The sequence below is a fragment of the Schistocerca nitens genome, chromosome 12 (genome assembly GCF_023898315.1).
Source record: "Schistocerca nitens isolate TAMUIC-IGC-003100 chromosome 12, iqSchNite1.1, whole genome shotgun sequence".
Classification (NCBI taxonomy): Eukaryota; Metazoa; Arthropoda; class Insecta; order Orthoptera; family Acrididae; genus Schistocerca; species Schistocerca nitens.
The window spans coordinates 22,243,811-22,368,454 of record NC_064625.1 but is presented as its reverse complement, the minus strand read 5'-3'; the positions used below and the strand labels follow the sequence as shown (position 1 = coordinate 22,368,454).

General features: G+C 40.0%; 1 protein-coding gene across 2 annotated transcripts; it reads left to right on the top strand.

Annotated features, from left to right (window-relative positions):
- Nucleotides 1-58,616: 58,616 nt before the first annotated feature.
- On the top strand, nucleotides 58,617-119,767 carry LOC126215037 (max-like protein X). 2 transcript variants are annotated; one of them, XM_049941672.1, is made up of 7 exons: nucleotides 58,617-58,789; nucleotides 65,949-66,191; nucleotides 78,909-79,000; nucleotides 81,798-81,938; nucleotides 91,705-91,872; nucleotides 93,976-94,089; nucleotides 116,676-119,767. In XM_049941672.1, exons 1-7 carry the CDS (start codon nucleotides 58,759-58,761, stop codon nucleotides 116,754-116,756), a joined length of 870 nt encoding a protein of 289 aa, XP_049797629.1. In that variant the 5' UTR covers nucleotides 58,617-58,758; the 3' UTR covers nucleotides 116,757-119,767. The 2 variants fall into 2 exon arrangements, with proteins under 2 accessions (XP_049797629.1, XP_049797630.1); XM_049941673.1 differs by lacking the exon at nucleotides 58,617-58,789 and adding an exon at nucleotides 58,799-58,893.
- The last annotated feature ends 4,877 nt before the right edge of the window (nucleotides 119,768-124,644 follow it).

Genomic DNA, 124,644 nt, shown 5'->3' with positions numbered 1-124,644 from the left:
TACTTTCAAACGTATGTGTCTGTCACTCCTGATTGAGATAATTATCTTTAACATCTAATAGGGTAAAGTTTTAGGTGATACTGAAAATAATATAGGGAACACCAAATCTTTTATCAACTCTCAACTACAAAGGGAATTCAAGTAAGGCAACAATTTCTTTTTCTTGGCCAGTTTTGGATGAAAAATGTGGAATTTTTTGTGGGACATGGTGGAATATTCCCACTTCCCTTGTATTTTTATGAAGTTGAGATAGGTGACAGCACTATAGGTAGCCTTCAAAATTGTGTCTGTAATGAAGGTGCCTTCCAGAGAGCTGTCATTGAGTTTCTTTTGGTGAAAAACTTGGCAGTGTAAAAATTTGAACCTTCTGAGTCCAACCAAAAGCTATGGCTGCTTAGGTTATATTTTGTTACTCACTAATCAAAACCTATAGGGTACTTATTGTTGGTTTAGAATCGTGAAACTTGGCAAGAAGCAAGGTTTCACAGTACAACCAAAGGAAAAAAAAATCTGGAAACTGTGAATCTGTGATTATATCACATGAAAAAAGTATTTCTTGTGTCATTTTTTTATCTGATGTTGGATTTGAAATTAAAACAATCAGTAGCTCTGCATTCAGGCTGTGACTGGATCACAATCATAAAAGTCAAACATCAGGCAAGGACTGACTTCATTGTTCATATGTCTAGTCTGATAATGTTTGTTTTGCATTAAACTTGAAATGCCATGTCTATGTGCAGTAATTTCTCCCGGACATCTGATGATGGATAAATTCTGAAATAAGTCGTACGAGCAATAAACTCACTACTCGCCTGGTGTCTCGATTTATACCATTGTGACCCTGTCAGCCTGAATGAAGAACTACTGATCATTATCGAGGGCTGTTTTTTTTTTCAACCTCCAATTGGCTGTAAATAAAAGAAAAATGTACAGAAAATAATAATTTATTACCAAAAGTGCAGTAAAGCCTTAACTTATTTTTCTACATAATCGCCAAAACGATTGAGGCACTTGTCATATCGTGACACAAGCTTTTCGATGCCTTCCTCGAAGAATGTTGGTGCCAGTGAGGACGAGTAAGTCTTGACAGCATCCCGAAGTTCTTCGTTAGTAGCGAAGCGCTGCCCACCTAACCATCACTTCAGTTCTCAGAACAGGTGATAATCACATGGTGCTAGGTCCGGGCTGTACGGTGGATGTTCAAAAACTTTCCACTTAAACTTTTTGAGGAGGTCTTTTGTCATGTTGGCACTGTGTGGTCGGGCGTTGTCATGGATCAAAACAATGCCAGACGAAAGCATTCCTCTGCATTTGTTTTGAATGGCTCTGCGGAGACGACGTAAAGTTTCACAAAAAACTTCCTTGGTTATCGTCGTAGCTTGCTCCATAAAGTCCACCAGCAGCACTCCTTTATGGTCCCAAAACACAGTGGCCATTGTTTTTCTTTTCGTCAGTGAATGTTTAAACTTTTTTGGCTTGCTTGGGGAAGCTGTGTGCATCCACTGCTTTGATTGTTCCTTTGTTTCAGGATTGTCATAGAGGACCCACGTTTCATCGCCAGTAACAATCGACTTCAAAAAAACGTTACCCTCATTGGCATAACGTGCGAAAAATTATAATGCTGACGCCATCCTTTGCGTTTTGTGGTCGGTACTCAGCATTTTTGGGATCCAACGTGCACACAATTTCCGATAGCCTACGTCTTGAGTCACAATTGTGTACAAAGCAGACCTTGAAATGTCTGGAAATTCATCAGACAGTTCACTAATTGTAAACCTTCGTTTGCATCTCACCGCCTGATCAGCATGCTCAACGAGGCCTATAGTGGCGACAGACTTGCGGCCTTGTCCACCTTCATCATGGATGTCTGTTCGTCGTCCTCTAAATTTTTGACACCATTCCCGAACACTACCATCACTCATAACATTGTTACCATACATGCTCATTCTGCGATGGATTTCCGCAGCACAACATCCTTCTGCTTGCAGAAAACAGATTACACTTCGTGAATCACATTTGGCGGGAGCATCGAGCGTAGCGGCCATGTTTACACGGACGTAGCTCGGCTATGACTGACACACTGCAGCTGAAAACGGCAGAGGTTGTGGTGGGGGAGCTGCGCAGTCTCGTGACATGCAGGTCTGGCCCCTCCCTACCTCTTACTTGCTTAGATGGACGATCAGAGGTTGAAAAAAAAACAGCCCTCGTAAAAATGGGCACCTACCTTCTGCACGATTTTTGTCAGATATATATTGTTGAAATTGAAACATTCTCAAAAATCTGGGAATCTGTGGGACTGATATCTTGCCAGTATCAATGTTGATTGAGAGTCTCAATTCCCAGAATGGGTGAACAGTCTGTATACATAATTAAGTCTATATGGCAACCTCAGTGTGCGAGTCCTACTTGCACCTAGCTAATTTTTTACTTCCTTTGTAAATTTAATACTGGCGTGGAGATTGTTCAGATGCCTTCAGAAGACAGGGCCGTTCCTGACCATGGCTCCACACAACAAAGGTATTGTCAGTGCTTGTGTGCCACACCCTAGGTCTACAGGGCACCATGTCCAGTGCCTGCCTTTCAAAGTGCTCCATCAAGAAATTTGCAACCACTGAAGTAAATGAACTGCCAATGGAGATGCCTTCCAGCTGTTCATAAGAATCACCAGTCCACATAAAGTAGCTCACGGTAAGACATGCATTGAAAGTTTGGTGATGTCCTATAGGGATGTCAGTTATCACTGAAACAGTCAGTTTTCAGTTACACCTGTTCTTTTTGTCTTCAGTTTAACACAACTGTTAAAACTGCTCAAAATAACCAGTTTCTGAAATAACCGATTTTCAGTTTGTAATTGCTATTACTTCTAGTAAAAAATATAGACTTGGAAAAATGATTGAAAAATTCTAGTGGAGGTGAAGGTGTGGGAGATCACGAACAATATGGGGTTGAGGCTGTGTCAAAAGTCAGTCGTATTGCCTCCAGCAAAGTTTGCGAATATGAAGTAGATGGGCACGGTGACAGCAAGAGTGAAAGGTCACAAGTTGGTGACTTCCATGCATAGTCAGTTTTGGATAGTGTCAATTTTTAACCCTGAAGCAACCACAAAATTTAAGGGTTCAGTTATTAACCTAAGTTTATAGCACACCAATAAAATGTGGGTATATCAGTCAAATTTACCTTGTAAGATCTTCTCCTGTGTGATTTGCATTTACTGATGGGGATAGAAAAAATGTTGTCAGCTTACTGAGAGAAAAATAATTTAATAATTTTTGAAAATCAGTTATGCCTGCAATTTGAGGACGATTCTCGACGGAATTGTTAGTCCCAGCACACACACAAGGGATTCACATTAGTGAGAGAGGTACAAATGGGTCATTTCTTTGTGCCATATTTCATGATTATGGTCATTTTACAATCCATAAAAATAAAAATAAATACCTGTCTCACTTTAGAACAGTATGCAGGACGCAGAGAGCTTCTCTGATGAGCTGACCTATAGAAAACTATTATTTGTTTTATGTTCTGACAATCAAATTGGAAAGTTAAAGACTGCTAGCTCTTGAAAAGGATGGGAATTTTACTCGCTTAATTTTTACATACTGCACCAGTGGCCATATTGACACTGTCCAAGCCAACCAGGAATTAATCTGTTTTCATTGCCTCCTTTTACAGCCTCGAAGAACAGCTAAATTTCTTTGCCTTTTCTACAGTAAGAGGAGCCACAAGATTGTAACAATAATTATGTACATTAATTTGTTCACTTGAACGGTTACTATTAAATAATGAACAGACGTACTCCCCATCCGACAAGCTCTATTCAACATTAGAAAGTAAAGTTATCAGAATGTGTCAGTGAGTTAGGAGTGCTTATGCTCCATCTTGATGGTACCCCATCTTTATGAATTTTTGATTACCCATAAAGCTGAGTGAGTTGGTTCTCTGTGTTGTGCCGATTTCTCTTATGTGCACTAAGGGAGGAGACAGCTTGATTATCTGACACGTATTGTGCATGATCTGGTGTGTCAGATTTAGCAGGTAACATATCTTCTGCTCATAATCTTCAATGTTCATTACAACAGTCACATGTCCTATGTCAGCAGGCAGAAGTGATAACTCTTGTTGAGCATTAAGACACATGATAGCTTTTAACTTCTTTTTTTTTCTGGCTTGCAAGTTGGTGGTTTTGCCCAAAAAAGTATCCTGGCAGTTACTGTGGGTAATCCCATATAAAATAGTGATTGAACAGACAGTCTGAAATCAGCTGCACGATAATTATGAGTTTGGGACATTGCTGGATTGTATGCAATACAACACAAAATGTATGAGAAGCTTTCAAAAAGTAATGCAACTCAGTTTTTTTCTTGGTGAATTTCAGCTTGAAAAAATGTGGAATTTATTGTGGAACATTGTGGAATATTCCCGCTTCAGCCCCTATAGTTCCATGAAGTTCTGATAGATTTCATTGCTGTACACAGCCTTCAAAATGGTGTCTGTAATGGAGGTGCATTCCAAGCAGAGAGTTTCTTTTGTCAGAAAAACCAGAGCGTTGCAGATATTCATAGGCTATCACAGAATGTCTGCGGAAACCTGGCAGTGAACAAAAGGCTTTCCCATCCTGTCCGCTAAGTCTCCTCTTGTGGGTGACATTTCCAAACTGTACCCCATTTCCTAAACCTTTCCAGTCCTTTTCCTTCACCCCTCTTCCTTCCCCTTCAGCTCTTCTGTTGGAAGGAGGCGGCACTGGATCCAAAATAATGTGTAAGTTACACCTTTTTCTGTACGCATGTTCTCCTGCCGCTGCTTGGTGAGTAGACCTTTTTTTTTTATCTATCCAATTACATTACATATATTTTGTTTTTCCTGAGCATGATGGACTGTGCCAGCAAGAGAATGTGTCACATTGCTTGCAGTGTATTTGCGTAGTTCAAAGGGCGCAAGGATAAGTTTACTGTTCTCCCAGCACTACAAATTCCCCAGATTTAAACTCAATCGAGAATCTATGAGACCACCTCAATTGCACTGCATGTGCCATGGGTTCTCAACCAAGAAACTTAGCACATCTGGTCACAGTACTGAAGTTGGCGTTGCTCCTCATCCTTGTCAGTACCTTCCAGAACCCCACCGCCTCTCTATACCTGCATGTCTGACAGTGTTCCACGCCACAGAAGGCAGTTACTCAGGCTTTTGACAGGTGATCACATTAATGTCTCTCGACAGTGTACGTCAGTGCATGAGAAACAGTGTGCTGTAATAAAGTTTTGAATTCACATAGTTTGTCCATACATGGAGTAACCAGACCACTCACAAGTGCTGTGACATCTGCAACAATCTGATGCCTCGGGTTCACTGTCGTCGATCATCCTCCTTACAGTTCTGACTTGGCTCCATCGGATTTTCACCTTGAAGAAAATGACTTATTGATACATAACCAACACGGATTCAGAAAATATCATTCTTGTGCAATGCAGCTAGCTCTTTATTCCCATGAAGTAATTAGTGCTGTCTACAAGGGATTTCAGATCAATTCCGTATTCCAAGATTTCCAGAAGGCTTTTGATACCGTTCCTCACAAGACTATTAATCAAATTACCTGCATATGGAGTATCATCTCAGTTGTGTCACTGGATTCGTGATTTCCTCTCAGAGAGGTCACAGTTCGTAGTGATGGACGGTATATCATTGAGTAGAACAGAAGTGATATCTGGCTCTCCGCAAGGCAGTGTCACAGGCCCTCTGCTGTTCCTGATTTACATAAATGATCTAGGTGATAATCTGAGCAGCCCCCTTAGATTGTTTGCAGCTGATGTTGTAATTTACCATCTAGTAAAATCATCAGATGATCAATTCCAATTACAAAATTATCTAGAGAGAATTTCTGTATGGTGCAAAAAGTGGCAATTGGCACTAAACAAAGAAAAGTAGGAGGTCATCCACATGGGTACTAAAAGAAATCCGATAAATTTTGGGTATATGATAAATCGCACAAATCTAAGGGCTGTCAATTCGACTAAATACATAGGAATTACAACTTAAATTGGAAAGACCACATAGATAATATTGTGGGGAAGGCGAAACAAAGACTGCGCTTTGTTGGCAGAACACTTATAAGATGCAACAAATGCACTAAAGAGACAGCCTACATTACACTTGTACGTCCTCTGCTGGAATACTGCTGTGCGGTATGGGATCCTTACCAGGTAGGATTGACGGAGGACATCGAAAAAGTGCAAAGGAGGGCAGTTCGTTTCATGTTATCGTGCAATAGGGGTGAGAGTGTCACCGATATGATATGCGACTTGGGGTGGCACTCACTGCAACAAACGCAGTTTTCTTTGCGGCGAGATCTATTTATGAAATTCCAATCACCAACTTTCTCTTCCGAATGTGAAAATATTTTTTTGACACCCACGTATGTAGGGAGAAATGATCATCATAATAAAATAAGAGAAATCAGAGCTCGAACAGAAAGATTCAGGTGTTCCTTTTTCCTATGCGCCATTCGAGAGTGGAATAGTGGAGAAGTAGTATGAAAATGGTTCGATGAGCCCTCTGCCAGGCACTTAAGTGTGAATTGCAGAGTAACCATGTAGATGTAGATGTCCTTCCAAAAGTTAAAGAATATCTTCAAGGACTTCACTTTGATAGTGAAGAAGTGGTGCAAGCAGAGGTGAGGTCTGGCTGTATCAACAAAGCAAGTATTATACAGTGAAGATATCTATAGACTGATCTCTCATAGGGAGAAATGTGTTTGTTACCAGGGTGACAAAGTTGGGAAATAAGAATATGAACATCAGAAATAAAGGTGCAGAATGTTAATAACACTTGTTTTATTTAAAAATCTTTAAGAGTTTTCATATAAAAAATTTGGAAGCATTACTTTTTCACATAGATGTGTTAATCTGAGTCATTTCATTCATATCGTGCAGCTTTCCAAACCATTGTTGTTGTTATAGAAGTCAGAAAAGTGCTTATGATGTGGTGATGTGTGTGTGTGTGTGTGTGTGTGTGTGTGTGTGTGTGTGTGATTAATATTGTAGTTTTCCAAGGATGAACATACACTGAAGAGTCAAAGAAACTGGTACCCCTGCCTTATATCATGTAGGGCCCCCCACGAGTACTCAGAAGTGCCGCAACACAATGTGGCATGGACTCGACTAAAGTCTGAAGTAGTATTGGAGGGAGCTGACACCATGAATCCTGCAGGGCTTTCTATAAATCCATAAGAGTATGGGGGGTGACAATCTCTTCTGAACAACACTTTGCAAGGATCCCAGATATACTAAATAATGTTCATATCTGCGGGTATGGTAGCCAGCGTAAGTGTTTAAACTCAAAAGAGTGTTCCTGGAGTCACTCTGCAGCAATTCTTGATGTGTGGGTTGTCGCACTGTCCTGCTGGAATTGCCCAATTCCATCGCAGTTTACAATGGACATGAATGGATGCAGTTGATCAGACAAGATGCTTACGTGTCACCTGTCAGAATCGTATCTAGACACATCAGGTGTCCCATATCACTGCAATTGCACACAATCCACACATTACAGGAGTCTCCACCAGCTAGAACAGTCCCCTGCTGACATGCATGGTCGATGGATTCATGATATCATCTCCATGCTTGTACACATCCATCTGCTCGATACAATTTGAAACGAGACTCATCTGACCAGGCAACATGTTTCCAGTTATCAACAGTCCAATGTCATTGTTGACGGGCTCAGGCAAGGCACAAAGCTTTGTGTTGTGCAGTCATCAAGGGTACATGATGATGATTCTTTGAATGGTTTGCATGCTGACACTTGTTGATGGCCCAGCATTGAAATGTGCTGCAATTTGCGGAAGGCTTGCACTTCTGTCAAGATTCTCTTCAGTCTTGTTGGTCCTGTTCTTGCAGTACCTTTTTCTGGCCACAGCAATGTCAGAGATTTGATGTTTTACTGGATTTCTGATATTCACAGTACACTCATGAAATGGTTTTACGGGAAAATCCCCACTTCATGTTGTCCCCCATCACTCATGCACTGACTATAACACCATGTTCAAACTCACTTAAATCTTGATAACTTGCCATTGTAGCAACAGCAACTGATCTAACAACTGCGCCAGACACTTGGTGCCTTATATAGGTGTTGGCAACCACAGCACTGTATTCTGCCTGTTTACATATCTCTGTGTTTGAATATGCATGTCTATACCAGTTTCTTTGGCACTTCAGTGTAGTTCCTAAAAGTATTTCAAAGTGAGTTATGGTTTCCAATCCGAAGACTGGTTTACTGCAACTCTCTGTCTTACTCCATTTTGTGCATGCCTCTTCATCTGCAAATAACTACTGCAACCTACATCCTTCTAAATCTCCTTACTATATTCACCTCTTGGTATCTCGCTTCAATTTTAATCCCCCTCAGTTCCCTCCAGCACTAAACTGGTTATTCATTGATGTCTCAGAATGTTTCCTATCAACCCACCCCTTCTTTTTAGTAAAGTTGTACCACAAATTTCTTGTCTACTCAATTCTATTCAGTACCTCCTCTTTAGTTACTCAAATTACCCATCTACACTTCAATATTCTTCTTTAGCACCACATTTGAAAGTTTCCATTCTCTTCTTGTCTGAGCAGCTTATCACCCAAGCTTCACACCTATACAAGGCTACACTTAAATATCTTTAGAATAGACTTCCAAACACAGAAATTTATATTCCAGTCCTGGTGCTTCCAGAGCAGACTCTCGCTCCACAAGTGCAGTTGACTCTACTTGATGCTTCGACTTCCCCCACCGCAGCACTATTCTGAGCAGCTTTTTGAGTGTCATGGCTACATTCCAAAGGCTACGCACATGGGAAACTTAGGAACATGTGTTTGCAACACAGTGCAACTACTTTTGGGAGGCAGTAATTGGTGCATACTGTTACAAGAAGGATATTATCTTGTGTCATATTTTTAACTTTTTATTTTTTTGCCAAAGCAGTAACTTTTATTTCTTCAGTAAGAAAGTACATTAGACTGTGCTGATACAGTGAGAAGAACTGGTGGTGGTGGTGGTGGTTAGTGTTTAACGTCCCGTCGACAACGAGGTCATTAGAGACGGAGCGCAAGCTCGGGTTAGGGAAGGATTGGGAAGGAAATCAGCCGTGCCCTTTCAAAGGAACCATCCCGGCATTTGCCTGAAACGATTTAGGGAAATCACGGAAAACCTAAATCAGGATGGCTGGAGACGGGATTGAACCGTCGTCCTCCCAAATGCGAGTCCAGTGTGCTAACCACTGCGCCACCTCGTTCGGTGAGAAGAACTACAAAAAGCTTTACATACAGGCATTTAACATTAAGTTGTCACATTTGTGCATTTATACACATCTCGGTTTTAAAATACGTAATGTATCTGGTCAAATGGTTCATGATACAGTCAAACACAGGGAATTACACAAATTAAAATTTGTTAAACTTGAAAGTTATTGGGGCTTTGTCAGTATCATAACAGAAAAAAAAAAATGGCCCAAATATGTTATACTAGATAAAGAAATAACTTCAGCAGTTTGTCTGTGCAGTCAAGAATATTGCTCTTGGGGTAACATTTTACGAAGTCCTCTAATATCCTGAAGTGGACAAACAGGGTATGTCGATCAGCCCAAGTTGGAAGTAATGAGGTACATTAGCAGTCAAATGGTCTGACAAAACTTCGAAATCTGTCTTCATTCATGCAATGTCTTGGATTACCCTTGAGAATTAACTAAGAAAAGTTTCAATTACTAAAATGTGGTCAGCTCTGTCTGGACCTTGAGCTGACAGGATGTGCTCAATGTCATGCACTTGGAGCTGATTTTTCTGTAGGATTGCTTTTCGTTCAATAGCATCAATCTTGTCCGCCATACTTGTTACCAAATGATTCTCCCCTTGCATTAAGACACATACTAAATTTAAATAATTAGTGATGTAAGCTGTAAAATATTTTATCAGCACTCTATTCACCATTAACTCAGTTGTTTCGCTGATGTTCACTTCCACTACAGTAAGCAGTGAGCGAGTACAAAATAAATGCCCAGTCTTTGGAAGCGGTAACGTCTGTCAAGTATATGGGTGTGACTATTCGAAATGATTTCAAAGGGAATGATCAGGTTACACCAGTAACAGGTAAGCCAAACTCTAGATTGCGGTTTATTGGTAGAATCCTAAAGCGATGCAGACGTTCAACAAAGGAAATAGCTTACAGTACGTTAGTTCGTCCAGTCTTGGAGTATTGTTCATCTGTATGGGACCCTTACCAGTTGGGCCTGATTCAAGAGATTGAGAAGGTCCAAAGAAGAGCGGCAAGATTCGTGACTGGTACATTTAGCCATCGTGAGAGCGTTACAAATCTCATAGAAAGTTTGAAGTGGGACACACTTGCAGATAGACGACGCGCTAAATGTTAGGGGCTGCTCACTAAATTCTGAAATCCGATCTTCACCGAGGATGTAGAGCATATATTATTACCACCAACTCTCAAATCGCGCAATGATCACCATTCAAAGATAAGGGAAATTAGAGCTCGTACTGAGGTGTTCAGACAGTCGTTTTTCCCTCGCGCGATCCGCGAGTGGAGCAGGGGGGGGGGGGGGGGGGGGGTAATATGACTTTGGCACAAAGTGTGCCCTCCACCACACACCGCTTGGTGGCTAGTGGAGTATATATGGTAGATGTAGATGTAGAAGCATTCACTGTCATTTGTAAGAATACAAATGTATCATACTGTCTTTCTGTCTGGTGTTGTAATGATATTCCAGTGAGTGTTTTCTCAGTTCATATTAGTGTGATGGCTTATTATGCAGTCCATGTGTCCCTTAAATGATACGAAAAATGAGGTAATTCCCATTCGGCACTGGACAATGAGACTGCTCCACGTTTTTTGGCAAGGGTGTAGGCACCATAATATTCCTAACACACAATGAAAATATAATTTAACGCAAGAATTATAGTTAGCAAACTGCTTGACATGTAACGAGATGACTGCTTTGCTCTAGCAGCGCCTGGCTGCAGCCTCCATTTTCCTCTTCCTCATCAACTTTCAGTCCCAGCCGCTGCCAAACTTGGAGTGCAGCCAGAGTGCTCACACTTGCAGAGCACTGTTAGGCCAGGTCTGCTATATTCAATTTTAACAAATTTCTCTTTTTTTCAGAAATGTTTTTAGCACTGTATCCAGCCTGGTCATCATCAATTATTTTGCCGGCCAGATAGTAAAACTCATCTACTAATCTTATTGCCTCATTTCCTTGTGTAATTCCCTCAGCCATTGGGGGGTTTAATTCAACTACATTCCATTACCCTTGTGTTACTTTTGATGTTTTTTTTCCTATAACTTCTTTTCAAGACACTATCCATTCCATTCAACTTCTCTTCCAAGCCTAGATGCCTCTGAGAGCAAACCTCAGTTTTTATGTGTGATTGCTGGCTTTCTCGGGATATTCCAGCTATGAAATCTTCTCAGTTTATTGACCGAGTGGCATCACTGTCTTATTGCAACGTTTCAGAGGATTCTGTATCCGTCGTATTCAGATGAAGTGTCGGGATGCTGTCTGCTGCCTTTCTTTATAGCCACTAGGCTGCTGTCAGATTCTGCCCAGCAGCCAGTCACACACCAGTGGTATCACACGACACACTCAACACCACTGGTGGGGAGGGGGGGGGGCTGCGCATTGTGGCTCCAGTGTGGGCATATACATGACAAAGTAATTAATGGAGACAGTAGTTTATCATCTCAGTTCAGCGTGGGACATTGCAGTTAAGAAAATTCAGCAGGAACACTCTGGTCTGTAGGGGATGGTGGCCAGGGCTGGAATGAATTGACACCAATATTTGGCACCCATACTGGAGTCGCAACACACATCCCACCACCACCGGCAGTGCCGAGAGTGCTGTGCAATTCTGCTGGCACATGATTGGGTGGCATTCAGAATCTGACAGCAGTCTAGCAACTATAAAGGAACACAGCATACGGCCTCCCAACACTTCACCTGAAGATGACGGATACAGAATCCATTGAAACACTGCGACAAGACGAAGACGCCACTCGGCTGATAACCCGAGAAGATTTCGTAGTCCAGTTTTTTTATCTACTCCCTTAACTTTCATTTCCTTTCCAAGTTTTTCTTTCGTTTCTTTTACTGCTTGGTCAATGTACAGGTCAAATAAAATCAGGAATACGCCAAAACCTTGTCTCACTACCTTCTAGAAACTGAGCAGGTGGCAAAAGTATGGCAAGGATCGCGTGAAGGAGTGCTCCTTGCAGTTCTACGGCTTCAATGCGGGTGTCGGTGATATTTTCAGCAAGCGTGCATAAAGCCTTGAAATGGTCAGCTGTGTGTCAACAGTTTAAAAGTGGTTCTTGAGAACCCCCAAGTCTTGATTTACTGCACCCACTGACCCTCAGATGTGTCATGGTGGCCATGGTGCATAACTGCCTGGTATTGTTCACCATTCCTTGTTCTCAGGTCTACATCTACATGATTACTCTGCTATTCACAATAAAGTGCTTGGCAGAGGGTTCAATGAACCACCTTCAAGCTGTCTCTCTACAACTCCACTCTCGAACGGTGCACAGGGAAAACAAGCACTTAAATTTTTCTGTAAGAGCCCTGATTTCTCTTATTTTATTGTGATGATCATTTCTCTCTATGTAGGTGCGTGCCAACAGTTTTCACGATCGGATGAGAAAACTGGTGATTGAAATTTCATGAGAAGATCCTGTCGCAACAAAACACCTTTTTTTTTTAATGATTGCCACTCGAATTCACGTATCGTGGTTGTAGCACAATCTCCCCTATTTCACGATAATACAAAATGAGCTGCCCTTCTTTGTACTTTTTCAGTGTCATTCGTCAGTTCCACCTGATGCGAATCCCACACCACACAGCAATATTCCAGAATAGGGCGGACAAGCGTGGTGTAAGCAGTCTCTTTAGTAGACCTGTTGCATCTCCTAAGTGTTTTGCCAATGAATCAGTCTTTGGTTTGCTCTACCAGAACGTTGTGTGTGATCCTTCCAATTTAGTTTATTTGTAATTGTAATCCCTAAGTATTTAGTTGAATTTACAGCCTTCAGATTTGTGTGTCTTATTGCATAATCGAAATTTAGTGGACTTCTTTTAGTACTCATGTGAATAACTTGTCACTTTTCTTTATTCAGCATCAGTTGCCACTTTTCACACCATACAGATATCTTATCTAAATCATTTTGCAATTCGTTTTGGTCATCTGATGACTTTACAAGATAGTAAATAACAGCATCACCTGCAAACAGTCTAAGAGGGCTACTCAGATTGTCTCCTATGTCGTTAATATAGATCAGGAACAATAACACTTCTTTGGGGAATGCTGGATATTACTTCTGTTTTACTCAATGACTTTCTGTCTATCACTATGAATTGTGACCTTTCTCACAGGAAATCACGAAACCAGTCACACAACTGAGGCAATATTCCATTGTTCAAGGCTGGCTAACTGCATAGTGTATATCTCAGAGGTCTCCTGGTTTTATTTCATGTCTGCCTGTACCTGTTGCTACTCCACACTTATATTCTCAACATCTTCCATGCTGATGGTGCCAAATACTGTATTTAGGATTGTGCTGCCTGTGTCTGTCCAGGCTGATTTTTGCTGAACTCACAGGATCATTTATGTAGTTTGGTGCAGATGCTCCTGCAAATGTATGAAAGCTGATTATAATAACTGATATTTCCTTTGAGTATCATTTAGCCCACCCTGCCTTGCATCAGAGATTGTGGTTGCTTGAACATATCCTCAACCTGCTGAATTTCATTTTCTATGTCTGTACATCAAAATTTGAGCTTGATGTCCACTGCTGCTCCAACATCACTACATCTGGCTGTTGCATAAAAAAAAAAATACATTGCTCATAGGTTATACTTTATGTGATCAAAACCATCCAGACACCTGGCTGAAAATGACTTAAAAGTTCGTGGCGCCCTCCATTGGTAATGCTGGAATTCAATACAGTGCTGGCCCACTCTTAGCCTTGATGACAGCTTCCACTCTCGCAGGCATACTTTCAGTCAGGTGCTGGAAGGTTTCTTGGGGAATGGCAGCCCATTCTTCACGGAGTGCTGCACTGAGGAGACGTATCGATGTCAGTCGGTGAGGCCTGGCACAAGGTCGGCGTTCCAAAACATCCCAGAGGTGTTCTATAGGATTCAGGTCAGGAATCTGTGCAGGCCATTCCATTACAGGGATGTCATTGTCGTGTAACCACTCCACGACAGGCCGTGCACGACTAACAGGTTGTCGATAGTGTTGAAAGATGCAACCGCCATCCCGGAATTGCTCTTCAACAGTGGGAAGCAAGAAGGTGCTTAAAACATCAATGTAGGCCTGTGCTGTGATAGTGCCACGCAAATCAACATGGGGTCAAGCACCCTCCATGAAACACACGACTGCACCATAACACCACCGCCTCAGAATTTTACTGTTGGCACTACACACGCTGGCAGATGATGTTCCCCGGGCATTCGCCGTACCCACACCCTGCCATCGGATCGCCACATTGTGTACTGTGATTCGTCACTCCACACAACGTTTTTCAGTGGAAAAATCGTGCAATGTTTACGCTCCTTACACCAAGCAAGGCGTCGTTTGGCATTTACCAGCGTGATGTGTGGCTTATGAGCAACCACTCGACCATGAAATCCAAGTTTTCTCACCTCCCACCTAACTTTCATAGTACTCGCTGTGGATCCTGAAGCATTTTGGAATTCCTGTATGATGGTCTGGATAGATGTGAAGGTCGGCCTGCATGCTTTTGTGCTGTATGTGTCCCTTCACATTTCCACTTCACTGACACATCAGAAACAGTGTACCTAGTGTTGTTTAGGAGTGTGGAAATCTCGCGTACAGACGTATGACACAAGTGACACCCAACCACTTGAAAACATATAAGTCCGTGAGTACCACGGAACACCCCATTCTGCTCTCTCATGATGTCTAATGACTACTGAGGTCACTGATATGGAGTACATGGCAGTAGGTGGCAGCACAATACACCTAATATGAAAAACGTATGTTTTTGGGGGTGTCCGGATACTTTTGATCTCATAGTGTATCAAATAGCTCCTGCCACTTTGTATTTGCTCCACAAGCTTATGAGCACCACAACCAAGAATCTTCTGGCTTTCCGCTATTTTTGTTTTTGCGTTCAGAACTGGAACTGGTACAGCTATCCTCCACTCTTCATAAATTGTTTCTGGGTTAGGGCCCAGTCCACATGCTATGGGAAGAGGAAATTCATTGTCAGCTTGCTTGCCCCTCTCACACTTGAAAGCATTTTCAAATTCATCATTGTCATGCCCTAGATTGCCCTATGAAGCATCTGTTTTAAATTATGAGGGTCATTTGAGAAGTAAAGAATATTTTGTTTTGACTCATGACTGCATCCCCCATCACCAACACTCACCAACCACTGACCCCAGTACTCATCCGCTTCAGTTTATTACAATGCTGCTTATATATCAGCTTGTAGTTCCTCAGTGGCAGCGATCACAGTGAAAAATTGGCTGTAAATGTGGGTGGGTACAGCATTATCTACATCCAATGATGTGATCAACATATACACGTTTGGTTTCACATGTTTCACTTCCATAAATGTCAGATCCCCTCACTGAATTAGTTATGCCCAGTCCATGTCTTGATTATGTAATTGAGTCTCATTTACCATATATGCATATACAGCACCTTATAATTATACAGCAATAGTCACTGTGCAGTATAACCTAACCGACATACAACAGTCTCACTCCAATGACCGATACATGTGGCACTTTTATATCAAGTCAGTCAGCAGTCATTTTTTACTGACCTACTTCACTGTCCATCATCTTATTCACGACACCACATTATCGCACAATTACATTATTAAGGTTCAGAGTGACACGGGTTCGACACTCAGAATCTAGGCACTGAGTGTCTGTCACATTCAAGTTAACCCACATATGCTATTAACAGATCTGGTTCAAAGTCCAGTTCTGTATTAAGTTAAACACATCGTTGCACCATTACATTATTATGGTTCCGATTGACATGGGTTCCACTACCAAAATCTTGGAACAGACTGACTTAAAATGGGTACAGGCCCAGTGCTTATATAGCTCTGAAAAAATGGCTACTGAAGTTTCACATTCTGAAATATGTAGTTTTTATAATTTGCAATTAAAATTTTACATCTAAAATTAATTTAACCATACAGGAAAATTGCGTTTGGTCTGAACTTCACATTGCAATAAGAGGTTTGACTGAAATAAACCTTCTTGATGACAAAACTGAAAAAAATAGCTAAAGAAACCAATACCACACATAAAAGTATTAGTTACCCGGAAACTAATTTAGTTCTGATGTTCCTACCATGTTTTTGAAATTAGGTACATGAATACTTTAAGGAATTCTATGGGTTATTTGTGGTTCCTGAAGAGGGGCAGCAGCCTTTTCAGTAGTTGCAGGGGCAACAGTCTGGATGATTGACTGATCTGGCCTTATAACACTAACCAAAACGGCCTTGCTGTTCTGGTACTGCGAACGGCTGAAAGCAAGGGGAAACTACAGCCGTAATTTTTCCCGAGGGCATGCAGCTTCACTGTATGATTAAATGATGATGGCATCCTCTTGGGTAAAATATTCCGAAGGTAAAATAGTCCCCCATTCGGATCTCCGGGCAGGGACTACTCAAGTGGACGTTGTTATCAGGAGAAAGAAAACTGGAATTCTATGGATCAGAGCGTGGAATGTCAGATCCCTTAATCGGGCAGGTAGGTTAAAAAATTTAAAAAGGGAAATGGATAGGTTAAAGTTAGATATTGTGGGAATTAGTGAAGTTTGGTGGCAGGAGGAACAAGACTTTTGGTCAGGTGAATACAGGGTTATAAATACAAAATCAAATAGGGGTAATGCAGGAGTAGGTTTAATAATGAATAAAAAAATAGGAGTACGGGTAAGCTACTACAAACAGCATAGTGAACGCATTATTGTGGGCAAGATAGACACGAAGCCCACACCTACTACAGTAGTACAAGTTTATATGCCAACTAGCTCTGCAGATGATGAAGAAATTGATAAAATGTATGATGAGATAAAAGAAATTATTCAGGTAGTGAAGGGAGACAAAAATTTAATAGACATGGGTGACTGGAAATCCACAGTAGGAAAAGGGAGAGAAGGAAACATATTAGGTGAATAGTGATTGGGGCTAAGAAATGAAAGAGGAAGCCGCCTGGTAGAATTTTGCGCAGAGCATAACTTAATCATAGCTAACACTTGGTTTAAGAATCATGAAAGAAGGGAGTATACATGGAAGAACCATGGAGATACTGACAGGTTTCAGATAGATTATGTAATGGTAAGACAGAGATTTAGGAACCAGGTTTTAAATCGTAAGACATTTCCAGGGGCAGATGTGGACTCTGACCAAAATCTATTGGTTATGAACTGTAGATTAAAACTGAAGAAACTGCAAAAAGGTGGGTATTTAAGGAGATGGGACCTGGATAAACTGAAAGAACCAGAGGTTGTACAGAGTTTCAGGAGAGCATAAGGGAACAACAGACAGGAATGGGGGAAAGAAATACAGTAGAAGAAGAATGGGTAGCTTTGAGGGATGAAATAGTGAAGGCAGCAGAGGATCAAATAGGTAAAAAGACGAGGGCTAGTAGAAATTCTTGGGTAACAGAAGAAATATTGAATTTAATTGATGAAAGGAGAAAATATAAAAACGCAGTAAATGAAGCAGGCAAAAAGGAATACAAACGTCTAAAAAATCAGATTGACAGGAAGCGCAAAATGGCTAAACAGGGATGGCTAGAGGACAAATGTTAGGAAGTAGAGGCTTATCTCACTAGGGGTAAGATAGATACTGCCTACAGGAAAATTAAAGAGACCTTTGGAGAAAGGAGAACCACTTGCATGAATATCAAGAGCTTTGATGGTCAAAGCAAAGAAGGGTAGGCAGAAAGGTGGAAGAAGTATATAGAGGGTCTATTCAAGGGTGATGTACTTGAGGGCAATATTATGGAAATGAAAGACGATGCAGATGAAGATGAAATGGGAGATATGATACTGCATGAAGAGTCTGACAGAACGCTGAAAGATCTAAGTAGAAATAAGGCCCAGGGAGTAGACAACATTCCATTAGAACTACTGATAGCCTTGGGAGAGACAGCCATGACATAACACTAGCATCTGGTGAGCAAGATGTATGAGTCAGGTGAAATACCCTCAGACTTCAAGAAGAATATAATAATTCCAATCCCAAAGAAAGCAGGTGTTGACAAATGTGAAAATTACTGAGCTATCAGTTTAATAAGTCACAGCTGCAAAATACGAACACGAATTTTTTACAGACGAATGGAAAATCTGGTAGAAGCCGACCTCAGGGAAGATTAGTTTGGATTCCATAAAAATGTTGGAGCATGTGAGGTAATACTGACCTTATGACTTATTTTAGAAGATAGATTAAAGAAAGGCAAAAACGTTTCTAGCATTTGTAGACTTAGAGAATGTTGACTGGAATACTCTCTTTCAAATTCTGAAGATGGCAGGGATCAAATACAGGGAGTGAAAGGCTATTTACAATTTGTACAGAAACCCGATGGCAGTTATAGAGTTGAGGGGCATGAAAGGGAAGTAGTGGTTGGGAAGGGAATGAGGCAGGGTTGTAGTGTATCCCTGATGGTATTCAATCTGTATATAGAGCAAGCAGTAAAGGAAACAAAAGAAAAATCTAGAGTAGGAATTAAAATCCATGGAGAAGAAATAAAAACTTTGACGTTCGCCGATGACATTGTAATTCTGTCAAAGACACCAAAGGACTTGGAAGAGCAGTTGAACGGAATGGACAGTGCCTTGAAAGGAGGATATAAGATGAACATCAACAAAAGCAAAATGAGGATAATGGAATGTAGTCAAATTAAATCAGGTGATACTGAGGGAATTGGATTAGGAAATGAGACACTTATAGTAGTAGATGAGTTTTGCTATTTAGGGAGAAAACTAACTGTGATGGTCAAAGTAGAGAGGATATAAAATGTTGGCTGGCAATGGCAAGGAAAGCATTTCTGAAGAAGTGAAATTTTTTAACATCGAGTGTAAATTTAAATGTCAGGAAGACTTTTCTGAAAATATCTGTGTGGAATGTAGCCATGTATGGAAGTGAAACATGGACGATAAATAGTTTAGACAAGAAGAGAATAGAAGCTTTTGAGATGTGTGGTACAGAAGAATGCTGAAGATTAAATGGGTGGATCGTGTAACTAATGAGGAAGTACTGGATAGAATTGGGGAGAAGAGGAATTTGTGACACAACTTGACTAGAAGAAGGGATTGGTGGTTAGGACATATTCTGAGGCATCAATGGATCACCATTTTAGAGACCAAGATATGAATACACTAAGCAGATTCAGAAGGATGTAGATTGCAGTAGGTACTTGGAGATGAAGAAGCTTGCCCAGGATAGAGTAGCATGGTGAGCTTCATCAAACCAGTTTCTGGACTGAAGATCACAACAACAACAACAACAACAAGAAACAACCAGCACTGTACCTGGTAGTGGTCCAGGAGGGTTAAACAGTCCTCCATGTTCTTCTGATTGCCTTTCCGTATCTTGTCTATCACGCCTTTTCAGATGCAACACTTTTCCTCTCAGTGCAGTTAAATCATCAGACTGGCCCAGTTTTCAGTATTCTGCATTAAAATCGCTCTCTAACTCATCCTCTAAGACCTGTAAGTTAGCTATCAGGTTTCCTTTTAATAGTCTTGCCCCCTCTGAACCAAAATTATCTATAATGACAGGCCTAGTCAGCTACTGTGTAACTTTTGCACATACGACAAACTACATAATACAAAACATTGCGCCTGATCCAGCACCTCATTCTCTTGCAGAGGGTGGCAGATCAGCTCCTATGTTCATTCAGATCAGCCTTCCTATACCTTTTGGTATCATATCCCGTGAGTCAAGGTCAAGTCTAAGAGACCTTGTATGTAGTTTAAACGGCTAACCTGGATTTTTGGTACTCTGTCCAACATTTTGGCTCTTGTAGCTGTAAAAGTGAGATGGAACAATGTCCTGTCTGGCTTTACCGTGCACTACTGCAGATTGACTTTAGTGCAATGTTTACTCAGGAAGTCAGAATTATGTCGTAGCTAATGTCCGTGAAAGGCAGAACTTCCACACACATTTGGAAATCTCTCTCTCTCTCCCACTCGGAAACCCAACGAGGTGGAAGTGACAGAATTCACACTTTTACCACCCACACTATTTAACCTACAGCATGGTGGGTTCAGATTCACTATCCTCAGTGTACTCTGGCTAGCCACAGATACCTGTGATCCTGTATCCAACAGCACCTTACATGACCTTTCCTTTATTATCTAAATAGACAAATATTCAGCAGTGATTTTGCTCTAGGGTGTCCCATAGTCAAACTTACTAGGAGCATTGCACAGTGGTGACACAACACCCCCTGTACCATTCAACACAGGGGTGCAAGTGTTACACTGATTCCATGCCTATGTGCCTGTGGGCATTTTTGAACACAGTGCTCCTCTTGCTTGCACTTTCAACATTGTGGTTTTGTATAGAAATGCTGAATATGTCCCAGTGCACCACACCTATAATGCATCATCTCCACATTAAACACTATGTGATTCTGCCTTGGTCTAGCTACAGAATCAGTTTCAGCCAAAGCTACTGCAATTGCCAGTGCTTTGTCTACAGTTCTCAGAAACTCCATTCTACTTTCGTGATACTTTGGATGGCAGTCCCCACGAAAATGCATCAAGTGCACTTTGTTCCGTCTCCTGCAAAATGGCTTTATTGGCATGACCATTATTCATTAATTCATATGTATTGATATTAATTTGCCTGATGGAGCCCACAAAACCCTTTATTAATTTTTCCTGCTTCTGCACTACATACTGAGTTCTTCATGATAACACCGCAAGGTATTCTGCTTCCTGTAATGATCCACTAACCCTTCATAAAAGTCTGTGAAGGGCTGAATGTCCTGCAGTTTCTCAATGCACATCATATATGTCCTGGCATGCTCTATAAAATTTAAATGAGTTACACTTAACAATTGACATCACTCCAGTTCATTAATTTCACAGCCGTATGCATATTATTCATGAATACAAAAATATCTTCCACAGATTTACTGGAAAATGGCGCCACCAATGAAGCCATACCAGGATCAAGGCTACATGGAAACATGCCTGAAGATGAGCCTACCCATCTTTTGCCCTTCAAAAAGTTCATGTTCCTACACAAAACTTCATTGTCAGCTATAACCTCAACTACCTCATTTACTAGATGCTAAATTGTCTCCTGGGTTGTTGTTTTCTCAGGAACAGCCACTCTGCTCAGTCAAGTTTATATTGTACCCAAAATAGAAGGGAAAGGACAAGCATAATGAGACAGGCCCACAATAAAACACTTGTTGCTGGCACTTACTTGAAAATGTCCACTGAACTCCACTGCTACTGCATCTCCTTTTCTTCAAGGCTCCATTGGACGACCATTTCCAGGGCTGGGTGTTTGTGTTGTCCTCATCATTTCATCATCATTAGTGAAAGTTGGAAGACTGGGCTGTGAAAAGACTGGAAATTTGTACGGGCACTGATAACCACACAGTTGAGCACTCACAAACCAAATATCATCATCCTCATCCAGTGGATATCCTAACACCAATATTGTGATGGGGTTCTCTGCTGTGATGGGGTTCTCTGCTGGAGGTTGACAGTCAGTTGGTAGAACACTTCAGTGATGGAAAAAAACACATTATGTAGAACAAAAACCAAACTACAGCTGTATTTCAACTTTTTTTTCTTTAAAAATATATCAACCAGTTCCGTACTTTACTGGTGCCATCCTCAGGACCCTATGCGCTCTGTGAATGGATGTACTACAAAGCTTGATGAAGTACAACAGGAGTACTCACTTAAAAATATCCATGGAATCCAAATTTTTGTGATGGCTCGTGTTGTACTGGACCAAGCTTTGTGATACATCTGTTTATAGAACATGTAACAGCCTGAGGATGGCACCAGTGAAGTGCTGAACCTGGCAGCTTTAAGAAAAATAAATAAGAACTGATTGAGCTATGGCTGTTTGGGTTTTGTGCTGCATACTGTTTGATCAGTTCAGAGTCCATGATAGACTTAAGAAGATGAACAGACACGGTTCAGCACATCTAAAACAGACTGACTATAAACTACAGGGGGTGATCCTCGGACCCAACACACGGTACGGGCACGCCGACACAGGCACTTCCCACGGATGGTAGTGGTGGTCCGGCTGCCGCAGCATGTTGGTGTGTGGTGGCTGACGGCTGCAGCGTGACAGTACAGCAGTGACGTGACACCCCTGTGCCTGGGTTTGACGCTCGGGCAGTGGTCATCAGTTCGTGGCCCGGTGGAGGCAGTGTCACAGATATGGTGACAACCGACACGGGCTCTGTGTCATTGGATGGCCCAACTATGATGCCTTACTGACAGGTTGGTCCTCTTGGTTTAAATTCCATTTCCACATGCTGACAGTTGCGGATGACCCCCTATATTGAGGCTGCGTCAAAATATGTCTGTAGCAGCGTCAATGGCTTGGTGTGGCGTAATCGGTAGATCGGTCAGTCGTGCAGCAGGAATCCACATGACATCCCTCATACAGAGGCCATGTCTGCTGGTTCTGCCAGGCTGGCAGGGCATTGGCCTTTAACTGTGGCCTAATTTTGGTTGCTGAGCTGCAGTTCCAGAGATGTTGGTGTCTGAGCCATTGCCACATTTTAAATTAAACTCACAAGCCAAGTTTCCCTGTCTTTATCTTCAGGCTAACCTCAGGAACTACAGAAGGAATTTTGACACAGTTTTCACTAATAGACACACAATCCACAAGGAAGACTTATGTTTATAATTTATAAATATTTTGCACGAATTCGCTGAACTGTGATATTGTCTCAAGTTGTGCCTGATGAGAACTTTGTTTCTCATTTACTCAATGGAATTTGGCTGTCATAAGCATGCATAGCAGTAAGCCATGTAGTGATATTTTATTGTTAATACAGTATTCAGTGCCGGTTGGGAAGAGCTGACTAGTTAAAACTGATATCAGTACGTTAGTTCTGAATAACTAATATTTTCAGTATTTGCTTGGTCTCAGTTAAGACAATTTTTTTCCATTTTTTGCTAATAACAGGGTAAAAAGGCATGTCAATGTGCCATAGCAGCAGTGCTGATTTTTTCGTTGTTAAATCAAAGTTTTTGTTATAAATGAGTAATGTTTATTCATGAAATTTCCATTGCTTCAAAATACTGGGTCATTACAGAAAATCACCAAAGCAGTCATTGCTTTTTTAATAACAACACCAACAGTTAGAAACACAAGCACGTGCTATAAGAATCAGTACAGCATTGCTGAGACAATAATGTACCTGTTTTCATGTAGTGTGGCCTGTTGGACAGTATGCAGCGTATACATCCAGTGTGCGAGGCCTTCCCCCATTTGGTGTGTATGGTAGCCTCTCACTATAGTCCTTGGATACTGGTTGTACTGCATAACAGCACCATCCCTAGTTTGGAAGAACAAACACACACACACACACACAAAAGGAGACAAAGGAATTATCTGAATGGGACTGAAATCAGTAGATGTATGTACATGTACAAACAAACAATTACAGTTTCAGAAAAATTGGATGATTTATTCAAGAGAAAGAGTTTCACAAATTGAGCCAGTCAACAGTGCATTGGTCCACCTGTGGCCCTTATTCAAGCAGTTATCTGGCTTGTCATTGATTGGTAGACTTGTTTGATGTCCTTCTGAGGAATATTGTGCCAAATTCTGTCCAAATGGCATGTTAGATCATCAAAATCTTGAGCTGGTTGGATGGCCTTGTCTATAATACCCCAAAAGTTCTCAGTCAGGGAGAGATCCAGAAATCTCACAGGCCAAGCTAGGGTTTGGTAAGCATGAAGACAAGTAGTATAAACTCTCATTGTGTGCAGGCAGACATTATATTGCTGCTGAAAAGCAAGCCCAGAATTGCTTGTCATGAGGGGCAAGAAAACGGTGTGTACAATACCACTGATTCATTGCTGTGCTGTAAGGGTGCCGTGAATGACAACCAAAGGTGTCCTGCTGTGAAAATAAATGGCACCTCAGACCATCACTCCTGGTTTTCAGGCTATATGGTGGTCGACAGTTGGGTCAGTATCCCATCCATGTGGTCTCCAGACACAATTTGGTACAATATCCATCAGGAGGACTTCCAAGAACTCTGTCAAGCAAATAACTGCTTGCATAATGGCCAGAGGTGGACCTGCTCAATTTATGAAGCTCTTTCACATGAATAAACAGTCCAATTTTCCTGAAATTGTAATCATTTGTTTCATTTGTTTGTCTGTACATGTACATCACATCTACCAATTTCTATCCCTTTTGGATAATTGCTTCACGGTATGCAATGCTCTCAAGCAACACACAAGCATACTGTAAACAAATATAACAACATTTTACCTAGCAAGTTCGCAGGCTGAAGGGCACAAATAAGTGTCGACGTGGGACCTTTTCGACATACAATATCTTGTAAATGACTTGCAGTAGAATCCTTCAACACCACTGACATTCTAATTTACCCTACTTTTCTTTTGTAGAAGTCAATAGGCATTGTTCCATTTAAAAAAATGATATGACCTCTGACTACCAACCCATTCTGTGAAAACAGCACATCAATAGCACTGCCCATTTCTGCAATATTTGCTGCGCGAGTTCTAGATGATTCCTCCTGTATAAGCAGACTGAAGCACTGAATGAACCTATACTTGGGTTTCAGACAGAATCTCCCAAGTCATTCGATACCGAGATACTATTCCAATAGAGTTGGAAAGCCTCTACAATATTGTTTGAGTTTAGAGGGAATAACAAATGGGCTGAGGCATGAATGGGAGTTTTGATAGAGGAGGGAGGCATGCTATAGTAGTTTGTGCAGCTGTGCAGAGCCACTGTGCCAAGGTGGTGTAGTGGTTACTGCAGTTGCATAGTGAGCAGGAGACCTGGATTTGAATCCTGGTCTTGGTACAAATTTTCATTTGTTGCTCAGTCTGCATATACAGGGTGAGTCGCGTAAGACGTAACACCCCTTTTGTTCCGAGGGCGATTACACGTATCGGCATGCAGTTTTCGGCGAATCATAGTGGACTATGGGGCACATATGTTGGCACATGCACAAGAATCACAACGTTTATATTGACCGAGATAATGAGGCAAGTACATGTTTTTTACGTGGGACGCTATAATTTTTTTTACCATCATTCGAACGCTCTGGAAAAGATGCGTATAGTGATGTAACGCATGTTGCTATTGTGATTCAAACTTTGCTTAAAAGAGGGCCGTGCATGTTGCATAGAGCACGGCAACTCGGCCTGCAGGTCGTGCGAGGCGTGTTTACAGTTTGCAGCCGCTTCCGACCGCCTCGACTCTCAATCGTACAATATTTCCCAGTATCTTTTAAGCAAAGTTGGAATCACAATAGCAACATGCATTACATCACTATACACGTCTTTTCCAGAGCATTCGAATGATGGGAAAAAAAGTACAGCGTCTCATTTAAAAAACATGTACTTGCCTCATTATCTCAGTCAATATAAACGTTGTGGTTATTGTGCATGTACCAAAGTATGTGCCCCATAGTCAGCTATGATTCGCTGAACATCGCTTGTTGATATGTGCAATCGCCCCTGGAATAATGGGGGTGTTACATCTTACGCGACTCACCCTCTATACATGGAAACTGTAACGGGATGTAAATGCACGATGATAGAAGGCATGGACGAGTGACATGGAGACTGTACTGCATGAAAAAGTCAAGTCACATTCATTCATTGACACCTGATTGAGAGGGACTGCTGGGTGGCAAGTCCATGAAAATTTATTATTCTTGAAGTATCTTCCTATTAAATATACTTATTATTATAATCAGTCTTCCATAAACTGGATTTAAGCATCCACAGGATTAAATAACAGTGTGCATTTATTGCATCATTATGATATCTGTATGCATGTATCATCTACATCTGCATCTACGTCTACCTCAGTAAACCACTGTGAGGTGCATGGCAGAGGGTACATCCCATTGTACCAGTTATTAGGTTTTCTTCCCGTTCCATTCACATAGGCAGCACGGGAGGAATGATTGTTTGAATGTCTCTGTGGGTGCAGTAATTGTTCCAACCTTATCCTCACAGTCCCTGTGTGTGCAATATGTAGGGGGTTAAAAATGTAAACATGTACTTGCCTCATTATCTCGGTCAATATAAACGTTGTGGTTATTGTGCATGTGCCAAAGTATGTGCCCCATAGTCAGCTATGATTCGCTGAACATCGCTTGTCGATATGTGCAATCACCCCTGGAATAATGGGGGTGTAAATATCTAAAGCCAGTTCTTGAAACTTTGTTAATATACTTTCTTGGGATAGTTTATGTCTGTCTTCAAGAGTCTTAACATTTCAGTTCCTTCAGTATTTCTGTGACATTCTCCCATGGATTAAACAAACCTGTGACCATTCATGCTGCCCTTCTCTGTATATGCTCAATATGCCCTGTTAGTCCCATCAGGTACAGGTCCCACACACTTGAGCAATATTCTAGGATGGGTCACAACAGTAATTTGTAAGCAATCTCCTTATACATATATATGTATATGTATTTCCTTATTTTCTCCTTTACCTAATACTCATATACACTAAAGCATTATCACTGTCCAAAAGCTATAAGATAATGATATCTTTGTTGTCATATTTTTTTGTGGATTACTATTATTGGTGCAGTGTTCACATACAATTATGGTGGGTTGCAATTCATCAAAAATTATAACAAAGTGCTATTTGTATCTTCAGATCATATTTAATGCCATTTTCCACTCATTGCACCAGTATATGGTGTATATGTAATGGAATTTCTACTTAGTCACTGCTGAGAATCCTTCTATTTGCCCTGTTTATTGCCAGTCAATCTCTTTTTATAATTACACCATCCCTACTTCCTTTCATTAGCACTTGAATTCTTACACTTTACCTTACAAAACACAATACTTTTTCACATAATTGCTCTTTCTTATGGGACTTTATTATTTTTCTTACTAGGATGATCTCATGGGGAATAACGCAAACAGATCCTCCTAACTACGCTGCTCTCCAATCACTCATGTTATTAGTTTCCATACCTTGCTTGCAACACTACTGCCCTCCATGGTTGTATCAGTATATTATGTTAGCTTGTCACCTTTCTTGTTAAGAGACAACTACTGTCTTTCCTTATTCTCACCATTGTCAACATGACAATGCTAACATTACTGGTAAATAATGTGAAGTATTGCAAATAAAAGGAAAATTGTCTGTGTCTGTCTTATGTGAGTTACCCTGTGTCTGACTAGACATCTCTCACCTGATTCCTGTGGAGGCAGATTTACTCACCACTAAACTGGTCAGAAAAAGGAAGGGTTTCATCAATAGAAACTATTGCATGCAGATAGAGGAAAGAGAGAGCCAGTATTCCTAATAGAAAATTAAGGAAGGAAGGAAGAAGAAGAAGAATGAATGTGTGAAAGAAGATAGATCCCAAAGACAGATTTCCATCCCACCCCTCTCCCTCCCTCCAAAAGGACTTTGCCTTGTCAAATACTTGACTGAAACACCAGAGGATGAAGAGTCTGTGACATGGTGCCTCAAACCACGCAGCCACTCCACACAGCTATTTTATTGATAAGTGGTTGGGTTTGCAATTTAATTTTATAGGGGAGATTGGATAGAATATTATTTGAGACATGGCTGATAAAATATTACAATGTAGCAATATTTGTGACTGAGAGGTACCCCAATGAATCACATATATTATTACATTCACACATGTCTAAACATGGGGTGATGAATGAATGGTGACATATACCTGAATGAAGCTGATATGATGCCGGAGGTTTGAGTCCTCCCTCGGGCGTGGGTGTGTGCGTTATTCTTAGCATAATTTAGTTTAAATAGTGTGTAAGTCTAGGGACCGATGACCTCAGCAGTTTGGTCCCTTAGGAATTCGCACACATTTGAACATCAATAAAATAAAGGAAAAAGCAGAAACTTTCTACATAAAAGATATAAATTGCTATTTATTATATGTCAGCAAGGTTTGTACTGTATCTTCAATATTTGCTTTTACTTATAGGGATTTTTTGTGGTAACAGATTGTTGTAGCTGATATACAATAGGCTGGAAGAAGGGGAAAAATTGCTTTATGGAAAAGAAATATGAAGTAGTGAAGCAATTAACTCAGAAGTCAATGGATGTCACTCCACCAAATTTGCTGAGGGTGCTAATTCTCCTTGGTTTACATTTTTGAAACTGCTTCAATAAATTCATACCTGTTCCCAAATGTATTTGTTCTAGTAATTCAGTAGTTATGCTATTGTTCCTTGTAACAGCTCTTTTTCTAAATTCATTTTGTGCCTTTTATAATTTTTCCCACAGTTTTTTGAACGGAGTGTGATTTTCTTCTGTCTCAACTGAAGAATCTGGTGTAGCACTAGCAGATTCTAATTTTTTAGTTCCTTCTTCTTCAAGAAAAGTTTGTAGACATTCCTCCAAAGTAGTCAAATAATCTGTGTCTTTACTGCATTCTAGTGCCTCTACCCGATCTCACATTTCTGAGATTTGGTTATTCATCTGTTCAAATTTCTTATTAGATACCTCGCTATTTGTTTTATTTGTTCATCTACTTCTTTAAATTGCTCCTGTACGTCAAGTCTAACTAAGTCACAATGTTCTTCAATGTCATAGGTAAATCCTTAGCTAATTTAGCTAGTGTGGCCTCTATACCGGCAAACTTATCTTCTTGTAATTTGATATTATTCGACAGTCTTGCTTGGTAGCATCAAGACTACTACAGATAAGATCAATGTGATTTTTTAATTCTTTGCCCTGAGTGTTAATAGTGCCAACTAAATCAGTTTTTTATTTCTATCTTATTATTTACACAAGTTTGAACAGCATTTAAATTATAATTTAAATTTGTGTCATCAGAACTGATATTATTATTTAAACCATCCTGAACAGCATTTATCTGCACAATTAGATTTTCATGTGCTATCTTAAATCACTCTTGCATTGCCCCTGCTATGTGTAATATTGATGCTCATAATGGCATTAAGGTTCTGTCACCCTTTGATAGCTTGTCAAGTTTTACCTGGAACTCTTTTTACAGTTGCATTCTGCTGGTTTCTTGTTGTTGTGGACTTGCTAATTGAGGCCACTGGCTACTGTGTATGGCTCTTCTCCAATGCAGTTGGTGCGAAGACTTCTAAATATGCCTAGCAGCTACAAAATTATAGCTCAACATTATCTCACAGAGCTGAACCGTACTATAATGTAGTGTAACAGATACTGTCTTTCCAAGACATTACGTGAATGCATATCTAACTGTGTTTGTCACATCTAGAGACCAAAGTTCAACTTAGTAATGAATGAACAAATCATTTTTCAGTCATCTTTTGGTTTTACAACTACTGATAGCTTTCTCCTCTAAGACATCCAAAAACATCCAACTAATGACAGCACAGCACAGTTAAATGTCCACACAGCAAGTAGGTCTGCTAAGGTGGCGCTGTGCCTTGTATGCATTCTGTATGCATCCTGTTTCATGGATTTTACCAACAAATTATAACAACCTTGAACAGAGGGATGGTCCCACCTACTACTAAGCTAACACCATCATCTTTTTTCTAACATTGAGGAATAGGTGGAATGTGTACCTCTGCATTAGCTACATGTTACACCAAACTACCCAAATAGCAAAAATCATTTATTATATTTAGCACCTCATTTTCTGATCTAACTCCTTCAGCACCACCTGATTTAATTTGGCTACATTCAATTACCTTGGCTTTTATTTTATTGAAGTTCATCTTATACCTTTTTGCTTGCATTGACATTTTAAAAAATAACTGTTTTTGGTTCAACATGAAACAGATGTGTAGACAACAGTAAAGTAACCAACCAACAAATACCGTATGAAATTAATAATTTCATCATACTATGCCATTATCAAATAGCAAATGCAGCAGAACATGCCTAACTGTATCAGTTACAAGAGTGACCCATACAACTACCAACAAAATGTACATGCAATGTCACAAGGTAAAATTGTGGTTTGGTAGAATACATGTAGGTAGATAGCAATAAGGAATAACTTTATCTGACAGTTCAGCAACTACACTGATGGAAAAAAGTCACAACACCAAGGAGAAGTTGTGCGACATAAGTGAAAGTTGGTACATGTGTTTCTACATGTGAAAGACTATGTCTATCTAAATTTCACACTAGTAGTGTTACCATGAGGGTGCAAATAAGTGATAAAAGGGTCATGAGCATTAGTTACCTTTGAGATTGGATGTGGTGAGTTGATGGTGTCAAGAGTGCCTTTAAGGTGACAATGACACAATTACCAGCACTTCAGTGAATTTGAACAAGGTTGTGTAATAGAGCTACGAGACGCTGGTTGTTCCTTCTGCAATATTGCAGAAAGGCATGGCGGCAGCGGTCACAAGAACATATGGTTGCCTGAAGACTGGGCTGGGGATGACCATGTGCCACTACCGAGCTGAAAGACCATTGTGACCGAGTGAGGTTGTGTAGTGGTTAGCACACTGGACTCGCATTCAGGAGGACAACGGTTCAATCCCTGGTCCAGCCATCCTGATTTAGGTTTTCTGTGATTTCTCTAAACTGCTTCAGGCAAATGCCGGGATGGTACCTTCGACAGGACATGGCCGACTTCTTTCCCCATCCTTCCCTTATCCGATGACATCGATGACCTCGCTGTATGGGCTCTTCCCCAAATCAGCCCAACCCATCCATCATGTTCGGCATATGGCTCTGGTGCATCATGCTGAATCTGCAGCAGAAATATGAGCTATAGTTGGCACCACAGTGACACAACAAACTTTTGCAAATCGGTTACTTCAAGGACAGCTCTGAGCTGGACACCCCGTAGGGTGCCCACTGACCCCAAACCACAGCCATCTACGACTTCAGTGGTGTCAAGGGAGAGGTCACAGGAGGGCAGGTGGACATCTGTTGTGTTTTATGATGAAAATTGGTTCCACCTCAGTGCCAGTTATGGTGTGTGTTGGTTAGAAGGGGGCCAATTGAAGGCCTACAACCAATCTGTCTGCTTGCTAGATACACTGGATCTACACCTGGAGTTATGGTCCTTTGGTGCAATTTTGTATGACAGCAGGAGCATTCTTGTGGTTATCTCACACACCCTTACTGCAAATTTGTACATCTGTCTGGTGATTCGACATGTTGTACTGCCATTCATGAACAGCATTCCAGGGTGAGTTTTCCAGCAGGATAATACTCGTCCACATACTGCTGTTGTAACCCATCATGCTCTACATCTGCATCTACATCTACATCTACATCCATACTTTGCAAGCCACCTGACGGTGTGGGGCGGAGGGTACCTTGAGTACCTCTATCGATTCTCCCTTCTATTCCAGTCTCATATTGTTCGTGGCCCCCCATGAACCATGGACCTTGCCGTTGGTGGGGAGGCTTGCGTGCCTCAGCGATACAGATGGCCGTACCGTAGGTACAACCACAATGGAGGGGTATCTGTTGAGAGGCCAGACAAACATGTGGTTCCTGAAGAGGGGCAGCAGCCTTTTCAGTAGCTGCAGGGGCAACAGTCTGGATGATTGACTGATCTGGCCCTGTAACACTAACCAAAACGGCCTTGCTGTGCTGGTACTGCGAACGGCTGAAAGCAAGGGGAAACTACAGCTGTAATTTTTCCCGAGGGCATGCAGCTTTACTGTATGGTTAAATGATGATGGCGTCCTCTTGGGTAAAATATTCCGGAGGTAAAATAGTCCCCCATTCGGATCTCCGGGCGGGGACTACTCAGGAGGACGACGTTATCAGGAGAAAGAAAACTGGCGTTCTACGGATCGGAGCGTGGAATGTCAGCTCCCTTAATCGGGCAGGTAGGTTAGAAAATTTAAAAAGGGAAATGGATAGGTTAAAGTTAGATATAGTGGGAATTAGTGAAGTTCGGTGGCAGGAGAAACAAGACTTTTGGTCAGGTGAATACAGGGTTATAAAATCAAATAGGAGTAATGCAGGAGTAGGTTTAATAATGAATAAAAAAAATAGGAGTGCGGGTTAGCTACTAGAAACAGCATAGTGAACGCATTATTGTGGCCAAGACAGACACAAAGCCCATGCCTACTACAGTAGTACAAGTTTATATGCCAACTAGCTCTGCAGATGATGAAGAAATAGATGAAATGTATGACGAGATAAAAGAAATTATTCAGGTAGTGAAGGGAGACAAAAATTTAATAGTCATGGGTGACTGGAATTCGTCAGTAGGAAAAGGGAGAGAAGGAAACATAGTAGGTGAATATGGATTGGGGGGAAGGAATGAAAGAGGAAGCCACCTTGTAGAATTTTGCACAGAGCATAACTTAATCATAGCTAACACTTGGTTCAAGAATCATAAAAGAAGGTTGTATACCTGGAAGAATCCTGGAGATACTAAAAGGTATCAGATAGATTATATAATGGTAAGACAGAGATTTTGGAACCAGGTTTTAAATTGTAAGACATTTCCTGGGGCAGATGTGGATTCTGACCACAATCTATTGGTTATGAACTGCAGATTGAAACTGAAGAAACTGCAAAAAGGTGGGAATTTAAGGAGATGGGACCTGGATAAACTGAAAGAACCAGAGGTTGTACAGAGTTTCAGGGAGAGCATAAGGGAACAATTGACAAGAATGGGGGAAAGAAATACAGTAGAAGAAGAATGGGTAGCTCTGAGGGATGAAGTAGTGAAGGCAGCAGATGATCAAGTAGGTAAAAAGACGAGGGCTAATAGAAATCCTTGGGTAACAGAAGAAATATTGAATTTAATTGATGAAAGGAGAAAATATAAAAATGCAGTAAATGAATCAGGCAAAAAGGAATACAAACGTCTCAAAAATGACATCGACAGGAAGTGCAAAATGGCTAAGCAGGGATGGCTAGAGGACAAATGTAAGGATGTAGAGGCTTGTCTCACTAGGGGTAAGATAGATACTGCCTACAGGAAAATTAGAGAGACCTTTGGAGAGAAGAGAACCACTTGTATGAATATCAAGAGCTCAGATGGCAACCCAGTTCTAAGCAAAGAAGGGAAGGCAGAAAGGTGGAAGGAGTATATAGAGGGTTTATACAAGGGCGATGTACTTGAGGACAATATTATGGAAATGGAAGAGGATGTAGATGAAGACGAAATGGGAGATAAGATACTGCGTGAAGAGTTTGACAGAGCACTGAAAGACCTGAGTCGAAACAAGGCCCCGGGAGTAGACAACACTCCATTAGAACTACTGATGGCCTCGGGAGAGCCAGTCATGACAAAACTCTACCATCTGGTGAGCACGATGTATGAGACAGGCGAAATACCCTCAGACTTCAAGAAGAATATAATAATTCCAATCCCAAAGAAAGGTGTTGACAGATGTGAAAATTACCGAACTATCAGTTTAATAAGTCACAGCTGCAAAATACTAACGTGAATTCTTTACAGACGAATGAAAAAACTGGTAGAAGCCGACCTCGGGGAAGATCAGTTTGGATTCCGTAGAAATGTTGGAACACGTGAGGCAATACTAACCTTACGACTTATCTTAGAAGAAAGATTAAGAAAAGGCAAACCTACGTTTCTAGCATTTGTAGACTTAGAGAAAGCTTTTGACAACGTTCTGGAATACTCTCTTTCAAATTCTGAAGGTGGCAGGGGTAAAATACAGGGAGCGAAAGGCTATTTACAATTTGTACAGAAACCAGATGGCAGTTATAAGAGTCGAGGGGCATGAAAGGGAAGCAGTGGTTGGGAAAGGAGTGAGACAGGGTTGTAGCCTCTCCCCGATGTTATTCAATCTGTATATTGAGCAAGCAGTAAAGGAAACAAAAGAAAAATTCGGAGTAGGTATTAAAATTCATGGAGAAGAAGTAAAAACTTTGAGGTTCGCCGATGACATTGTAATTCTGTCAGACACAGCAAAGGACTTGGAAGAGCAGTTGAATGGAATGGACAGTGTATTGAAAGGAGGATATAAGATGAACATCAACAAAAGCAAAATGAGGATAATGGAATGTAGTTGAATTAAATCAGATGATGCTGAGGGAATTAGATTAGGAAATGAGACACTTAAAGTAGTAAAGGAGTTTTGCTATTTAGGGAGTAAAATAACTGATGATGGTCGAAGTAGAGAGGATATAAAATGTAGACTGGCAATGGCAAGGAAAGCGTTTCTCAAGAAGAGAAATTTGTTAACATCGAGTATAGATTTAAGTGTCAGGAAGTCGTTTCTGAAAGTATTTGTATGGAGTGTAGCCATGTATGGAAGTGAAACTTGGACGATAACTAGTTTGGACAAGAAGAGAATAGAAGCTTTCGAAATGTGGTGCTACAGAAGAATGCTGAAGATAAGGTGGATAGATCATGTAACTAATGAGGAGGTATTGAATAGGATTGGGGAGAAGAGAAGTTTGTGGCACAACTTGACTAGAAGAAGGGATCGGTTGGTAGGACATGTTTTGAGGCATCAAGGGATCACAAATTTAGCATTGGAGGGCACCGTGGAGGGTAAAAATCGTAGAGGGAGACCAAGAGATGAATACACTAAGCAGATTCAGAAGGATGTAGATTGCAGTAGGTACTGGGAGATGAAGAAGCTTGCACAGGATAGAGTAGCATGGAGAGCTGCATCAAACCAGTCTCAGGACTGAAGACCACAACAACAACAACATTGTTCGTGGAAAGAAAGATTGTCGATATGCCTCTGTATGAGCTCTAATCTCTATGATTTTATACTCATGGTCTTCTCACGAGATATACGTAGGAGGGAGCAATATACTGCTTGACTGTTCGGTGAAGGTGTGTTCTCGAAACTTCAAAAAAAGCCTAAACCGAGCTACTGAGTGTCTCTCTTGCAGAGTCTTCCACTGGACTTTATCTATCATCTCCATAATGCTTTCACAATTTTTAAACGATCCCCTAATGAAGCACGCTGCTCTCCATTGGATCTTCTCTCTCTCTTCTATCAACCCTATATGGTACGGATCCCACACCTGTGAGCAGTATTCAAACAGTGGGCGAACAAAGTGTACAGTAACCTACTTTCTTTGTTTTCAGACTGCATTTCCTTAGGATTCTTCCAATGAATCTCAGTCTGGCATCTGCTTTACCGACGATTAATTTTATATGATCATTCCATCTTAAATCGCTCCTAATGCCTACTCCCAGATAATTTATGGAATTAACTGCTTCCAGTTGCTGACCTGCTATATTGTAGCTAAATGATAAAGGATCTTTCTTTCTATGTATTCACACCACATTACACTACACTGCGTCAACATTTTGCCTTGACCTTCTCGATCACTAGATCTATCTCCAATCAACACATATCATTGGAAGACAACTCCAGCATCATCCACAAACATAATCATTGACTGACCAAGTGCAACCAGCATGGAACTCCATCCCACAAACTGACATCCGGCACCTGTACAACATGATGCATGCTTGCATTCAACATTCTGGCAGTTACAATGATTATTAATACAACAGAATTTCAAATTTTCAATGGCTTACCTTGTGCTTACTTTGACCTGTGGTGATCTTGCAATGTTAATCACTTAAATATATTACATAGACAAATGTATTCCCAAAATTTCATTACTGTTTTTGGTATTGAGATTTTTTTTGCCATCAGTGTATTTTAATCTCAAAACTTCACAACCGATTTAAGCTGTGTGCCCCACCAGTACACAAACCTGGGACCTTTGCCTTTTGGGCACAAGCACTGACTTTGCTATCCAGGAACAACTCACAAACCATCCTCACAGCTTTACTTCCGCGATTACATATCTCTTAACACCTTTGAGACACAATAATACAAAAAAATACATCATTTTAAAATTTTTCGAAAAATTAATCTTTATTGCCATCATAAACAATGAATACCACAACAAATTATCTAAAAGTAAACAACCTACAAGGTGTACAATTTTGCTTCTGTCGTTCGCCGATAGGTGGTGACACGGTAAGTAGCAGTCGAAAGAAACAGATCACAGACATCAGGCAGTTAGCTTGGACCTCAATCAACATAACCTCATTCAAACATTAGTTGATTTGTGTCTGCATCATAAAGTTGTTCTTGATTGAAAATGTCAGTTTACGAGCCTAATTCTTGTGGTTTGTTTCAGTATGAAGAAAACAGCAGCTGAGTCTCATCAAATGCTCTCAAGTTCATGTGGTAAGGATGTGTTAGTGAAAGAATGTGTTGTGAGTGGTTTCAATGCTTCAAGAATGGTGATTTTAACGTCGTAGACCAGCATAGTGGTGGAAAATGGAATGTTTTCAAAGATGCAGAATTGGAGACATTGCTGAGTGAAGACACATCAAACTCAAGAAGAATTGGCATGATTAGTAGGAGTGGTACAGCAAGCCATTTCAAAACATCTCAAGGCTATGGACATGATTCAGAAAGAAGGAACTTGGGTCCCGTGTGAGCTCAAACCAAGAGACATTGAACGGTGTTTGTGTGTTTGCGAACAATTGCTTCAGAGGCAAAAACAGAAGGGATATCTGCATCACATTCTGACCGTGGATGAAAAATGAGTTCATTACAATAACTCTAAATGCAAAAAATCATGGGGATATCCCGGCCATGCTTCCACGTCTTCGGCCAAACCGAATATTCACGGCTCTAAGATCATGCTCTGCATTTGGTGGGACCACCTTGGCGTAGTGTACTATGAGGTGTTAAAACCAAGTGAAACAATCACAGGTGCAATTAATATGTTTGAGCAGAGCATTAAAAGACAATTGGCCACAATACAGTGAGAGGCATGATAGAGTGATTTTGCAGCACAACACTCTACTCTCATGTTGCAAAAGAGGTCAAAACGTACTTGGAAACGTTAAAATGGGAAGTCCTAACCCACCAGCCATATTCTCCGGGCATTGCTCCCTCTGACTAACACCTGTTTTTATCAATGGTGCATGGCCTGGCTGACCAACATTTCCGATCACACGAAGAAGTCACAAATTGGATCAATTCGTGGATCGCTTCAAAAGATGAACAATTTTTTTGATGTAGGATTTGTACACTGCCCAAAAGATGGGATAAAGTAGTGGCCAGCGATGGAAAATACTCTGAATGATACACGTGTAAACAGTTTGTTTCATTAAAGCCTCAAATGTTGGGGAAAAATGGCGGAAGCAAAGTTGTACACCTTGTATTCTTTTTTGGACGTGGTTTCACTTTGAAACCACTGAAACATACAAATTATCAACCTCCCATAATATCCTCTGCAGACAAGCTCAGATTTACTTCCATGGGAGATTCACAGCTTACATCAACATTTGGTCTGACCTCTTGGAAAAGTCATACACAGCTGCTGATTTGTATGATGTAAACTGTCCTATTTATCATGGCAGCCCCACCTTCACTCTCCTCATCAACATCATCAACTGTTTTATAAATGAGTACTTCCTGACCTGGCACAGGATTTAAAGTTCCTCTTGTACATACCTGATGGAGAATATCCACAGAAGCATCCTTAAGGTCACTTTTGCCTCAGATGTATTTTCTTCTTCTAAAGGATAGATGTTTAGTTTACAGGTGACATCTTGTAAATTCCATGAAGACAACACTGTGGTGACAAAAGTCATGGGATCCCACCTGTCACATTGGCTCTCCTTTTGCCCAGCACTGTGCAGCAACTCAAGGTGGCACGGACGCAACAAGTCGTCTGAAGTACCCCACAGAAATATTGACCCATGCTGCCTCTATAGCCATTCATAATAGTGGAAGTGTTGCCAGTGCAGGATTTTGTGCACAAATGGACCTCTCGATTATGCCCGTAAATGTTCGATGGGATTCACATTTGGCGATCTGGGTGGCCAAATCATTTGCGTGAATTGTCCAAAAATTTCTTCAAACCAGTTGCGAACAATGTTGGCCCAGTGACATGATGCATTGTCATCCAGAAAAACTCTATTGTTGTTTGGGAAAATGAAGTCCATGAATGGCTGCAAATGGTGTCCAAGTAATCGAACATAACCATTTCCAGTAAATGATAAATTTAGTTGCACCAGAGGACCTAGTCCATTCCATAGCCCAAACCATTATGGAGCCACCACCAGCTTGTGCAGTGCCTTGTCGGCAACTCGAGTCCACGGTTTTGTCGGTCTGTGCCACATTCGAACCCTACCATCAGCTCTTACCGACTAAAGTTTGGACTCATCTGACCAGGCCACAGTTTCCCAGACCTCTAGAGTACAACTGATATGGTCGCAAGCCCAGGAGAGGTGCTACAGATGATGTTGTTCTTTTAGTAAAGGCACTCGCACCAGTCATCTGCCACCATAGCCCATTACCGTCAAATTTACCCGAACTGTCCAAACTGATGCATTCTCAGCACAGTCTTGACGCTATGGATATCAGAATATTGAATTCTCTAACTATATCTGAAATGGAACATCTCACCCGTCTATCTCCAACTACCATTCTGCATTCAAAGTCTGTTTAATTCCTGTCGTGCGGCCATAGTCGTATCGAATGCCTTTTCACGTGAATCACCTGAGTACAAATGACAGCTTCATCAATGCACTGCCCTTTTGTACCTTGTGTACACAATACCACGGTCATCTGCATATGTGCATATCACTATCCTATGACTTTTGTGACCTCTGTGTAGTGCCAAAACCAAATTATAGTCCTAAAGAACAAGCAAAAGTGGGCCTCAAATTTAATTAACTTACACCCAATTACATAATTAATTACATACAACATCAGTGGTTCCCTGTTGAAAGCACTATAAAAGCGGTAGTACAAACTCGAATTTATGAGACATGTTTTTTAAGTAAGTACCGCTTTGAAATTAAAAAAAGATGTGCTAAGATATCTCAATAATTTTATTTTTATTTAGTGGAATATTTCCTGAATGGCTGAAATATGCTGAAGTTAAGCCACTGTTTAAGAAGGGAGATAAAGAAATAGCATCAAATTTCCGTCCAATTTCACTGTTGACAGCATTCTCAAAAATTTTCGAAAAAGTAATGTACAGTCGTCTTTATAACCATCTTATCTCAAATAACATACTGTCAAAGTCACAGTTTGGATTTCTAAAAGGTTCTGATATTGAGAAGGCTATCTACACTTACAGTGAAAATGTTCTTAATTCATTAGACAAAAAATTTCAGGCAACTGGTATATTTTGTGATCTGTCAAAGGCATTTGACTGTGTAAATCACAATATCCTTTTAAGTAAACTAGAATATTATAGTATAACAGGAAATGCTGCAAAATGGTTCAAATCTTATATCTCTGGCAGGAAACAAAGGGTGTTATTAGGGAAGAGACATGTATCAAGCTATCAGGCATCATCCAACTGGGAACTAATTACATGTGGGGTCTCACAAGGTTCCATTTTGGGGCCCTTACTTTTTCTTGTGTATATCAATGACCTTTCATCAGTAACATTACCAGATGCCAAGTTTGTTTTGTTTGCCGATGATACAAACATTGCAATAAATAGCAAATCAAGTGTAGTCTTAGAAAGATCAGCCAATAAAATATTTGTGGACATTAATCACTGGTTCCTAGCCAATTCTTTGTCACTAAACTTTGAAAAAACACACTACATGCAGTTCAGAACTTGTAAGGGGTGTCCCAAGAGTATACGTCTAACATACGATGACAAGAAGATAGAAGAAGTGGACAGTGTTAAATTCTTGGGATTACAGCTTGATAATAAATTCAACTGGGAGGAGCACACCACAGAACTGCTGAAGCATCTTAACAAATCTCTGTTTGCAATGCGAATTTTGTCAGACATAGGGGATATAAAAATGAAAAAGCTGGCATACTATGCTTACTTTCATTCCATAATGTCATATGGGATTATTTTTTGGGGTAATTCATCAAGCCAAGCTAAAGTTTTCTAGGCACAAAAACGTACAGTAAGAGTTATATGTGGTGTGAACTCAAGAACATCCTGCAGAAGCCTGTTTAGGGAACTAGGAATACTAACTACTGCCTCCCAATATATTTATTCCTTAATGATATTTGTCATTAAAAATATATCACTTTTTCCAACCAACAGCTCAATTCATGGAATCAATACTAGAAATAAGAATAATCTTCACAAGGATTTAAAGTCACTTAGTCTTGTACAAAAAGGTGTGCATTATTCAGGAACACACATTTTCAATAACTTGCCAGCAGCCATAAAAAGCTTAACAACCGATGAAATTCAGTTTAAGAGAAACCTAAAGGATTTATTGGTGGCCAACTCCTACTTAATTGATGAATTTCTTAGTAAAACCAACTGATTTGTATATAAGTACAACATAACTTCTGCACAATTTCAGTGCAGTAATGTGTTCATTGAAAATTTGTGTGTCTGTGTGTGTGTATGTGTGTGTGTGTGTTAGTATAATCTAACTTCTGCACCATTTCAGTGCAGTAATGTGTTCATTGTAAATAAGTATTACAGTAGTTGTATTACCTTATCAATAAATAAAAAACTTTTTTATTTTAAATTCAGTGCATTAGTATTTGTAAAATGACTCTTAGTGTTCATTAAAAAATGACGATCATTCCACTTGGGACCTGTGGAATGGTACATTAGCTTATTTGTTTTAGTTGTAAATATTTGTCATGTATTGTTGTTTTTCTGACATGTTCCACATCCTGGAGGACCTCCTCACTACGGATCAATTGGAATGAAAGTAAATCTAATCTAATCATGAAAGCCTGTACCTTAATCTACTTTTCTACATAATTTCAGTCAATATTGAGGCATTTGTCATAACATTGTACCAGTTTTTGTATACCATCCTCTTAGAAGTCTGCCGCCTGACTTGTTAACCACTGCATCACCACTGTTTTGACTTCGTCATCGTCTTGAAGAATCTGACCGCCCAAATGTTTCTTCAAGTGCAGGAACAGGTGGTAGTCACTAGGCGCAAGATCAGGGCTGTACGGAGGCATCTAGAGTTTCCCATCAAAAAGATGTGATGAGATCTTTGGTCTGATTCACCACATGCAGACGGGCATTGTCTTGCAGCAAAACGATGCCCTTGCTCAACTTCCATGGACTGTTGCTTTGATTCTGGTGTGATGTAGGCCACCCATGTTTCATCATGCATAACAATTTGGCTTAATAAATCATCACCGTCATTGTGGTACCACTCAAGGAAAGTCAATGCACTGTCTAAACGTTTGGTTTTGTGCACATCCGTCAACATTTTCTGTACCCAACATGCGCACAGTTTTCAGAAATTAAAGTGCTCGGTCACAATGCCATACAAAACACTACGAGAAGCATTAGGAAAGTCATCCCACAAGGAGGAAATCATAAAGCGTCTGTTTTCTCTCACCTTATTGTCCACTTCCTGCACCAAACTTTCATTAACGAAGGACGCCCACTCTGTTGTTCGTCATGCACATTTGTGCGGTCATCTTTAAATGCTCTCACCCACTTTCTTACCATTCCATCACTCATAATGTTTTCTCCGTAAACTGCTTAGATTTCACAATGAATATCGATCACTTTTAGGCCTTTATCACTAAGAAATCTTATAACAGCCCGTACTTCGCAGTCGGCGGGACTCTCAATTATCAGAGGCATCTTAAACACTCAGTACACAATGTAAACAAGGAAGAATCAGACTGTAATGGTGTCAGTGCATAGATTAAGGTACAGGCTTTCACGTAAAAATAAAATTATTGAGATATCTTAGCACGTCTTTTTTTAATTTCAAAATGGTACTTACTTAAAAAACACACCTCATACATTACAGTAACTTTAGATATATTTACATTGCTGTCAATGAACTCCTCAAGTAAATTATATAACTAAAATCTCCAGATGCAAATCTTCTACAATTACACAGCTGACCATTGCTTTGAACGCTGTAAGTGACTGCTGCAATGCACTACACTTGTAGAAGTACATCGGAGTACCACTTGGAGTCTGTGTCTTGCAACAGCATTCATGATTTGATGCAGAGGGGACTGTTACTTTAAACAAATGGAAGCCACTGGCACTCAAAGGGTTAATATTTATTACCAATACCTCAACTACAGTGAGGGAAAAAAAATCTCAGCACCAACAATGAGCTGTACGAAATAAACAAAAGTTGGTAGGCAGGCTTAAATACACTCTGCAACAGTTATGAGAGTTTGTTACCTTAAAGACTGGGTATGTTGAGTTGATTCCTTTAAGGCAACACAGTCATGTAATAGGGCTACGAGAAGGTGGATGTTTCTTATACGGCATTGCAGAAAGACTTGGCAGCAATATAGCCACTTTACATGACAGCTGGCAGTGGTGATCACAGGAATGAAAAGTTGCAAGAAGACTACACTCTGGACAGCCATGTGGCACTACCAAGAGAGATCATCATGTTCAGCATATGGCTGTGACAAATTGTACTGTATCTTCAGCAGCAATTTGAGTAGCAGTTGGCACCGCGGTGACAGAACAAACTGTTTCAAATTGGTTACTTCAAGGATCTTCAAGCCAGATGCCCTGTAGCATGCATTCCACTGAACCCAAACCACTGCTACTTGCGATATCAGTGGTGTCAAGCTCATTGGAGGGCAGAGTGGAGGTTGTGATGAAGCAAGCTGGGATAATTTTACTTCCCCTCTTGTTTTGCCATATGCCTCCTTAAAATTCATTTTTTCATTTTGAACTAATTAGCATTAACATACATGAGTATAATCTGCATTTTCATGAAAGAGAAAGATTGGCCCTCAGTTTTAAAGAATTTAACACCAGATTTAATTTTATGCTTAGTTTTATGTACATAATTGATTTTCTAATTTGTTTTGACTATTCCTAGCTAGTATCTTTTGTTATAGTGTGAAACCAGTAATTGTTTCATAACTTAAATTCTGTTGTTGATGTATAAACAAATATAAATTCTGTAATAATTGGAAACATTTGGAAGATGAAATGCTAGTATTCTTAAATTATCTATTTGGTTCTAGTTGAAAATATGTTAGCAAAACCAGCCCTTAATTAATTCCAAAGTAATTAACAGTTTTGCAGTGAACATGTAGTGTGTTGTGGGGTGATCACTCTGTTGTAGAAATAATTCAAAGGCCAAGATCACTTAAATACTGTTTACTGGATGACCAGTTTCAACGCACTAAAGGTGCCATCATTGGATCTGAATGTAGCTTAACATTTATAAACCATTTGGATATAATGATACATAAGGCAGACCAGCTGATATAAAATCATTGTCACAGAAATAAAAAATAGAAACAACTGCTCTCATCATCATTCTGTTCCATCATATATGTAAAACCAAAGTCACAAGATAAAACTATTTGGTACATGAGCGCTGCTCGAATAACAACGGTCGGCATCACACTGCAGTTCAGTTAACAGTTTTGTCAAAAGTATCGTTTGCATAACTATATTTGTTAATTTCATGATTTAAACAAATAACTTGGCCTAGCTCTTGTAGTAGAAGAAACTGTAAAAAGAACCAGTTTTTTTATGTATTCAGTTAATTTAATGAGTTAAGTTTTAATTGTAATTTCTGTAAATTTAACTTTGAACAATGTGTAGTTTCAGTACCTATTATTGTGATGATATATAAGGGCCTGATTTCTGGTCACAAGACCGTCAGTCCTCAGCCGAGCTTCAGACGAGGAATCTGTGTGCATTAGAACGACAACAATGCATCAACTTAAGAGTGTAATAAGTGTTGCGCAATTAGTCCATGTGTTAAAACAGTGACAGTGTCTGCTCCATATGTGCCTTTCTATTCTTCAAGAACTGTGATCTTTGTGGTTGGGCTTTTACTGCTCATAGATGTTCAACAGGAAACTGCTGTAGCAGTATGTGGATGTTCGCCTGCAACCTATTAATGAGGCTTATCGAAGGTTAAACAACAGTGCACTGGCCATATCACTGTGTATTATTGGGGGTTGTAAACAGCAAAAGTAAAAGACTGTGAAACGTAACTGTGCATCTGTCGGTTACGTTATTTACCGTAGTCAGTGTCCAAATTACAAAACCAATTTTTCAGTCAGTGTAGCAACACAGTACGTCAACACTGAGGACAACAAATGAAGAAACAATGTAGGTGAACCGCTACAAGGTCTGTCCATCTGATGAAAGCTGGTTCTGCCTCGGTGCCAGTGATGGCCCTGTGTTGGTTTAGAGGCGGCCAGATGAGTTCCTGCAACCAACCTGTCCACGTGCTTGAGACGCTGCATCTACACGTGGAGTTATGGTCTGGGGTATGATTTTGTATGACAGCAGGAGCACTCTTGTGGCTATCCCATGCATCCTGACCACAAATTTGTACGTCAGTATCATGGTTTTACTTGTCGTGCTGCCATTTGTGAACGCAATTCCAGGAGATGTTTTCCAACAGGATAATGGTTGCCCACATACTACTGCTGTTGTAACCCAACATGTCATTACAGAGTATTGACATGTTGCCTTGGCCTGCTTGATCAGCAGATCTGTCTCCAGTCTAGCACATATTGGACATCATCGGATAACAACTCCAGCATCATCCAAAAACAGGATTAATTATCCCTGTATTGACTGACCAACAGACATGGAACTCTGTCCCACAAACTGACATCTGTCACCTGTGCTACACAATGCATGCATGTTTTCATGTTTGCATTCAACATTCTGGTAGCTACACTGGTTATTAATGTGCCAGAATATCACATTTACAATGGCTTATCTCATGTTTGCAGTAACCTGAGATCTTGCAACGTTAATCACTTAAATATGCTACCTAACAAATGTATTCCCAAAATTTTGTTAGTCTGTGTTAATTACTTTTGGTGTTGCGATTTTTTCCCCCTCAGTGTATTTTAGCAGTCTTTCCATTGTGCCTGTCTGCAACTCAATAATTCCTCTGTGTGGTGAGTAGCAATCTGCCCTTTCCAGCCCGCATCTCGTGGTCGTGCGGTAGCGTTCTCGCTTCCCGCGCCCGGGTTCCCGGGTTCGATTCCCGGCGGGGTCAGGGATTTTCTCTGCCTCGTGATGGCTGGGTGTTGTGTGCTGTCCTTAGGTTAGTTAGGTTTAAGTAGTTCTAAGTTCTAGGGGACTTATGACCACAGCAGTTGAGTCCCATAGTGCTCAGAGCCATTTGAACATTTGCCCTTTCCACATTGTTGTTACTCCATTCAGGACTTTCCATTGTTTAAATTAAGTATAGTTTTAAAAAGATCAGTTAATGAAATGGTTCATTGTCAATCCTTGTGTTACATGCATGGTGTTGAAACCATTCATTCACATTAATATGGAAGGTAGAGAATACCAAAACAAATATATTTAGTTAGGGTACATATGGTCCCTGATGGCAATTTCTGATGCTAGGAACAATTTACACAGAACATAGACCAGTGTGCTCATTACAGCAGAGGAAGAGTTCACAGGAAGTGGTCAAATGAATGACCGTTGGCATGTATGCATACAGTATATTGTTGAACCATTGATTATTGTGTCTGTAAAGCCATACATAACTGCAAAAGTGTTGCTGGTGCAGGGTTTTGAGCATGAACTGACCTTTTCATTATATCCCATGAATGTTTGATGGGATTCATACTGGACGATCTGGATGACCAAATCATTTGCTTAAACTGTTCCGAATGTTCTTCAACCAATTGCAAACAATTGTGGCCTGGTGAAATGGGCATAATTTCTGGGAACGTGAAGTTCACGAATGGCTGGAAATGGTTCTCAAGTAGCTGAAAATAACCGTTTCCAGTCAATGATCAGTTCAGTTGGAGTCCATTCCATGTAAACACAGTCCACACCATTATGGAGCCACCACCACATCACACAGTGCCTCGTTGACATGTTGGGTTCACGGCTTCTGCAAAACGCTACAACCCTACCATTAGCTCTTACCAACTGAAATCACGACTCATCTTACCAGGCCACAGTTTCCCAGTCATTTAGGTTCCAACTGATGTGGTCACAAGCCAAAGAGAGGTGATGTCATGCTGTTAGTAAAGGCACATGTGTTGGTTGTCTGCTACCACGGCCAATTAATGCCACATTTCACCACACTGTCCTATTGGACACATTCAACGTATGTCCCACATTGATTACTGTGGTTATTTCAAGCAGTGCTGCTTGTCTGTTAGCATGGGAAACTCTACGCAAATGGCACTGTTATTCATGATTATGTGAAGGCTGTTGGCCACTGCGTTGTCCATGGTGAGAGGTAATGTCCGAAATTAGGTATTGTCGACATACTCTTGACACTGGATCGCGGAATTGGAATTGCCTAACAATTTTTGGAATTGCCTAACAATTTCTGAAACTAAATGTCCCATGTATCTAGCTCCAAGTACCATTCCGCATTCAAAGTCTGTTAATTACCATTGTGCAGCCATAATAACATCAGTAACCTATTCAGATGAATCACCTAAGTACAAATTACAGCTCCAGCAATGCACTCAAATGGAAATGAGCGTCTGTAGTCATTGGCTGGGAGGCCGCTTATGGGGCAGGTCCAGCCACCTTGGAGCAGGTCTTATTACATTCGACGCCACATTGGGTGACGTCCACCCCGGATGGGGATGAAATGATGATGAAGACAACACAACGCCCAGTCCCTGAGCGGAGAAAATCCTCAACCCAGCCAGGAATCGAACCCGGGCCCCTTAGGATGGCAGTCCGTCACGCTGACCATTCAGCTATCGGGGCAGACACACCGATGCACTGACCTTTTACAAGTTGTGTACATGATACTACCACCATCTCTGTATGCAGATATCAGTATCCTATGAATTTCATAACCTCAGTGTAGCACAGCCAACTCTACACAAATGGCACTGCTCTCCCTCGCTAAGTGAAGATTGTTGGTCACTGCATTGTCCATGGTGAGAGATAATGTCCGAAATTTGGTATTCTCAGCACACTCTTGACACTGGATCACAAAATCGGAATTCCCTAATGATTTCTGAAAAGAAATGCCCCCTGCATCTAGCTCCAACTACAATTCCACATTCAAAGTCTGTTAATTGTCATTATGCAGCCATAATCACATAAGTAACCTATTCAGATGAATCACCTGAGTACAAATGACAGCTACACCAATGCACTGACCTTTTATATGTTGTGTACATGATACTACCACCATCTGTATATGTACAGGGTTATTACAAATGATTGAAGCGATTTCACAGCTCTACAATAACTTTATTATTTGAGATATTTTCACAATGCTTTGCACACACATACACAAACTCAAAAAGTTTTTTTGGGCTTTCACAAATGTTCGCTATGTGCCCCTTTAGTGATTCGGCAGACATCAAGCCGATAATCAAGTTCCTCCCACACTCGGCGCAGCATGTCCCCATCAATGAGTTCAAAAGCATCGTTGATCCGAGCTCGCAGTTCTGGCTCGTTTCTTGGTAGAGGAGGTTTAAACACTGAATCTTTCACATAACCCCACAGAAAGAAATTGCATGGGGTTAAGTCGGGAGAGCGTGGAGGCCATGACATGAATTGCTGATCATGATCTCCACCACGACCGATCCATCGGTTTTCCAATCTCCTGTTTAAGAAATGCCGAACATCATGATGGAAGTGCAGTGGAGCACCATCCTGTGGTACGTTTAGCTCCCTGCTTGCTTTATTCGGCGACTTCCGCGGGCTACGCGTGAAACTTGCCCACACGCGTTCAACCATTTCTTCGCTCACTGCAGGCCGACCCGTTGATTTCCCCTTACAGAGGCATCCAGAAGCCTTAAACTGCGCATACCATCGCCGAATGGAGTTAGCAGTTGGTGGATCTTTGTTGAACTTCGTCCTGGAGTGTCGTTGCACTGTTATGACTGACTGATGTGAGTGCATTTCAAGCACGACATACGCTTTCTCGGCTCCTGTCGCCATTTTGTCTCACTGCGCTCTCGAGCGCTCTGGCGGCAGAAACCTGAAGTGCGGCTTCAGCCGAACAAAACTTTATGAGTTTTCCTACGTATCTGTAGTGTGTCGTGACCATATGTCAATGAATCGAGCTACAGTGAATCTATGAAATCGCTTCAGTCATTTGTAATAGCCCTGTACATATCACAATCCCATGACTTCTGTCATGTCAGTGTAAAACAGAGTGTATGAGTGTATATCTGTGATCTCCTCCCAAACCCTTGGATCGATTTCAACCAAATGTGTTACAGAAACTGCATACCACGTAAGTATCAGTACTGTGGGGTTTATAACCTTGTTGTTTCAATAGGAGTCGAGATACAGGTAAAAACGTACTTTTAGCTCCTGGTGTATAGGCTGCCATGCATGTTATATGGGAACAGTATCAGAATGCCAAATCAAACTGCTTTGCTGGACAGCTCCCATGTCAGGAGGAAGAAATAGTTTTCTGGATCTAAACATGTAGTCTGCCCTGCATGACAGGTGTGTTGCGTTGGAGTAGTATCAGCCTGCTTTATCGACCCACTTTGCATGGTGGCCTGTGTAATGATTTTCAAACCCCTGGGGGTCAGAGAGGGGAGGGAGAAAGACATAGTCAGGGCAAGGGGTGGAGGAAATGGACAAAAAGGAGAGAGATATACAGATAAAGGTGGGATTTTAGTAGTAGTAGTAGTAGCAGCAGCAGCTTTATTCATCTGTAGATCTCTTTTTACAAGGATATAGGACATGTCAAAGTATTTACAAATTTAGATTAATTTAAAATAAGCTAATTTGTATACACAGACTTCTTGTTAGAGACAATCATTAGATTTACTCCTGGTATACTAGTTTGAGATGGACAGGCAGAGAGAGGAAGACATGGACACAGTGAGGGGGAGGAGGGGTTGTGTTCAGTAAATGTGTCAAACATATATGCAGGTGAAGCTGTGGGGAAATTCCCAGTTGTCAGTAAAATTTGAAAAAAAGACTCTGTGAGCCGTTCAGAACTTGTAAGACGTTTCCTCTCAGTCTATGTCTAAAATATGATGATAACTAGTTAGAAGAGGTTAACAGTATTAAATTATTGGGATTAAAACTTGACAATAAATTCATATGGGAGGAGCATATCACAGAACTGCTGAAGCAACCTAACAAATTTTCAGTTTCATTGCAGGTAGCATATTGCTCAAGTGTTTGGGGCCTGTACAAAATAGGAATAACAGGGGTACTGAACATATACAGAGAAGGGCGGCATGAATGGCCACAGGTTTGTGTAATCTGCAGGAGAGTGTCACAGAGATCCTGAAGGATCTGAACTGGCAGACTGTTGAAGATAGAAGTAAACTATCTGAGAAAGTCTATTAACAAAGTTTCAAGAACCGGCTTTAAATGATTACTCTAGGGATACACTATAACCCCCTGCATGTCGCTCACATAGGGATCGTGAGGACAAGATTAGAATAATTACTGCATGCAGAGAGGCATTCAAACAATTATTCTTCCTGTGTTCCATATGTGAATGGGACAGAAAGAAACCGTAACAACTGGTACAATGTCATGCACCTCATGGTAGTTTGCAGAGTATAGATGTAGATGTAGATGTTGTTGTTGTGGTCTTCAGTCCTGAGACTGGTTTGATGCAGCTCTCCATGCTACTCTATCCTGTGCAAGCTTCTTCATCTCCCAGTACCTACTGCAACCTACATCCTTCTGAATCTGCTTAGTGTATTCATCTCTTGGTCTCCCTCTATGATTTTTACCCTCCAAGCTGCCCTCCAATGCTAAATTTGTGATCCCCTGATGCCTCAAAACATGTCCTACCAACCAATCCCTTCTTCTAGTCAAGTTGTGCCACAAACTTCTCTTCTCCCCAATCCTATTCAATACTTCCTCATTAGTTACGTGATCTACCCACCTTATCTTCAGCATTCTTCTGTAGCACCACATTTTGAAAGCTTCTATTCTCTTCTTGTCCACACTAGTTATCGTCCATGTTTCACTTCCATACATGGCTACACTCCATACAAATACTTTCAGAAATGACTTCCTGACACTTAAATCTATACTCGATGTTAACAAATTTCTCTTCTTCAGAAACAATTTCCTTGCCATTGCCAGTCTACATTTTATATCCTCTCTACTTCGACCATCATCAGTTATTTTACTCCCTAAATAGCAAAACTCCTTTACTACTTTAAGTGTAGATGTAGATACAGAGACAAAATAAAAATAACAAAGCTAACAAACTTCAGCCACTTTAATTCCATAATGTCATATGGGATCATTTTTTGTGTTAACTCTTCAAGCCAAGTTTCATTAATCCCTAGTCCAAAGGGTGTAACACAAATTATTTGTGGTACGGACCCAAGAGCATCCTACACAGGGTTGTTCATTAAAGTGGGATACTATCTTCTGATTCCAAATATATTTTTTTCTTGAAGAAATTTGTCATTAACATAGTCTCTCCATCCAAACAGGCCTCAGAAAGCCCAACAGTACTGACTGACTGCTGTGTCATCCGCATCTTATAAGCGTCATTGGATGCAGATATGGAGGAGCTTGTGGTCAGCATATTGCTCTCCCAGCCATTGCCAGTTTTCATGACTGGAGCTGGTAGCCCTCAATTAAGTACTCCTCACTTGGCCTCAGAAGGGCTGAGTGCACCCCATTTGCCAACAGCATTTGGGAGACCTAGATGGTGACTCGTCCAAGTGGTAGCCAAGCCCGACAGCACTTAACTTGATGATCTGACGGGAACCAATGTTACCACTGCTGCAAGGCCATTGGATCTCATAAATATAAGGGGTAGACAAATGAAAATGAGACAGATGGAACAAGTAAGTAAATTGTTTATTATTACAAAAGTAATCACCATATGTGTTAAACATTTATCTCACTGTGAGAAAAGACTTTCAGTGCCTTCGTGGAAAAATGATTGTGGTTGCCTATGGAACCATTATTGTACCCAGACATGCACATCTCCATCTGAATCAAATCAACAGCCGTGAATGTCTTTTTTCAGGGCTCCAAAACAACTGATGAAAGTGCCTTTGCTAACAGCACGACATCGCTTGCAGTGCCTCTCTTGGACTTGTGACTATTTTAGTTGGACCCTATCCAACTGGAAAACCATAGCCTAGTCAGATGAATCCTTGTTTTTGTTGGCAAGAGCTGATGGTAGGGTTTGACTGTGGCACAGACCCCATGAAGCCATGGACCAAAGTTGTCAACAAGACACTGTGCAAGCTGATGGTGGTTTCATAATGTTGTGGCCTGTGTCTACATGGAATGGCTTGGGTCCTCTGGTCCAACTCAACTGGTCATTGACTGGAAATGGTTATATTTGGCTACACGGAGACCATTAGTAGCCGTTCATGGACTTCATGTTCCCAAACAATGATTGAATTTTTATGGATGACAATGTGTCATGTCACCAGGACACAATTATTTGCGAGTGGTTTGAATGTTCTGGACAGTTCGAGCAAATATGGCCACTCAGATTGCCTGGCATGAATCCTGTCAACGTAATTCTGGAACATAATCGAGAGCTCTGTTTACAAAATCCTGCAGTGGTAACACTTCCACAGTTATGGACGGATACGAAAGCAGCATGGCTCAATATTTTTGCAGGGGACTTCCAACGACTTGTTGAGTCTGTGCCAGGTTGAGTTGCTGCACTACATCATGCAAAAGAGATCCGGCATGATATAGAAGGTATTCCACGACTTCAGTCAACCCAGCGTATTTTAAACGAGCAGTCACCTAAGCCATTACGCTACCTGTGCATGCATTCAGGCCTGACTCAAACTTTCATAGTCACTGATGTTTTCAAAAACACTACAACCAGAGGTTCTCCTATGGGTTATGAGGGAATAGTATGACTATGGAATGGATTAGGCTACAAGAGATTTAGGCAAATTGACTTAAACTCATTGAAGAATGAAAAGAGTCTTCCCTGTTAGTAAATGTGGTGTGTCCTGTGTCAAGGGACAGAGTTGCAAAGATGGAGGGGTCTATTAATCACTGGCAGTTAAAACATACTGGGAATAATAGTACCCCTTGAGGAAATGACAGCAAGGGATGGGAAAAAGCAAGTGCAGTTAGAGTCTATTCCTGGAGGTGTCATTCAACATGTTGAAAAGGTTGTTCTGGTAGCCACTGAGGGAACAGGGTACAATAAACTGCAGATTGTGGTGCACTTCAGGACAAGCCATGCCTGTAGTTTGTGCTCTGAGGTCATGCTTGTGTCATCCAAGAAAAGGTAGAGAAGACCAACATTGCTCACAGGGTCCCCAGAACTGACTGTGGCCTGCTGGTTCTGAGTCAAGCAGAAGGCTCAAACCAAAAAATGCAAAATTGCTAGGCTTTGGCTTCCTGGATTTGCATAATTGATTTGTGACATGCAAGGCCTCCATAAATGGGTCATATGTACACTATACATCAGAGGCTGCTACCTGTGTAGCTGACTGTGTGAGGGGTATACACAAGACTTTTCTTTAGAGTAGGTGACTTTTCGTCCAATCCAGGTAATCATAGTGACAAGAGACATGGACTATCTCTTTAAGCTCCAAAGAACAAAGAAATGTCCTCCCTCCACCCTCACAACACACACAGGTGAAATATTGAAATCCTAGTGGTTAACTGCCAAAGTATTCACAACAAACCATCACAGGTTGAAGAGCTCCAGAGAAGCAGTGAAATTTTTAAGGAAAATTTAAGTGTGTATCGAAAGGATAGGCTAAGGGGAAACTGAGGCGGTGTATTTGTTGCAGCAGACAAGAAACTCAAATTCACCAAGACAGAAAGTGAAACTACATGTAAGATTGTTGTGGTAAGACGAAGTGTAAGGGGTGAGCATAAACTTGTAATTAGATCCTTCTATCAACCACCAAACTCCCCCCTTAATATAACCAAAAACTTTAGAGAAAACTTATACAAGGGTTGACTGAAAAGTAATGACTCCACCTTCGTAACTCATCAACATTTGGCAGCATTGGTATGTGGCATGTACTGGCTTGTTCTGTAGCTTCGTCTCTACACTTCCATATTGCAGGAAGCCTTAGCACTGAACAGTTGTGTTGTCACAGTGTAAAGTATGGAACCCTGCACAGACAGTCAGTCAATGTGATTTAAGCAACGTGCAGTCATTGAATTTGTTGACAGCAGAAGATGTCACCCCAAAGGAAATTCATCAGAGAATGAATTGTGACTGTGTTGATGTGAGTATTGTGCGTCATTGGGTGAGTAAGTTTAAAGACGTTGAGATGGAAACATCTGACCTGCATGACAAACAAAGAGTTGGGCGTCCTGTGACAGCAACCACCGAGTTTCACAGGCAAAATGTTGACACATTGATTGAAGACAATTGTTGTATCACTCGGAGAGAAATTGCAAGCACAATCGACATTTCACAAGAACGTGTGGGGTCACATTATCGCTTTGCTTGGCTATCGGAAGATCTGTGCACAATGGGTACCTCGGATGATGACTCCCGAAATGAAAGCGCTCTGCCTTGAAATTTGCCAGGAGCTCCTCTCACATTACGAGAATGAAGGTGATGCCTTTCCCCATTCAGTTGTGACAGGAGATGAAATGTGGGTACACTATTACAACCCGGAGATGAAATGTCAGTCTGTGGAATATTGACACTAAGACTCGCCCCAGAAAAAGAAATTCAAGACACAGCCCTAAGGTGGAAAAATCATGGCCACAGTGTTCTGGGATGCAGATGGTGTTATCCATGTTGATTTCCTTGATCGTGGAACAACAATAAATTCAGAGCATCACATCACAACGCTGCAAACTCTAAACAATGACTAACAAGGGTTTGAAAGGAAAAGGGAAATGTTTTCCTGCAGCATGCCAAACCACACACTTCACATACCACATCAGAACTTCAGAGACTGTGTAACAAAGCAGGGTTGACCACTGCTATCCTGTTTTGGTTTTACACTCCTTCAGTAACTTTGTTAAGCAATGAACTTTTATTTATTTATTTATTTTTTTTTTCATTTTCACTACTCAGATTCCGACTACAGATTCTGTGGCCTTCAGCCTCATAGTACAGAATTCAGAAATAGTTTAAATAATATTCCCCTAGTAAAATCTATTATTTCAGTACATTCTAATGTCCATTCTGAATGAGCTAATCAGTTTTATTGGAAATGCATACTATTGACAGTTATGGACAATGACATATATTGTGCAATACATATTAAGTAAAATTCGAGTGAGCTAATAGATCAAATTCAGCTATAAAACTGCATCCAAAAGAAAGCGTAAATTTTACTGATTCCAGCAAAGTGTTTAGACTAACCTAAAGTCTATTAGTTAAATAGATATTAAGACTTAAAATCTGTAGCCTGTATGACTTTCAGTGCCAATTGTGACCAAACTACCAAATAATTCCAAGATCTGTTTCGATACTTTGGCTACCTTTATTTTTCTACGCGTAATAACTCCAGTCTCAACTTTGTAAGTGTATTAATTAAGAATTAAGTAAATTTGAATATGTAAAAATTATTGTTCAAAAGGGCTGCCGTGGTTATAAGTCGGGAATTCCCACGGCGGGTTTATTAGTTAGTTCCGCATATTTAAACTGATACAGCTCACTCATGTTATTTAAATAATAAAACCCAATAGTTAACTTCAAAACCAGTTAGAAAGGATCATTTTAACCCTGGGAAATTATAAACTATAATATATTAACAGAAATAGTCAAATATTCAAGCACTCATCTATATAAGGTCCGAGCTGGTGCAGTTCTTAGTTAGTTCTCGGTCAGATTCTCTTGCAGCAAAAGTGTGCAAGTTAGTTAATTTTTCCGGTCGTACCAAAAAAGTGTAATTGTGAACATTGTTAAATACTGGAATTTTTTGACCTACCTAAAGTGACAATTAAGTGTAAGAGGCCTGGTCACATGAATATTGTGTGTGCGAGTAATAACAAATAAATCGTACTGTGGTTGACATAAATGTTCAACAATGAATACGATCTTGACTTTAGATTTTGGAAAACTTCACCTAGGATCCTGGCTTCTTAATTTCAGTGTGATTTAGGTGAGACGGATGCAGCTAACGGGAAGACAATATTGAATAAACAAAGCAAGGTAGGTCGAAAACACTCGCTCTATCTACTGGGTGAGGATACAGCCCGGCACGTTACAACTGAATCTCACCACTGTACAGCATCCTCCATACAGTCCAGATTAGCACTGCCTGACTTCCATCTTTTCCTGATAATTGAAGACGATCTGCGGGGACTTCATTATGTTTCTGATGAAGACGCTGAGAGAACTGTGAGACTGTGGTTGCGGAAACAGAGTGTGGACTACTTCTGTGACCGCTTCAGATAACTTGTTCATTGTTGGCAGAAATTTATGCAATTGATTGGTGATTATGTGGAAAAGTGAATATTGGTAACTAAAGATTACATTCTAAGGATACTTCTGCATTTCATTTATTAAAATATTCCCATCCAAACCCAATTAATGAAGGTGGAGGCATTACTTTTCATTCAACCCTCGTATTAGTACATAGGTATCCAAAAAATACTGTAATCATTGGAGGACACTTAAGTCAGCCAATAATGAATTGAGATAATTACACTTTTGTTAATGGTGGGCATGATAAGGCATCCTGTAAAACACTACTTAATGCCTTCTGTAAAACTATCTAGAGTACATAGTTTAGGACCCCATTCATGATGGAAATATATTGGATTTAATGGTAGCAAACAGACCTGACACTTTTGAGGATGTCCACACTGGTATCAGTGACCAGGAGGCAATTATAGCTACAGTAATTACTGAAGTACAGAGGACAACTAAAACAAGTAGAAAGATTTACATGTTCAGTAAACTAAATAAAGAGGAACCAGTGTCATATCTCAATGAGGAACTTGAAACCTTTAGCTCAGGAGAGGAACATAATATAGAGGAACTATAGCTCAAGTTTAAAAGAATAGTCACCATGCATTGGATAAATATGTGTATAGTAGAATAGTTCATGATGGGAGGGACCCTCCGTGGTGTAGAGTCACGTAAAAAAAGATTCTAAAGAAACAGGGACTACTGCATAACACTTGTAAAATGAAGCATAGGGCTATAGATAGAGAGGTGGTGTACAAAATGAGTTTGGCTGTCAAGAGGGCAATGTTAGAAGCTTTCAATGACTTCCATAGCAGAATATTATTGAAAGATCTCTCATAAAATATGAAGAAATTATGGCTGGGTGTAAAGGCTGTTAGCAGCACCACAGTTAATGTCCAGATGTTTATGGATGAGACTGGAACAGAAACTGAGGGTAGTAAAGCAAAGGCTACATTTTCTTTCACAAAGGAAAACTCATGGCTGTTGCCCCAGTTCAGTTCTTGTACTACTACGAAGACTGAATTAGTCATTAGTGTTGAGGAACAGCTGAAACTGTTAAAACTAAACAAAGCTCCAGAGCCTGATGGAATCCCTATCAGATTTACACCCAATCTGCAGCATTTTTAACAATTTTTTACCTAAGAACTCTTAAATAAAAAACTGCTCAGTGGTTGGAAGAAAGCACAAAAAAGGTAGCAGATGTGATCCACAACACTAGCATCCCATATCCTTGATATCCATTCGTTGTAGAAACTCAAAACATATTCGAAAAAGAATAACCTCTTCTATGTCACCCAGCAAGGATTCCATAAACATGTATCATCTGATGCAACCCAACATGGACTTCTCTCACAACATCCTGAAAGTCATTGATCAAGGCTGTCATATAGACACAGTATTTCTTGCCTTCTGGAAGGCATTTGATTCAATAGCACACATACCCTTTTTATCAAAAGTAATATCACATTGCATATCCAGTGAAATTCATGATTGGAAGATGGCTTTCATGTTAGGGAGGACACAGGTCTAATTGTGAGTAAGCCAGAAAAGGAAATGACTGGTAATCATAAAGGGTACATCCTGGCTTGCAGAGTATGTATGTAGATGTAGATGTGACTTGGGAAGAGAGTCATTGACTGATATAGAAGTAACTTCAGGCGTGCTCCAGGAAAGCGTGATTTTCCTGTTCATGTTGCATGTTAACGACCTCATAGATAATATTAATAGTAACCTCTCACTTTTCACACATGATACAATTACCTATAACGAATTACTCTCTGAAAGAAGCAACACAAATATTCAACCAAATTTTAGTAAGATTTAAAAGTGGGACAAATGTTGCCTACTTGCTTTAAATGTTCAAAAATGTAAAATTGTGCAATTCACAAAATTAAAAAAAAGGTAATATCCAGTGACTACAATATCAATGAGTCACAGCTGAAACCTGTCAACTCAAAAAAATCTTGATGCAACAATTTGTAGGGATTTTAAATGGAATGCTCACATATGCACTGGACTCGCATTCAAGAGATCTGTGGTTTACTCCCCATGCAGCCATCCTGACTTGGGTTTTCCATCATAGTCCCTTGTCAGTACAGCGAATGCTGGGACATTTCCTTTGATTACGTCATGGATGACTTCCTGCGCTAGTCTCACATTATCCTATCCTATTTTGTTAATGTTTTATATCTGTATATTTTTCTGTAATGTTTCTGACATGTCCGATACTACGGTACTAAATGTTCTATGGATGAATAAATAAAATACGTTCAGTCACAGGAGAAGTAGGTGGAAGGATCTAGTTCATGGGCAGAAAACTATGGGAATGCAAGTAGTTTACAAAGGAGATGGATTACAAAACACTTGTGTGACTCATCCTCTAATATTGCTCAAGTTGTTGGAACCATATCAAATTGGTAAAAGAAGATATTAAAAGTATGCGAAGGGCATCACTTATGGTCACAGTTTCGTTTGGGGAAGTGCCTTGGAGATGCTGAAAAAAATTAGCTGGCAAACTCTTTTAAGTGAACGCAAACTATACCATGAAAGCCTATTTAGCACTTTTCTTTTGGGTCAGGCAAGAAGGCAAATGTCAGTTGTGGGCAAACTTGTCAACAAAATCATCTGTTTTTTTAAGTAATTGTCATTTTATTTCCTTGTTCCTTCTTTTGCCTCCGTTTTGCATATCCATAACTCCATGACGTTTCATAGGAAGACGACGTACTACAGAGAGACATTGAAAATTGCGGCTAATGTATCAAATAGTGCAACAGAAGCTCTGGTTAAAACGACTCTATCAGTCTCCTTGCTGGTAAATTGCATTTTCTCTTAATTTTTACAGCTTTTGTCAGATAGCGAATAGGCCTATTCACACTTTTCATAACATGTTGATGAATTCAGTTTTAAGTCTCACAAGAATCATGTATAGATTTGCACAAGTCTTCTACGCTTTGTATGAGATCCGTAATTATTGCAATTACTTGCGCTGTCGAAGTTGGTGTTTACTTTTTACTGTGACCTTGAAACTAATCTCCGAACACCGAGATAACTAATAGGACGATAATGAAACGCAATAAAGCTCTTTTTAAACGAATGTTATACTGCTGTTCATTTCAAACTCACAACTGGACAATGATTCGTTCGTTTGCAGCTCGCATGTTTTAACAAACCCCTTACGAATAATTCTGAATAATATTTTTAAATGCTGTCAATTGAGAATGATGAATACGTCTAATGAAAAGTGAGAGATAAGAGGGTCCAAGGTTCAATTCTTCTAAACCGTTTACAGTAGTCTAAAGACAGCCTGAGGCAGACGCTGCGTCAGTAAAATGATCATTGCATCTTGAGATTCGGCCGAGATGTACACCAATGGGATGGATTTTTATTTGGGTAAATACTAAATAAGCAACCTTCCATGTTGGCAACACTTCCTTGTCATGGCGTGTGTATATCCAGACGTTTGGGGAGAAAGGTAGCAGGCGGCATTGTTTAGAGTGAGCAAAATTAAGCAATTTAAGATCAGCATCATTGTGACGTTTATATGTTTGTGGTGAATGGTGTTGTTAAGTAACAATATGAACAGCTGTTACAGAATATTTTGTTAAATGTTTATTTGTGTGTTGTGGGATAGTTATTCATTAGGGATCAACACTACGATATGTACAATTTGCTGACATTTTCTCTGTTCCTCAGTTCATTTCTCACATTAAATTAGTCTACGTTAACTACCGTCAGCCTCTTTTTATTGTTATAATGGATATTTCAAACAGCAGTCGCGAAGAAACGACAGCTTTGTTTAATACATAAGCAGTTTGCTGCTCGTCAATATTTCTTATTGACAGTCATCATGCCCTAGTCTTCCACACCATATATAGGGAAATAGTACAATTTTGAAACTAATGACATATTGGATGCATGTACGTGTGAATTGGGTTTTCAAAGGCTAGCCAGGAAGTCAAGAAAACTCGTTACTGCCCAGCGTACAACTGGCACGCTGAGACACTGGGAAATACCAAAACAATAACATAGCCTATTGTGCTGTTGCTGTCAGTGAGAAAGACGTAGACCTATGTATTTTGTATGTACGCGAATACAAACTGCCATGTCACGTTTGAAGTGTGTTTTCCACAATATGTCTGTTCAGTGTAGTAGACGTACTGAGAGAGTGTTTTCAGAATTTATGAGCTGTAAGAAATCGTGTTTCATACTCGGGGCAAATACGGAGTGTTGTACTCAGTGCTACTATACTTTCATGTGCTTTGAGTGAGATGGCAAAGGAATGATCCTTCCTTTGAAAAGTATTTGTGGTTTGTGATTGCAAATTAAGAGGGTGTTGTGCTTGTCACAGGCTGTTGCAATACAAGTGCACATGAATTGTGCTTGTATGTCTTTTCTAGAACAGTAGTGGACATTGACATTTCCTTCCAAATCAGAAATGTTTGTCAGTTGCTGGAATAATAATCCAATATTCCCATTTTGTCTTTAAGTTCTCTCTCTGACATGTGACCCCCTGTGACAAAGTATTTTTATGTGGGAAGTTGATCGAGTCGAATTTCATGCATTTGATTCGATTTATCTCATCAAACATGTTCTTACATGAATAACAGGACATGAAAGATTTACAGTTATGTGTCTGCTAATAAAATATTCTTATGTATAAATCACAAAACAAGGATAATGTAATGTAGTCGAATTAAGTCGGGTGATGCTGAGGGAATTAGATTAGGAAATGAGACACTTAAAGTAGTAGATGAGTTTTGTTGTTTGTCAGCAAAATAATTCATGATGGTCAAAGTGTAGAGGATATAAAATGTAGACTGGCAGTGACAAGGAAAGTGTTTCTGAAGAAGAGAAATTTGTTAACATCGAGTACAGATTTTAAGTGCCAGGAAGTCTTTTCTGAAAGTATTTGTATGGAGTGTAGCCATGCATGGAAGTGAAACATGGATGATAAGCAGTTTAGACAAGAAGAGAATAGAAGCATTTGAAATGTGGTGCTACAGAAGAATTCTGAAGATTAGATGGGTAGATTACGTAACTAATGAGGAGGAACTGAATAGAATTGTGGAGAAGAGGAATTTATGACATAACTTCACTAGAGGAAGGGATCAGTTGGTAGGACATGTTCTGAGGCATCAAGGGATCACCAATTTAGTATTGGAGAGTAGTGTGGAAGGTAAAAATTGTAGAGGGAGACCAAGAGATAAATACAGTAAGCGGGTTTAGAAGGATGTAGGTTGCAGTAGTTACTTGGAGAGGATGAGGCTTGCAGCATGGAGAGCTGCATCAAACCAGTCTTTTGACTAAAGACCACAACAACAACACGTATAACATGAAACCATACTCATAACAATAGTCATAATGTACTGAAATAGAATAAAAATGAATACAATTTATTTTTCAAATTAGCACTTGGGTCACTATGATGAAGGAAATAAACCGCTGTATTTTGAATGCTGATGATTCAAGTATTCCTAGAAAAACTCTTGCTAATCAGCATTGTTTGAATATGTGGAATTTTGACATTCTTTTGATTTTTCCTTGTTAGTTCACAGAACAGAATTTTAGGCTGATAAAGAACAGTTTCTTGATACATCGCTTTTCTGTAAATTTCTGTATGAAAATCATTTCTGTTTCTTGTTTTGTAGTTGTATACTTGACTGTTTAACACAGAATGTTCCTCGTATGCCTTGAGGAAACATATGAATATGAATACATGATAGGGTCATGATTTTTATTTCCTTGAAAAAAAATTTATGTGATAATTTGTGTGTCACCCATTTCATTATTCTTATTGCTCTCTTTTGAAGCATAAATGTGTGTTTCAGCAGATTCGTATTCTCCGAAAATATGGTGTCATAACATAATATGCTAGGTATGAGAGCAAAGTACGAAGATAACACTGGATTCTAAGAACATATCAATGCTTGCTTAATTTTTCTGTATGTTTCTTCAGCATTAATTTTTCATTGAGCCATACTGCTTAAAATTTAGTATTGCGAGGAGGGGGGGGGGAGAGTTGCTGTGTCTTACACGGCTCAAGCTGTACCTTGAAAAAAAATTTATGTGATAATTTGTGTGTCACCCATTTCATTATTCTTATTGCTCTCTTTTGAAGCATAAATGTGTGTTTCAGCAGATTCGTATTCTCCGAAAATATGGTGTCATAACATAATATGCTAGGTATGAGAGCAAAGTACGAAGATAACACTGGATTCTAAGAACATATCAATGCTTGCTTAATTTTTCTGTATGTTTCTTCAGCATTAATTTTTCATTGAGCCATACTGCTTAAAATTTAGTATTGCGAGGAGGGGGGGGGGGAGAGTTGCTGTGTCTTACACGGCTCAAGCTGTACTGAGAGATGGGTTCATAGTTCATTTGTTATATGTCTGAAGTATATCTAAGCTATGTTTTTGTTGTTCACAGTTAATTTGCTATACCTAAACCATTTGTTTGTTTTCTTCTGCAGCTACTGTGACACTCTGCTGTAGGTCAGCTTCATTCATAGCTTTAACATACATACTGGTGCCATCAGGCCAAACTGTTAAGCTCTCTGTGGCAGATTAGATGAACCAGTTACAGGGGAAAGGAACAAAATTCTTGCTGCTAGATTGCTGTTGTGGGAGGGGTGCAGGCCAACAGGTGTAGAAAAAGGTTATGAGGTCACAAGTGTAAAACTTAATGCTAGCCTGGCCAGGCAGTAAGGGCATGCACTACCTTGGGATTTCACTACCCAGTAGTGAATGGAATGGCCTCTTGTGTTTATGAGGCAGAGCTACCCACAATAAATAATGTATCTGACTACAGTGAAGGGTTATCATGGGAAACAGAGTAATCAACAAAGAGTGTAACATGATGCATAATGTTCTGCCCTAAGCACTCTGTAGCTGACAACACTGCTAGTATAGCGCATTAATAATGTTTACAGAATAACTTGTTATAGAGAAATATGATGTACTTAGCTCGTCTGGGAGATGATATTCAGTCTCGAGATTTTAGTGTTGGAGTACAGATGCAAACAAAAACATTTCTGCTTCTCTTCAGTCCTGAGGTTTACTACAAAAAAATCATCGAAACACTTAAAATAAACTGAGGACACGAAAACTGTGCCAACGATAACAACAACCTGTGACAAATAAACCTGTTAAAACAATAATGAGACTGCGATCCTACAGGACATCATACTTATAATCTTCCAACAATCATTACTGTGCATATAATTCGTTGTTGGTGAAGATGTTCGTGTGACAAGCAAATGTTTCTCCTTCTTAGGCAGTATGTGAGACGTTCTAAGAAGCTCTGACTGTTCCTTACACCATGAGCTAGGCTCTCCAGAAGCTGATGGCCTACTTGCATCACTATTTCCAGTGATGGAGGATTGTTTACCTCTGGGAGTAGTTTCCCATTGTGTGTCCACTGTCATATATTGCTTGAAAGTAAATTAGGAATGGCAGTTAATCCTTTATGGGATGTTACATCTGTGCTCAAATTGCTATAGGGGTCTTAACAGGTCACATAATATGGATCAGACTCCTGTTGTAGCTGATCAGTTTGGTAACAGACGCTACTGAGTTTTGCAGCTGGCATTCTTCCTCCTCCTCCACTCACTCACTCATTCATTCACTCAGTTCTGCTGGCAGCCTGTTATTAATGAAGCCCACTGAGTAGTGTACACCTTTGTGTACAGTCCTTACGAAATATAGTCAGAGTGCATGTCACTTTTCCATCTAGTATTCACTGAATGAATACTGCAGTTTCTTCTGAATGAGTCAATACTGTCAACAATAAAACCCACAGTGGAATATATTTACACCATCAGCAGAGTTAGAATTCTGAGACACTCGAGCAATGGTCTGCTTGAAGTTCACGAACTGTTTGATTGCCCTTTTCGCGTGTAAGAATTTTCTTGGTGAGTGTTGGAGTTGCCCAGAATATAACACCATATGAGATAATAGAGTGAAAGAAACCAGTGTAAACAAGCTGTTGTGTTTCATTGTCAGAAACTTGGGAGATTGACCTTATAGTGAAGATAGCGGCAATCAGTTTCTGCACCCGATGTTGAACTTGATACTTCCAAGAAACAAGACACAAAGGAATCAAAGCAGCGGTCATTAAACTTTTTTGCTTTAGAGCCAATATAGCAGGGTGACACCTTGCACTGCATATGGAAGGGAGGATTGGCACCTTAAACAGGTTTTCAGTTTTCAACAAACAATGGCTACTGACAGAAGCTTAGCAGATACTCATTTTGAATCTCCGTATTATAAGGTATCACACCGAATATTTTTAAATCGAAAAAGAAAATAATATAGTGGTACTAAACGTATTTTTCCGAAGGTTTACACGGTGTCCAGTTTTCCCTACCGAAGGGGCTAACATGGCCAGTGCCATCGCAATACAATTACGTGTTTGTTTTTCTGAAATCTGAGCACATTTTCTAGGCATCTTCATGCCCTAATATGGGGAAGGATAGTAAGTGGCTGCAGTATACAGTTTACAATCAGAATATTGTATTAGGCCCAGTGTAACAGTACAGAGACGCTTTTAAGTTATGTAATTAATTCAGAATTGTCACAAAGGGACAGAATGGTGGATGATTGTATATAAAAGGGATTAGAAGTCAGTTTTATCTGTTGTATTACACGAGTTTTTCTAACTAATTGTTATTCGGGTAGACACCTGACTTGTAGTGTCGCCACTTTTCGCCATCAAATGCCATGTCGGCATGGAGCTCTGCACCATTGGCACCGTGATATACGAGGCTTTTTGAATGACTCCGCTCCTCAGTGCTGGATCGGTTGCAGCGTTCCTCAGTGCTGGATCGGTTGCAGCGGACTTGGGGACCTGGCTCTGCACTTCTGGCCACCGAGATCTCCTGATCTCACACCCTGCTACTATTTCTTACAGGGTTATGTGAAGGAAGCTGTTTATGTCCCACCTCTACCAACAACTCTGAATGATCTGCAGGACGGGATCACTGCTGCTCTGCAGTCAGTAACAGCAGATACGCTTTCGCATGTGTGGGACGAATTTGGCTACAGCGTCGATGTTTGCCGTGAGCTGACAGTGGTTACATTGAACATTTATAACATTACCACATTTCTAATTATTAAAAACTAATTAATTACAAATTATTAAATTTATTAAATTGTTATCAAAGATTACGAAAAAAGCTTTGAAACTTCTTTTTTCCATTGGTAGAAAGCTTGTTCATTTTGGATTTGTACTTGAATAAATACGAAGTTTTGAAAATGAGTCCAGCACTTAGAATAACCCTGTATATTAATGGGACAAGTTGAAAAGTTATTGCAAACCGGGATTCGAACCGGGGTCTCCTGCTTACTAGGCAGATGCGCTGACCACTACACCGTCCAGACACACTGTTCACCACAATTGCATGGACTACCCTAGCACAACTCCCATCGCACTCAAATTCTTGACTTATACCACACAGTGTGGTTGTAGTGTCCCCTGGTCATTAGCCCCATTACTCTTGGCATGTTGCCCATTCTTGCAACAATTTGAGCTTGGTGTGCATCTGCACTGAACATTTACAGGAATTGGCAAGATGAATTTGTGTCTCTTGTGAGATGTGCTGGGATAGTCAGTGCAGTTGTGGTGACCACTATGTGCAGATGGCGTAGTGATCAGAGCATCTGCCTAATAAGCAGTAGACCTGGGTTCAAATCCTGGTCCAGCACAAATTTTCAACCTACCCCATTGATATAAATCAATGTCCACTGGCAGCTAATGTCTTTAATCCCTTTGTGTCGTGATTCCTAGTGGATGCAGCATCAAAGTGGTGTCTGTCCCTTCGGACATGTTGGAAAGAACTGACAGCCATTTATACATGACTTTCAAGAAGGCCTTCTATCTACCCACAATTGTAATAGGTTAAAATGATCGATTTCTATGACAGTTCGACCACCTTTTGACAATAAAATTTCAGTTTTACAAGAGTTCGGTGCCAGAAACTGTATGCATTAAAGTTTGTCACAGTTAAGTGTTAATGTAACAATATCATGAAAAGGAAAGTTGCTACTCACCATTTAGTGGAGGTGCTGAATCACAGACAGGCACAACAAGACTGTCACAAATAAAGCTTATGGCCATTAAGGCCTCCTGTGTGTGTGTGTGTGTGTGTGTGTGTGTAGTCTATTGTTGATGAAGCCTTAGTGGCCAAAAGCTTTATTTGTGACAGTCTTTTTGTTGTGCCTATCTGCATCTCAGCATCTCCACTGTATCGTGAGTAGCAACTTTCCTTTTCATGATATTGTTACATTCCATCCTGGATTTTCCATTGCTTGATTAAGTGTTAATGTGTTCTCCGAATGTGACATGCCAGTGTTACTGACTCCCAGTTAGCTACAGAATTTGTATTACGTTCCACATCTTTCACACTAACACTTGATATCTGGAAAGAGTACATTCTTATGTAACACGTACACGTACCAAAATGTCTTTGATAGCGACAATTTCTCCACGATAGTTCGAGCGTTTCCTTACGATTGTGCTCGAGAGCTTACCGGTGACACTATCTGTACAGGAGGCGCACGCAACCCGCGGGCAGTGTCTGTGCCCACCCAGTACCATGGTGCAGTCAGTGTGAGCCACGGGGCGATCGTCGGCAATAACGCCATGATGGATGTCAGCAACTCCAGCACTGGCAGCGCGATCGACATGAAGATGGAGCCTTCCAGCCCCACGGAACGTGAGCTGCGCTACCCGTTCTCCCGGAGTAGCAGTGCGGGCTCCATACACACGTTATCGTCCTCCAACCACAATTCTGGTGAGTAGACACTTAGTTTCCTCATACCTGGTTGGTTGAAACTCAACATCTCTGTTGTAGAGATAGCCTGATCTCTAGTGTAGCCTGAGGTGTAGTTATGGATCAGCTGAGTCTGATGGTGTGCTTTCAGATCTTCAGCTGATCTGCTGGTACTGACAGCTCTGCTGGACACCAAAAGCACATCATTAAAATATTTTTACATCGTGTGCAACAGAACGTATTTAACATTTGTTCCAGAAAGGCATTCTTATTTTAAACAATTTGGATTTTGTAAAGGAAAACCTAACTTAACCAACTATATTCAACACGATAGAGTTATTAAGAATCAATAAATTGAAAATTATGGTCAAAGTTAAAAAAAAATACTGTCAGTGTGCTGTGCTTTAGATCAAATGTTTGCAATGAATCATTATGTCAAGTTGAAGGAAGCCAATTGGAGGATGGTATGAGATAACTAGTGACAAGCTCCTACAGTGGCGATGTCCGTACACCAGCAAGTGTGTTTCCTGAATGGCCTTTCATTTTGATACTATGCTTATTTAATGATAGTGTGTGAAACATGATATCTTGCTTGTGCCGAGTGACTAATCTGTAATGTAACCCAAGATCTAGGTCAGGCTGGGAGGTAATAGTTAGGTTGTGAATTAGCATTGTATGTGAATGCGAAACAAGTGTGAATGTGAAATCTTGATTGTGGTGGTGTATTTGGTAACATTTTTGCTTTGTTTAATTACGTCTTTTTCACTGTTTAGCAATCTGCTTCTGTGTTTGGCTATCTTCAATCTTTTTTTCCCATTTGTTGACACTTTCTTATTTGACTACTTGTTTTCTGTATTTCCATTTCCTCAGTGTTTCCTGCTACTCATCAATCTTTGCAGTACATTAAGGGTTATGTCTTTTTTTCTAATTTTCTGGCCATTCTTTCAGTGTTCAATTTGTCAGTGCAGAATAAACCATCACGTTGCTCTAACCTTTCTTCTCTAAAGTGAACCAGTTAGTCATCTCCAATGTTTTCACTAATCTCATAATGCACCCTAGCTCCTGTGCTTCAGTCCATAAATTCCTTTTGCAAACATCCTTTCACCATAGCCAAACAACAACTCCACATACTTTTCCTTATTTCTACTTAACCATTGGTATTGCTCCAAGAGGTGGGGAGCTCTGTATTTCACCATTCAACCAATCCCTCCTTAAATTCCAGACTTAAAATTTGTAGCCCCTATGCGCCTTGTTCTTGACCAATACTTTGCCTCTCCCAGCGAACACACCCAACATGATAGTTAAGGACTAAAGTACTTAAACATTTATGTATGTCCAAAAATATTACAGCTAAAATAGTAAAACTTGAGATCATTATGTAAAACATAAAGTTTGATGTTCTGTTCAGTTTTTGTTTGAAAATGCGCATTGACGTACATTTTGTGACGATACGAATTATTAATTACCGTTGTTTCTGTTATGTACCTTTTCTTGTAAACTAATCGAGCAATGAAACTGGAATTTCACAGTTTACATCTGCATTAGAGGATAATAAAACATGTGGAACAGATTTTTGCTGACAGTCATAGTTGCTTTGAAAAGATTTTATTTCAATTTCTGACAATATTGCTGTACCTCTAGTGACTAATGCTGTCCATATCCATAATCTTTGTTCTCTTCCTGGAGTAATCTCTTTCCCTGCCTTCTTTGTCTACCCAACTTTTGCATTTTTTGTTCTGCTGCCTGAGCTTTGTCCAGTTACACTTCATCGATGCTTCAGAGTATCTTCAGTGTGAATCCATCTGCTTGGAACCTAGTCTCTGCAGGCACTTATTCCTACATACATTTCCACTATTGAACACTAGACAGGCATCACATGCAGCTGTCTTCATAACAAATGAGGACAATGTCGTCATACAGCTCAAGGCCCTTTGACCCACAGTTACCACATGCACATGAAACTTTAATCGTGTGGACAAGTATTTCTGAGTCAGTTAACCTAAATCCACTGGGGAACTCGTCTTTGGCACTGTACACAGTGTCATCAATTCCTTCACTTATTTTCTTCTTCGATGAACTCTGTGACTTTATCGAAAATTGTTCTTCACATTTAAGAGCAGCATCTGCAAACTGTTATTTAAATTTCCTGTATCTTTACACGCGAAATTCAACATTTCCTCATTTTTTTTATTTTTTTTTTAATTTTTTTTTTTTTTTTTTTTTTTTTTTGAATATAGGTCTACGATTGTGACCCATTTAGAGCAAAACAGGTTGATATATGCAAAACTAACAACTGAAAAAAGTTTGTAGCACGTACTGTTAAAAAACACACATTGTAAACAAAGGAACAAGTAAAGACTTCTCATCACCTTCTAGACTCTCCTGCAATTCGTTTAGATTGTGTGAACGAAAAATTAAAGCACAAAAAATTTCTAGCTTGGTGAAGGTGTGGATCACAGCATACAAAGAGGGGGTGTAACAGACGCAGATGCCCAGACAGATATTTTTAAAACATGTTTCTAGCCAGAATCCAATTATGAAACTTTGCAGGGTTATTCTTAAAGAATCAATCTAATAAATTACACACACACACACACACACAAAAACAAATTTTTCGCAATTTTGCCTTCTATGTGGCCTTAAAATCATCTGTTTAAACTAGAGCCAAATGCCTTTGTTTAGTCAGATACTTGAGCTATTTGGCAGTTTTACTCTTAAGAGAAGTAGATAACCATGTACCAAATATGACTTAATACTGAAATGGTCAGCTTAGGCTTCATCAAAATATCAGTGAGTTTACACATTGTGTCCCTGACACAGTTTACAGAAGAATGGAAAAACTGGTAGAAGCCAACTGCATCGTAGATCAATTTGAGTTACAGAGAAATGTTGGGTCACATGAGGTAATACTGAATTGCAGAGTAACCGTGTAGATGTCAGTGTAATGTAGATTACTTCTGGAGCTTGTCTTTTTGCCTGTTTGATTCTCTGCAGCCTTCACTATTTACTCTGTCAAGGAAACCTATGTATGAGAGTCATTTGGAAAGTAAAGAACATTTTTTCTACAGAAATTTTTATTTGATATAATGATATGAGACTGTATTTTGCATAAGTTTGATACCCAAGCAGTGTTTCTGCGCAGTCACCATTCAAATTTAGGCTCTTATTGTACTGTTTTATTAGCTTTTCTGTGTCTTCTGCCTACTTAGTTGCTGACAAGCTTTTGAACCACTGATTAGTGGCTTCTTTAAGTGCATCAGCACTTCTGTAGCATTGTCCATTCAAAAGAAACTTTCAGTTTGGGGAATAAGTGATAATCACTTGGGGCTAAGTCCGGACTGTATGATTGATGTTAAAACATTTACCACTAAAACTGCTGAAACAAGTCCAGTGTCACTCCCACAGCAGGCCAATGTACATTATCATGAAGGAGGATGACTCCATTGGTTAGCATTCCACTGCACTTGTCTTTAATGGAATGACGAAGTCATTGAAGCATCTAACAGTGGGCCAATGTAGTCCACTAATTACAAAATGGATATCTCCTTAGATTTTTGTTTCAGTTCTTACTTTGAGTCTGCCAGTCACCTACTGAGTGCCGTTCCGAGTGATCTCCGTGATGAACATTCTTCTGTCTGCCGTTAAACATGATATACCATTTCAGAACTGATGTTTCGTTCATCACATTATTGTAAACCTTAGTTATCTGTGCATAAATTTTGATGTGTCAGACTTTTTGCGCGTTTAAAAAATGGATAACACTGCGCATCTTACACTTGATGGGATTGTCAAGTGTGTCACAGGTTGTCAAGTTGCACAGCTAAGCAGTATAACCAACAGTATTGGATCATGTGTCTCTCTCATCCTGGTGTTTGAGTAACCTGCCCATTGTTTTTAACCTTCTCAAATTTATCATTCTTTGCTTTCTGAGGAAGAAATGTTAGTTCCCAATGCTAGGAATTGTCTTATTTTTAGGGTTCTGTACCTCAGTCTGTTAAAACAGAACCATTACAGGATTACTTTGTTGTCTTTCCATCTGACTATTAAGAATCCTTTTTCTGGGGAGTGGAAAATTATTTAGAAGTGCAGGAGATGGCTCATCAAAAGACAGAAGTGCTGCGTTGTTGATAAGTACACAAACCAAAGGTACAGATGGAAGGAAAGCCATATCCCCATACACACGATCCTCTTATCCATCCCAAGAACCAACCATGAATAAGTGCCCCCTTTGTCACCAAATACCACCCAGGACTGGAATGACTGAACCATGTCCTTTGTTAGGGCTTTGATTATCTGTCATCATGCCCTGAAATGAAGGGCATCCTACCCAAGATACATCCGTCCCCTCCAAAGTGGTGTTCCGCCACCCACCCAACCTCCACAACATCCTACCTAGTCCATCCATATGCCACTCAAACCCCCAGCCCCTGCCATATGGATCATACCCTTGTGGATGACGCAGATGCAAGACCTGCCCAATCTACCCACCCAGCACCACCTGCCCCAGTCCCATCATAGGCTTACCCTACCCCATCAGAGGCTGGCTACCTGTTCACCTAGAATCATGAAATTTGGCAAGAAGCGAAGTTACGCAGTACAAGTAAAGCGTAAAAAATCCAAAAATGGTTAAATTCTAAAATTGTATCATGTAAAAATATCTTTTTACCGTTGGAGCTTACATTACAGTCACCATCCATCAGAAGTTTAATAGAAAAATATTACTGCATGCACACTAAAAATGCCAGTTGTAGTCATGTTTTGGTAAGTAAATAAAAATATTTAATTAAATTTTTGCTCTCAACATATACACGGTGTATCTTAATTAATGGCGTAAATGCATACAGGTGGCAGGGGTAAAATACAGGGAGCGAAAGGCTATTTACAATTTGTACAGAAACCAGATGGCAGTTATAAGAGTCGAGGGACATGAAAGGGAAGCAGTGGTTGGGAAGGGAGTAAGACAGGGTTGTAGCTTCTCCCCGATGTTATTCAATCTGTATATTGAGCAAGCAGTAAAGGAAACAAAAGAAAAATTCGGAGTAGGTATTAAAATCCATGGAGAAGAAATAAAAACTTTGAGGTTCGCCGATGACATTGTAATTCTGTCAGAGACAGCAAAGGACTTGGAAGAGCAGTTGAACGGAATGGATGGTGTCTTGAAGGGAGGATATAAGATGAACATCAACAAAAGCAAAACGAGGATAATGGAATGTAATCAAATTAAGTCGGGTGATGTTGAGGGTATTAGATTAGGAAATGAGACACTTAAAGTAGTAAAGGAGTTTTGCTATTTGGGGAGCAAAATAACTGATGATGGTCAAAGTAGAGAGGATATAAAATGTAGACTGGCAATGGCAAGGAAAGCGTTTCTGAAGAAGAGAAATTTGTTAACATCGAGTATAGATTTAAGTGTCAGGAAGTCATTTCTGAAAGTATTTGTATGGAGTGTAGCCATGTATGGAAGTGAAACATGGACGGTAAATAGTTTGGACAAGAAGAGAATAGAAGCTTTCGAAATGTGGTGCTACAGAAGAATGCTGAAGATTAGATGGGTAGATCACATAACTAATGAGGAGGTACTGAATAGGATTGGGGAGAAGAGGAGTTTGTGGCACAACTTGACCAGAAGAAGGGATCGGTTGGTAGGACATGTTCTGAGGCATCAAGGGATCACCAATTTAGTATTGGAGGGCAGCGTGGAGGGTAAAAATCGTAGGGGGAGACCAAGAGATGAATACACTAAGCAGATTCAGAAGGATGTTGGTTGCAGTAGGTACTGGGAGATGAAGAAGCTTGCACAGGATAGAGTAGCATGGAGAGCTGCATCAAACCAGTCTCAGGACTGAAGACCACAACAACAACAACATGCATACAGTTGAAAGTACGCGATACTGGAAGCAAAAAAGTCTCGGTAAACTTATGGTTGAAAATGCATACCTTAAGAGCTATGAGCAATTTTTCATCTTCGATACTGTGAAGCAAATCTCGTCTACTGCAAGCTCTTTGCTTTCCACGTTTTGGGAAGTAGTAGTATGGACCAAAGCAAGAAAAAATGTCCAGTAAACATTTGCTCTAAAATGCATACCGTAAAAGTTATGAGCAATTGTTCATTAGAAGAGTTGTGTTTCCAAGTAGCGAAGATGAGCGCATGCTTATAGCTCTTAATGTATGAATTTTAGAGCACATATATTTACTGGACTTTTTTTCTTGTTTTGGTCCACATTACCATTTCCCAAAATATGGAAAGCAAAGAGCTTTCAGTAGAAGAGATTTACTTCACAGTATCGAAGACGAAAAATTGCCCGTAGCTCTTAAGGTATGCAGTTTTGACCCTGTGTTTACTGAGACTTTTTGCTTCTAATATAATATACTTTCAATTGTATGCGTTTGCGCCATTAATTATGATACACCCTGTATAAACTGAAGTCTACTGCTATCTTATTTTTGTATGTCTGAGGTACTCTCAGGAATGACTATAAAGATTTTTATGTGGTTTTGGAGTTTCCAGGGCCGACATGTTGCTAGTATCGATATCGACAACAGGCAAAAATTGTTGAGAGTCTCAATTTTTAAGGATGGATGACCTCTCTGTATACAGAATTAAGTTTTAATGGAACCCTCAGAGCTAGAGTTCTGCTTATTTGGCCAGTTTGTACTTAATTTGTGTATCAGCAGTAATACCCATTTCACCTCCAGAAGGTAATCACTGCCTTGCAAGTCCTTCATTATGCATTAGCCTTTTTTTTCTACCCCTTTGATGCAACAGACAATATAAAATGTAAGATGTTGAAGCAGTAAAAGCTATGGAGTGCAACTGTGTGTGTGTGTGTGTGTGTGTGTGTGCGCGTGTGCGTGTGTGTGTTTTGTCTCGTTGTCAGGCCTAATTAGTACAGAAAGGGGTGGAGACAATAGACAATACACATGATGATAAGATATATGCCACAGAACAGATGGCTGAGGGCTAATATCTGCTCATCCCAGTCCTTTGCTTTTTGTTCTGTTAAAAATGTGGTGATCATATCGCAGTCTTACAACTGCTAGTTTTTTTCCTTGTATCTTTGACATGGTTCAATAGGTTACAGACAGTTGGACAACAAGCTTGAAGAACACAACTTTTCCTTGAATTGCCTTCCTTTAAATTGTTCAGAGTTTGGAATTGACTTTTATTTAGAATTCAGCATCAATGGAATTTTCTGCTTCTCTTAAGAAAACTACCCAATAAGATCCTGATGTAACACCAGATCAGACTGCAAAATAGAATAACCTCCTTCTCTATATCACCCTCATGAAAGCCACACGCAAGAATGGGAAAGAAAGAGCTTTACAATCTGAAGCAGAGGGCGCCCAGCAAACTAAGAGTATTCCAGACTTTTTGTGGTATATGTGAACAATGGAGCACTCATAGAAATGGAAAAAAAAAAAGACAGAGCTTCAGGATTTGATGGGATACAACAAGAGTTCATCAGTTGTGGAAACAAAACTCATAAGTGGCTTGCAAGCTTCGTCTATATTATGCTGTCGACCAACCTTCCAAAAGCCTTCAAAAGAACAAAAAATCCTACTTATACTGAAACCTGGCAAACCAGTGAATAAAGCTGTTCGCTATCATCCAGTCACCCTCTTAAGCTGCTGCAAACTGTTAGAAAGGCTTGTTCTTAACAGAATCTGTCCAAATATCTGTGAAGTTACTTCTATCGAACAAGCAGGATTTTCTGTCGAACAAGCAGGATTCAGACCTAAAAAATGCTGTACAGACCAAGTACTTAACTTCCCCCCCCCCCCCCCCCCCCCCCCCACACACACACACACACAGAAGCTGGGTTTTAACGAACTCTTAAAATGTCAGTGACTCTTGTTGATCTTACAGCTGTCTACAATACAGTCTGGAACCAAGGACTCTTTTACAAACTTGCAATACCAAACTATAATTAGTTTCATAAACAACATATTACCTGAGGGGTACTTCCAAGTGATCCTCTTCAGCTGATTAAGCAGACACAAAAAACTTTTGTCTTCCCCGAGGTTCAGTCTCGGGAGCAGTGCTATTAAACTTTCGTACATGTGATCTCCATGAAATAATCAAGGAAGTTCATTTATACAATGATCTGTCTTTGACCAGCCTTGAAGCTGATGTAGAGATACTCCCTGCAGATCCAAGTACAATGCATGAGTACCTCAAAAAGTGGAGATTAACACTAAATCCAACAAAGACTGAAATTAGCTGCTTTCATCTTAACAGTGGCCAATGCCAAACTAAATGTCACCTTCAATGGGTAAAGCTAAATTTCACCTTTAGTGGTCACGGGCTCCACCACCAAGACTTCCCAAAATATTTAGAAATAATTCTTGTCCTACAAGATACACAGAAAACACTGCAGCATCATACGGAAAGTGAGTGGTATCTCGTGGAGTGCGGGAGCTATAGCTTTAAACTGTTCTTCTTTAGGACTTGTCTACTCTCCTGCCAAATACTGTTCTCCTGTGTGGCTTACAGTTTAAATGTGAGAAAGATCTTCGTTCAGTTAAATGTAGCGATGAGTGCAATAACGGGCTGCATCATATCTACTCACCTTCATTGGTGAACATCTCTAAGTCACATGTGGCCACAAGATATTCAGATACAGACTGCCCCTTTCGTGGAACATGAAAAATTAACTAAAATTCACCAGCTTCCAATCCACTCTGACATGCCGGCACTTAGAATTAGCCCCTTAAAATCCAGGCAGTTGGCAGAATTGCTGCAAATAATGGATTTCAACGTGAGCAGGAAGTAAAAATATCTGGGAGTATGTGTACGGAACGATTTGAAGTGAAATGATTAATTGTTGGTAAGGTGGGTGCCAGGTTGAGATTCATTGGGAGAGTCCTTAGAAAATGTAGTCCACCAACAAAGGAGGTGGCTTACAAAACACTCCTTCGACCTATGCTTGAGTATTGCTCATCAGTGTGGGATCTGTACCAGGTCGGGTTGTCAGAGGAGATAGAGAAGATCCAAAGAAGAGCGGCGCGTTTTGTCACAGGGCTATTTGGTAAGCGTGATAGCGTTACGGAGATGTTTAGCAAACTCAAATGTCAAACTCTGCAAGAGAGGCGCTCTGCATCGCAGTGTAGCTTGCTGTCCAGGTTTCGAGAGGGTGCGTTTCTGGATGAGGTATTGAATATATTGCTTCCCCCTGCTTATACCTCCCATGGAGATCACGAATGTAAAATTAGAGAGATTTGAGCACGCACGAAGGCTTTTCGCCAGTTGTTGTTCTCGCGAACCATACGCGACTGGAACAGGAAAGGGAGGTAATGACAGTGGCATGTAAAGTGCCCTCCGCCTCACACCGTTGGGTGGCTTGCGGAGTATAAATGTAGATGAAGTGGTCAGAAGCTTGGATTAGCATTGCTCACGTGGAATATCAGACCTTGTAAGACTTGATACGAGACCAACTGGCATGGAATTACCATGACATGTTTGGAAGACAATTAACAGGATTTGTACATGCTGTGGTGCCTGTGCTGAAAGTCTCCATTGGTGTGTCTTCATCTTCTCAGTGTGGTTGTGGAAGTGAACATCAGATGACCATGCACTTTTAACAAACTGTAGCAGATTAGCTTACCCTGGAAATATAGATTTGTTACAGTGGCAGCACTACAACGGATCAAAAACTTAGGTATTAATTTGTAGATTTATTGTTTTAGTTATATTTATTTTGTAAAATTATACAGTTCATCTAAGATAGTTGCAGTGCAGTATTTATTGCCACATGCTAAGTATGCAATCAATTACATTAATATGACCACTGCCCATGTTTGATGTCAACGAGCAATATCCACTCACAGATGGCAGGTCACTAGCAGTGGAAGGTATATAAAGCTCGTTGGGGGAATGCGGAAAAAGTGCAGTCATTGTTATAATGTTGTGATGGGGTGATTTATTTGACATCCAAAAGGCATGATCATTGGCTTTTGGACTAAGGGTGGGAGGATTTCCAAAATGACTAAGTTTGTCAACTCTCTGTATGGGGACACGGTTAAAGTATACTGTACTTGGTGAAATGGCACTATCCAAAAAGGGCACTGCGGCAACTGTGGTGCACCTTGGGCCATAGAACACAAGGGTGAATGATGGCTGCAGAGATGTGTTCGGATGAATAGACATTAAAGTGTTTAGTAACAGACAGTCCAGATGAACCGAGGGGCTACCAGCGTGTTTCCTCAATGACCGTTCAGCTAATGTTGCTTCGTATATCTGCCTCCGTAGCAGGCACCCGATTCGTGCACCTGTGCTGACCGCCGTTCGTCAGTGACAAAGGCTGAATGGAAATAATCTATCTGGCCTTTTATAATCCTATGTGCGCTAAATTTTCTTTATAGAATTAGATTTAACACACAGCGTATTTATGTGACTAGGAACTTAACTTCAGTCCTCTGATTTCATGTTAATTAATATTGATTCAGCTAAAATTGTACCTTTATGAGGAAGTTGTTCCACTGATCAGTCTTTATCTGTGCCTAGCTGCCATTAGTGTGTGTTATCAGAAAGCACAATTGCTACCTGTCCATGGGTCTGATAATATAACAGCTGGCAAAGCACGAAGTAGCTACTCTGCTCCTCCAGCGGCAGATAGTGAAGTGGGTGGTGGCGAGCACGGGATGGAGACCGGAGAGAGTGGATTGAACTATCAGCCGTTTATAGGGGATGCTTGGCTCCACTGGCGGCGCAATGGGAACGGGCGGCGCGGGTCTGACGAACCGTGGCTGCACTGGATAGGCGAGAGTGGGTGGAGGAAGCAGTCTGAGGGTATTTCACTCATTACTCTGTGTGTGTGTGTGTGTGTGTGTGTGTGTGTGTGTGTGTGTGTGTGTGTGTGTGTTTTCCGATACTTGTGCTGTGCGATCCTATTCCAGGTGTAGTGGGTGGTTGTAAAGCCTGAATTGTTGTCATGGTCTTCAGTATGAAGATGCAGCTTTCAATGCTAGTATGTCCTGTATAAGCCTCATCATTTCCATATAACTTTTTGACCCTTTGGAATGACAAAGTGTCACCTAATACTTTATTTTTTTTCATTTAAATTTATGTCAGAGTTTCTGATACAGTACTAGTCAGTGCTTTTCTCAATGAACTGTAAAGAACATTCACAAAAATACTGTAGAAAAAGTTCAATATAACTAAGTTATCCTTTGCCCTACCTCTTTCTATATAAATGTGATGCTGCAAACAACCTCTGAAAATTATAATAAATCAGTATCTAATCGTGCTATTACCTCAATGCTTGATTCTTCAGTCAGTTCATAAGAGCAGATTTCCTTTTTCGTGTTTCCTCCACCTCCCCCCCCCCTCCCCCACCCCCCCCCCCCAAGAAAGAAAGGAGCAATTTACATATTAGATATTTTCCTCTTTTAAATCCCAACATTTGTTAAAATAATAAGATCTGATTAATAGAAACTAACACTTACACAAAAACTCAATTTTATTTATAATTATTTAAAAGTTAAATAGTTCACTAATTAAAAAATTAAATTCCTTCTGTCAAATATAACCTCAAATCAGATAAAGAGATATCAGTTGGAGCTTTCTGCATTCTTGTAACTGTGCTATTTCTTCACAGTTTGCAGCACAAGTATGATCTGCTTGTAACAGAAGTCAGATAGAACCTCGTTGCAATAACAGCTTATTTTCTTTGATTTTGTCACTTGAATCCTTGTCTTTTGAAAGAGTCATACTGCAACCTACATCCATTTGAATCTGCTTACGGTACTTGAGGATTGCACCCTCCCCCCCTTACAGTTCGCCCCCCCCCCCACCTGTACTTCCATTACTAAATTGTATATCAATGTGTTTCCTTGAATAGCTCAGGATTTGTCTTATCAACCAGCCATTATTTTGGTCCAGCAGTGCCATAAATTTCTTTTCTCTCCAGTTTGGTTCAGTATATCTTCATTAGTTATGTGATTGACCCAAACAATCTTTAGCATTTTCTGTAGAGTCATATTTCAAAATCTCCTGTTCTGTTCTCATCTGAACTGTTTATCATCCACATTTCACTTCCATGCAAAGCTGTATTCCAAAGAAATACCTTCCGAAAAGCCTTCGCAGCACCTGGATTTATATTTGATGGTAAACATAGCAGTACTTCCCAGTTGGTAAATATGTATGGCAATTGGACATACGTTGTAAACTCCTTCCCTGTCGGTAGGCACACGCAAAAGAGAAAGAAAACTTGCTGGCTTTTGCCCTCAGCCACATTTTGTGCCACAGTTTGGCAGTCCGCAGCTTGTGGTCTAGTGACTAGCAGTGCTGCCTCTGGATCACGGGGTCCCAGGTTTGATTCCTGGTGGGGTTGGGGATTTTTCTCTGCCCGGGGACTGGGGATTTGTGTTTTCCTCATCATTTCATCATCATCATCATCATTGTTCATGACAGTGGCTATAATGGATTGTGTAAAATTTGGACTGTGTAACAATTGGGACTTTGTATGGGCACTGATGACCGCACAGTTGAGGGCTCCACAAACCAATTGTCATCACAGTTTGGCGGAGGGCGTTCATGCTGGAGACAGCTTGGTTGTCATACCAACATACGAGGTTGTGTAGTGATGGCAGCAGGGTTCATCCCTGCTTCTGATGGGGTATGGTAAGACTGGCAGGACAGCAGTCGGAAGTGCTGGGTGGGTATGTATGTAGTTTAGAACTGTTAGTGGTCAATTTGTTAAAAACAGGAAGTGATGTGTAATTTCGTCTTTTGCACAGACGAGGAAGACGACAGTGATGGTGGAGGCACGGGCAGCAGCATGGGGAACGCACTGAGCTACAAGGAGCGCCGCCGTGAGGCCCACACCCAGGTACGTAGTGAGAGGATTTGGTAACTTGCTAGAGACAGGCGTTCGGTGGTAGTAACAACTTGTTGGAAATGTACAGTTCTGTGTATTACACCCTGCAGCTGATCACCTTGGTGGGCTGTCATCTGCAAGTAATCGATAAAAAAACATTTGTTCTGATCTATTAGAGCCTGATCTATTAGAGCGTTAATATCAAGAATAGTTTTTAAAATGGTGCCTTAGCATAGTGGTTAAGTTACTGGGGTGGAGTGCTGAAGATTATGTAGTTGAGTCCTATTGAGTCTACCTCTTTTTGAAATGACTATGGTCATTATTTTTATTCAGTTACTTGGTTCAAATACATTTTTTCCGCTTTATAATCCTTTGTCAGGTCATTTTATTAATTTTGTATTTGCTCTCATTTTTACTTCCGTGCATTCTTTTTCAACTAGTAAACTGCCGCATTTTTACAGAATTGAAATCCCTTGTGTAAAACAGCTTCAAATGCCTGATTGTTTCACCAAGGAGTTAATGTGTTAAATATTGGACTTCGAGCACATAAGCAAGAAAATATTTAGGAAAGGTATGAAATTATGCTTTTAAAATTTGTCGGAAGTTGCTGAGTGCCCTCATTTTTATTTGAGTAAAGTCCAGGTATTTATTGCGATAAGTTAAGCTGTCTCAAGCCAAACAGAAAGTTTATAATGGTAATACTTGTCTTATTGTGTTAAACTTTTAACATAACATCATACTTCTTAATGAGTAGATGATGGCAGCATTTTAAATTTTTGAGTTTGGTCAACATTATTATGGTGTAAGTGCCCCAGAACAACTGGAGAATCTGTGAAAAACCCAGGAATTTTTTCATCCAGGAAGATCCCTGAAGTTTTTTTAAGAATTTCAGCAATTTTTCATTGTTTTAGTTCTCAGTTAAATTTTTGTAATTTTGACTGATAAGAACTGATACTCTAACAAAGAATTTTACTTTAGGACATTACTGCAGAATAAGACTGTAGCGATAAATCATAAATGAAAGAATAACACCAAAATAAAACTGCAGTTGCAATGAAAACGCACTATTTATAGCAACAAAATATAATGGACACACAAGTGTCTGCTAACAGCAAAATGTGTCAAAAAGGTTTCAGGACAAACACTATATAATACTTCGTATTAACAAAATGCTTTCAATGAACGTGATGCCATAACTGTTTAGGTTTCTAGCAGATCACGGGAAAATATTGCGAATGGTGGTTTGAAAAGCGTTACCTTCAAAGTAAATTTCCTTTTACACTAGGTGGTAAGTGTGAGAATGTGCGCCAAATTTCTTAAATCATGGAGGGTTTGACTCTCATCCGATACCTAATACTTTGAGGACCAGGCACTTAGAAAAATTTCGGGTCCAGAGGACCAGCCATTTATGGCATTACTTAAAATGTTAGTGGTACATTTGTGTTACCAAATGAAAGTGTTGGTATGTTGATAGGAGACAATAAGAAACACACAAACACACACACAAATTTCGAGCTTTCGCAACCCACGGTTGTTTCATCAGGAAAGAAGGAAGGAGAGGGAAAGACGAAAGGATGTGGGTTTTAAGGGAGAGGGTAAGGAATCATTCCAATCCCGGGAGTGGAAAGACTTACCTTAGGGCGAAAAAGAGACAAGCAGACATTGTAAAGGCAAAGAGTTTGGCCCAATGATGTGCGGATTGATGTGTGCGCGCGCGCGCTCGCGCTTGTGTGTGTGTGTGTGTGTGTGTGTGTGTGTGTGTGTGTGTGTGTGTGTGTGTGTGTGTGCTTCCTGATGAAGCAACTGTTGGTTGCGAAAGCTTGAATTTTGTGTGTATGTTTGTGTGTCTATCAACCTGCCAGCACTTTCGTTTGGTTAGTCACATCATCTTTGTTTATATATACAGTGAAAAAAACCAACCTTACAGGTTAGTTTTTCATATTTCTGTTAATTCTTTCATAGATAACAAATTATGCAGTAATGTTGGCAAGAAGTACAGTTATACTTAAAAAAGAAAGTGCAGGTGAATTCTTCAGCAATTTCACATGTAATTGGCTTTTCTATATAAAGTTGAAGTACTTGATGGAACATGTATTCGGTCAGGTAACCCACAAAATATTAGTTGCACGGTCTATAAAATCCTGCTTGTAAGAAATATTCAGCTGCTGCAATTCAATCTGTACCCTTAGGGTCCTGCTTAACCCTAATACACCCCCCCTCCTTTCCCCTCCACTCCTCCCCCCCCACCCCCACCCCCACCCCCTGCCCCCCACACACATACACACATATTAACTTTTCCTGATTGTGTGTTTATGTTTCTGTTCATGCTACTTTAACAGTCATGTTGCCATTGGTTGACTACATTACTTGTCCTATACTTGGAATATCTGCAGGGATCACATGACACGAGCTTTGATTGACTGACAAAAGTGCATCGCAACCTCAGTTTCAGTGCTTTGAAAGCTATTGTGCTGTATTTGGTGGATTCCCCCCCCCCCCTCCCCCCAAAGTGTCAGGAAGTTCTATGCCAATGTATAAAATCCGTACCATTCGAAGGATTGATAAATTTTACAGCTCCAAGGGAAGTATATTGTCAATTAACATGGAAAAAATGTATTTTCACCCAGGGTATAGTGTATTTTCAACTGGGAAAAAGTGTATTTGAAACTGGAAAATCTGAGAAAAGTGCGAAATAAAATGCTCAAAGTCCTGTGGTCTTTACATGTAAACTGCTTTGTTCTTCTGTGGAATCATTATCATGATCCTTAATACAACTAACTTATGTGTGTTGGCTTCGTATTGGTTGCAGGCAGAGCAGAAGAGGCGGGATGCCATCAAGAAGGGTTACGATGCGCTGCAGTCGCTGGTTCCGACGTGCCAGCAGCCCGAGACGTCTGGCTACAAGCTGAGCAAGGCCACCGTCCTCCAGAAGTCCATAGACTACATAGAGGTACTACTCGGCCACAACATGGCTGTGGCCTGTGTAGAGCTGATGGCAAAAAATTCTTGATCATTTTGTGTGGCAATGTACAGTGAGTCCGCTAAGTTGTTCATTTCAGATATTTCCTGAAAATTTTAAGATACCGTCATTCTCTTTTCACCCAAATGAATTGTGAATATGTTCTCACTAATTGATGTGTAGTCTCTCTTCACAACTGCATTAATTACAGGTATCTAAATGATTAATGGAAAATCTCATATTAAGGTGTGAAACAAATACTAACAAAGAAATATAGGGGCTGGCCAGTACTTACCTCAGCTCAGTACAGCCGATAGTTACACAAAACAGAAAAGAAAATTTACATTCCTAGCTTTCGGAACTTTGTTCCGAAAGCTACCCTCCCTGTTTACCTTTCCCTGTTGCTTCATAACCTGGGTTGTGAGTAACTGAATCCACTTTCCCTTCTTCCCCCTCTCTCCTCCCTGATGAAGGAACAAAGTTCCGAAAGCTAGGAATGTAAATTTTCTGTTCTGTTTTGTGAATCTATTGGCTGTACTGAGCTGAGGTGAGTACTGGCCAGCCCCTATATCTCTTTGTTAGTATTAATTACAGGTATACCCATTAAAGTTCCTTCAAGATGCTATCATGTAGTCTCCAATAATCCCGCTCCAGATATTTGCGTTGCAATGCCTCTGATATTTGACCTCCCTCAGACAGTATGTGTACTCAGCAGTGTAATAAAGCATTTTTCTTATGTTCATCTTTCCATGATTTGTACAGGTAGCTTCATCAGTAATGATAATTCTTTGAAGAAAGAACCTGTTGTCACATCAGAACGAAGTGACAGAATTCTGAGCATCTACTGCAGTCATGCTAGTTAATTGGCTGGTGAAGTGATACACTATGTGGGTAGAAGCTCTTTGTGCACAAAATGTGAACAATACTGGGGTGAATTATTCCAGATGTACTCATAATTTCTCTGGGGCTAACATACAGATTATGAGCAGCAGCTGCCAGAAAATATATTTTGTTCACTCCACTAATTATGTGGCTGCTCTTACCCTCCAGTGACAATTTTTTTGCACATTTGGTGACTTGTCACTCTTGTCTGCCACTGTCTGTTAGAATAACTTTGAGAGGACAGCTCAACTACTTCGCATTCGTTCTGCATTCTCTGTAAAGCGATAACATGTCTTGTTTCTCTTGATTTGTGTGAAAGAGATTTATTTTTTCAAAGTAACTAGCTCTTGACCCAAGTGAATGACAGAGAGAAACCCAGGCAGAAAAAAAGCTACATTACCTCAGTGTCCCTTTCATGCTGGTATTGTGATGGTGCAATTCAGTTTCTTCCTTATCTGAACAGACACGTTTTCTTGTTTGGGCACAGAATCGCCAACTTTTGCATGTGGATGTTGAAAACTGATAAATCCTAAGTTCTGAATATTGTAATTTTTCTGATACTAATAATCGTTTTTTAGAGTGAAATGCCATTGAGTTAGTCTTGTAGAACTATGATGCCAGTATCAGAAATTATAAGAGACAGTCATATGAAAAGGAGACAGACAGAAAAGAAGTAAGTGAAGTTTTCATAATTTGAGAAGGAATTGCCAGGACTGTTAGTACATTTACCCGTTGTGAGACAAGATGGTCAGTGCCTCTGTTGAAAAATGTTTGCAGTTCCCTGCATCCAGGTGTGCACCTATATCCAAAGGAAATTGATGGTCACAAATCTCTTCCTTCAGGGCTCTGAAAGTATGGAAATCACACGGGGAGAGATTGGGACTGTATGGAGGATGTTTAAGGGCTTCCCAGCGAAACTTCTGGAGTATACTCAAAGCAGACTTTTGCAATATGTAGGTGGGCTCGCATCCACCACACAGTCCTGATCTCTCCCCATGAGATTTTTGTATTTTTGGAGTGCTAAAGAAAGACTTCTGTAGGCAACAGCTAATATTTTTTCCAGGAAGGCACTGAGTGTCTTGTCTCACAGTGGGATATATGCATTAACAGTTATGATGATTACCTTTGAAATAATGAACAGTTTGCTTACTTTTTTCCATCTGCCTCTCTTTCGTTTGATTGCCACTACTCTGTAGTCCTATGTAAAATGCAAAGTTGGTACCAATATATCTGTGATTAATATAACCGTTAAAAGAGACTATATATTGTTCAGTAATGACTTTCTCACAATTCATCTTGGTGAAAAGAGAATTATGATATATATTCACTGACACTTGAACGTAAATACAAGGTATAACATCCTCCCAATTGTCTGGATTAATGGTGGCCTGAGTCTGTATATAACTAAAAAATAAGGGTAATCAAAAATACACGTTTTTACTGGAAATTCCTACATATCGTGTTCACAAAACATGCCACTTTCCAAATTGCAGAGTCCATGTCATGTGTTGGAAATTGACAAGTTGCGTACAAAATTACACTTAAAACACATTGTATTTTTTATTACTTGTTCCTTTTCACTTTTGGAGTATAATCGTCAATTTCTTTCGTATTCCTGTTTTTCACTTTTTTTCTTCAGAGAGTCAAAACACTGGTTTATCAAACAGATTTTGTCATGGATACTCTTAATAACAGTTCAGTGCCTTGGTGTGCATGATAATCAATAATAGGTTCCCCAGTTGCCTCACTGCTATTCTCTCCCTCTGCTGAACACACTTTGTTCACTATAATCGTGTTGCATAACTGTTAGAATCCCAGTTCAAGACATTGCTGTTTAACCACTTGTGGATTTTTTTTGCCACCTTCGTCTTCATAACAAGAAATTTGACCCACAAGATTGCACAGATGTGTTGTAGTATCAGTTCCATACTCTTATAACCTTGAAAGCCACATTCAGCAGTGGTTTTGTAATTTTGTTCATAAGCAAGCTATTGTTGCTATCTTCACATTGCCGCAATTGTTCCAATATTTACAAATACTGTGTATTGCAGTGGGCACTTTGTGGCATTCCCATAATGCAGGATGTCTGAATCTCCATGTACAATCGGTTTCACAATATTTGACTGGTAATGTTGCTTAACAGCTGTGATCACACAGTGGTCAGTTTGCAGAAGATACTAATGTTACAATAAATCCCATGGGGAAGTAGCAACAGAAGGAATTATTGACAGTGGTTTTCAAAGAATTATTAAGTGGTTCTCTGAGAATGGGTTCTTTATAAATTTTGAAAAAGCACACTACATTCAGTTCCCTATAAGAAATAGTCATACCAGAAATTGTTGTAGCACTTTGACAGGTATCAGTAAATAGGGTTGTTGTGGTCTTCAGTCCTGAGACTGGTTTGATGCAGCTCTCCATGCTACTCTATCCTGTGCAAGCTTCTTCATCTCCCAGTACCTACTGCAACCTACATCCTTCTGAATCTGCTTAGTGTATTCATCTCTTGGTCTCCCTCTACGAATTTTACCTTCCACGCTGCCCTCCAATGCTAAATTTGTGATCCCTTGATGCCTCAAAACATGTCTTACCAACCGATCCCTTCTTCTAGTCAAGTTGTGCCACAAACTTCTCTTCTCCCCAATCATATTCAATACCTCCTCATTAGTTACGTGATCTACCCACCTTATCTTCAGCATTCTTCTGTAGCACCACATTTCGAAAGCTTCTATTCTCTTCTTGTCCAAACTAGTTATCGTCCATGTTTCACTTCCATACATGGCTACACTCCATACAAATACTTTCAGAAACGACTTCCTGACACTTAAATCTATACTCGACGTTAACAAATTTCTCTTCTTCAGAAACGATTTCCTTGCCATTGTCAGTCTACATTTTATATCCTCTCTACTTCGACCATCATCAGTTATTTTACTCCCTAAATAGCAAAACTCCTTTACTACTTTAAGTGTCTCATTTCCTAATCTAATTCCCTCAACATCACCCGACTTAATTCGACTACATTCCATTATCCTCGTTTTGCTTTTGTTGATGTTCATCTTATATCCTCCCTTCAAGACACCATCCATTCCGTTCAACTGCTCTTCCAAATCCTTTGCTGTCTCTGACAGAATTGCAATGTCATCGGCGAACCTCAAAAGTTTTTATTGCTTCTCCATGAATTTTAATACCTACTCCGAATTTTTCTTTTGTTTCCTTTACTGCTTGCTCAATATACAGATTGAATAGCATCCGGGAGAGGCTACAACCCTGTCTCACTCCTTTCCCAACCACTGCTTCCCTTTCATGCCCCTCGACTCTTATAACTGCCATCTGGTTTCTGTACAAATTGTAAATAGCCTTTCGCTCCCTGTATTTTACCCCTGCCACCTTCAGAATCTGAAAGAGAGTATTCCAGTCAACATTGTCAAAAGCTTTCTCTAAGTCTACAAATGCTAGAAACGTAGGTTTGCCTTTTCTTAATCTTTCTTCTAAGATAAGTCGTAAGGTTAGTATTGCCTCACGTGTTCCAACCTTTCTACGGAATCCAAACTGATCTTCCCCGAGGTCGGCTTCTACCAGTTTTTCCATTCGTCTGTAAAGAATTCGCGTTAGTATTTTGCAGCTATGACTTATTAAACTGATAGTTCAGTAATTTTCACATCTGTCAACACCTGCTTTCTTTGGGATTGGAATTATTATATTCTTCTTGAAGTCTGAGGGAATTTCGCCTGTCTCATACATCGTGCTCACCAGATGGTACAGTTTTGTCAGGACTGGCTCTCCCAAGGCCATCAGTAGATCTAATGGAATGTTGTCTACTCCCGGGGCCTTGTTTCGACTCAGGTCTTTCAGTGCTCTGTCAAACTCTTCACGCAGTATCTTATCTCCCATTTCGTCTTCATCTACATCCTCTTCCATTTCCATAATATTGTCCTCAAGCACATCGCCCTAGTATAAACCCTCTATATACTCCTTCCACCTTTCTGCCTTCCCTTCTTTGCTTAGAACTGGGTTGCCATCTGAGTAAATAGGGTATGATGCTCTTAATTTTTGAGGTTTCGTATTGATGTTAACTTTGACTGGAAGAAGCAATAATGTATTATAGAATAATTTTCTGGGATAACTCGTCACTTAGAAGAAAATATTGATCGCACAAAAGCAAGTAGTGAGAGTAATAAGTGATGTTCACCTGCTGTCATTTGAAGTACCCTTTCGTTTAGTTACACATATTAACTGCACCATCATGATGCATATATTGACTAATGACTTGGTTGTAAATAATCCATCACAATTTGAAAAGAATAATGAAGTCCATACCTACAATACAAGAAGAAAAATTACCTTTATTAGTCGTTATTAAAGCTCTCAGGGGTAGAAAGGAATTCGTTATGCATCAACAATTTGTGATCATTTGTCCAATAAAATAAAAGTGAACAAAGCTATAGTAGCCATCTTGAAAATAGGCACCTCAAAGTCTTCTCACAGTCTTACAGCATTGCTACTTAGTGATAATTTCAAATGTTAGTAAAAATTCTCAAAGTCTATAGGTGCATGGGATATACATTTTATCGTGGAAACGTAAAACTAATGTGAGATATAAAAATAAAGTGCTGTAAGAGGTGTGAATCTGTTCGACCTGTGTACCGAAAAAGTATGAATTTGCATTCTGTTGGACCTTGTAGAAATTCCAGCAAGAAAGTTGTTAAGAAAACTATGAAATCAATTTTAGTAATATCTGAGATGACATTATTATGTCTTGTTATATGTGAACACATTTTATTTATGAGAGACTCAGTGTATGACTCTGTGCGAGTACTTGTGTTCCACATTCAGGATTTTAGTTCCGTCGGTTCGCCTTAATACGACCAAGAATATTCTCTACTTCCCAAAAATTTTTATGTGCAACTTTCAGGCCAGTATTTATGTTGAAGTCGAGCAAAATATATGTGTGTATATGGTTTGTGAAACCTAAGTTTAATCGTAATTTCAGCACCAACAAGAAATGTGATGTAGGTTAACCTTGTTGCCAATGATCTTCTATAAAAGCTACAGTATTGTTGACATCTGTATGTTGTGAGAAAAGTATGACAAACGGTGCATTCGTTGTGGTGATGCTTAATAGTAAGTTTTCATTTTATATTAACAGAGAGCAAGATTTCTGAATGGAACCATCCCAGACAATAATGCAAGTAATTTCCTTTTACCATGCACTTTAAGTGAGGTGAGAATTATAAACCTGTACTTCATAGGGAAATGGGTAGTCAGATGTATAGACAGGAAATTGGCTGCAGACGTATTATGAGGGTAGGGTCCTCACATTGACCTGAAGGTGTAGTGGGATACAACAGAAAAGTATTTCAGGGATATCTAACAGTGGGAATTGGTGCCGACATTGTGTTGCCTGGTAGAACATGACTCACGTTCATAATAGTGTATTCTAAATGAAAATACCCATCATAATTATGATAGAATAGTTGAGGCTTTGTTTTATATATACCTTCTTACACGTGCGTGTCAATGGAAGTACAAATTGTTATCTGTATTTTGAGCTGCACATTATATCGATAAACATACCAATTCCGTGCAGTGCGTACATGACAATAGGAAAAACAATTTTTAACTGCCACTCCTTTGAGTAATTTTGTTTCTTTTGTTTTTGTGTAAACTGAAATAATATGACATTTATATCAAAATGGAAATTGGCCAGAACTTACCTTCATGTGGCAGAATGCTTAGATTCATAAAAATGCAGTCTGATTTCTTTACAAGTTATAAATAACCTTTGGCTCCCTGTACTTCATCCCTGCTATCTTCAGATTTCAAACAGCGTATTCCAAAACTTATTCTAAATCTACTAATGCTATAAATAAAGGTTTGCCTTTCTTGAAGCCATTTTCTAAGGTACATCATGTGATCAGCGTAGTCTTGTGCATTCTTATATGTCTCTGGAATTCAAATTGATCTCATGACAGCTTCAGTTAGTTTTATGTTCCTTCTGTAAATATTTGTGGCAGTAATTTCAGGTTACTGTTAATACAGGGTGACACAGAAAAATGGAAACTTTTGGAACACCTAATAAAAAATAGAATAAAATGTACCAAAGATTTTTACTGACAGCAACTTAACTACAACAACTTACCTGGTGAGAGACAGTAATCCAAATTATTAATGTCTGAAAATTGTATCCTGTGGATGTTGTCCTCCTGTACATTTGCAGTATTCCAATCTGCTGCTGAGCGGGGTCGTGTAGTGGGTAGCACACTGGACTCACATTCAGGAAGATGATGGTTCAAACTTGTGTCCTGCCATCCTGATTTGGGTTTTCTGCGATTTCCCTAAGTCGCTTTAGGCAAATGCCGGGATGGTTCCCTCAAACGAGCATGGCCGCTTTCCTTCTCCATCCTTCCCTGATCCGAGCTTGTGCTCTGTCTCTGATGACCTCATTGTTGACAGTATGTTAAGCACTTACCTCCTCCTCCTTGCTCCTTCAATCTGCGCTTGAGGTTCCTCATTGATTGCTGCACCATGTCAGCTGGGAACCACAAATTTCAAATTGAATTCTTTGTTTTGGTTCATTCATTGTTCTTGGCCAGGTTCTGTAGATCGTATAAATGTGGTAATCTGGAGGACAAGAGAATGCCGTGGAGTCTTGAGATGACATGGTTACCAAACAATTCTTGCACAGCTGCCATTGATTGCCTAGGAGTTTGCAATGTCCACCATCGTGTTAAATCCAGGTTTCAGTAATTGTGGATTACTGTTCGATGCAGGCACAACAGAAGATTGGAACATCTCAGCATAACAATCTGTAGTGTTTGGAGGGCGTTCATGTACTTCATTATGGTTGCTATCTGCCCAGTAATGGTAGTTCTACTTATTCACATAACCTGTGAGCCGGCCATTGTGGCCGAGCAGACCTAGTCGCTTCAGTCTGGTACCGCGCGACCACTATGGTCACAGGTTCGAATCCTGCGTCGGGCATGGATGTGTGTGATGTCCTTAGGTTGGTTAGGTTTAAGTAGTTCTAAGTTCTAGGGGACTGACGACCTCAGATGTTGAGTCCTGTAGTGTTCAGAGCTATTTGTAACCTGTGAGATGAAAATGGGCAGCATTTTAACTTTCACAGATTATGTGGAAATCCATTGTCCTTATTTACATTTGTCATAATTTACTGACAGAATTCCAATCACAACGGGTAATTGTTGTCCTTCAGTTGTTATACAGTGTTGCTTGTAAGGATGAAATTTCAGTCATAATGGAGAATTCAGGGAACACTCCCTCACGGCACTCCGCTAACAGCTGTTTACGAACTGAATGCCGTTGGCTCCGTAAGACTGAAACGCGTGCAGTTTTGATATTCTGTGGAGTATGAGCCCCTCTTGGTCGTCCTGTCATTTCTTTTTTAGAGCGTATCAAGTCTCTTCAGAATTTTTAATCCACATTTTTATTGTGTGTTTCGAGGGAACCTGACTGTCACCTTCTATTAACACTTCGGAAACCGGCCATTTAGAACAACATTGGGCCAGGAAACTCGGCTCTTATGCTTTTATTCAAAGTGTTACAAGCACATATGTAATTGATGTATCTTGAAGAGACATACTAAAACGGGACCAAGTTTCAAGATTTATTTTTCGTATTTACTTTAGTTCTTTGACAGATTACAAATTTTAAAATAATGCTGACAGAAAGTATAATTATCACCCCAAGAAAAATGTGTGAGGTGACTTATTTAGCTATTTCTTTCTCTTGGAACGTCCAAATTTCGTGCTCACTCAACAGACGTGATATATTTGTTGCAAAATTACAGTAAACTGTGAAACCTAATGAGTACACACACGAAATTACGTCAGGGCAACTGTATTGGCCCAGCCATTTGCAACAGCAGCTTGTAAGTGAATGGGGGAGGGTGGGGTTATTGTTCTATCTGAGTTTGCTAATTGTACCCACCCACCTCGTAAATCCAATCACCATTTGCTTCTTCCCTTGCAGTCTAGGAACAGCAGCTTGAGCATTGCTGTAATGAATGATAACTAACAAGGGGAACAAAGGAGTGGCAATTACCAAAATTCATGTTTTAGCCTAGTATAATCCATTTATGTATTTTTTAAGACTTGCACTACACAGGGCTGCACTGTTGCACTCTTCACAAAATAACACATATGTTGATACACTGATACATACAGTAACACTGCACCACAATACATTATCCCACACTGGATGAGATGCTCGCAGTCATCTAATCATGTTCTCACGATTGTTCTCGTGGTTTATGACTTCGCGAATCGCGGATTATGTCTCGTGAGGTACACGAATGATTGCAGGTCGTCAAACACCTTTATAGTCACATAATTTTCTTGTTTTCTTAGCCTGATTCCTTAACATCTTCACACCAAGCACACGGTTAGAAAAACCACCACGTGACTCTCTCGCTCGTTCTGACGCGAAAAAACAAAAAAAGCGACCACAGCGATATTATCATAATCGATACAGTGCTACTCGATACATGCTTACGAGCTGTCAAGTTCGCTAATATTTCTTTCACAATAATTCTGGAAATTGACTACAGTAGGCATCGCCAGTCAAGATCATAAGATGTCTGTACATTGTTCTCATATGAAATGAGTCCAATTTTCGAGCGATAGGTGGCTCACACATTGAGAAAATAGGGGCCCGGCCAATACTCGTGTGCAGTCTTCTTGGCACTGCTATGTTCTGGTTCGGTCTCAGTCTATAAGGTGTTAATATGCAGGAAAATTGGATCGTAACTCCGAAATGATTCAAATTTGATTGTAAAAGTAAAATGCTGTGACTGGAGACTGCATTTTACCAGAAAACGTACCCAAAACATGTCACATTGTTGCCTCCCTCGTTGCAGTTCCTGCTGCAGCAGAAGAAGAAGCAAGAGGAGGAGCGCAACAGCCTGCGCAAGGAGGTGACGGCTCTGCGCATCATGCAGGCCAACTACGAGCAGATCGTGAAGGCACAGCAGAGCCAGCCAGGGCAGGCTGTGCAGCGCGTCTCGGACGAGACCAAGTTCCGTGTGGTGAGTGTGTGCCGCGGTTCCCTCAAGGGGTGGTGACATTTGTAAAAAGTGCCGCCATCATACGTGTATGGCAGTGAATGGCATCAGTGCATATTGAGTCTGTTTTCTGTCGCATAATTTGGATAGGTAGCCTACTACTGTTTATTCGTAGCATTGTCCAGGACACTGAAGTAAATTTCGTGCTCTTGTTGTTGTTGTTGTTGTTGTTGTTGTCGTCGTGGTCTTCAGTCCTGAGACTGGTTTGATGCATCTCTTCATGCTACCCTATCCTGTGCAAGCTTCTTCATCTCCCAGTACCTACTGCAACCTACATCCTTCTGTATCTGTTTAGTGTATTCATCTCTTGGTCTCCCTCTACGATTTTTACCCTCCACGCTGCCCTCCAATGCTAAATTTCTGTGATCCCTTGATGCCTCAGAACATGTCCTACCAACCGGTCCCTTCTTCTGGTCAAGTTGTGCCACAAACTCCTCTTCTCCCTAATTCTATTCAATACCTCCTCATTAGTTATGTGATCTACCCATCTAATCTTCAGCATTATTCTGTAGCACCACATTTCGAAAGCTTCTATTCTCTTCTTGTCTAAACTATTTATCGTCCATGTTTCACTTCCACACATAGCTACACTCCATACAAATACTTTCAGAAACGACTTCCTGACACTTAAATCTATGCTCGTTGCCAACAAATTTCTCTTCTTTAGAAACGCTTTCCTTGCCATTGCCAGTCTACATTTTATATCCTCTCTACTTTGACCATCATCAGTTATTTTGCTCCCCAAATAGCAAAACTCCTTTACTACTTTAAGTGTCTCATTTCCTAATCTAATTCCCTCATTATCACCCAACTTAATTCGACTACATTCCATTATCCTCGTTTTGCTTTTGTTGATGTTCATCTTATATCCTCCTTTCATGACACTGTCGATTCCTTTCAGCTGCTCTTCCAGGTCCTTTGCTGTCTCTGACAGAATTACGGTGTCATCGGTGAACCTCAAAGTTTTTATTTCTTCTCCATGGATTTTAATACCTACTCCAAATTTTTCTTTTGTTTATTTCACTGCTTGCTCAATATACAGATTGAATAACATCGAGGATAAGCTACAACCCTGTCTCACTCCCTTCCCAACCACTGCTTCCCTTTCGTGCCCCTCGACTCTTATAACTGCCATCTGGTTTCTGTACAAATTGTAAATAGCCTTTTGCTACCTGTATTTTACCCCTGCCATCTTCAGAATTTGAAAGAGAGTATTCCACTCAACATTGTCAAAAGCTTTCTCTAAGTCTATAAATGCTAGAAACGTAGGTTTGCCTTTCCTTAATCTAGCTTCTAAGATAAGTCGTAGGTTCAGTATTGCCTCACGTGTTCCAATATTTCTACGGAATCCAAACTGATATTCCCCGAGGTCGGCTTCTACCAGTTTTTCTATTCATCTGTAAAGAATTCGTGTTAGTATTTAGCAGCCATGGCTTATTAAACTGATAGTTCGGTAATTTTCACATCTGTCAACACCTGCTTTCTTTGGGATTGGAATTACTATATTCTTCTTGAAGTCTGAGGGTATTTCGCCTCTCTCTTACATCTTGCTCACCAGATGGTAGAGTTTTGTCAGGACTGGATCTCCCAAGGCTGTCAGTAGTTCTAATGGAATGTTGTTTACTCCTGGGTCCTTGTTTCGACTTAGATCTTTCAGTGCTCTGTCAGACTCTTCACACAGTATCATATCTCCCATTTCATCTTCATCTACATCCTCTTCCATTTCCATAATATTGTCCTCAAGTACATTGCTCTTGTGCTCTTAGTAATGAAAAATTTAAATAATTGATCATGTACTTAAGGAATAATTTGTATGTGAGAAACTAAGGTGGACAGTGGGAAGTTTTTAAAGATACAGTAATGTGCCTTAACCACTAATGCAGACACTAACACAGTAGCATGTACAAGAGAGATAGCACCATTATTTTAACATTTTTTCCACCTCATGTGTTCACACATCCAATAATTTACCCCAAACTATTAAAATAACTGTTGAATTTGTAATAAAAAAATGAAAAACCCTAATAACTTCAGGGTGTAATAATAAAAATTGTCTTTAATCTCCAGTTTCAGGCTGTGATGGATCAACTCTTCCAGTCATTCAGCAACATCTCTGTGTCAAATTTCACTGAACTGTCAGCTTGTGTCTTCAGCTGGTTGGAGGAACATTGTAAGCCACAGGTGGGTAATAGTAGTTCATTAATATACAAAATAAAAATTCACAAGTCAATACCTGCCATCTTTGGTAACTGTAATAGTGAAGTAGTATTGCATTTCGTGCAACTGCTGCAGCGTCATGATCGGCCTCATCTTAGTGCGGCTGTTAGGCACATTAACATGGGGCTGGAGAAGGCACTGATGGCAGAGGGCATGGGTCGCATTGCAGTGGTGCCGGTTCAGTCTGGTTTTCACTAGGCATGGCCTGCACCTCATTAGGTATGGGAAGGGGAGGCTGGCAAAGCTTATAGGTGACAGTGTAGGGGTGGGGGTGGGCTCGCTCATGAAAAATTCCTGTAGTAGTTCGTGTTAGAGCTGCACCTTTTTTGGATTGAAGTCAGCCAATAGGTATACCTGCTTAAAGGAACTTTCTCAAAGGGCTCACCTTCAGAGGACGTCATGTTTCCAAGTAGAGAAGGAATTAGCGTATTTCATCAAAATATAAGAGGTATTAGAGATAAAGTTGGTGAACTGCTTATAGATGTTGACTCTGAAATTATTGGTATATTGGAGAACCACTTAAATAATTTGACAGTTCAGAGGCTTCCTTTACCAGGATACAGATTAGCTGGCTGTTTTTCAAGGGGTTCCTTGTGGGGTGGGGGAGTGGCCATGTACGTAAAAAGCAGTATTACATTCAAGTCCGTAGATGTATCACGGCACTGCACTGAACAGATACTGGAATGCTGTGTAGGAGCAGCTGAGTTTAGTTTAACTAAACTACTAATTGTTGTTGTTTATAGATCCCCAAACTCTGACTTCAGAGCATTTCTGCTTAAGCTAGAGGGGGTTCTTGATTCACTTTATAGGAAGTACCAGAAATTAGTTATATGTGGTTACTGCAATATTAATTTTTTATATGATTGTGCAAGAAAAAGGATGTTGATGGATCTCCTAAATTCATGTTATCTGATGCAGACTGTTTTTTGCAACTAGGCTGCAAGGCAACGGTAGCACAAACATAGACAATATTTTTATTCATTCTTCATTAGTAGATAGGCATTCTGTTAGTAAAAGGGTGAATGGCTTTTGCCATTTATAGGATTTATAAGTTTTACACTTCTGAGGGAAAGTATATCATCACTTAACAATGAGAAAATGTACTTTCGCCAGGGAAATACTGTATTTTCACCTGGGAAAGAGTGAGTTTTTAACTGTGAAATTTGGGAAAAATTGTTGAAATATTATTTTTTATCTTGTTCGCGTATGCACCCTGGCATTGCATGGCATGCTGCATGCACCCTGGCGTTGCACAGCATGCTGCATGCACCTACGAGGACATCCTGAAAAGTAAAGCTCTGAATTTTTTATTGTGTTCTCAATATCGACTGAGGCATTACATATCGTGCATATTATTCATTTGACTTTCCCACTTCACTGATGCATGTTGCAACCTGTGACCTAGAAGGCTCTGTATTGTAGTGTGTAACATGGTGGTGTGTAATGTAACAATGTCGGTGAGTTTCTAACCACAGAAAATGTGCTCCCAATTGAAGTCCATAGAAGAATGAAAGCTGTGTTCAGTGGTGATTGTATTGACATCACAGATTTGAGATGTTCAGTTGTTTGTTCTCGTAATGAAGGAAACAGTGGTGGTAATGTAATATTGCATGTTGTTTAGGCAAATGACACTTCAGACTCCATATTTATGACAAGGAATGGCGATCGTGACAAAATAGTATAGTAGTATTAGGTAGGAAATATGTCGTCAAACATACTGTGCACAATTGTTTTGTTTCACATTTGTGCAGAGTTGAACAGAGAGATGTGAGGTTCGAGTAATTGGCAAAGTGCGATGGCAGGTAAATGTCTTCACCTGCTGTGCGTGGGGACTTTTATACTTTGACATCACAGCTTGGTGGTGTCTTGACTGTAAAGGAAGAGCCATCCTCTCCAAGAATGTAAACAGCAACAAACAAAGGAAGCTCTAAAATGAAATAACTTACATCTTGTCGGGCCTTCAAAACGGACGTTATATTTGTTATATTTAATTATGAAGTAACTGTGGTCTGTGCACCCATTGAAGCAAATAAAAGATAGTCAGAGATGAAACATTGAGGTCATTTAGTAATTAGAGTAGATATTGTTTTTCCTTCTACCAATAACAGCTGCAGAGCAGATGAGTTCAAGTCATTGCAGGGCTGCGCACAGTTGTATGGAGTTATTGTTTGCTGGACCTTCACATAAAGAAGATAACGAACGGTGACTGAGTTATATTAGAGATAAATTAATCCACAGTACATAGAGTGACAGATCAATGTTTGTGTTCTGATTCAGCTCCAAACACATAAGAAGATGGCAAAGAGAACACTTCAATAACATCGTGTGTGTCAAAGGTTGGAGTGGATGACTGCATACAGCAACCAACGAGACTCCTCAGAATCGGGTTGATGAACTTGTCATAAAAAATTGTCAGATAACACAGACATAGTTCTAAGGGAAGCGTGGAATATCACAAGAGCGTGTTCAGACCATCATTGCAGAACTGCGGTACAGAAAACAGTGCACGTGTGGTGCCTCGAATGCTCATTCTTGACCTGAAACGGAGGATATTGGACATTTGTGTACAATTTTTCTTTTCATTTGAGTGTGAGGGTGGTGGATTCATTAACAGCATTATGATGGGTCTTGGGTTCACTGTCAATGATCATCCTCTATACCGTTCCGACTGGCCTCATCCAATTTTCGTCTGTTTCCAAATCGCAAAGAACGCCTTGATAGTGATGAAGCGGTGCAAGCAGAGGTGGGGTTGTGGCTCTGTCAACAAAGTCAGACATTCTATGGTGACGGTATCAGCAAACTGGTCTCTACGTGGCAGAAACATGTTTGTCGCCAGGATGAATGTGTTGGGAAATAAATGTGTAGACAAGAAGAATAAAGATGTACAATGTTAATGAAGTTCATTTTATTTGAAAAGCTTTAAGAATTTTCGCATAAATTTGGAGGCATCATTTTTCACCACATCCTTGTAGATACTGCTGGATACAATGAACATCTGAGAATGAGGATCTGATTTTGGGGAAGGGGGACATCATATGTGAGCTGGCTGGTTGGTACTTCTCATCTGGCAGCATTCCTACTCTGGAACTCTTAGCAGTCTGGAGCAGCAGGGCCTCACCATTGGTGACAATGCCTTCATTTGACTTAGTTTTCTTGTTTAGTCGGCTTCTTCAGAGGCCCTGCCGGAGCTGTAAGATTTTACAGCTTTGGCTTTCGAGGGTGTTAGAAGGTGTATTCCACTTTGTCAGCGTCCTGAATCTCACTCTTGCATTCTGAGATGCCTGTTTACCCAATGGTCAACCTGAGGTTGATACTCGCACAGCTCTCTATGATGTCATTCTGCCGATCAACACGGGAATACTTCATTGCCCTGACTAAGCTGTGGTGCTACATCATATTTCTCTGCACAGCATTTTGCTTTCTAATGCCGGTGACATCTTCAGAGGATGTAAAGACTTCATTTGTAGAGTTCCAACAAGCTGAACTGATTGAACATAACCATGCTGCAGTCAGGTCGTGACATTATCCATTCGCCACCAAAGATCGCGGAGTCACACTGGCGTGCATTACGAAGCTTGTCTGAGTTTGAAAATAACTAACAAAAGTCTTTATAACTTTAGAGGATATCTCCAGCACCAGGAGCCAGGACATAGGCTCAGAAACATGTCTTTGAGTATGTCCTAATGCCCACAAAACCAAAATCACTGGGTATATAAATACTGGCCACAGAAGCCTGATTGTATGATCAATATTTGCAGTGAAATTTCTTGGCAGATTAAAACTGTGTGCAGGACTGAGACTCTTGGTTGGGATCTTTGCCTTTTGCAGGCAGGTGCCGTTCTGACTGATGAGCTACCTGGCCTCACAGGTTTACCTCGGCCCGTACCTCATCTCCCACCTTCCATGAGGTTTGAGTCTCTGTGCAGCACACAGTTTTTCTGCTGGGAGGTTTCTTATCAGCATTTCTTTCTTTAGTATTTGTAGTGTTTGTGTTCCAGAGATATCTGCTATGGAGAATTGTTGGTAGAACTTTAAAAGGGGCCATCTGTGTTTTGACCTCCAGGTGTAGTAACACCTGTTGCAAACAGTCCAGAAAACTTTTGATGGTGGGATAGTAGAACTGTACATCACAGTATTTCTGTTTTGATTGCATCTACATCTACATCTACACGATTACTCTGCAATTCACATTTAAGTGCTTGGCAGAGGGTTCATCGAACCACAATCATACTATCTCTCTACCATTCCACTCCCGAACAGCGCGCAGGAAAAACGAATACCTAAACCTTTCTGTTCGATCTCTGATTTCTCTTATTTTATTTTGATGATCATTCCTACCTATGTAGGTTGGGCTCAACAAAATATTTTCGCATTCGCAAGAGAAAGTTGGTGACTGAAATTTCGTAAATGGATCTCGCCACGACAAAAAAGTCTTTTCTTTAATGACTTCTATCCCAACTTGCGTATCATATCTGCCACACTCTCTCCCCTATTACGTGATAATACAAAACGAGCTGCCCTTTTTTGCACCCTTTCGATGTCCTCAGTCAGTCCCACCTGGTAAGGATCCCACACCGCGCAGCAATATTCTAACAGAGGATGAACGAGTGTAGTGTAAGCTGTCTCTTTAGTGGACTTGTTGCATCTTCTAAGTGTCCTGCCAATGAAACGCAACCTTTAGCTCGCCTTCCCCACAATTTTATCTATGTGGTCTTTCCAACTGAAGTTCTTCGTAATTTTAACTCCCAGGTACTTAGTTGAATTGACAGCCTTGAGAATTGTACTATTTATCGAGTAATCGAATTCCAACGGATTTCTTTTGGAACTCATGTGGATCACCTGACACTTTTCGTTATTTAGCGTCAACTGCCACCTGCCACACCATACAGCAATCGTTTCTAAATCGCTTTGCAACTGATACTGGTCTTCGGATGACCTTACTAGACGGTAAATTACAGCATCATCTGCGAACAACCTAAGAGAACTGCTCAGATTGTCACCCAGGTCATTTATATAGGTCAGGAACAGCAGAGGTCCCAGAACGCTTCCCTGGGGAACACCTGATATCACTTCAGTTTTACTCGATGATTTTCTGTCTATTACTACAAACTGTGACCTTCCTTGCAGGAGAAATATTATTTAATGTAACAACCACCTTAACCCTTTCCGCTGCAGTGTCGATTAGCGCACAACATTGTGAATTTTGTTTTCCGCTCCAATGTCGAGACTCATACGACATGATTTTTCGCAGCTCCCACACTGTCAATTCAAGATTCTGAGAGTACTGGGCATCAATGGTGCTTAGTGCTGCCATCTAGGGAACTTGTGTTAACGCAGTGTCAAACTGTAGAAGTTGTGTTGAAAGGAATGTTGGGATTATTACGTTCAAGTTCACAAGCGCGCAGTGGCTAATTTTTCATGTATGGTTCTTTCTGAGGAAGAGATTTTACAGCTTTGTGATAAATCAATGGTAGTAAGAGTGATTTTGAAGGTGAGAGTGGTGCATTTCTAAACAATTTTAGTGAAGATGATGATGGAAACCATGAAAATGTACATTTATCTAGTGATTCAGCAGAATATTTGTGACGGGAACGAAAATGACTCTGACTTTACAGACTTTTCTTTTGAAGATTTGAAGTTTGGTTTTATAATTGGATCTGGTAATGTTCCATCATCACCAGTTGGTTTCTTTCAGTTAATTTTTACAGACAGCAATTTTTCAACAAATAGCAGGCCAAACAAACAGGTATGCTACAGCAAAAATAAGTAAAGTGACACCACTTCCACAACATTCTGCGTGGTGAGACTGGAGAAAAGTTACCAAGGAAGAAGTGAAATGCTTCCATGGTGTGCTATTGAATACAGCATTACAAAAGTGTAAAAATTCACTGACTTTTTTTTTTTTTTCAAGATAATAGTTGCAATCATCTGACTTCTTTTCAGACCATTTTACTTGCAGACGATTTATGCCAATTTTCTGGGCACGTTTCTAATCCAGAGAGTGCTACACATGTCAGCAGTCAGGTTCAGTCACATCTGAGTAAATCAAAGAATCTGTCGGATTACTTGTCTCCCAAGTTTCTCAAAATTTATTGACGGTATAGGTATTTAGCTGCTGATGAATCTACAGTATCATTCAAGGGTCATCTGTTACTCAAAATGTACACTCCTCAAAAACAAACAAAATGGGGACTCGGAGTTTACATGATTTCAGATTCATCAAGTTGCAATTTGATACCTTATTTTGGCACAGTAACAAAAAAGTAATTGATTCGTCCAGACCTGAATTTTTCGAGAGAATAGTTTTTCAATTGCTGGCTAATATCAGAAATGCTATTGAGCAATCAGTGTATCATTTGTAGATTAACCATTTTTTTTCACACACACACACACGCGCACACACACACACACACACACACACACACACACACACACACACAGGCGTTGCATTAGCAGGTTAACTGTCAAAACAGAAGGTGCATCTCACAGGAACGATCCAGGCAAATCACAAAAACCTTCCAGCTGCAATCAAGAAAGCAGTTCTGCAATTGATGGAAGCATGAAATAAAATGTCTCTTGGAATAACTAAATGATGGTTCTGGCATGGCAAGATAAATGAACTGTTCTCTTGCTCTGTACAGCAGCTAATAACTCAGTACCACTTATAGGAAGGAGAAACAGAAAAGAAAGGGAAGAAATAACGAAACCAAGTGTAGTTATTGATTATACTTTGAAGATGAGCAGAGTTGATGGATCTAATCATTTTATTTCCAGTTATGGTTTTCTAAAAAAAAGTCTGAAGTGAAGTGGTGGCGAAAACTGTACTTCTGGTTGTTGGAGGTAGGATTTATGAACAGCTATTTGCTATATGAGAATCACTGTGAGATAACAACTCGAAAAAATTGTCTCTCAGAATATTCCGTAAAAGTATTATAAGAGACTTAGTTGGTGAAGAAAGAAATCCAGGGCAGAAATGAGGATGTCATTCAACTTCTGATGAGGAGGAACACTTGAATGGACAGTTGGACATTATCAACAAGCTTCCTGGGAACAAGCATGATTGTGCATTGTGTTCAGACAGAAGAAAGAAAGGTAGCAAGCATGAAGCATGCACATGAAACCCGGCTCTCCATAATGATGAGTGTTTTAAAAAATATACATTGAAAAGTTTTGTACTGCATTGTTGTGGATATATTTGAATGAAAGGCACTTTTTGTTTTAATGTATACTCTACCTGTCGGTCAGCGGCCTAATTGTTTTCACAAAGAGACCGCACAATTTTCTGTGGCTCACTAGTCGCCCAGGCGGTGGCGATTTAAATAAGAGTGGGTGGAGCCACCCTGTGTCTGCCTTATGGAATGCAAAGTGTTAATGCACTAGGTACAGGAATGGAATCACAGTGAATTTTTATAGAAAAACAATGTTTTTGTAAGGGCAAAAAACCCACAAACACATAACAACATTGGTCAACAGATTTTGACTTCTGGCTAGGATTTACATGAAACTATGAGTTTCTGACTGTATCAATTGAACTGATCAGTGCTTTTTTTCTAAAAAAAAAGTTTGAGGGTACTCCAACATGGGATATTATGCAGCGAAAATTAGTTATAACTGAAGCATGGGATACCACCCGTCTGCTTTTAGCCATCGCGTCATCAATATGTCGAACTACAAAAAAATGGTATTGGGCTCTTCAGTTGGCTTTACATCTCAAATTAAGCAGGCAGTACCAAGAAACACAAACATACAAGAGAATGTGGTATCGAACACTTCAGTTTACATCATCTCAAATGAAGCTCGTGATTTGAGCGTACGCATATTCGTTTACCACTACCATCGCCAAATATTAGCGGGCAAAGGCACTACATGCTTATCGAACTGGCTGCCAACGATTCAGTTGTCGAGAACGGTTGCTGCAGCTTTGAAGTGCTTGAAACAGTCAATGACATCTATTTTACCACCAAAAACTGCACTGGTATCGTTTGTATTGCAATTACGAACATGAAAAAATGAAATAAAAAATGTATGTCTGTGAAATAAATCTTTGGCACTATTCCAAGTTCTCAACATCGTAAAAAAAATTACTTTGTCGACAAAAAAGTTTAGGGGTACGCATCCCCCAGCATTCCCCCAGAAAAACAGCACTGGAACTGATCATGAATCTGAAGCCTGTTTCTCTACAGCATGTCAGGCTGTTGTATCATCACCACCACCACCATCGAAGTCTTTACCCAGTGAAATCGGAAAGCAGTTACAGGAAGATGGAACGATAAAATAGTGAACAAAAGTGATGTGAGACAGATACGAATTACAAGAAGCAAGTATAGTGGTCTAGACGCTTACCAGGTGGAGGTATTACTTCCATTTACATTTGTCCATGAATGAACACTAGTCCTTTCTTTTATGTGCCACCTCTCCTTCACATGTGAGACACCAACAGTGGTCAGACATCGTATTTATTACCCAATAACCTTGATAATGATGTTCCTGAGTCTTAAGTTCCTGATGGATTGTTCACCATGGTCTTCTGTTGTGCCAGCGATTGTCCTGAAAATTGTCTATGTGTGAGATTATAAGGTGTAATGTTAGGGAGACCTTGCATCTTAACTGTTCAAACAACTGTAGCAGATCTTTCACTATTTTCTAGTAATCAGGGTGCATATCTGGCCAGGGAAACAATGCACAATATATTTTAAACTCCTCTTAGCTTGCTGTTCCATTTCTGTGATTCTACTTGGAGTCTTCGTCAGACATCAACCCACATACATCTGATTCTTCTTTCTGCTATGCAGCCGACAGGTATGGGAATTGGCTACACAGGTATTGGAGACAGTTTTCTCTTTTGTCCAATGAATTCACAAACTGCTTCATCAGTTTGAATTTAACGTACAGCGGAGGCATTAAAATGTGATCTGGATTATCCAAGTGCCTACTCACAGTGTACTTCGAACCTGCTGTCGTGTTTCTCCTCTTAGGCCCCACTCTCGTAGTCCAATGCTCATGATAATTATACTCTATGTCCCACTCATAGGAATCTTTGTGTACCCTGTTTGCTGGTTGAGGAGAATGCCAGTCACATACAAAACATTGGTGTCTTTCATACTTCACAATTTTGAAGGATTTCTTTCATGGTATTCTATGCTTCTTTTAGGTATATTGAATACACAGTAAGGAATTGACACTAGATCATTTCCAATATGTAACAATACTGCTTTCAAACTTTGATTTGAAGAATCTGTAAATAACCTTCATTGCTTGCTGTCATACCTTTGAGGTCCCACTTTCATCACTAATCTGCCGATGCCTCCATTAAACCATCCTCAAAAAAATTGCTTACAGTCCGTATCATCCTGTATTTTGAATATGATGCATAATGTGCATGTAAATTATTTTCACAGAAATGTAATCCCAGAAGTAATGCCGCATCTTTTCACAGTCCAGAGTCTTTCGCCAAAATGCAAAGTTGTGATTGAGGGAGAGGTTGTGGGCTACTATCAGTACCACACTTGGAATAGTCAGATTCACTAGTTTTGTTACTTACTTTCAGATCAGAGAATTCAGATGTATCAGTTGAAGTTGATGGAGAGCGGTTCAGCAGTCATGAACTATGAGGCACAGGTCTAATTGCCAGATCTACACTATGTGATCAAAAGTATCTGGACACCTACCTGAAAATCACTTACTAGTTCATGGCACCCTCCAGTGGTAATGCTGTAATTGAGTATCATCTTGGCCCACCCTTAGCCTTGATGACAGCTTCCACTCTCGCAGGCATATGTTCAGTCAGGTACTGGAAGGTTTCTTGGGAATGGCAGCCCAGTATTGACGGAGTGCTGCACTGAGCAGAGGTTTCGATGTTGGTCAGTGAGGCCTGGCATGAAGTCAGCGTTCCAAAAAATCCCAAACATGTTCTGTAGGATTCATGTCGGGACTCTGTGCAGGCCAGTCCATTATGGGGATGTTATTGTTGTGAAACCACTACGCCACAGGCCTTGCATTATGAACAGGTGCTTGATCGTGTTGAAAGATGCAATCGGCATCCCCGAATTGCTCTTCAACAGTGGGAAGCAAGAAGGTGCTTAAAACATCAATGTGAGCTTGTGCTGTGATAGTGCCACGCAAAACAACAAGGCGTGCAAGCCCCCTCCATGAAAAACACGACCACACCATAACACCACAACCTACGAATTTTACTGTTGGCACTACACATATTGGCAGATGGCGTTCACCGGGCATTCGCCATACCCACACCCTGCCATCGGATCGCCACAATACGTACTGTGATTCATCACTCCACACAACATTTCTCTACTGTTCAATCGTCCAATGTTTACGCTCCTTATACCAAACCAGGCGTCATGTGGCATTTACTGGCGTGATGTGTGGTTTATGAGCAGCCACTCGACCATGAAATCAAGTTTTCTCACCTCCCCCCTGTCATAGTACTTGCAGTGGATGCTGATGCAGTTTGTAACAGCTGTGTGATGGTCGGGATAGATGTCTGCTTATTACATATTACGACCTTCTTCAAATGTCAGCAGTTTCTGTCAGTCAACAGATGAGGTCGGCCTGTACGCCTTTGTGCTGTATGTGTACCTTCATGTTTCCACTTCACTATCACATCAGAAGCAGTGGACCTAGGGATGTTTAGGAGTGTGGAAATCTCGCATACGGATGTATGACACAAATGACACCCAATCACCTGACCACATTTGAAGCCCATGATTTCCGAGGAGCGCCCTATTCTGCTCTCTCACGACTACTGATGACTATTGAGGTCGCTGATACGGAGTACCTGGCAGTAGGTGGCAGCACAATGCACCTTATATGAAAGACATATGTTTTTGGGGATGTCCGGATACTTTTGAGCATATAGTATAATTTTGGATGCAGGATTTTGTTCATATTTATTTTCATGTATCCTGTTACTCTTGTCTTACAGAAGTAAAAGCCATTGATGTGATTCTTCTGTTTGTGCCATACCACGAGTGTAGCAAAGTTCAAAGACTTTATTTTACCTTCACTCCACTTCCCTAATTGCTCCATGCATGTATGACATGCTGTGTGTGGAGCAGATTACTTTTTCTGATCTCTTGAGCGTACTGTCGAAATAAGCAAAATATGATTTCTCTGTAAATGCTACTATTTGTCAGTGTCTTGTACCTATCACATGATTCCACATATGTAACAAAATGTATCTGCGTTATTCACGTGCTCCTTTCCTGACATTTTGAACAGTGATTCGAAGAAATAACACTGCTCACTGCTTCTTCTACCTTAGTGCTCACTCACCTGTTGATTTCTGTGGTGACAATGTAACGTCAGCTTTGGAATTCATTCTCCCCATCTATTTCACCATTCTGCAAAAAAGCAATGTTGCCACATTTATATAAATTACATGACATGACATAGATTTTACAGCGTGTAGTTAATAATAACCTGCACAGAGTGTGTGGTTTTCCGTAAGAGAATCATAACTGGTGATGAGATTTGGGTCTACAATTACAATGTTGAGACCAAGGTTCAGTCTTCACAATGGGTTGGGAAAGGTTCTCCAAGACCGTAAAAAGCTCATCAGGTCAGGACAACTGTCAAAGCCATGCTGATAGTTTTCTTTGGCTCTGGAGGATTAGTTCATCACAAATTCTTGCCACAAGGTCAAACTGTTACCAGTGGTGGTGACAAGAAAACACCCTGAAATGTGATTATACAATTCATGGCTCTTGCATCAAGATAACACATCTGCACATTCATCCCTGTTGGTGCATGACTATTGCACAAAAAACGAAATCACTGTGCTGCTTCATCCTCTGTACTATCCAGACCTGGTCCTTGCAAACATCCCCCCCCCCCCCCCCCCCCTCCCAAGTTGAAAACTCTGTTGAAGAGACGAAGATTTGCAATGATGGGTGAGATAAAAGAAAATTTGTAATCTAGCAAGAAGTTCCGGAAGGGGAAGCAATGTTGGGAGTGGTGTATCAGCTATGGAGGAGAGTGTTTCGAAGGGAACCATGCACAACATGTAAATGGTAAGCATAGAAAAATTTTGTGGACAAAGTACCAGAATTTTTTTGAACATACCTCGTACTTACACATTTGTACAATATGTGTGTTTCTTTGTATGACTGTTCCATATTTGAAAGGTGTTTCCACAAATACATCGAAATTAAATCTTCATGATACCTAACTGCAGAAACAGGTTTTTTGTTTTTTTTTTTTTTTTTTTTTTTTTTTTTTTTTTTCATTTCTAATAGGAAATTATCAAAAGGAATACCTGGGGAATGCCAAGTTTCTCAGCTAGAAAATCAAAAGCAGAAACCGTAGAAAAATCCGTCCACACAGCGTGAGAATTTCATTTTATTTTGTTGCCACAACTGAGATTCATATTCTAGACAAAATGATTAATAACATTTCAACATTACAGGTGCTGTATATTAGTCTGTAAGTTAGTGGCATGAAGATGAAGCTGTTCAGTGGCTACCACATACTATACTTCTGTTGGCAGCCTCCATCTTGACAGTGAGACACATTTCCAACATCTGCTTTATATTACGAACAAGCACAGTGTGTGGACAGTCCTTTGCAAAGTTTAGCAAAATCATTCGGTATCCTGAGAGTGCTGGAAAAGGTGAGAGGACATAGTATCGAGGAATTCCTTATGTAATGATTCCTAGAAGTGCCGCTCTTTCCATTGGATGTACGTACACAGCAGAGCAGACATGGTAGTCTGATTATCCTTTCTCTACAACATCTTTCTGTGCTAATTTATTTAATTTATTTTGCATTGGAATAAGTTGCTGTCAACAGCTGTAGATATAAACTACGTGATCAAAATATCCGGACACCCCCCCCAAAAACCTACTTTTTCATATTAGGTGCATAGTGCTGCCACCTACTGCCAGATACTCCATATTATCAGCGACATCAGTTGTCATTAGACAACCTGAGAGAGAGCAGAATGGGATGTTCTGTGAAACTCTGAGACTTTGAACGTACTCAGGTGATTCGGTGTCACTTGTGTCATACGTCTAAGCGAAATTTCCACACTCCTAGGTATCCCTAGGTCCACTGTTTCTGATGTGATAGTGAAGTGCAAATGTGAAGGAACATCTACAGCACAAAAGCATACAGGCCAACCTTGTATGTCGACTGACAGAGACCGCTAACAGTTAAAGAGAGTCGTAATCTGTAATAGGCAGACATCTATCCAGACCATCACTCAGGAATTCCAAACTGCATCAAGATCCCCTGCAAGTACTATGACAGTTAGGCAGGAGGTGAGAAAACTTGTATTTCATGGTCGAGCAGCTACTCACAAGCCATACGTCAAAGCCGGTAAATGCCAAACGAGACCTCGCTTGGTGTAAGGAGCGTAAACATCGGACGATTGAACAGTGGAAAAATGTTGTGTGTAGTGATGAATCACAGTACAGGATGAGGCGATCCAATGGCAGGGTGTGGTTATGGCGAATGCCGGGTGAACGTCATCTGCCAGCGTGTGTAGTGCCAACAGTAAATTTCGAAGGTGGTGGTGTTAGGGCGTGGCCACATTTTTCGTGGAGGTGGCTTTCTGCACCCCTTGTTGTTTTGCGTGGCACTATCACAGCACAGGCCTACATTAATGTTTTAAGCACTTTCTTGCTTCCCACTGTTAGGAGCAATTCGGGGGTGGCAATTGCATCTTTCAACACAATCAAGCACCTGTTCATAATGTAAGGCCTGTGGCGTAGTAGTTACACCACAGTAACATCCCTGTAATGGACTGGCCTGCACAGAGTACTGACCTGAATCCTATAGAACACGTTTGGGATTTTTTGGAATGCCGACTACGTGCCAGGCCTCACCTACCGACATTGATACCTCTCCTCCATGAAGAATGGTCTGCCATTCCCCAAGAAGCCTTCCAGCACCTGGTTGAATGTATGCGTGCGAGAGTGGAAGCTGTCATCAAGGCTAAGGGTGGGCCAACACGATGTCGAATTACAGCATTACCGATGGAGGGCGCCACGAACTTGTAACTCATTTTCAGCCAGATGTCCAGATACTTTTGATCACATAGTGTAGCAGTACTTCATTAATTAGCAGTTGGTTCAGGTGCATCTTAAGTGCTTCCGTTATTTGATTGTGTTGATTGATTCTCCCTATGTAGTCCGCATCAACAAAATATTTTTGCATTCAGAGGAGAAAGTCTATGATTGAAATATTTTGAGAAGATCCCAATGCAACGAAAAACGCATTTGTCTTAATGATGTCCACCCCAAATGCTGTATCATGTCCGTGACTCTCTCTCTCTCCCTCTCCTATTTATCGACAATAGAAAATGTGCTGCTCTTCTTTAAACTTTCTTGATGTACTTTGTTAATCCTATCTGGTATGAATCCCACATTGTGCAGTGGTACTGCAAAAGAAATGAAGATGTGCAAGAATAGTGTAGTCAGTGTCTTTAGTAGATCTGTTTCATCTCTTTAAGTGTTCTTCCAATGAAACATATTCCTTAGTTCATCTTCCCCATAAAATTTTCTTTGTGTTTTTTCCAATTTAAGTTGTTCGTAAGTGTCATTCCTAGGTGTTTAGTTGAATTTATGGGCTTTAGATCTGATTGATTTATTGTGTAACGAAAGGTTATCAGATTTCTTTTAGCAGTTGTATGGATGACCTTGTACTTTCCATTATTTATGGTCAGTTGCCAATTTTTGCACCACATGCTTATCTTAAATTGTTAATTCTTTGTTGCTCTTAGGAAAATAATTTTATTGTTTAAAATTCAGTGCACGTGGGAAATATTTGAAATTTGAGGAGTCATACAAGAAATGTTCTTCAAGTTGATTAATAAATAATGTAGTGAAAATGTGGTATACTTGATGTTCCTGAGGGACGATTCCATCTGTTTCTGTTTTACTTTTAAAAAACACGTTGAAACTGCTTCCTGTATGATTTATCAAATTACAAATCTCTCCCGTATGCTTTCTGAATTCTAAACAAAGAATATTTGTTTATCTTTTTTATCAATGGGCACAACACAACCATGCAGACTTTTAAGAACTTTTTAAGGTTTTTGAAAACTGGAAACAAGTAGTTTTTAAATGTGGATAAACTTTATGTGCCATACTTATAGTTGATAGCTGTGTTTAAGATATAAGCCATTCAATAGCACTGTTTGCTAAAAAAGGTTTGTATGCAGCTCATAGTTAAAGGCTCTGAAGCGGAACCGCCACAAAATACAGAGTGATTATAATTAAACTTTCACTATTTGGACCGGTGTAGTCAGAAAACTTTACCATATTGGTACCCAACTTTGTGTAGGAATGATGTTCAGTGTGTGTACTGTAGGATTTGCGTTGTTATAGTTCAAGCCATAAATGATGGCGGTCGAGTTTAGGATTGTTCTGCGCTCCTACGTCACGCATACTCCGACATCTAATGAGCATTCAGTAGCGTTCTGAATGCTCTGCTCTGAATTCCATAGCTAATGCAAGCATTAAACGTGATTGATTGTAGCGAGTTGTTTAGTAAATTTATTTCATTTGTTGGGAGTTGTCATTACAGATGGTGGTGGTATGATAAATTCTGCATAAGCAAGTGAAAGACATAATTTGCAGGATTTCAAGCGGAAAGCATGTGCATACTGCAACTGGCACTTGGAATTGTCAACAATGCCACTCCTGTCCGTGCCTCGACATGCACGAACTGCGATCATTTGTGGATCGGATTAGAGCAGTGTTAGCGTGTCATGACTTGCTGTTATGTGCCGGCAGTATTTCTCTTCTCCTGTTCTGTTCTTCTTCCGAGATCCTTAGTATCCTCTTCTCTTGTCTACTCCACTGGTGACACTCTATCCTTTTCCTGTATCCTTCTCAGCCGTCGATCTGTGGCATATTGGTCAGTATGTACTTGCTCCAATTTTCCTTTCCTTCCATGTTCATCCCCAATTGGGACCCATACTTTTGTATTTCAGTAACCCACTTGGTCCGTGTATTTCCTCTTGTCATTCCTATTGTGTGCCATGCGTATTTATACCTTGTAACACTCCTGCTCTCATTGTTCCCTAATATTTATACAACATTTAGGTGAAAGTGCAGTTTACTCCAAACTAACAACTTTGTTTCAATATATTCAAAATTATTCAAAAGCAGGAAGTGAAACATATTTTGCACTTGCCTTTTCGGATCAATGCCTTTAATGATTATTGACTGTAGTCATTCCTTTAGTGGGCTTGATTGTTACTAATTTGCGCACAACCTGTAGAAGTGTGGATTTTTTTAATAAATATAAACAGCCTTTAACAAATAAAAATAAAATAATAATAATAATAATAATAATAATAATAATAATAATAATAATAATAATAATAAATCCCGTGGAGGCCCGGGAAAAGAATAGGCCTCCGATATGTTCTGCCAATCGTAAAAGGCGACGAAAAGAACAAACCACTAATAGGGCTAACCCCCCTTTTAGTGTGATTAGTTGGTTCAGGACAGAACTAAAGAAGCCTCGGACAAGCGCCGTCATGGTCGGGGACGACGCTTGAACGCTATGCCCGCCCACAATGGTAACGACACTGCTAGCCAACTGGAAAATGATATAAATCCAAATAGAGGTGTTTTGCAGGATATGCTTCCTGCAACCACCCTGGAAGGAAAACAAAGACAGAGGATGAGACGGTCAGATGAAGTTAATCGACACCTCATGTTCTGTTATTACCAAGCAACAAACCTAGGAACCAACACAACTGGATACAGATCACAAGTATACACAACATTTATTACCAGATACCCAGAATTAAAATTTTTAACAGAACAACGACTAGCTGATCAGATCTGTGTAGTAATAAAAAATAACAGGATACCCCAGTCAGAATTAGAAAACATCAAACAAGAAGTACAACAAATACTGGAACAAAGTAATGTGCAATCAGAAGAAGAAGAAAATACAGTAATGGACTCAAACTTCCCAGAGCAAACAAACAAAGAACAACATGCATAAATTAAACAATCAGAGGAAAACAAAATCTTAAGACAGCCACCAGAACAAGCACAAATAGAACACAAAGTGACACACATGTTAGATATAGAAAAAAAATTTCAGCTGACATACATAGAATACAAATACACAAATACAGACATTAGACCATTCTTGCATAGACCGCCAAATAACCCACAAGTCGAAACAACAATAACAACTATCAACACAATCATACACAACAAAATAAATGAAAACACAACTATGGAAGAGTTACAACTACTGGTTTATATAGGAGCACTCACTACACTAAATATACACACTAGGCAGAGATCAGAACCAACCAACACACAGAAGAAACCCACAAAACCAGCATGGCAACACAGGCTACAGATCAGAATAGAAAAACTGAGAAAAGACATCGGACAGCTAACACAATTTATAAGAAATGAAATGTCAGAAAAAAACGAAAAAGGTTAGGTAAAATCTCACAACAAGAAGCGATAGAGCAATTAGATGAAAAGAAGCAGAAATTACAAGCATTGGCCAAACGACTTAGAAGATACAAAAAAATTGAAAATAGAAGGAAACAAAACCAAACATTCAACACAAACCAAAAGAAATTTTACCAGACAATAGATAACACACACATTAAAATAGACAATCCACCAAACATAACAGACATGAAACGCTTCTGGAGCAACATATGGTCAAACCCAGTACAACATAACAGGCATGCACGGTGGATACAAGCAGAAACACACACATACAAGATGATACCACAAATGCCTGAAGTGATAATTTTGCAACATGAAGTCACCCAAGCAATTAATTCTACTCACAATTGGAAAGCCCCTGGAAAAGATAAAATAGCAAATTTCTGGCTAAAGAAGTTCACCTCAACACATTCACATCTAACTAAATTATTTAACATATATCTAAAAACAAAGATGATGTGACTTACCAAATGAAAGTGCTGGCAGGTCGACAGACACACAAACGAACACAAACATACACACAAAATTCAAGCTTTCGCAACAAACTGTTGCCTCATCAGGAAAGAGGGAAGGAGAGGGAAAGACGAAAGGATGTGGGTTTTAAGGGAGAAGGTAAGGAGTCATTCCAATCCCGGGAGCGGAAAGACTTACCTTAGGGGGAAAAAAGGACGGGTATACACTCGCACACACACACACACACACACACACACACACACATATCCATCCACACATATACCGACACAAGCAGACATCTCACACATTAGGTGAGATGTCCGCTTGTGTCTGTATATGTGTGGATGGATATGTGTGTGTGTGCGAGTGTATACCCGTCCTTTTTTCCCCCTAAGGTAAGTCTTTCCGCTCCCGGGATTGGAATGACTCCTTATCTTCTCCCTTAAAACCCACATCCTTTCGTCTTTCCCTCTCCTTCCCTCTTTCCTGATGAGGCAACAGTTTGTTGCGAAAGCTTGAATTTTGTGTGTATGTTTGTGTTCGTTTGTGTGTCTGTCGACCTGCCAGCACTTTCATTTGGTAAGTCACATCATCTTTGTTTTTAGATATATTTTTCCTACGTGGAATGTTTCCCTCTATTATAACCATATCATTAATTTGAACCCAACAATTACGTTTGTTATTGTCGCTGTTGCATTTCGAAATCTTTCCTGTCGTCTTATTTTCTCTTTCTGTTTTTTCCAGTAATCTCACTTTGTATTCACCTTCCGCTTTTCACCGTAATCTACTATACAATTTTATCCCGCCTATATATACTCAATAATACGTAACCCACTTTGGTGAGATGTCTGCTTGTGTCTGTATATGTGTGGATGGATATGTGTGTGTGTGTGCGCGAGTGTATACCCGTCCTTTTTTCCCCCTAAGGTAAGTCTTTCCACTCCCGGGATTGGAATGACTCCTTACCTTCTCCCTTAAAACCCACATCCTTTTGTCTTTCCCTCTCCTTCCCTCTTTCCTGATGAGGCAACAGTTTGTTGCGAAAGCTTGAATTTTGTGTGTATGTTTGTGTTCGTTTGTGTGTCTGTCGACCTGCCAGCACTTTCATTTGGTAAGTCACATCATCTTTGTTTTTAGATATATTTTTCCTATGTGGAATGTTTCCCTCTATTATAACCTAAATTATTTAACAGTTACATTGCAGACCCATACACATTCCCTGATACACTTACACATGGAATAACTGATCTGAAACCTAAAGATAAAGCAGACACAACAAACCCAGCTAAATATTGCCCCATAACATGCCTACCAACAATATACAAAATATTAACTTCAGTCATTACACAGAAATTAATGACACATACAACACAGAACAAAATTATAAATGAAGAACAAAAAGACTGTTGCAAAGGAGCACGAGGATGTAAAAAGCAACTGATAATAGATGCAGAGGTGACATATCAAGCTAAAACTAAACAAAGGCCACTACACTACGCATACATTGATTACCGAAAAGCTTTTGATAGTGTACCCCACTCATGGTTACTACAAATATTGGAAATATACAAAGTAGATCCTAAATTGATACAGTTCCTAAACATAGTAATGAAAAATTGGAAAACCACACTTAATATCCAAACAAATTCAAATAATATCACATCACAGCCAATACAGATTAAGCGTGGAATATACCAAGGAGACTCATTAAGTCCTTTCTGGTTCTGCCTTGCTCTGAACCCACTATCCAACATGCTAAATAATACAAATTATGGATACAATATTACTGGAACATACCCACACAAAATCACACATTTGCTATACATGGATGATCTAATACTGGCAGCAACAAATCAACAACTCAACCAATTACTAAACATAACAGAAATATTCAGCAATGATATAAATATGGCTTTTGGAACAGACAAACGTAAGAAAAATAGCATAGTCAAGGGAAAACACACTACACAAGAAGATTACATATTGGATAACCACAGCGACTGCATAGAAGCGATGGAAAAAACAGATGCCTATAAATATCTAGGATACAGACAAAAAATAGGAATAGATAATACAAATATTAAAGAAGAACTAAAAGAAAAATATAGATAAAGACTAACAAAAATACTGAAAACAGAATTGACAGCAAGAAACAAGACAAAAGCTATAAATACTTACGCTATACCAATATCGACCTACTCATTTGGAGTAGTGAAATGGAGTAACACAGACCTAGAAGCACTCAATACACTTACACAATCACAGTGCCACAAATATAGAATACATCACATACATTCAGCAACAGAAAGATTCACATTAAACAGAAAGGAAGGAGGAAGGGGATTTATCGATATAAAAAACCTACATTATGGACAGGTAGACAATTTAAGAAAATTCTTTCTAGAACGAGCAGAAACTAGCAAAATACACAAAGCAATCACTCATATAAATACATCGGCTACACCACTGCAATTTCATAACCACTTCTACAACCCTTTAGATCACATAACATCAACAGATACGAAGAAAGTAAATTGGAAAAAGAAAACACTACATGGCAAGCACCCGTATCATCTAACACAGCCACACATCGATCAAGATGCATCCAGCACATGGCTAAGAAAAGGCAATATATACAGTGAGATGGAAGGATTCATGATTGCAATACAGGATCAAACAATAAACACCAGATATTACAGCAAGCATATTATTAAAGATCCCAATACCATAACAGATAAATGCAGATTTTGCAAACAACAAATAGAAACAGTAGATCACATCACAAGCGGATGTACAATACTAGCAAATACAGAATACCCGAGAAGACATGACAATGTAGTAAAAATAATACATCAACAGCTTGCCTTACAACATAAACTTATAAAACAACACGTTCCCACATACAAGTATATACCACAAAATACACTGGAGAATGATGAATACAAATTATACTGGAACAGAACCATTATAACAGATAAAACAACACCACATAACAAACCTGACATCATACTCACCAATAAAAAGAAGAAATCAACACAACTAATCGAAATATCCATACCCAATACAACAAATATACAAAAGAAAACAGGAGAAAAAATTGAAAAATACATCCAACTGGCTGAGGAAGTCAAGGACATGTGGCATCAGGATAAAGTTGACATTATACCAATTATACTGTCAACTACAGGAGTCATACCACACAATATCCACCAGTACATTAATGCAATACAGCTACATCCAAACTTATATATACAACTACAGAAATCCGTAATTATTGATACATGTTCAATTACCCGAAAGTTCCTAAATGCAATATAATATATACCGTACAGTTAAAAGGAAGTCACGCTTGATCAAGGTCCACGTCACTTTCCATTTTTGACCAGACATAACGTCTGAGAAAAGAAAGAAATAATAATAATAATAATAATAATAATAATTGTTGTTTGTTTGGATAAGTAATTGAGAGATTAAAATTTACGCCGTGAATTTATCGAGCTTCACACGTCTGAAGATGTACGGAATGTAGCCGGGGCTCGTTATATATTTTTTGTAGACAAAGTCTGATATCTGACCTCAGCTTCAATCATGACAATGGAGTGACTAAAACTACTAAAACAGAGAAAAGCATAGGATTAAATAAAACAAGTATTCATTTCACGTATACATTACGATATAAATGACACTTACGTAAAATTCTAGGTAAATAATTGCAGATAATTCACAAATGAGAGCGACTTATTAATTCTGCGCCTCTTTTCTGCAAATAAGTATCAATATGGCTAACTGTGGAGCCACACAAAATATTACGTCCTTCTAGGACAATGAATGACATAAGTGTGTAGATGCCTACTGGCTGCGACAAGAGAGCGGTGTTAATTCCTTTATTTTGCTTTCTCTTGTCTTAAAAAATCAATACATACAATCTAAGTTCAGTAAATTAAATATCGTCTGTGCTCGAGTGCAAATGGTTCCTTAAAAGCCAAATACTGTAATTCTTCCAATTGTTCACATTTTTCTTGCCGACATAACATTAAAAGCACATCTTTGCATTCTGCTTGTTCAGCCACAGTCTCATGTACTCTAACTCTCTGCACTACTTCCCATCATATAGCTGTTCTGCAACTACCTTTCCTGCCAAAATTAGGGATACAAATTGAATCAAAGACATCATGTTACAGGCAAAAGATGTGTGATGCAGATGACTTGAAGTAAAATAACACTTCTTGTTTTTAAGTTTTTTGTGTACTTGTTATAATAATTTGAGATTATGAAATAATTTTGTGAAATAAATTAATTGGTCTGAAGTATTCATGTTGTGTATAGACAGTTGAAAAGATAATTTGAAAACATTACTAATAACTCTTTTTAGATATGACAGGACAACATATACAATCATTGTTTAAGCTTAATCTGTGCCAAAAGTAAATATGTGATGAGTCGTCTTAATGTTATAAACAAAACTGACAAATTGAACTTGTTGATATTGCATAGTGACATACAATGAAGAGACTGATACCCCTTGAAAGAAACTGCCATACTGCAGTTGCATTACATCCTTCACAAGTGCACATGTAGGTAAGTGGTGATGATTCTGTAACCTTGTCACTCATTGCAGACAATGTTTTATTGGTGTTGCAGACGCTGCACGATGTTGTGCTGGGTGTCTTGCAGCAGCTCAACTCGCAGTTGGCTCTCCAGGGTGGTGGCGCCAGAGTCTGAGGTCTCCAATATCGCTGCCAGTCGAACCGCGGCATGTGCCTGTCCGGTACAGAGGGGGCCTGGGAGGAGAGGAGCACCGTGCCCGTAACACTTCCTCGCTGTGGTGTCTGTAGGGTGTCCGCTTCCCTCCGGCTCGTCTGGCGGTCTCACGTGGAGTAGCAGTCGTGGTGTGGAGTGCTCTTGTCATGTTCCACACCTTGCCGTGGCCGGAATCTCTTGTGACGTCAGTCTCTGCCACTGGGGAATAAAGTACTGGAAGGGGAGAGGGAGGGTAGCAGTGTCGTAGCGACTAGCATCGCCAGAGAGCTGGCACAGAGTCTACTGATACGGTGGTGTCTCGTAGTTTATGGTGCAGCACTGCTCCAGAGGAAGTAATTTTTATACGGTTACTTTGCTCATTCTGCGATCATTAGTATCAAGTCTTGAGGCATACACAGGTCCTCAATCTTTGTACTCTCCGTTTCTTGCAATATATTACGTGAGATATAGTACTTGTACATTCTGCTACAGTTACCAGTCTTAACAAAAGGTAAACAAGTAGACACTAAAATTACTCTCAGTCTTGTGCTGACTTACAGACTCACTCCCTCTCGTGTCCCTCTCCCATACCTGTTTCTCTCGCCTCCCTCCCTCTCTCCCCTTCCCACCCCTCCCCTCCAAGGACATTGCCATTTTCTTCTCCCAGCTTTGTCCTGTGAGCTTATACTACATCTGTAATGACCACATAGTAAATGAGATGTGAAAATCTAATTTCCTCCTTTTTTGCAGTATGAACTGAATGAAAGAAATTTTCACTCTGCAGTAGAGTGTGTGCTGATATGAAACTTCCTGCCAGATTAAAACCGTGTGCCGGACCGAGAATCGAACTCGAGACCTTTGCCTTTCGCACGCATGTGCTCTACCAACTGAGCTGCCCAAGCACGACTCACGACCCATCCTCACTGCTTTAATTCTGCCAATATCTCATCTCCTACCTTCCAAACTTCACAGAAGCTCTTCTGCTTGCAGGAGCTCAGTTGGTAGAGCACTTACCTGCGAAAGGCAAAGGTCCCGAGTTCGTCTCAGTCCGGGATGCAGTTTTAATCTGCCAGGAAGTTTCATATCTGTAGTGAATGAGTTAGTGAAGTTGTAAGAAACAATATTCACATTTGGAATGAGAGTGGTTCAGATCCACATCTGGCCATCTCTATTTAAAGTGTTTCCCATGATTTTTTCAATTGCTTAATTCAGTTGCTTATATGTGTCCTTCCCCATCATTCGTCACCCCGAGCTTGTGTTCTGTCTGGGATGTCAAATCATAAACTTCCTTCTATTGAAATATTTGGACACGGAAGAAGCCATATGCAGAATCCAGGATACAAAAGGTAGCACTGACAGACAATTCTTTTCTGACAAATATGTATTAGTCTCACAGTCCTTACACATTACTGGCAGTTTCTGACAACGAATCACACCAGGATAATTCAGTGTTTGCCACTGAAAACTGTGAACTGTTGACTTTTTTCTCCATGTCAGGAAGCAGTGCTATAAGTCGCACACGGCCATATGTTTATGAAGCAAATGGGGAGTGAAAGTTATTTGTAAACAATCTGACCGTAATGTTGTGTATACAAATTTTCAACTGTATTTGATCAGTTTTCCTGAGATTACGTAATGATCAAAGCCATTTGGTCTCTGCAGTGATTTTTGCCTCCCTGTCCTCTTTTCCCCTCTCATGTGATACCACGACACTCATCTTAGACAGATTTGTACATTGTTTAAAGATATGTAGGGACTAGTCATGTCAAGTGTACAATAAAAGAAATTACCACTTTTACAGACTGATGATGTTACCCTTTCAGTATGTGTGAGTTGCAACTGGACTTTGTACCTATGAGAATGCACCAGCATTTAAAGATTGGGAACCTGTGTCTTTGGTCAGTGGCAGTGTAAACCGGCCAGCAGTGAGTTGAGAACAGTTTCTTGATGTTAAGATGTTTCAGGGTAATGTGTCCATTTTTGCATTTAATGGTCACATTGACCTCTGCATATATGTTCAGTTGTGGTTGTAGCTCAATGCAGATTTTGAGCTATTCTGTGTGTTCATTATAAGTTTGTTTACCAGTACTAAATACTGTGATTGGCTGGCACACTAAAAGTGTTTGTATTAACCAGTGAGTCCACATACAAGATCTTATATTTTAATACAGATTGTAGTTACAAAGTTGTTGGCTGTGTCCTTGTTGAAAATAAGAAGTTCCTTTTAACTTGGGATTAAGCAAGCCATTTTCAAAGGAAGTAGTGCAAAGTGTAAATTTAAAAAAGAAAATTAATGCACGACCTTTATTTTTGTGTGTGACATTGTAAAATTGTATGATTGATGCAATGAAGGGTTTTGTTATTGTATACCAATCTAAATTTTGAAAGAAACTGTTTTTTTAATGCAGTGGTTATATTTTTCTCAAATATTTTTTTTCAGTGGATAAATATATTATTAGTTTAAAAAAAACAACAGTTTTGTTAAATAAAACATGTTTAGCTGATTTTAGTGATTTGAGGTAGTTAGTTATGTTCCTTAGATTTGCTTCATTGTTATTTGCTCTAAAATTAGAAACAGAGTTTTGTGTGTGTGTGTGTGTGTGTGTGTGTGAGAGAGAGAGAGAGAGAGAGAGAGAGAGAGAGATGCCATGCTTGTATTGATGATGAGAATGTTTTTCAGTATTTTCCCAGAATGTTAAAAATGACTTAGTGCACATTCAAGTAAATTAAATAGTTGATTAGCTTTGGAGGTAAAAGAAGTGATGATGCAGTACATTTGAAAGCAGTTCTATGTTTACATTTGTTCAGAGACTCCATTTTTTTTTTTTTTTTAGTTCGTTTATGTGGTAGAATATTCTGTTGCAAATGCAGAGGGACAGGTTTGCATTCTGTTACATTTCAGTGGAGTGGTTTTGTAAATTGTTTTAAATATAGAAATGAGACACACTAATTGTAATATATCTCCTAATAAAATCTGCACGTTGTCCTATGAAGGTGGCCTTAGCTTTCATCCTGAGGAGTAATCTGTTAACAAGTACATTTCATATTTGTAGTATGAAGTATATTTCAGAACCATTGTAATGTTTGTGATTGCTTGTGAACAGACATTATCTCTTGAGGTAATTCACAATTTCTGCAGGAAATCAGTATACAGTATGGCACATATAGAAAGAAATATCTCCAAAACGGACAGCTGTAATAATCGAAAGATGAAAAAAATCCATCCCTGTCAGCAATAGACGGATGTGAAAAAATGCACATTTATGTCCTAGATACCTGCATTTGACAAAAGAGTAGATTAAAGAAGATGCAAGTATTCAGGGAATCCCAAAGACTGGGAGAGTTTTCCAACATGACAGTGCACCTTCACACACTGGTCCCCTTACTGAGGCTGAGTGTCAACATTCCCATTTGGAATGTTATGACCACTCAGGCTATAGTCTCGACCTCACAACCAGTGAGCATTGTAGGTTTTGCATGCCATCCTGACCAAGATACCAGGGGGCTCTGTACAGTGGAGGAAGCATTCTCTGCCCACCAAAGCCTGATACATAAAGAGGTCAGCACGAAACGTCTGACAGATTGGATGTGCATAGGCCACTTGCCCATATGAGCATCCAATTTTTTGTGTCGGAAGGTTGATTTGGTATGACCGCTCGACAGTCAAGACCACCAACACTTTAACCAACAAACTATGCTGTGTGTAGCGATTTCGTAACAACAACGTGACAAAACTTAGTTTTCTGCCAGTGCATGCAGGATTAAATGCATTTTAAATGCGGCTAACATGACAAGGTGCAAGGTGTATGAAAGTTTGACAACAAGTTTTTCGGGAGAAGTTTCAAGATTGCAGGTTTTAGTGGTACACGCACGAAGAGTATAACAATAGGGATGCAATAAATGAAGTGCTTGATACACAGACTATATATATAGTCTGATACGTGTGGAAATGACTGGATTCTAGATTCCATTAACAACATGTATTGGAAATAAAACAAAAAATTTCGAAATACGGACAATCAACTGACTTTTATTCGTAATATGTACTTGCTTAATTTTTATATCTGCTAAAAAATCCAGCTGGTTTACAGTTCTAACAGTTGTGAAATGCTTCATTTCTTATGTAGCTGTTGCTGTATTTATTAGAAGTGCGCCATCACCATTTGTAGTCTTTCCTCTTCAAATTTGAAATCAGTTTCTTAAATTTATAGGGGACATATTTTATGTTACATAGAAAAATAAATTTAGGCCCTAAGAAACATAAGGGCCAAATGACCAGACAAAGTTTTGAGGAAAACAGATGTTTGTGAAAATCAAATTTGTAGACAAGTCACCAGTCTCATAAGTCTGAATTGCCTATGAATAGATAATGTACCCATTTCAAGTTATAAAATATTAATTGATATTTAGGATTATATTATACACAAAATTTCTGGAAATAGGCTAGTGACAATAGCATCTTTTGACAATTGTAAAGTTTGTAATTAATGTGAAATTAGGAGGAGAACATAAAGAACAGGAACTAAATTCACCACATATCCAATTCTAACTTATTCCAACACTTCACGGTCCTTGTCATACTTTTCATTAAGCACAAAACTGTTGATATAACTCTGCTTACGAAGTGCTGCTACTACTACTACTACTACTACTACTACTACTATGTACGTGATGTAGTAAATAAATCATGGTGGCAACACTAGATAACAGTTGAACAGTGCAGTGCAACAATATTATGGTTTGTGCTTTGGGCCCGTATGGAAGCAAATATCCAAGAAATCGGTGGGGCAGCTTTTCGTGAGTGTTCATATAAACAGTGTGGGCCTACAGATGTTGTGAAAACTGTTTTACCATAAAATAAACAGATTTCAGGAGCAAGTGTATATAATACAATCTCAAAATCAATGACTGTGTGCCTTAGGCCCTTATTGTTCTCAGTGTCTCTGTAAATTTTACGTGAACATCATTTGTTTTATTTTAATTTAGCACGATGTATTTCCTCAGATACCTATAAAACAAATCGCAGGTTTCAGGAATCATTTTAGCTAGTAATTATAGGGATACAACTGTGCTGATTTTGAGTCATCGTAACTTCTGCCAGTGTCTAGAAACTGTAATGTGGTTAATGGCCTCCTCACAATTGACACCTTCTCTCATGAGCGAATTATTTTTAATCTAATATGATTTTATGACATTCAGTGGCTCGTTAAAGCATGTTGCATCCATTCTTAAATGATTCCGAAAATCATTGACTCCCAACTATTTAACAAGAGTGTGGGGTCAATTTCATCCTTTGCATTATCCATTTGTTTGCCTACAGCTTTCTTTTGGCTCTTTTTGGCCTTGTAAGCTCTAAAGCAGCCAAAGGAAATCCCAGTTTTTGTGTCTGTGTACCTTTGCACTGAAAGTCAATTCCAACAACCAAAAACTCACTCCTGTTGGGCAAACTTGCAACTGTTGCAAAATGTTGACAACAGTTTTAAACTCTGTAAACACACGATAAACAGAGGGAAATATAACAGAGGGAAACATTCCACGTGGAATATATATATATATATATATATATATATATATATATATATATATATATATATATATATATATATATGTCTGCTTGTGTCTGTATGTGTGGATGGATATGTGTGTGTGTGCGAGTGTATACCTGTCCTTTTTTCGCCCTAAGGTAAGTCTTTCCGCTCCCGGGATTGGAATGACTCCTTACCCTCTCCCTTAAAACCCACATCCTTTCGTCTTTCCCTCTCCTTCCCTCTTTCCTGATGGGGCAACAGTTTGTTGCGAAAGCTTGAATTTTGTGTGTATATTTGTGTTTGTTTGTGTGTCTATCGACCTGCCAGCGCTTTTGTTTGGTAAGTCTCTCTCTCTCTCTCTCTCTCTCTCTCTCTCTCTCTATATATATATATATATATATATATATGTGTGTGTGTGTGTGTGTGTGTGTGTGTGTATGTTTGTGTTCGTTTGTGTGTCTGTCGACCTGCCAGCACTTTCATTTGGTAAGTCACATCATCTTTGTTTTTAGATATATTTTTCCTACGTGGAATGTTTCCCTCTGTCCTTTTTTCCCCCTAAGGTAAGTCTTTCCACTCCCGGGATTGGAATGACTCCTTACCCTCTCCCTTAAAACCCAAATCCTTTCGTCCTTCCCTCTCCTTCCTTCTTTCCTGATGAGGCAACAGTTTGTTGCGAAAGCTTGAATTTTGTGTGTGTGTTTGTGTTTGTTTGTGTGTCTATCGACCTGCCAGCGCTTTCGTGCGGTAAGTCACATCATCTTTGTTTTTAGATATATTTTTCCCACGTGGAATGTTTCCCTCTATTTTATATATTTTGGCCAGATTCACACATCCGTCCACATCAAACCCACCAACAAGCAACAGTACCTCCATTATGACAGCTGCCACCCATTCCATATCAAACGTTCCCTCCCCTACAGCCTAGGTCTTCGTGGCAGACGAATCTGCTCCATTCCTGAATCCCTGAACCATTACACCAACCACCTGAAAACAGCTTTCGCATCCCGCAACTACCCTCCCGACCTGGTACAGAAGCAAATAACCAGAGCCACTTCCTCATTCCCTCAAACCAACAACCTCCCACAGAAGAACCCCAAAAGTGCCCCACTTGTGACAGGATACTTTCTGGGACTGGATCAGACACTGTATGTGGCTCTCCAGCAGGGATACGACTTCCTCAAATCCTGCCCTGAAATGAGATCCATCCTTCATGAAATCCTCCCCACTCCACCAAGAGTTTCTTTCCGCCGTCCACCTAACCTTTGTAACCTCTTGGTTCATCCCTATGAAATCCCCAAACCACCTTCCCTACCCTCTGCCTCCTACCCTTGTAACTGCCCCCGGTGCAAAACCTGTCCCATGCACCCTCTCACCACCACTACCACCACCTACTCCAGTCCTGTAACCTGGAAGGTGTACACGATCAAAGGCAGAGCCACATGTGAAAGCAGCCACGTGATTTACCAACTGACTTGCCTACACTGTGAAGCTTTCTATGTGGGAATGGCCAGCAACAAACTGTCCATTCGCATGAATGGACACAGGCATTCAGTGTTTGTTGGTAATGAGGATCACCCTGTGGTTAAATATTTCTCGGTGCACGGCCAGCACATCTTGGCACAGTGTTACACCGTCCGGGTTATTTGGATACTTCCCACTAACACCAACCTATCAGAACTCCGGAGATGGGAACTTGCCCTTCAATATATCCTCTCTTTCCGTTACCCACCAGACCTCAACCTCCGCTAATTTCAAGTTGCCGCCGCTCTTACCTCACCTGTCATTCAACAACCTCTTTGCCTCTGTACTTCCGGCTCGACTGACATATCTGCCCAAACTCTTTGCCTTTACACATGTCTGCTTGTGTCTGTATATGTGTGGATGTGTGTGTGTGTGTGTGTGTGTGTGTGTGTGTGTGTGCGCGCGCCGATTGTATACCTGTCCTTTTTTCCCCCTAAGGTAAGTCTTTCCGCTCTCGGGATTGGAATGACTCCTTACCCTCTCCCTTAAAACCCACATCCTGTCGTCTTTCCCTCTCCTTTCCTCTTTCCTGACGAAGCAACCGTTGATTGCGAAAGCTTGAATTTTGTGTGTGTGTTTGTTTGTGTGTCTCTGAACATACCAACACTTTCATTTGGTAAGTTACCTCATCTTTGTTTTTAGATATATTTTTCCCACGTGGGATGTTTCCCTCTATTATATATATAGTGTGTGTGTTTGTGTGTGTTTTTTTATTGTGTGTATCTACCAGCGCTTTCCCGTTTGATAAGTCACAGAATCTTTGTTTTTAATGAAGAGAAAATGGATTGTGACTGTGCAGATGCATTAGTGCGGTGTAT

Excerpts from the sequence above, each read along its gene's own strand:
- LOC126215037 (XM_049941672.1), top strand. The coding sequence starts at position 58,759 with ATGTACACCAATGGGATGGATTTTTATTTGG. Across the intron at positions 58,790-65,948 it reads TGGGATGGATTTTTATTTGG|GAGGCGCACGCAACCCGCGG; the intron begins GTAAATACTAAA and ends CTATCTGTACAG. Across the intron at positions 79,001-81,797 it reads GCCGTGAGGCCCACACCCAG|GCAGAGCAGAAGAGGCGGGA; the intron begins GTACGTAGTGAG and ends TATTGGTTGCAG.